Here is a 144,179-nt window from a genome sequence, read left to right as displayed (position 1 = left end):
AACAGATTGTGGCAAAACAAAGCAAAGGTAGTACCAATAGGTGCCTTGGGTGCAATCCCAAAGCAATTGGCACACCACTTGGACACCTTTGGCATTCACACAATCCCCATTGGTCATGTAACACCGATGTTACATGGTCATGTAGCTCCCATGTAACACCGCTCCTGCGCGAGCTGCACTGGCTCCCGGTGGTCTTCCGGGTGCGCTTCAAGGTGTTGGTTATCACCTTTAAAGCGCTCCATGGCATAGGGCCTAGCTATCTCCGAGACCGCCTGCTGCTACCGACGACCTCCCATCGACCCGTGCGCTCCCACAGAGAGGGCCTTCTCAGGGTGCCATCAGCCAAACAATGTAGGCTGGTGGCCCCCAGGGGGAGGGCCTTCTCTGTGGGGGCTCCCACCCTCTGGAATCAGTTGCCCCCGGAGATAAGAAGAATCCATGACCTCAATGCCTTCCGTCGTTCCCTGAAAACTTATCTTTTTCAGCAAGCCGGGTTGGCTTAGAAGAAATTTTTAAATTCTTTTAATTAGTTTGTGATTCTTAACTTTTGGGCCAAAATTTATATATATTTTTAAATGTTTTAATATTTGTATTCTATGTTTTTTATCTTGGCTGTACACCGCCCTGAGTCCTCAGGGAGAAGGGTGGTATATAAATTGGAAATTAAATTGGAAATTAAATTAAATTAAATTGCAAAAGGCAGCTTTACTCAGAACAGCTTACATCCTGCGACAGTACCTGTAACACCATCAAACTTCAACATCTGTCTATCCCAAGTCCTTGGGAAGGACTTGATAGGTGGATAAAAATGTCAAATCCAGTTTAAGTATCTGGCTGACTACTTGACCAACCATAATGCACTAACTAGAAGAAGAATAGAATAACATAGTTGGAAGGGACCTTGGAGGTCTTCTAGTCCAACCCACTGCCCAGGCAGGAAACCCTACACCACTTCAGACAAATGGTTATCCAACATCTTCTTTAAAATTTCCAGTGTTGGGGCATTCACAACTTCTGCAGGCAAGTTGTTCCACTTATTAATTGTTCTAATTGTCAGGAAATTTTTCCTTAGTTCTAAATTGCTTCTCTCCTTGATTAGTTTCCACCCATTGCTTCTTGTTCTACCCTCAGGTGCTTTGAAGAATAGTTTGACTCCCTCTTCTTTGTGGCAACCCCTGAGATATTGGAACACTACTATCATGTCTCCCTAGTCCTTCTTTTCATTAAACTAGACATACCCAGTTCCTGCAACCATTCTTCATACGTTTTAGCCTCCAGTCCCCTAATCATCTTTGTTGCTCTTCTCTGCACTCTTTCTAGAGTCTCAACATCAGTATCAAAACAAAACATGAAGACTGCTTTTTGTTAATTTTTTTTAAACTTGGAACTCAATTTGTATTTTGAATCTGGTGAATGAATTTCTTCCAAAATTCTTGAATGACAGTTTTTATCCATAACTACCACAGCAGTACATATTGGATGATAACAGCAATTTCTACAGGAAGAATCCCTGGTTGTGTTGTTGCCTAAATATGATAAAAGTGGAGTTCTAGCATATCTGAAAGTCTGATGCATAGAGTCCAGATATTAATTTCCTTATATTTGACAAGTACATGCATTCCACACACACACCCTTTATTTCATATGGACGAGAAAATGGGAAATTTAAAATAACAGCTTACATTAAATAATCAACCTTTTGAAACTTGATATCATCTATATTAGCTACAAATAATGGTAGTTACAGTTTATGGGACATTGGATTGGGAAACGCTGGCTGAGACCTTTATGCTTATCCTCCAGATATTTAAATTATGACCTTACAAATTGTTGGTTCTTGAAAGATGAGATATATTGAGGCTATCTTCAAATTAGATGTCCTGGAGAAAAGCTTGTGGGTTTTATGAAAGCATCTGTTAATTGCCATGGGAAAGAGGATGAAAGTCTTATCCAGCTGTGTTCCTCTTATTATAGGCAATATAGTATATTATCAAAAATGGAAAATTGGAAATGATCTGATCTCTCCTACAGGTCTGTATCTCTTATGACAAACACTTGAAAACATCATTATAAAAAGCGCAGAAGCCTTTTAAGGAAAGGACAAACTGTATTTCCTGCCTTCACCTTGCTACCAGTTCACCTTGTCACCAGTTCAGCAAGGGATTTGGTGTCCTGTCCGAGCTTATTCATTAAGTATCAAATTTGTCATTATTATTTATGTTCTTATTTTTCTCCCTTAGTGCAGTACAAATAATCTGTCTCCTACAACATTAAACAGTTTTATTCAAGTGTACCAAATTAATCAAGGGTACTCATCATTCTATAATGCATGAAGGAATCAAGTTTCTGAACACAGGGACTTCTTTGCCAGACTGAATCCTCTTCAGTTTGGTGGGTTTGGTCATGTGGTGATTAAATTACCTCCCATGGCCTCAAGGCATATTAACTATTCTCTTAAGAACACTTAGTCTTTGTTTATATTGGTATAAGATCAACAGTTCCTCGAAATAGTAGGTTCATCTCAGTGGTGAAATCCAATTTTTTTTACTACTGGTTCTGTGGGTGTGGCTTGGTGGGCATGGTGTGGCTTGGTGGGCATGGCTTGGTGGGCATGGCAGGGGAAGGATACTGTAAAATCTCCATTCCCACCCCACTCCAGGGGAAGGATACTGCAAAATCTCCATTCCCACCCCATTTTGGGGACAGCCAGAGGTAGTATTTGCCAGTTCTCTGAACTACTCAAAATTTCCACTACCGGTTCTTCAAACTGCTCAAATTTTCAATACTGGTTCTCCAGAACCTATCAGAACCTGCTGGATTTCACTCCTGGTTCATTTCCTCTATTAGATAGAGTCAGTGGTGCGATTCAAGTGATTTAACAACCGGTATTCTGCCCTAATGATTTCTTCCAACAACCAGTTTGCCAAACTGCTCAGAAAGTTAACAAACAACCGGTTCTCCCGAAGGGGTGCGAACTGGCTGAATCCCACCACTGGATAGAGTGATAGCTTTGTTAAGGAGAAGTTGTACATTCTAGGAAGTAAGTAATGTAAATGTGTAGGTCTTGCTACCCTGTTTTCCCCAAAATAAGACATCCCCTGATAATAAGCCTAATCAGGCTTTTGAACACATGGCAATAAGGCCAAGGGCTTATTTCAGGGTTCAAAATAATATAAGACAGGATCTTATTTTCAGGGAAACATGGTAGTTTCCTGGCAAAAGCGTACACATACCCATTCTGTATTGTTTGGGGGGAAAATAGGCATATGGAAGTTAAATGAATATGCCAGGGATTTTTATTTTAATCCGACCAAACTGTCCTATAATTAGCTTAACAGAGGGGACTGGATCCACTACCTTTCGTTCTTCTCCTTTCAAAAATCCATACACAAAACAATTGTGTTAGGTTCTTGCCTTTTTTGAAAAAAGTGTTTATTTAGAAAAGCATTTTTAAAAAAGAGACATTGGGCATATTTATGTTAAATCTAATTAATATATATATATATATATTATAGACAGAAGAGATCTGTAAATCACATGATGGTGAATGGCAAACAGATGTGCAGTTTTGTTATGGTTTGAGGTCTTTGTTTTTAAAAAAAGCCATTAAAATGATGGACTGGAATAATATCTCACTAATGCTAAAACTTAGATGAGATGAATATGTATTGAACTATGTGTCCTTAGTTTATATGCCAAAAGTTCTATTCGGGCTACTAATTGAACCCACACAGTTCATGAATGAAGCCTACCATGCCAGCCTAGCTTCCTCCCCCTTCTCCCCACCCCAACATTATTTCAATGTAGTTCAAGTTTTTTGTTTTTTTAAAAAAATGCTGCCCCTACATTTCCAGGGAATTTTACATTGATATTTTCGGCAAGAACTGGAAGACATTTGACAAATTATCTGTACAGGAAGGGTGGGGTAGGGAGGAACATCCTGATTGCTTTAGGCATAATAGCCCTATTGTTGTTTGATTGCCTAGGACTTTAAAGGAAGGAGGTTAAAACCTACTGTAAACAGAGGCTTTCTTCTGCTTTTACAACTTAAGTGTTCCTCCCCACTCTTTTCTCATAAATGAATTAGAATCTCGCAACCAAAGAAATAATGAAAATGTCTTTTACGTAGAAAGCAATTATCGAAAATAAAGTTAAGGACTATCATGGTGCATAAGCACACCAGCGTGCCTATTGTCCCTGTCCTAATGTTTTCTTTTATTGGTATCCTATTCATGTATTTATAATTATGTTTGCACCTGTATCTGTCATAAAATACATGCTTGATGAAATAAATAAAATAAAAATATTGGTGAGGAAAGACACCCTCTTCTTGCTTTGCATTCCAAATCAGGAAGCTGACAGTAATTATGCTCCTGCTGCGCTATTTATCCAAAATTTGTCGTAATGCAGGTTGTTGCAGAAAATGGCAATCTGAATTAAATTTTGGAGTGTCCGCCAAAGGTTAGGGACCTTCTCTGGAGATTGACTTTTGCTTTCCTTAGCTTGCATTGTGATAGCAAGTCTCCAGAAAAATAAATGTTTTGCCATTACTGACCATAGGGAGTTAGGAACAGGTTGCTGGGATATGTGATGATGCAATTTGATCGAAGTCCCTAAATTTATGGATCCATAGTCTAAACTTTCAATCTTCTTGATATCTTCATTTTAGGGATGGCATGCCTTTTTATGGAGCCCTAGAAATAAAATATATAAACATTTCAATAATCATGTTATTAGGAAATCATTAATTAGTACATGGCAAGAAACTAAAAGTAAACATTACATGAAAGTACCAGGTTGGTTATCAACAATAGAAGCAATAACAGATCCCAACATACTATCTAAACAAAAATTGTTAAGATACAGAGAGATACTAGATTCACAAGGAATATTGAAAACAAGAGAGGAACTTAAAAAACAAGGAATATTAATAGACTGGTGGCACTATTCACAAATTAAAACAAGATATAGGAAAGATCAAAAGGAGGGAGGAATAGATCCAAAACCAAATCGATTAGACAAATTACTAGAAACCAAAGAAGAAAAATCAATTTCAAACATTTACAAATACTTACTAGAATTTGATTTGGCAGAAGAACTGGTTAAAGGACAGATGATAGCTTGGGCAAGGAACATTGGGCACAGTATACAGCTAGAAGAATGGGAAAGGGCATGGGAAAACAACTACAGTATGACAAAATCAGTAGCATATAAGGAGAATCATTATAAAATGTGGTACAGATGGTATCTAGCTCCTTCGAGGCTAGCGAAAATGTACCCAAATGTAAATCCGGTTTCTTGGAAATGTAAACAAGCTCAGGGTACTTTCTTCCATTCATGGTGGCTTTGCCCAGAAATCAAGAAATATTGGAAGAAAATAAAAACATGGATAGTAGAAATAACAGACCAAGAAATTGAATTAGAACCAGAAATTTTCTTATTAGGCATGATTAAAAGGAACATCAGACAGGACATAAAATACTTAACATTACACATAATTACAGCGGCAAGACTGGCACTAGCACAATTGTGGAAAACAGATTGCTTGCCAACAGACCAGGAGATAATTCAAAAAATTTATGTATGTGCAGAAATGGATAAATTAACTTTAAAATTAAAAGATAAGGAAGACTCAAAATACTTTGAAGTATAGAATAGATGGTATAAGTGGATAAATCAAAAGAAAAAAGGGTAAAGACTAAATTTAGGAAAAATCAAATGTAACAAATAAGCACCGTCAGGTAGATAGAATAAGAAATAAATCACTGTTTATATATGTATGTACATACAATTACATATATTTAGTTTGTTTGTGGGTTGTATATTGTATATGTAATTTTATGATTGAGAAAAATTTGTATATTTTTGTGTTTTAAAATTGTTAAACTCAATAAAGTTTGTTTTTAAAATTAAAAAAAAGATATCTTCATTCTATCTTCATTCTAGTTTCTTAATAAATTGCTTTCAACAATACCCTTCAAACAGTTTCCATTGAACGTGGGTGTTCCAGATTTCAATCTCTTGGTTTTAGAGTGGCTTTACAAATATAATATAGCATGACATAGAACAGGAAGGGCATATTCACAGTTCATCTTGCATAATGACCTTGAATGCAGATGTATTATGCTCAGGGGTGGTATTGACTTACCTTCGCTACCGATTTGCCTATGTGAGTGTGCGCACGGGCTCGTTTCGCTAGCATGTGACACCTCTGCACATACACAGGACCTTCTGCGCATGCACAGAGCGTCAAAACCGAGATGTGATGACGTCCGGGTGGGTGGGTGGAGCCTCCCACATCTGCTGCTACCGATTCACCTGAACCAGATAGAACTGGCTGAATACCACCACTGATTATGCTGAACGCTAATAATAAATGAAATGTAAATTATAAATGTACTTATAAAACATAAGAGATGTTCTCTGAGTTCTGAAGCTAGTTATATAGTTATATAGTGGTGAAATCACAAACAAACAAACAAACCAACAGCTAAAAGTTCAATTCATCTCTTTCTGATGATGTTCCCTTCCCTTCCCCCTTCCCTTTCTCTTCCCCCTTCCCTTTCCCCTTCCCTTCTCAATTGGTAGAAAAATTTGGCCTCTGTGATTTTCCTGTTTGATATTTTTTTGATAATTTTTAGTACATTGAGCTTTAGGGGCTCTGTTGGGTTGAACAATCTTATTTTTTCTCTATGAACCTGGCCATCATTCATAATTTATTGAAGGATCTGTTATACATCATACCACTAGGTTGAGAAAGACAGCCATTCTGGGAAAAGTACGGTGTCATAAACTGGTATTGCCTGGTTTTTACTTATTTATTTAATTAATGTATTCAGATTTGTTACAGCCACTCAGCTCCAATGCATTCACCTTTCCTTTTTGCTCATGTGCCTTTTTGTAATACACTTAAGTAATTATTAATACTTTTGTTATGCATTGCCTCAAATACCTGATAATAGAAGGATGTAATATATTTGGTATAAATAAGATATGCAAGTTGATTCTTGAAAATATGAGGGCACAGGGATAGGGCTGGAATGGGGTGCCTTGGACAAATCCTCATAGTTGGCTTTGCATTTCAGGGCAATTCTAGGCATAATGTATTTTATGCTGGTGCTTAGTACTGTAACTCCTTTCCAATGGCTGTCCCGGGGTGAAATCCAGTAGGTTCTGACCGGTTCTGGAGAACCGGTAGTGGAAATTTTGAGCAGTTCGGCGAACCGGTAGCGGAAATTTTGAGTAGTTCAGAGAACTGGCAAATACCACCTCTGGCTGGCCCCAGAATGGGGAGGGAATGGAGATTTTGCAGTATCCTTCCCCACCAAGCCACGCCCACCAAGCCACACCATGCCCACAAAATTGGTAGTAAAAAAAATTGGATTTCACCACTGGGCTGACCGATATAGAAAGTCCATTACTTCAGCACATAGAATAGCTAATCAAGTTATTTATCATGCCTTGAAATCACACAATAACATTCCTATAACAAAGTCTCAACAGTATTCTCATATATGTAAAAAAGAATAGTAATCTACAATATGTATGAGAGGTTCAGATAAATGTAACTTTACATACTTTTACATACTATGTTTTAAAGTACAGTAAATATATTATTGCCTAGGTGAGAAATGAAGAGTTAATTGATTTTTCAAACTATAATCTGTGATATAAATTTTCTGTGCTATAGATTTTCAAACTGGAATCTGTGATTCTATAATCACAGATTATAGTTTTTTAAAAAAATAAACGGCAGATTCTTATAAATATTGATAAAACATTTTTTTTGCTAGTGAAAAGATAACCTTTGTTTCTAAACCTGTTAAGGTTAAACATGGGTATGATTTGATAAACTTTTAAGTCAACCTTCTCAAAAATGTTTTATTTATTTGAATATCCCCTAAAAGCAGAATCTCCTTGTGAACAAATTATAACATATAGACCCTTAATATTTTCATCCTATTTCAAAGACTCCTTTAAAAGACCTTTTTTTTAAAAAAAAATATCTGTCCAGTTTGCATAATATAAGCATCCCCCCACTTTGGTGGAACTAGCTCAAACTCTTCACAATGGAAGAACTAGATGTTAATGAGCTGCAATTGTGGGAAAACGAGTACAGTGTTGGCCTGCCTGACCCGCACAATAATGCTACATTTAGCACATTATTTCCCATTTGTATCGTAAGCATTAAGAGGGCAACAAGCAAGGGTCCTCCTCCCCCTCCTGTTTTGTTTTACAGAAAACTGGTAAAGAAGGATGGGGGTGGGGAGTTAATCATGCATTGGAAGAAATAAACACTTTTTAAAAAAATAAACTCAGTCAAATTGACATAAAATTGTGGTCTTGTTCTTCATTTCTTCTTAGATGCCCTATTTGTATTTTTTTGTCATCCAAGAATGCAAGCTACAGAATAAAGGTTTTCAGTTATAGGAAAACATATTCTAGATGAAGGTTGGGTAAAGGTAAAGGTTCCCCTCGCACATATGTGCTGGTCGTTCCTGACTCTAAGGCACGGTGCTCATCTCCATTTCAAAGCTGAAGAGCCAGCGCTGTCCAAAGATGTCTCCGTGTCATGTGGCTGGCATGACTAAATGCCAAAGGCACACGGGACGCTGTTACCTTCCCACCAAAGGTGATCCCTATTTTTCTACTTGCATTTTTTACGTGCTTTCGAACTGCTAGGTTGACAGAAGCTGGGACAAGTAATGGGAGCTCACCCCGTTACCCGACACTAGGGATTCGAACCGCTGAACTGATGACCTTTCGATCGACAAAGCTCAGCATCTTAGCCACTGAGCCACCACGTCTCTCATAGATGAAGGTTAGGATGAAGCTTAAAGCAGTTCAACGGGAGAACCAATTACTCAGAGGGATGGTGGGCTCCTTTTACTGGGTGTATTCAATCAGGGCTGGACAGCCGACTGCCAAGGATGCTTTGATTTGGATTTCTGCGCTGAGCAGGAGGGTCAGATTCAATGGCCTGTGTCTCGCTTCCATATGTATGTTTCTAGGCATGATACAAGCCTCTGTATCCATACAAACATATTTATTGCAGAGAAGAAAAATGGAATTAGTTTGTGAAGCAGTTCATTGAGATTTAGGAACTTGAAAATCAAATCTTTTTTAGCTTTATAGGACTACTACGAAATCCTATCGGTTCACACCAGTTCAGGCCACTGGACTACTGCCATTAGGACTTATGTATTCCGATCTGAAATGAAAGTGAGCGTTGGTGATAAAGGTGATGTCATTTTTAAAACTTACGTTGTAAGTGCTACTGCTTATGTAGCCATAAAGAGCATGTTCAAAAGTAATAAAATGTTGACTGACCAGAAGAACCTCAGGATAGTATGCATCAGCGAGTAGAAGGGGATGGAAATGAGTGGTCGGAATCAAAACAAGTAGTACTTCATATTGCAACATTGTCTTGAAAATTTTATGTGCCACAATCTCTTCATCCTCCTGGCTTGCCAAAACTGTATATGGAAAATTACCAGGCAGCATAAATAAAATGAGATATGAAATCAACACTTTGTCATGAAGAATTTACAAGCTGAATTGCTTCTGTAGAAGAAAAAAGGAGATAAAAACTATTGTGAACAAATGCAATTGCACTGAATTGTTTTTAAATGCTTTTTCAAAGAATAGCAATAGCAGTTCGACTTATATACCACTTCATAGTGCTTTAATGCTAACCCTCTTCAAGCAGTTAACAGAGTCAGCAATCTAGGTCCTTGTTTTACTGCTCTCAGAAAGATGGAAGGGTGAGTCAACTTGAGAAGCAGAGAATATTGTAGAGCTTACATTGAACTTAAAGCACAAATTAGGTTTCCTGACATTGTATGTTGCCCAGCCATTCCTCAAATGGGCATTGTATGCCTTATTGAGCTGGAACCTATGTCTTGTTGCTATACAGGTAGTCCTTGACATACACCACAGTTGGGACTATAATTTTTGTTGCTAAGCGGTTGTTAAGTGAGTCATACTCTCAATTTTGCCAAGTTTTAAGCAAATTATTGCAATTGTTAAGTAAATCATGTGATTGTTAGGTGAATCCAGCTTTCCCCATTGACCTTGCTTGTCAGAAGCTCCAAAAAAAGACTTTTTTTCATACAAATGTTTTGTTTAGGCCTTGTTTCAGAAGCAGCTGAAAAAGCTAATACAATCCTTGGTTGTTTAAACAGAGGCGTAGAATCAAAATAATGTGAAGTATTAGTACCACTTTATAAAGCCTTGGTAAGACCCCACCTGGAATACTGCATCCAGTTTCGGTTGCCACATTACAAAAAGGGTATTGAGACTTTGGCAAAAGTTCAAAGAAGAGCAAGTAAGATGATTAAAGGCCTGGAGGCTAAAACATATGAAGAACGGCTGCAGGATTTGGGTTTGGCTAGTCTAGAGAAAAGAAGGACCAGTGAGGGCATGATAGCTGTCAGCCCTCCAGGGCTGGATGGGCAGCAAAGCCTGCATGGGGCGTCTGCAGCATGCATGGCCTGCACGCTGGGCTGTATCATCACTGGCCATCACATAAGGGGTGGGGTGTTATAGGGGCGGGGCCCCAGGGGTGTGGAGCTGTGGGGGTGGAGCTGACGCTATTTAAAGGGTGGAAGGATTAACCATGTTAGCACTGACTTTGCCTATTGCCTGTGTGTCACTTTGTGCCAGTTGTTGGATAAAGTTTGTCCGTTAACCATCTTTGGCTCTGCCTGAATTCCTTGCTGATGGCCGGAACCTGACAATCGCAGCATTCCAGTATTTGAGAGGCTGCCACAAAGAAGACGGGGTCATATTATTCTCCAAAGCACCAGAAGGCAGGACAAGAAACAATGGTTGGAAACTCATCAAGGAGAGAAGGAACCTGGAATCAAGGAGAAACTTCATAGCAGTGAGGACAATTAACCAATGGAACAGCTTGCCTTCAGATGTTGTGGGTGCTTCATCACTGGAGGTGTTTAAGAAGAAACTGGACAGTCATTTGTCTGAAATGGTATAGCATTTCCTGCTTGAGCAGGGGCTGGACTAGAAGACTTCCAAGATCCCTTCCAGCTTCATTCTGATTCTGATCTGACAACACTGAATATTGTCTAGCGAAGTTTAATCAGACTTCACCTGATTGTAGACCACCCATGAGTCCAATGAACTACCCAAATCTGAAATACAAATATAAATTACAGTTCAGTAAACTGATTTGCAAAGGTAGAGTTATTCAATCATGTAACAAAACTAGATAAAGTCGTGGTGAGTTAATATCAGAAAAGAGACTGAGACTTCATAGAGAATTGATTATTTAGAATTAAAGCTACCCAAATACCACTGGGATCTGTGTGGGATTAGGCCAGGATAGGTCAGAAAATTAATGGCTCTCTGTTGTCCTTGACAATGTAGGCTGCAATTGAAACATTTTTTTCTAATAATTAAATTACTGCTCCCTTTCATTGTATATAGACATTTTATTAGCTTATGAACAAAGGTGTCAGAAAACACAAATTGGAGTTAAGCACCTGATTTTCACTGACCTTTTGCAAGAGGCAAATTTCTTCAAGCCCTTTATGTGAAAATTGTTCCCTAAAGGATCATATGACATTTGAATAGTAGGTTTAAAGAAGAGAAAAAAAGGCAATTTAGGGCAACTTCACAATATGGTTGCATTGCCAAGTCTTGTAAATGCATCACTTCCTTCTCCAGGGCAATGATAATCAAAGTTGAATGAAGGTTCATACATAATGTGAAATTAGAGAATTTTAGTCTTGAATCTCTGGGGTCAAAGGCTACATTTCTCTTGTTTAATGTGTCAGATGGCTGCTTCAAGCCAAATTGTTGCCACAGAAATAGGAAACTTCAGTGAAACAAGTCACATTCATTAACTTTGCTGTGTGTTCCGAGAATTAAAAGCTGGAGGAACTGTGTACATGTTACTTCAGTAGAAATTCAGGGAGTGGATGGGAGTTACAGCTGGAAAGGGACTGTGGAAAAAAAATCTGGGGTTTTTACAAACCGAGGGAATAGGAGGGCAAATAAAGTTCAGTGAAAACATGTCCAAAGTAATATCAATTTTGACAGTTTTAAAGTCAAAACAGAAAAAAATCATGAAGAACAGGGTTCTTCAATGTCTATTAGATAGAATCCAGAATTAAAAGCCACATTCCTTAAATACCAACTGGTAGGGAGTAAAAGTGGATGAGGGCTGTTGCCTGCCTGTCCTCCTTTGGAATTCCTTAGAGGTCTCTGGATAGCCATGGTGTAATATACAATACTTGAACAGTTTGGTGTTTTGACTGATCCAGCATTGCTATTCTGAGGTTCATATACCGAAGGTGCATTTTGATAGGCATCTCAGGCATAAATCGGAGTTCTACATTAATTTCAGAGCAGAAATATGATCCACTAGAAACATGCATTAAAATGTTATGTGGCTATGAATGACCCAACTAGCGCATGCACTTAACAAGCCATAACATAAATAAGGGTGCAGACACAATCCTGCCTATTGTGCAATTAATCTGTATTTCCAGTAAAGGAAAAGATATGCATACAAATGGAACAGGGGGAAGGGAAAATTATTTTCTCTTGCCTTGTCTGTAGCTTCAATGCAATGACATTTGGTCAAAAGGTCTTTTATTCCTCACATATACCTACCTATCTGATGGTCCCTTCAGTCAAGAGTCTCTTCCCAGACCTGCAATTTTCTACCTTATCAATTCTATCAAAATAAATAAATAAATAAAGATGCCTGAGGCCAAGCCTGACTGAAACATCACTAAGCCATCCCTGAATCTGGCTTGCTCTACCATGTCTCTGTTGTCATAAATTAAATCCTGAGGGTGGACATCTAGTTTGGTTGACTTTAAGGATCTCTCAGATTCTGCTTTCTAAATGCTGTTTGTTAGTTTTTGCTCTAGGGGACACTCCTGACTCTTCACCAGCACCCTGCTGAAAACAATCAAAATACGAGTTCCTCAGAGCTAAACACCTGCTTGCCTTGGGCCAGGAGGGGGAAAATACCTTTCATTTTGGTGAGACTTGTAATGAATACAAATATTATAGCAGAAAAGTTAATCAACAGAAACCTCTTTAAATAAATTACAGACCAGCCCAATGTATCTACTACATGATACTAAAAAAAATAATGATAAAATATAGCATTATTTTATACATTTCTTGCTGAGTTTATATTTTTTGCTGGTTGTTCCCAAGATCTCAAGATGAAACGTAGGTCAAAGACAGGATGTGCTGATATACAATATCACATTATAGTTTAGTCAGTTTCACTAGGATTAATGGGAGTTAATCCAAGATAGCTGTGTATAAGATTGCTGCTTTTAAATATATAAATGTTATTGGGTCTGAATTATTTATCAGTCCAGATGTAATACATGCAATTAGCAATCATTGATTTTTATTTTTTAACTCTAGGAAAGTGGGAATTTGAAGGGCAGAAATGAGAGGGAATGACACGATCTATTTCCTTCTGTCTTCCTATGCTGCTTTTCTGTCTTTCCCAGAAGGACTTTCAACATACAAAACATATATAAAAAGAAACTCTGTGTAAGGGTATCAAATTGTGGGAAATTAGAAAAATCACAGATTTATGGCTGACATCCTATTAACCTTGTTAATGAGAATGTCATTATAGTACATTTTATTTGAATTAATTTACTTATTTAATATATTTGTGGACCACTTTCCATTACTGCGAATCATAAATTGGTAGATGTATGCGTCAAAGTACATAACTCACTGGTTGGGAGTACTTTAATCATTCTGTTTTGCAATGATAAAGCTGCTACAGCAATTTACAGATCATTTAAAGAAAATGAAAGGAAAAAGAGTAACATGGAGCAGGAAGAAAAAAACAAATTCAGACATCAGTTCTTAAAGTTTCAGAGCTTCTATAATGACCTCCTGAGACAAGGAAAAGAAGGCCACCAAAATGGCTTTTTTCTTAGCAGAACTATTTTAGAAGCTAGCATCCTTTTTTTGCTGTATTATAGAGGTTGAGAAGAATCAAATCACAGCAAACTTTTAAAAAAAACAGCAGGATAATATTCATGGATCTTCTTTAACATTGCAAGTTCTTATCAAGTGAGAAATACCAGTTCTTTTGAAACTCAATGTCAAAGAGAAAAGTATTTAAAAAGTAAACAGTCTTTTTTCTTTTCAGGCATAATTATGTGTTAATCATTTCTCCCTGTCATAACTGAATGTATACTTTATCTGTCTTTCATTTATGGAGCTTAAATAAAACTGTGACACTAATTTATCTATCTGACTATCCCTGAAGTAATATATGCAGTTCAACATAAGTAAAATGAAAAAGAAATTTTAATTTAAGAACTGTTTTGAAAAACCTATAGTACTTTGAAACTATGAGAGATTATATTTTTGATAAGGATAATATATAAAAAGAAATACATTTAATATACTTTTTGAGGAGGACATCATCATTATTCCCCTTTTAAGAAGAAAAAGTCTCAGATTTCCAATTGTGCATAAAGTCTATGAAAACTGAAGTGCACCAAGATTAACCATTAGATAAAAAATTGTGACTAGAACAGATTAGTCAGAGTTAAATGGACAATTGATCAAAGAAATAATGTATACTGTACATTATTATTTGTTTTTTTATTGTTTTCATTATTTATTCTTAAAAGAGCCGGCTATCAATAACCCAACAAAGCCAATTCAATGTGATGGTATCACTTTCTTTATTAACAAATAAATATAATGGTCTTTCTATCCCAAATTTTTTTAGCTCTGCCCTACATTTGTCTTGTTTGACCTACAATCTATAAATTTATACTAATTTTAGATAGTGTGCTGCCCTGCTCCCCATATACACGAAAGTACAGCAAAAGTTCTACAGGTGTTTATTCAACTTTCCCCACCACCACAAAACAGGTCCTCTGAAAGCATCCCTGTTGCACAGATCCAGATTCTGAGCTCAGCACTGCAAGCATTATTGGGTAATTGAGTCCAACGGGCATATACAATGTCCAGGAAAGCAGTCCACAATTCGAACAGGTCAGGATACACGGCACAAGCACACAAGGCATGCAGCTGGCCACGTTGCTCAAGCAACACTCAAGTTCTCAGGGCGGGATTAAGTAGGCAAAGCCAGTGCAGCCCTTCATGAGAGGCAAAGCTGCCTCCTCATGACTAGTCTAGCTGATCAGCATTGTGTCTGTCTTCTCTCAGCTCTATGTGTCCTTCGATCAGGAGGAGCTGTGGACTCCACCTCCTCCTCATTGCTAATGGGCAGCAGCTGTTCCTGGTCCTTGCCGTGATCCTCCTGGAGCCTCCTGGCCAATTTGTCTGCCTCTGCCTCAGCCAATTGATCCAGCTGAGGCTGCTCCATCAGGCTAGCACTCTCTAAGCCCTGATCCTGACCAATACTCTGCTCCATGCTTTCCTCTGCAGACTCAAACTCACCCTCCTCTTCTGAATTCGCATCTGGAAAGGGGGTCTGTGGGTAGATCCATGACAGATAGGAATGCACATAAAATAAGATATTTGATTAGATTTGCACCAATAATGGGTTCATACATTACTATCTGAAATCAAAATATGAAATGTGAGCTTCCCCACTTTCCTGTTTACAGAAGAGGTAAAGGTTTCTGTGTCAAGTCATGTTTGACTCTAGGCCTCAGTGCTCATCTCCGTTTCTTAGCAGTGTTGTCTGAAAACGTTTTCTGTGGTCATGTGGCCAGCATGGCTATATGCCAAAGGCACATAGAATGCTATTACCTTCCCATTGAAGTGGTACCTATTAATATATTGGCATTCAGAGGTGGGTTTCAGCAGGTTCTGACAAGTTCTGGAGAACCGGTAGTAAAAATTCTGACTGGCTACGCCCTCATCTATTCTCTGCCTCCCAAGTCCCAGCTGATCGGGAGGAAATGGGGATTTTACAGTATCCTTCCCCTGGAGTGGAGTGGGAATGGAGATTTTACAGTATCCTTCCCCTGCCACACCCACCAAACCACGCCCACCAAGCCATGCCATGCCCACCAAACCACATCCACAGAACCGGTAGTAAAAATTTTTGAAACCCATCACTGCTGGCATTGCATGCTTTCAAACTGTTAGTTGAACAAAAAAAATTGCTGTAAATAAGGAGGAAACCAAATAAGTCACATGTCTTTAAGTGATTTACTTGGCCAGTAAAATAGCCAGTTATCTAAGTCAGAGGTCTCAAAAATCTGACAATTTTAAGACTTGTGGTCTTCAACTTTACTATATATACATATGAGGGCACTCAGAAGAGATTTAGGTAGAAGATCACTTAGCTCATTCTTCCTTGTAATAGTGATGGAGAGAAAATGTCAGAGCATTTGCAGCATGACTACTAGTAGGAGACAACCCAGGAGCAAAACACAATACTCAGAGATTTAGACGTGTAACAGTGGTTTATATATAAGACATATACAGAAATATATGTGGTAGGCAAATACCTGACAAGCACTCAATCTTCTTCTTAACTCTACACGGAGAACTTAGCAGTGGAAACCAGATCCAAGAAGAGAGAATACGCCCTCTCCTCACTGCCTTATATAAACACCTCTTAAAGTGGTAAAAGACTTTTGTGGATCCCTTCATAGTCTAAAACTGGCTATATCAATGCTGATTCATCTTCATTGCATCAGCCTTACATAGCATCTGTTTGTATTTCTTAGGTAATAAGAAATTTATTTATTCTTAGTAATAAGAAACAGTCTGCTGTTTGTATTTCTTAGGTACTCAAGGAAAAAACAAGGCTTTGGTAAGCAAGGGCTTCCAGATCTGAGCTGCATAAGTCTGAACAACTGAATTTTTCAAGACAGATCTGTAGCCCTGTTTATGGGCTGGGCCAGGTTACCTGCAATACTTTCTCTCATGAATGAATGCAAATATACGTGTCCCAGGATAATGTTGCAAGATTCCATCCGGGTCGGTCACTGGGACCAGAAGGTTTCGGAACAGAAATTCCCTGAGGATGGGCTCCAGTATAAGTCCAAAAGCTTGGAAGATAAAACCTCTGGTCCTGGTGACTGACCCAGATTGGATCTTGCAAGACCTTCTTTCACTAAGGACATCTATCAGTCTTACCAGATCAGATAGGGTGACCACACTCCTAGTCCCTTCCCGTAAATATTGCAACCTTATGCAAGTTAGGAAAAATGACTATTCCTTCCTGGAATATTCTTTCTCCTAAGGTTTGATGGGCTACGGGTTTTTCCAGAAAGCACAGAAGACCTGCCCCCACCAAGTGCTGAGATAGGAGGAGGTGAGTGAGAGGTTTTTATGAGGGCCTGTGTGTTGAAAATTTAACTTTGGAGCTAGATTCTTAACATTTATGGTTTTAATATATTTATGTATATGTTCTTTTATTAATTGCTAAATAGGAGGTGTCCAGAGTTTGATATAAAAAGAGCAGCTCATATTTAAATAAATAAACATTAAAATATTAAACTAGGAGATGCAGCATTTTGTTCCAATAATATTCAATCAGAGAAGTGTGGGAACCTACAACCAGAATATGAGTTCCAAATGCACTGTTTCCTGCACTGCTAATAAAATACATTTTTCAGCCTCCCATTTTCTTCTTCTAGGTTCTTTTCCAGCAACTAATGCAGAAAGCATTAGTTAACATAAGAGAGAAAAAAAGCCAGTATTATTTTTTCCAACACACAAAAAGTGTACGGAGCACAGTAACAGCAGAAGCACTTAAAAGCCAAATAATTTTGAAAAAAAAACAAGAAGAAAATTTAATGAGGAAATGTTTTCTCTAGAATTCAGCTCTCTTTTAAAGCCAGTGCACTTACTTAACTGTAGCAAGTCAGGGGTGGCAATTTGCCAAGAAGTGGTACCTTGCTTGTAGAAGCTTGTGCAACAGCATAAATCACAAACATAGGCCAAAGCTGTTTTCTTTGTAGGCTTCACTCATGTTGCCTGGAGCTATCGCTGCTTGCAACTCTATTTAATCACTGTAATTATTTCCAATGTGTCTATCTGGGCAATCTTGAGCTTTATGAGAATGTTATTCATAGCTTATCAGTTAGAATCTTGAGGGTCCCATTCGTTTCTCCCCAAGGGTCTCTACTAAGCAGGTTTCATTGGAATCAGGGCAGAGGGATGCTTGTAATGTTTATATCTTTATTTTGAATTACAGGCCTTTTAAAAAAAAAAACCTAAGTCTCTGAAACTAATCAGATCTTGAAATCTCAGCAGAGGCTATAATTTCCTGGTAGGAAATTAAGGACCATATATTGTTTGTGAAAAGGGAGTACCTACGGAGATCCTGATTGGCTTCTTGGTTTACATCTTAATTTGCTGACTGTGTAAGGATTGTTTGCCCAAAGGATTGACAAGTATATAGAAATGGTATTCACTCTGGTTAAATAGATACTTCCTATGGGAAATTTTCAAAAAGGGATTTAACATAATAAGAATGTTTTGCAAGTTAATTTTGTCAAGTGATGAATTGTGGGCAGTATATGCCGAAACAGATTCTGCTGTGATTGACACCAGAGGGTACAAACCTCTACAAGTGAGTCTTGTTCCAATTTCTCCACTGGAAAGAACCTACAAATGAAAGTTGGAACAATTTTACAAATAAATTGAATATAGAAGAATGGAACTATTTAGACACATAATATTGGTTAAAAAAAAAATTGTGCCATCTTTAATTCCAAAGGGCACAGATCTGTAAATGCTTTTGACAGAATTCTGGAGATGCTGAATATTTTTTTAAAAAATCTAAAATTTAGTCATCATGGTAGAAGAAGAGCAGTTGTGTTGTGGTCAGGTCTGTCTTGTAGTCATATATAAGTACATAAGCAACACTCTAACCCTAATTTCTCCTGGCTAGAACTTGATACTGGCATGACATGGTGGTTAAAATGCTGGATTATGCCCAGGTAAATCCAGGATCAAGACTATACACATCCGTAAAAGTGTATTGGGAGATTTTGAGCCAGTTGTTGTCTCAGCCAAACCTATCCCATAGGGTGGTGGTTGTCAGACTAAACTTGAAAAAAGAATGATGTGCACTGCTTTGAGCTCCCAGAGCTCCCCCACTGGCTGGGGGATTCTGGGAGTTGAAGTCCACCCATCTTCAAGCTTCCAAGGTTGAGAAACACTGTCCTAGAGGAAAACTTTGTTACATTTCTAATAAATGGTCTTAAAGAAGACACTATTTTAACAGAATAGGGTACAGAAAACTTCAGACGTACTGGATCTATACAAATCCATTTATCAAGGGCTGGCATGACTAAATATGCATATGGTTTCCATCATGTGAAGGAATTTAAAATACAGTTCAGACCAACTCTAACATATCCTCCATTTCACTGACGTTAGCTGTCAAGAGTTGAGATGGTCTGTTATTCCACGAATTCTTAATTAATTTGCTGCATTGCAAGTTGATTTATCTCAGCCCTCCTGACTATGGTGTTTTCCAAATGTGTTGGCATTATGAAACCTATCATTGTATAAGAACCCTGGGAGTTGTAGTCCCCACCATCTGGAAAGTACCACATTTTAGTCCATGTTGACGATCTGTGCCTTAAATAATAATAATAACAGTAACAGAGTTGGAAGGGACCTTGGAGGTCATCTAGTCCAACCCCCTTCTTACGCAGGAGACCTAATTGAAGGCCCAATACGAAACAAATGCTTCAAAAGATTAATTTATTTATATGTTGTTTGTTGGGTAAATGTTTTTATGTTTTTATATGTGTTTTATATGTGTTTTAATAAAGTTTATAAATTCAAACAGGAGACCTATACTAGGGATTCGAACCACCAAACTGCCGACCTTTCTGATCGACAAGCTCAGCATCTTAGCCACTGAGCCACCCATCCAGGCTAGGTGATTCGCATGTGTTACTTAAATTCACATTAAATTAAATTAGATTACTACCACCAATAGCCTCCCACCGGCCGGTACGCTCCCATAGAGAGGGGCTCCTCCGGGTGCCGTCAGCCAAACAATGCCGACTGGCGGCCCCCAGAGGGAGAGCCTTCTCTGTGGGGGCACCTACTATCTGGAACGAGCTCCCCTCAGAGATACGGAGGATCCCGGATCTGCGCACCTTCCGCTGCGCCTTAAAGACCTTACTATTTCACCAGGCCGGCCTGGCCTAATTTTCCCCCTCTTTTATAAAAGATTTTTAAAATTTTAAATATCTTTTAGTATTTATATATTCAATTTTAAATTGGTTTTAAAAGTTTGGGGTTTTAAATTTGTCGGGGCCAAAATTATTTAATTTGACTTGATTCTATTTTTTAAATTTTGTATTGTATGTGTTTTTATTGTTTGGCTGTGCACCGCCCTGAGTCCTTCGGGAGTAGGGCGGTATAGAAATCTAATAAAATAAAAATAAAAATAAATAAATAAATGATTCACATCTGTTACTTAAACATAAAATAACAGAACTGGAAAGAACCTTATAGGTCAGTGATGGCAACCCTTTTTGGCACCAAGTGCTCAAAGCACATGCGTTGGAGTGCTGGAAACCCAAAGACCAGTTGGTTGGTGCACATGCACACGTCGGAAACCAGAAGAGGAGCTGGTGATGGTGCATCTACCCACAGAGGGGGCTCTGCGTGCCACCTCTGGCATGTGTTCCATAGGTTCGCCATCATAGTTATAGGTCATCTAGTCCAACCCCCTGCTCAAGCAGGAGACCCTATACAATTTCTGACAAGTGGCTGTCCAGTCTCTTCTTGAAAGCCTCCAGTGATGAAGCACCCACAACTTCTGAAGGCAAGCTGTTCCACTGATTAATTATTCTCACTGACAGAAAATTTCTTCTTATTTCTAGGTTAAATCTTTCCTTGATCAGTTTCCATTTATTGTTCCTTGTCTGGCCTTCAGGTGCTTTGGAAAATAGCTTGTCCCCCTCATCTCTGTGACAGCCCCTCAAATATTGGAACATTTGCTATCATGTCACTCCTGGTCCTTCTCTTCACAAGACTAGCCATGCCCAATTCTTGTGACTGTTCTTCTTATGTTTTAGCCTCCAGGCCCCTAATCATCTTTGTTGCTCTTCTCTGCACTCTTTCTACAGTCTCAACATCTTTTTTATGGTGTGGTGACAAAACCTGGATGCAGTATTCTAGGTGTGGTCTTACTAAGGGCTTATATTTATTACAACAGAACTATAGATGAAACATAAATGCTACCATCACAACCAGTGACAACAAAAACAGTTTCCATACCTTTTAAGTATCCCTAAATCATGCATTATTCAAAGGTTCCTCAGACATTCCTAATGCTTAGAGAAGAAAAGTGAGACAAATTAGGAGGGCTTTTCTTGGGCAAACATGTGTAGGTCAAAGCAGGTTAAAGTCTTTTGATAAGATTAAAACATATCTTAGAGAGTCATGGGCATCTACAACAATCTGAGTTTTTATCAAAATGACAGAATATGTATTGTGACATTCCTTATGCATTTGTCTATGAAGTCATTGCCCACATATAAAAGGAGTGAACCCATCCGTACAAACACCTATGCAGAGGGAGAGATTTTATACATGCATAAGACACAATGAATTGAAATGTTAGACCAATCAGTTTGAAGAATTCTGATTTCTAGTAAAATTGAATTTCCAAAGAACAGTTTTGTGCCAACATCTGTATAAAAATAGATATGTGGGCCTCTTTTATATTTATGGAAGGACCCACCTGCAATAAAACTGAATGCCCAGTTGATTTAAGTAATTGTACCAGTGCAGTTTATCTGCCACCACCCAAGTGTGTATACAAAACTCTATTGTTAAATATCAGATTTGTTTCATCCTGTGGAAGGAAAAAATACACTAGCAGATGGAATCCAAAAGAACAATGTACTTTCCACATCAAGAGATGAGAGTTTAATAACCACAAATTATTGCAGGTAATTTGGCACAAATTTAGGCTAACCCACAAAAATGCAGTTTTGAGTAGAAAGAAGAAAGAAGCATCCTATAACATGGGAGCCACTCTTCCCATTAATTAAACTGTGCTTCAATTCAATTATAATGGATAGTCACAAATGCCAGGAGATGGAGAATTGCAGCGGAATTGTACATAGTCATTTTGAGCCGGAAGGTTGTATATATAAACAGATAATGTACTCATATGCAGCAAGAGCAACAATACCTTCTAAGTGCTCTTGCTAACTAAAACAGTCATTAAATGATTATTTTCTAGGAATCACAAAGAGGTAATCAAAAATATCATAGCATAAAGTCTACCAATTAAACAATATTTACAAGGTGGTGAAATGCTAGTCCAATGGAATTTAGCATACGTGGGAACAGAGGACGCAGATCCTGACACATAATGCAATGTCTTTTCCTGCTAGTTGATGACTAAGCACTGACAAGTATTATTGGTGGGGAAATTTGGTTTTCTCCCTGCTAAAGAAGCACCACACACATGTTCTATTGAGAAATGGGAAACATACCATGGATATTCCAGGAATGGAAATGATGTTTTATAGATATTATCGGGGCAACTAAATGATCATGCCAAAGAATAGCAAAGTTCAGTTAGAACTTGGTATTCCTTCTTTCTTCCATTTTTACACAGTCACAGCAGGTGGCAGCATATGATTGACCTTATTTGGACTGAGGAGAGAAGGAGGGTCAAACCTAGTTTGGAGATGGGAGACGGTAGGTTGTAGGTTTGCCTGCAGGGTGGAAAAACCTCTTGGATGACTTTGGTACTGTTGCCAAGGTAACTGCATGGATGTGTTCATGACATCACCGGGACATGAGGTCAACTCAAAATAATTTTTTACTTTATAGATGGTGTTTGTGAGGAGATGGTGCAAGGACCCAGGAATCAAAAAGGGAAGAGCTTCAAACATGCATTGCTTCAGAAAATAAAGTCCCATTTTCAGGTAGTAAAATGTTATGAATCTTCAAGGGTATGTTGCAATTCTTAAACATATAAAATAGATACTTTCCAAAAATTAACCATATAACCAATATTGGTTCTTAATAATAAGAAAAATATAAATCCCACATCAGGTAGTACCTTTATGATCAGACCTAACATTTGCAAAGTAAGAAATAATAAGATAGCCGTAAGAAATACAAGTAGGTAACATGGAGCTGTTTAAATATTTGAGACACCATTCATGAAAAGGTGAATATGATTACCTCACTTGAAAAATGAGATGGGGAGAAGCACTTATGCTCTGGTCAGCACAGTATATAATCCAGGGGTGGGTTCTACTTACCTTTACTACCGGTTCGCAGCGGGGCCACGCGCGCGAACTTCTGCGCATGCGCAGAAGCATTTGGATGACGCCAGGGTCGGTGGGTGGAGCCTCCTGCCAGTTTTACTACCAGTTCTATAGAACTGGTGCGAACCGGGGGCAACCCACCACTGATATAATCCCTGAATTTAGAAAAATTGAATGGAATATTACTGGAGAAACAGAAAGAGAAAGTGGCAGAATAGAGAGAGAAGCAATGTTAGAAAGAGAACAAAGCATGATGCAGACACCTGGAGGGTTCTGGATTCGTCTTTGAAGTTTACCACAAGATTATAAGGACAGTAGAACATTTGATCATCTGCTCAAAACCACACACACACACACACACACACACACACACCAAAAAACAAAAACAGGTAAGATATTAAAGATAACCTAGTCCTCGATGGCAGGCTGTGGAACTTTAGAGCTGAAGTGTAGATGGTTGACTGGATGTGGTTACAAATTAAACTGTAATATAAGATGGGCTTTTCCTGTAAGGGTTTCCAGCAGAAGTTGTGGTTGGTTAGCAATGATATTCTTTCATACAAACCTGAGAATATATTATGGGCTTTTTCCTCAACACCTTGGTGTGGGATTCAGAGCCATTTAAAACCTGTAATTAATGCCAGGTGCATAGGCTTCACTTATATTTTTAAACTGTGGAAAAAATTGTCAGGCCCAAGAAAAAATGAACACCCTCCATTTGCCATTCATTATAGCTGTCAGGCAGCCATAAATAGAGGACCAACCATCTGCAGGTGTACTATTCTCATTCTGTTTTGCAATCCCCACAGTTCTTGTAACTCTGCTAAACACAATGTTTGTCCAAGGAATGTGGACATGAAGGATACTGATGACTTAAGTAACATTGCCCAATCAATTACACATTAACAGCAAGCTGCAATTTGGCCACCATGAAATTTGCAGTTAATAGCAATGAAAACAGGTAACCTTTTTTTGTGTGTCAGTTGAGAGTATTCATTATGAATCTAGAATGATTTGACAAGTACTAACTTTTTCTACAGAACTCTGGAAAATATAGTTTAGTGATGGATGCTTGCCATCTCTTTCAGAAATTTCTCATGAGCTTTACTAATTTTCCAAGGTGCTTTGGAGAAAAAAACCATGGCATTTTAAATGGAATAAAACTGGCATAAGTTAATAATATAGATACTGTACTGGAGAGTGGGTGATTCCTGATGTAGAAATGTATAATTTATGTGTATGTTTATTTAACATATAAACCTTTTTTGGTTTATGCCAGTGGTGGGTTGCTACCGGTTCTCCCCGGTTCTTTCGAACCGGTAGTGGAAATGTTGAGTAGTTCAGAGAACCGGTAAATAGCACCTCTGCCTGGCCCCGCTCCCAATCTATTTGCTGCCTCCTGACTTCCAGCTGATCGGCTAGAAGGAAAAAATCGGTGCTCACTTGACAAAGAAGAGGGAAAAAAAACCAAGACACCTTAGCTTTAAATTGAGAAGCCAAAAAGCCTCCCAACTGATCGGCTAGAACCGAACTGCTCCTTCTAAACCGCCGGTGCTGGTAGATTGACAATTGAGGCCAAGCTGCCTGAAAGCAGTTTCCGATGCTCTTGGTGGTGGCAGAGCAGCAAAAAACTGTTTAAACTCTTGCTGCAGCACTTCAAAGGGCCGCCCTACAGCTGATCAGCGGTAAAAGGCAGTGTGGTGGTAGACCAGTGCGCTCCAAAAAAACAAATGGATAGACCAGTGTGCTCCAAAAACAAATGGGTAGACCGGTATGGCTCTGCAAGCAGTTAAAAGCATGGTAGACCAGTACCTCTGCTAAATCCTAAAGAATTGTTTGTTCTTTAGAACTAGTAGTAAAAAATTTTAGAACCCACCCCTGGTTTATGCCCACCATTGTCCACATAACAATCAATATCTAATAAAAGTTATGCTAAAATACAAGACATATATAATATAAAATTAAAGATGGTAAAATAAAATCAGGCAACAATGAACTACTGCAATGTGCTCTACCCGAGGCTACATTTGAAGAGAATCTGGAAGCTACAACTGGTGCACAATGCAGCTTGTATAGCAGAGAGAGGTTGCACATGTAACATCTCTGCTATTCAAGTTGCATTAAGTGACAGTTTGCTTTCAGGTCAATTCAAGATGTCGGCTATCACATTTAAAGTGCTTCATGGCATGGGATCGGTTACTGAGGAACCATCTAATTCCATTGTTCCATTCCATCCAGTCAGACAGGGATGATACATTGCAGATCCTGTTGGTTAAAGAATTTCGACTGGCAGGATCCAGCAAGAAACTCTTCTCTGCATTGCCCCCACTTTGGAACATCTTGAGCCATGGTGGCGCAGTGGTTAGAATGCAGTACTGCAGGCTACTTCTGCTGATCACCGATTGCCAGCAGTTTGGCAGATCGAATCTCACCAGGGTCAAGGTTGACTCAGCCTTCCATCCTTCCAAGGTCGGTAAAATTAGGACCCAGATTGTTGGGGCCATCATTAGGCTGACTCTGTAAACCACTTAGAGAGGGCTGTAAAGCACTATGAAGCGGTATATAAGTCTAAGTGCTATTGATAGTGCTAGCTTACCCAGTGGTGAAATCTGAATCAGTTTACTATCGCTTCGTTGGCTGCACATGCGTGCTACACACCAAATGTGCATTGTGCGCATTTGGTGTGTAGTACAATGCACCAAATGCGAGTTGCGTGTGCACATGCGCAGCGCACGGCAAAAGGAGGCATGGGGTAAGTAGAACAGCACACCGGGGGGTGAGCAGCTGTGGCGCACAATCTTTTTTTTACTTTTAAAAGCATTTTTTTACAACCTATTCGGACGAATAGGTTGTAAAAAAATGCTTTTAAAAGATAAAAAAAGGGCTCTGACAATCGCAAAGCACAGCTATGATCGTCAGAGCCTTTTTTTTTACTTTTAAAAGCAAAAAAGCAAAACCTTCTTTGCATGCACAGAGGGTACAAAACACATTACTGACAACCGGGTGGGCCGCGATCACTATCGGTTCTCCAAACCACCCACCACGATCCCTACCGGATCAGGTGATCTGGTCCAAACTGGGAGCATTTCACCCCTGATCTTACCCCTAGAGGTGTGGTGATCCCTCATACTTCTGAGTGGGGGGGAGATATCCTATGAAATAGGTGCCACAGTAGAAAAGGCTTATTTTGTGGATCTTTTCCATATGTGCCCCTCTCCTTTCCCCTGATTTCTAAAAATTGAACCAGTGGAAAAGATTTAGCAGCTTAATAGGACTGCTTAGTATTAATCCAAAATAGTTGTAGAGAGAAGATGGTGCAGGCTGCTGCAGAGCTAACAACTGAACTCTATTTTTTTTAAAAAAAAATAATTTGAAAAAGTATTATCAGTAAACTAGTTTTTCTTCACAGCAATGAGTCGACTTTCTTTTATTATGTGTGAGTTATTTTAGGAAGGTACTAAAGGAATGTACATCCTTTTTGCCATGTGGGTAGACTGTGGTATTCTTGCCTTATTTAGTGATGAGGCAACCTAGAGCAATTTGTGAATGTGTTATCTTTCATTGCATAAATAATCTCTCCAGCAGTCTGTAGCACCCAGACTTTCTATGCAGACTTTCTATAAATCTGAGTAAAAGTACCACAAGAGAATTTTTTCCCATTACATTTTTTTTAATTAGCAACATTACTCTCATCTCTAAGGAGAAATCTTACTCTTGAGAAATTGTTAGAAAAATTTTCCTTTTTCTTCAGGAATTCTTAGAAGACTTCCTTGTTTCTGTATCCAAAACTGAAGTGAGGAATTTGAAAAGTCTGTTGGTGCTCAGCTTTTATTTGCATGGGGGAATTTTATTCTCTCAGAAAATTAGTTAATATGTTGCATGACTGAAAAAGAAATAGAAAATGAAAACCAAAGACTTCTGTTTCCTTTTGCAATTCTTGCTCCCCATTTCCCATGGCAGAAGTACAGCAAGGCTCCAAAGAAAGCAGGAGATTGTGTATGAACACATGGAAAGGAGAAGACAAATGGTGAACCCAATGTTACACGTAATGCTAAGCTATAATATACCTTGCTTGTTTTTGGCTTTATTTGATATATGGACACACACACCCTGCAATAAGAAAAATATGGTTGCAGACCAGAGTAAAAGGGTTTTAGCAATGCACCAAGCCAAAACCAACAAATCCCATTATGGCTTATTTATGAATTAGAAATAACTGCTCTGTTGCTTTAGGCCAGTGTTTTTCAAACTTGGCAACTTAAGATGTGTCCCTTTTCTGCTGTCAATTCAGGAAGAGTTTCTTTTTATGTCTAACTTTTGATGAAAAGTAGGAACAAGTCGGGGGATAGAAATATTAAATAAATAAATACATTTTAAATGAAGAACAGGGACTGAAAGACCAAACTAAGTTACCTTAATAACTTAGTAACTACAATTAACTTCAATTGTAACTACAATTACGAATCTACCACTTTCTTAATTTCAGTATGAATTCAGATAAACACTTTTCCCAATGGAGCGTGGTGGATCACATGGTTAGGACTCTGGGCTGATGATTGGCAGGCTTGTTCAAGACCCGGTTCCTCCACAAGATGGGGTGAGCTCTTTTCACACGCTCCAGCTCCTGCCGACGCATCAGTTTGAAAGTGGGTGATCATAAGTAGATAGATGGGTAGCATTTCAGTGGGCAACTTAATGGGGACATGAAAACTCCTGGGAGTTTCCTGGGCAACAGTGATGTCATTGTTTAATCCTTTCAACCTGCTCCCAACACAACTCTTGTAGTAGTTAGTACTTTTTCCACTCTCAATTGGACTTTTTTTCCTTGAATTCATGCAGGATTCAGCAACCTCTGCTCCATCTATTCCCCATCCTAATTTCACAAAAGAAAAACAGAATACCGGTAGTTAAAATTTTAAGAGAGGTTTCAATAAGCTTTTGTGATTTTTTTTTTTTGGTGGGTGGATAATCTAGAAATTGTTTTCAAGGTCTGGTGGGCAGCCAAAAAAGAAATGGTAGCAGAAGCACACTATGCCAAAAAAGCCATGACAATTGAAGGCATGGGAAGGATAGTCAACAGTTCTGAAAAGCACTGTTTTGGGGAAAGCCTACCTATGTTTTCATTTCTTGGCACAGAACAGAAAATAATATAATCTGATCATTGGGCTAATGGTACTAATGGGTTCATTGTTGAATCCTTAACAATTGATGATTGATGCTCTTTAGTCCTTACTCTGTCACACACACACACTTTCCCCACAGCAATCTACAGGCATTGTGAAGAAAACCTTCTCCAACATCTGATGTGAAGGCAAACTAGGTTGATCCTGCAGCTTCAAACACCTCCCCTGCCCTCTGCATATTGACTCCCTTTGTGTGCAGATAGCACAGTGAATTTTCAACCTTACTTCAGAGTTGTCAAATTGTTTGCTGGTGCCTTGCATTATTTTCCCTTGGCAGACCAGTGACAAAGCACTGTATGGAACACGCCTTTAAAAGTCAGAAAAAATGCATTCAAGTAGCCATGAAAATCAGTTAAGCTTGAACCCATTGAATTTTCCAACAGGTCATTGATCAATAGCCTTTAGATATGTAATGAATAGTTGTACTCTGGATTCTGTCAGGTGGTGTTTTCCTTTGGAACTGATAAATTGCACCCTTTTGTGTGAGCCAGCTGAGGTTTGAGGCAAGACAGCCTGTGCTGGTATTTGCTTTGGCTCCAACAATGCCATACACTTGCAAAAATACAGCTGGCAAAGGGTGTTAAAAATATCTGAAAAGTTATTTTCACACCTTGCCAAGGGCTTTGAAGCCATGCCCTGTCAGATTTGCGTAGAATAGATCTGCAGGAAGAATGATCAGAAACTTTAGGATCATTTCAGAAAAATCTGAACATATCTATTGGTGAGAAAGAAAGAAGGTGAATTATTTAAAGCACATTCTCTTGACTTAGGATACCAATCTCCAGATCTACTGTCAGTAGTTGCCCTATATGAACAAAGATGAGATACACATAGTCCCGGGAAGAGCTATGGAAATTAATATCAGGAATATTGTTTCTATTACTGTATTCTATAGTATCCCCATATTCTCCAAATGCCTCTCATGACCCAGTTTCTATATAACAGCGCTGGGAGAAGAGAAACATTACAGTATCTGCACAATTAACTGAGTTGCAATTCATTTTTAAGGTTTTTTTCCCCTTTATTTCTTTTTTAAAAACAGCATTGGAAGAAAATGTGCTTGATTGTCTGACTGTGCAATTTCCTCGCTGCAGCTGAGTCTTGGTTCATGAAATCTGGCATATCAACGTCAAGTTCTTTTTTCTTTCTGTTTGCTTCTTTTACTTGCTAGTTTTGCAAACTTAATAAATAATTACTGGCATTTTAAAATAAAAAGGATAAGTCCAAGTATGTACATGTATAAAGCATTTTTTTAAAAATCCGAGCCAAAGTACCCCAATGGGATTTGGACAGGCTCACTGAGAGATTGTTGGAGGGGAATGGGGAGCAACATAGACTATCTTCCTGATGTTGACTGAATTGGTGGTTTTAACTCAGCTCTAATATTTATGATTTATTGTTTTGCTATGATATTTTTATCTTGTTTTTTTTCTCTGTCATATGTTTGAGATGGACAGTTATATACACTGAACATCATAAATCCTGAAGAAAAGTAGGATGGGTGGAATTCTAACTACAACTTTTTATTTCAGACTCCAAGGATTTCACAGAATCTCAATCCATCCTCAAGAGAGGCTGAGCCATGCTTAGTGAAAGAAAGGTACACAAAGGAAAAATACCCCATTCAAAAGGAATGGTTCCTAATTCTGTTTGAAAAACAGGAGAGAAGGCAAAAGAGGAGCAGAAATTTAGGGTGGGTTTAGCATTTGTCTATAAATTTCAGTTCTTCTGCCCATCTTATCAAGTGGCAAAACACTAGCAAAAAGTCCAGTGTTGAATTCAGTAGAATTGCTGGAGAGATTATAAAATAATGTCATCCAACTCTTTTCATCTTTCTGAAAGCATGCACGAGGCAAAACATTTTATCAATGCTATCCAGTTCACTAGCACCAAAATATGATCAGAGGACAGAGCTCTCTGTCCCAGTTTTTACCCCATCGCCATTTATTTTCTCAGCTTACTAGATAATTTTAGAGAGCACAGAGACATATTTATGATTAAGAAACATGCAGTAATAAATGACAGAAGACTCAAGGGCAGCTTCTAGTTCAAAATAGATTTTTAGTGGTAAGTGTCTTGATTCATCAGCCATATATACCCATTACTTAGCTTGAATTAAAGCAACACAAAACCCACACAATTTCCTCCTGTGGTTGTGTAGTAGAGTAAAGGAAAATGAACACATAACTTCAAGGGAGGTAGAACAGGTGTGGGAAAGGGCAGCGCCACTGCAATTATGGAGAGAGGTAGAGAAAATTTGCTCAGGCTTCCCAAACCTTAAGCCAAACTACTGATAAAAGGGAATGATGGGTGAGCGATGAAATCTTGCCCACCTTTATAATATTTTTGGCATTTAGTACAAACAAAAGCAAATCTTCACTGTATCAAAACAATTCTCTTGCCGTCTTTCCCTTCTAAAAAACTGCACAATCCGAATGAGAGAAGCAGCTCACTTTTGTACATTTTTTTAAAAAAATGTAATGTTAATTCAAAGAAAGCACCATAAATCCTATAAATGTGCAGAATAATTTTTTGCTAGTTCCCTATTTTCACTATTTTAAAAGAGAGAAGGTTTTGAAGAAAAAAAAGACAGTCGCTTTTCCCAAAAAACCAGTAAGCTCTCTGCCAGAACAAACGGAAAACATTTCCTAGAAATAAATTTTTGCCTAATCCCAGTGGAGAAAGGGAAAGTTATTCTCTCTGTCGAAGTCTGTACTCAGTCATTTCCAGGGAGAAAAAAAAAATATTGCTAATTTTCCAGAGTCAATGTGGCTAATGCCAATTGGGTAGCAATTTTCAATTATCTCATTAAATGAAGTTTAGCAGCAAGCCTTATATATTTGTATTACTTATTGTGAAGAATTGTTAGCAAACTTCTATTAACGTCTCTCAATCTTCAGGTCTATATATTATTAATTTGTACCCTATTTTTCCTTCAGAGCAACAAATAGGGTGCCTAGCTTTATAAGTGGCTTGTTATGCATCTCTAAAGTTACAGCATGCAAAATGGAATTCTGTTGCAAAAATTTTTTTTTTAGAATACTCTGATCCAATATGCCTACATAATGTGCAAACTCTGCATATAAATGTATAGACAAATAATAACTCTGATTAACTACTGTATTGTTCTGGGTACTTCCATAAAGTCAGGATCCAAGATTCCTTTTGCTGCAAAGGTAAGGATTAGTACCATTGTATGGGGTGAAATGCTACCAGTTCAGGCCGGTTTGTTCAAACCAGAAGTAAAAACGCTACTAGTTCGCCTGAACTGGTAGGAAAAAAAATGCTTTAAAACGTAAAAAAAAAAAAGTTCTGACAATCGCATGGCACAGCTGATCATCGGAACTTTTTTTTTTACTTTTTTAAAGCATATTTTTACTACTGGTTCAGGTGAATAAGTAATTTAAAAAATGCTAAAAACGTTTTTAAAAAGGTTCCTGCGATCAGCTGTGACAATCAGCTGTGCTGCACGATAGTCGGAACTTTTTTTTCTTACTTTTTAAAGCATTTTTTTACTACCTATTGCCCAAACTAATATTTTTGTGTAAAAATACTAGTTTTTTGTGTGATAGTTTGTTTTTGAGCTCTCTGTGACTCTGTGAGGTTCCTGCTTGTTGCACGGGCCATTTGTATGAAGTCCAGCTGCTTTTGCATTATGTGCGAGTCAGTTGTGTAGTTTTTGTGTTATTTTCGTGTAAAGTGTGATAGTTGGGTTTCCCGGTCACATGACCACCAAGGCACGCCCACCCACCCAGGCACATGACCACCAAGCCACGCCCACCAAGCCACACCCACAGAACCGGTAGGGAAAAATTTTGAATTTCACCACTGCGTTGCATGCACCATTTTATGCCATTGCAAAAGAAGGAATCAAGAGCCAGCTGGGTGATGCCATCAGCTGAAAACTCAACCCATTGCCCTAGTGGGTTTGAATTACGTCTGCTGTTTCAGGAAGTAAATTGGGATAGTGTTACATGGCAATGTAAATTATGTAAATTATGGTAGAATAACATGAAGTTGGATTACATTTTCTTTGGGTGGCACTTTAACTTGTCTGAAAGGTCCAGCATGGTCTTTGGTTTTTTACTCTTTTCAGCACCTTTAGCTGTTTGTATGAAGTTGCAAGGAAACAAGTCGCAAGGTGTTCGGTCTATAGAAGGAGAGCTCAGCCCATCCAACCTTTTTTTTTTTTTTTTGGTGATGTGAGCAAGCTTGTGCTCTTAACTTTGTAATTCAGTCTTTCAATTCATAAATTCTAGTTTTACTTTACTCTTCCCTACAGCCACAAAAAAACCATATAAAATTGATAAATGGCTGTGGAGTTTTCCCTTTTACTTTACAGTTTAATTGTTTATTTAACCAAGAGCAGCTCCTTTAGACTTGACCTGGTCCATGTCAAATACACTATGGTTGGAAAACTTCTCATGCTCCCATTAACTCTAAGCCATTTCCAATGTCACTTTTGATTAATAGTCCAGATACTACAAATGCCATTGGAATCAAAGATATAAAGAAATTGTATGAAAAGTAGTGAAGTAAAAACTCATGTTGCAATCTCCAAAGGAGGGAATGTATACACATCTATTTTAAAGCAAGTTTCATTTTAAAAATAATTCTTACAACTAATTTACAACTGTTTTCTTCACGATGTTGTACATATACATAGATTAGGTGAGTCTTCAATAATCAGACTGGATCACTGATGAATCACATATTAATATCATTATGGCAATCTCTAGATTGGCCATTGCTGAAAATTCTATGAATTAGTTCAAACATCTGGAGACTACCAAAATTTTCTCCTGGACCACCAGTGGTCCAGGACCACTAGTTGGTTACCGCTGCACTCGTGGGTCAGGCTGATTCCAGTGAGACCCAAGCAGCTATCTAGTTTTCAAGCTATAAAAGGTTTTATACATCAAGAGCATCACTTTAAATTGTACCCAGAAACCAGTGAGCAAGGACATTAGGGACTACAGAATAGTTATTATGGACTATCCGTATTGGGAACTAATAAATTTGTGGGCCAGTTGCAGTTTCTGAGTAATCTTTACATGTAAATTACATTGCAATAGTCTAATCAGGTGATAATGAAGGTGTAAGATAAGGTAAGGTAAGGTTGCAATTGGTGTACCAATCAGACCTGGGCAAAATTCCTGTAGCCGTGGCCTCTACCACTGTTCAAGGAGGAGCTGTAACTTCATGAGTATTGCTTGCGTCTCCAGAGATGATATTGCCATTAAAAGAGAACTGTAATAAAGGAAGAACATCTCCAGCTTGCTTGGGTTTGGCTTCAGCTATTCTCTACTATTCAGATCCTTGCATCTCTCAGGCACCAGGTAGGTTATCAATAACATCTCCTCTTCAAACCAGAATGGGAATATAAAGTTTGTTATGTTCAATTTATTGATGAAGCTGCATCCCAAATGATCAGACAACCCTTTCCAGGGGTTTCATATAGACATTAAAAAAGTGGGGGGGGGGGGAGAGAGGACTGAACAGTGCCATACATTCTATAATTACAACAGGTGCCCTTTATGCTAACTGAAGCATTGCTTCATCCATTGCCTCATTTCTATTTTGACCACACTCTAAATAGATTAAATCAAAATATTTGAGTGTTTTTTTTATACTATATGCAAAACATCCTAGGGATTTCTTTTTCAGTTGCTTATCTACTAAAAATAGATGAGTCGATTCCTCAACCTCCCGTTTTACTGTTCTTCTCATTAAACTGGAGCAAGCTCTTTTGTTTACATTATTGGGAGCCTTTGCCTGCCCTTTATCATGTTAGGAGCAGACTGGTGGGATGCAAGTGGGTTCAGCATCAGTGCATGAATATAATGCCTTTTCCTTGGAAAAACAAAATATCTTAGTTATAAACACTGATTAAAATTAATGGGGTTTTCCAGGGCATGGAAGGCTTAAGAAATGTCTGCTTAAAGGATTGCTTATGAATCTTCCATTATGAACTTATCTAAATTCATAAGGAGTTGCTGATGAAAGTGGTCACACTATCACAACACTCTTCCCAATCCTGCCTTGTCATGTTCCTTTATTGCCCTCTGATAGTACATGTCAGATTTTTGCACTTCCATGCTGTGCTGTGGAACAGCCCAGATTGTAGAGAGAAAGGAAGGACAGAGAATAATATAGCATGGAATAATTTGCCTCCAGAAGTTGTGGTGTTCCAACACTGGAGGTTTTTAAGAAGAAATTGGGCAACCAATTGTCTGAAATGGTATAGGGCACTGATGGCTAACCTTCTTGCCATTGCATGCCAAAAGCGGGAGGAGTGCAGGGGGATTGCGTGCGCGCATGTGTGCCCACGCCCATAATTCTATGCTCCCGTCCCCCGCACATATGCGTACACCTCCCATACTCCCAACGCTTTTGGCACATGATGGCACATGATGATGGCTATGCTATTTTCTTTACTATGGTATATAACTGGTTCCTCAGAATCATTCATATTCAATTAAAAATGAACCCTGTGACACAAATACTGTATATTCCAAATCCTGGAAACAACAATAACAATTATGCGAGGTTTTAATAGAAACTAATCTGTGCTCATTGGGTCATTGTTTCAGAGATATTTGCTTACTTAAACAGAGAAACAGAATGACAATGGGTAGGCCAAAAAAAACAATAGGAGCAGGAGCAACTTCTGAATACCTGCCAGCTTCCCCATTTACTTTGCTTGTAGGAAGCTTGCAGGGAAAAAGTCAGTGGAGAAGTTGGCAGGAAACTGAAAGTCCAAGGCCAGCAGGGAGGTAAGTGGCAGCTGCTGTGTGAGTATGAGAGTGAGAAGGTGCAAGGGGTTTGTATTATGACTGGTACATAGGAGTCCACAAGACGTGCTGTGTGGGTTGAGATGGGTGCATTGGTATGCATCAGAGATGCCATAAGGGGGGGATGGAAGACATAGGTTGAAAAGGATGGACAGGGATGCCAAGATGTGTTGTGTGGGATTGGTCAAGAACAATGCTTGAAGGCCCAGGGGTATATGAGAGATGCAGTGCTGGTTGGGGATGATATGCAGATGTGTGTGTGTGTGTATGGGGGGGTGTTGGAAAGGGTGCCTGGGAGTGCTTGGCAATTTGCAGTTAGTAAGGAATGGCATGTGGGGGGAGGTGCAGGGAAAAAGGGTATGTGAAAGTGCCCAAGAGGTGCCACATGGGTTGGGGAAGGGGCACAGGAGGGGCACAAGTCGAAAGGTTCCATCGGAATACACAAGTGAAATACACATCAGGGAAGGCACACAGCGGACAGGGTAGGTAAGGAAGGGTGCATGGTGGAGCACAACAGTTGCCATATGAGTCAGGGAGGGTGTGTGTGTGTGCAAAAGAAGTGCTGTGTGGGTTGGGGAAAGTGTGTGTGGGGGGGCCTAGCATAAGTCAGGAAGGGTGTGTGTGGGTGCAAAAGAAGTGCTGTGTGAGTTGGGGAAGGTGTGTGTGGGAGCCAGCATAAATTGAGGAAACTCGTGGGGAGTACAATGGACTGGGAAGTGTGCAAGGGTGTTCCTTCCCTTCCCTTCCCAGCCGGCAGGTAAATGGTTGCTGATTGGTGTGGGAGGAAGTGAGGGATTATGAGACTGGCTGGGAAATTGTCACAGAACATTGAAAATGCAGCTCATGTGACTGCAGCAGTAGCCCAGCAGTACAGCAGCAGCAGCCAGTAACACTGAAGCAGTCACAATTTCCCCAAATTTTATTTAGTTGGGATTATAGGTCCACATTTTGGACACATTCTTTAAATTACCCATTTTAAGGTACCTTGGTTCAAAAACTTGGTCCTATGTGTTAAAAGTAATGACAGCAAGAATTTTAGTATTCTAGTACCCCAAGCTTGGCATAATTGTTATGTTCCAGGACTTTTATTCTAAAAGAAAACTGACATGCAGATATTGAAGCTCCAGTACTCTTCCCCTTTGATGTTGTTCAATCATCCTTGTTGATCAAAAGCAAAGGCAGTAAGAAACAGCAGCAATCCATTTGCCAACCACAGAGAGTCAAACAGTAGATGATGTTTTCTCTTCCTCTTGGTGCACAATCTTTTGGTCTGTGAGATTCAACTTGCAGGTAGTACAAGACACATTAATTGGAAACAGGAACCTGATTTTGATGATAGATATAGCAATATGATTCTCATCAGTGTGCCATTTGGTTCTGTGCTATAACTGAAATGTGGATAGAATGGAATTTGTCTCTGTCTGGCTGAATTACTCAGAAGAATGGAGAAAGTGGCAACTATGTCCTTAAAATAAAACAAAAACAAACAAAAAGCTGTGTAGAATCATGGTGAAGAAAAAAAACATGTCTTACTAGATAAGCAGCTTCTGGATCACAGAAGGAAGACTTGGGCCTTTGGTTATCAGGATGCCTTTTGAAAAATGATATCATATCATAGCTGTAATACTGGACCAATATTCAACGGTTATTTTTTACTCTTGATTTTTTTTCATGGGTTTCCAGTCACAAACCACACACATTCAAGATGCCAAAAGCTTTCACTTAACCTTCTACCCTCCTATGCTGAAGGGTAACATGCCTTTCAGAGTAATTAATTATATGTTAAAAGAGGGCAATTTGTCATCCATTGTGGAATCCTGATTAGATAAAATCTCTAAATATCACTTTTATTTATTTAACTTTTAAACATGCCACCCAACAGTGCTGAGTAAAACAGATGGGGATTTGTAGCACCACTTAGCTATTAAAATGTCTGAGGCATAGAGCAGCAATAATACCGAAGAGTAAAATATAATACACAAAAAAGCAATTGATCCCAAAGTGCTAATAACTATTCAATGTTATGATAGAGCTTCTATGGTTTAAATCCAGAATTACAAAAGTGGAACTTTTTTAGATAATAGGAGTTTGTCTTCCCTTCTCCTGTCCTTCATCTCCCATATAACTCTCTCAGTTTTACATTCTGGAAAAAAATTGAGGATCTTATGGTACCTGAAGAGGAAAGTCCAGCAATTAACATGAACTATAATTCACCCCGGACCACCCCAATGATGCCCTTGAAGTGATGTCCCGGTGCCTGGAGGCCGTGCGGATCTGGATGGGGAGAAACAGACTCAGGCTCAACCCATCCAAGACCAAGTGGCTGTGGTTTCCGGCGTCCTGATATAGTCAGTTGGTGCCATCACTGACTATTGGGGGCAAGTCATTAGCCCCCACGGAGAGGGCTCGCAACTTGGGTGTCCTCCTGGATTCACGGCTGTCTTTAGAAGAGCACTTGATGGCTGTGACTGGGAGGACTTTTCATCAGGTTCGCCTGATCCGCCAGTTGTGTCCCTTTCTAGATTGGGACTCCTTACGCATGGTCACTCATGCCCTCGTCACTTCCCGCCTGGACTACTGCAATGCTCTCTACATGGGGCTCCTCTTGAGGAGCACCCGGAGGCTCCAACTGGTGCAGAGTGCGGCCGCACAGGTGGTTATGGGAGCGACATGGCGTTCCCATATAATATCTCTCCTGCGTGAGCTGCACTGGCTCCTGGTGGTCTTCTGGGTGCACTTCAAGGTTTTGGTTACCACCTTTAGAGCACTCCATGGCTTAGGACCTGGATATTTACGGGACCGCCTGCTGCCACCAGTAGCCTCTCACCGGCCAGTACGCTCTCATAGAGAGGGGCTCCTCCGGGTGCCGTTGGCCAAACAGTGTCGACTGGCAGCCCCCAGGGGGAGAGCCTTCTCTTTGGGGGTACCTGCTATCTGGAATGAGCTCCCCTCAGAGATATGGAGGATCCCGGACCTACGCACCTTCCGCCGCACCCTCAAGACTTTTTTATTTCAACAGGCCGGCCTGGCCTAACTTTTCCCTTTTAACTTTTTAAATTGTAAATTTTAAATTTGTCTTAAGTATTGTGGGTGTTTTAATTTGTCCCGGGCCAATTTATCTAATGTGGTTTTATACTGTCTTTTAAATTTTGTAATCTATGTGTTTTATTTTTTGGCTGTTCACCGCCCTGAGTCCTTTGGGAGTAGGGCGGTATATAAACTTAATAAAATAAAATAAAAATAAATAAATAAATAAATAAATAAATGCCTCTTTCTTTTCTATCTGATTCTCGGAAACTGCCTGGACAAGTCCCTACAGTTTACAGTTTATAAAAGATAAAGGAGTTACAGAATACTATGCTACATGGCATAGATTCTATCAATGGATAGAAACACGAAGTAGAAGTTGGAATGCAAAAGAGTCAGGTTAGGTGGACATGGAAAGAGATATTATGTATGTATTAGAATGTAGGTATTAGAATGATAGATAAGCTGGACATTCTAGAATAGGATGGTTAGAAACAACTGTACAACACTAGCACTGTTTAAAATAGTATCTATGTTATCTTGTTTTTTTACCTTTGTTTCATGGCAAATGGAATGCCAGGACAATTGCACTGTATTCAATATATTCATATCAGGGGTGAAATCTACTTACCTTCCCTACTGGTTCGGAAGTGCATGCTTGGACCCTCTGCGCATGTGCAAACCCTTCTGCACATGCGCAGAGGGTAGAAAACAGATTACTTCCTGGTTAAAAACAGGAAGTAATGATGACTGGGCGGGTGGGCGGAGCCTCGCACTGCCGCCGTTATCGGTTTTCCAAACCACCTGCCGCTGTCACTACCAGTTTGGCTGAACCAGTTCGAACCGTTTGACTGTCTCTCTCTCTTTTTTTTAACCTTCAGACAAATGAAGTTGTCAGCAACAGAGGGCAAGAATGGACCTCTAACTATTTGTCCATCATTAACTTTGAGGAGCCTATTTTTTTCTTCTTGAGTGAAGAAAGAAAAATTACAAGATGTTCAAAGAAGAAATTATAAGATCTTCCGGAACACATCTGATGTATGATTCAAGGCTGACATAAAACAATTATTTGTATGGGGACATAATATTGGACTTAAGCTCACATGGTAAAAAGAAAAAAATGTTTCTCCCTAAAACATTTGCCGATTTCTCAGATATAACTTTGAAGCAAAGTTCCTTTGTTCCTTGACCTCCTTTGACTTCTTGGGATGATGCTTGCCTTTATCAAAGCTGTTGGGAAGGAGATTCTCTCCATTTCTTTTTCCTTCTTGTTAAACTTCTCCAGATACTGCCTCTATTTTTAAAAGTGAGGGACACAGTTAGCTTATACATTAAAGCTCATGCCTGAGTGAAAGTTTATATTTAGACACTGATTTGCTCTGACATTTTTTCTGGTTTTTCAAAAGCACGTAAAGATTGAACTGTTTCAGAGAGTCTTCCCTTGCTTTGATTTGAGATTACCATTTTTAAATTTCCTTTGTATTCATGCAATATTATATTTCTATTTTGCTATGGAATTTTTTTTACTATGTGAGCCACCTAGAGTTGTTTTGATTGTAGAATCATAGAAATATGTTTAATAAATGAATGAATAAATCATTTTTAAACTGGCAGGAAAGCTACAGTATTGTGAATGCAAGGTTTGCAATTGGCAGTAGTCTAACAAAATGGAACATTCTTCCAAATACATATGTTGAAGATCAGATTGTCCAACTCTCTAATTCCTATCGGGGGGAAAAAATAGATTCACTAGAGAATTTGCGAATAGTAAAAAAAAAAATATTTCTATTAGCTAGATGAGCTTGGAATCAGGAAACAGGGTAAGAAGTTTTCAGGTTTGCACCCAAAAAGTTTGCACACCATTAGGAGTTAAACACCATGCCTGAAAATATAAACTCTATTTTCTTCGTGCATTCCATCAACATTTATGACACTTCTTTTTTCCCTATGATTCAGACCATAGCAGAGGTCACACAACCCTGACAGACTGAATCAACCTAATCCTGTTTTACTATTATTTACAGGAGAAAGAATAAAGGAAAGAAGGATGAAGTTTGAAGCTTCCATTTGGATCTGAAGTCTGCCAGGGATTAAGTCATGCTAATGACTTTTTCCTGGGTTTCTTTTTTCAGGTTTTGTGCATCGGACTTTACATAATGTGGCATATTAAGCCATATAGGAATCCTGGGATACTAGCTGTTTAACGGTAATGATGAAATCATATTTTAGAGAGCAGCTGTCTTTCTAATAAAATCCTGGGGAAACTGCTAACTCAGTGAAATTTTATTTGATACAGCAGCATGTTTTTAAAATAATGTTGCATACCAAGCTCATCTGGTGAATGGCATCAAGAGCAATGATAGTGATAACTTGATTTGTACTATAATGCAAATTTAATTAAAGGACACTTTCTAACTCTCTACATGATCTAGATTGAAGAATCTGTTTTGAGATGCAGTTTAGTATTAGCCTTCCTGAACTATTATTAGTGCTAAACAAGGTCTTATATCTGTGTAAGAAACTGTACATAGATGCACTGTAGGATAGGATTCCAATATTGGACTGGGACCATATTGGAATCCTATATGGATGAAGTTATATACTTGCTTCTATGGTCATAGGGACTGGGACCTGGACTGGGACCAGGTTCCAGTCCTCATGACCATGGAAGCAAGTACATGACTTTGGGATGATCATTCTCACTCTCAGCTCAACCTATCTCATGGGTGATCTCATGGATTGATCTCCTTGGGAAAAAAAACACAGATACTGTTAATAAATAAAGGGCAATGAGGGGAAATATCACTCCAGAGATTTTGTCATAGAACATTCAAACTTGAAGACCAATTTGAAATCTTGCTATTTGAAGATTATTGTTTCTTTGCCCCAGTGGAGTGTGGAGGAGCCTGAAAATTACACACCAACTAAAATGTATTGTGCCTACTTTGTGACTACAAAAATGGATCTTGCAGCCACAGAGAGAAGCCAAAGAGAAATCCAATTGTTGTTATTTTTCTGCTATCTATGGCTATAAAATAAGGAGAGAGACAGAAGAGTTAAAGGGTGCCTTATTCGGTGGCACCAGCTAACTGGCTGTGGTTGATCTGAAGAGCTAAGCAGGATCAGCCCAAGTGCTAAGCAGGATCAACTGTGATTAGTACTTATGTGAATTCCCCAGTCACACATCTTAGAGTTGCCAAGTTGAGAAACTGAAAAAGATATACCTCCAAATGAATCCATATCTTCCTTTTTTTTTATTTTTGCTAGGACATATAAACATATATAAAATTGGTTTGTTTTTTTTTTGTTGTTGTTGTTGTTTTTTTGCTTGAGTGGAAAAATGACTGTCACTAAATGCCTAGTTTTTGAGCTGCTGTTCTTTGTTTAATCTGCAAGTGGTTAAACTTGTAGTTTCAAACATCACATTTATGCCTTTGTCCATACAGTGATTAAATTACAGGTGTTTCAAATATTTCAAATATGAATGAATAAGAATATCACAGGCTAAATAAATACATGGAAGGTCTAATAGCCAAGCTACTTTGTGTCAAATACAATTATCATATTAAAATAGTTGAAGAATTCATTCATCCCCTTTTAAGTTTGAGGGAGGGAAAATTAAGAATTGAGATTGAATTTACCAAGGTAGAATTTTTGTTGTAGGCATGTCAAGTATCATCACAATTGCTTTTTTATTTGTTTCTACCTTTCATATAGTTTGTAATGTTTTTAAATACTTTCACGTCTTGCTTATCCATTTCTAGGGGAAAAAAAATCTTCCTCTTAAGCACTAGAGTCAGGACATGCAATATTTTATCACTTGAAATATACACTCGACCTTCAAGTGGGCTGTTGTGAACTACATTCCAAAACATGGGTGGGATCAGGACAATTTCTTTTTCATTTGACTTAAAATATTTGAAATGGATGAAAATGTTTACAGGAGTAAATACAATCCTTGTTCATTCTTTAATTAGATTTTGAATTAGGTCTGGTGGCAAGCTTTAAAAATTTTATAGAGCTTCACCCAGTGCTACGTGTTGCCTTACATAATTGCTCAATGTGTCCCCTTGCATGTCTGCACATTGTGGTCAAAAATATCAAGATGGTTTTTAGGACAATGAGGTCAAAACTCCACCTCTTTTGATATGCAATGTGTATGGGGCACATATAAAGATAGGCAGAGGTTTGATGCAGTGGTGGGTTCCTCCCGGTTCTCTTTGTTTGGGAGCTGGGCCCTCCCGTCCCCCCCCCCGCGTTATTCTTACCTTTTATTTGGCCCTGCCCCCAATCTATTTGCTGCCTCCCGAATCCCAGCTGATCGGCTAGAAGGAAAAAAACTGTTTAAACTCTTGCCACGGGGCTTCAAAGGGCCGCACTACAGCTAATCAGTGTTAAAAGGCAGTATGGTGGTAGACTAGTGCACTCGAAAAACAAATGGGTAGACCGGTGCATCCAAAAATGGGTAGACCAGTGCCTCCAAAAACAAAAGGGTAGACCAGAACGCTCCAAGAACAAATGGGTAGACCGGTACAGCTCTGCAAGCAGTTAAAAGCCTGGTAGACCAGAACCTCTGCTAAATCCTACAGACTTGTCACATGACCATCAAGCCACGCCCACAAAATAAGTCACACCCACAGAACTGGTAGTAAAAGAAATTAGAACCCACCTCTGGTTTGATGGCACCATTGTGACCACTGTCACGACATGTTTGAGCATACCTGCAGATACTTATGTCCTGCACTATTGTCATAATGCTTACAATGACTTGGTGGTGAAATGAAAAAGCACAAAGATTTAAATATCAGCAGAGAAAAATAGGCTCATTCTAGGAAAAAAGAAAGAAAGTAAAGCACCACATTGTTAATTGTATTATAATGATGCCTAGAAAGCCTTGCAGCCCTCAGCAGACTGAGATAGGATCCTAAAACCTCACCCAAAGGGAAAGGCATTGAGCCAACATCTAGTTAAAGCCATTCTTAAATAGATATGCGAACCTTAAATTACTTTGGTATCGAATGAAACTAGACGGTCAAGTTTCTGTGAAAGACATTTCATCGACAGAGTGAGATTGCTGCCAACTTAGTTTGAAAATCTATAGCTTATAAGTGCTTTGTCAGCTCCAGTTTTACCATATCATTACTTCTAGTAAATAGATGTGAAGAAGAAGAAAAACCCAAAGTTTGAATTAACTCACTAATCTGAAATGTCAACAAACCACTGTTATTTCCTTGTGGACCTTAAACGTACAGACCCACATTATTTGAACATTTATCCTCAACCCAAAGGAAGCAAGAGTTTTTAAAAGTAACTTGGATTTTAATAATTGTGGCTTCTATTCAAAGTTATACCAGCATAGTGATCCATATACCTAAGAAGTATATATAGAATGGCAACTTTATGCGCATTCCTAAATACACGTGCATATTTTCTGATGACTCTCTATGAACTATTTTATAAACTGGTTATCTGATTTTTTTTGTCTCATGCCCCTGTTAACAATGTGGATGCAAAACCATGCCTCAATTGTGGAATACAGGTAGTCCTCGATTTATGACCACAACTGAGCCCAAAGTTCTTGTTGTTAAGGCAGAAAGTTCTTAAGTGAATTTTGCCCCGTTTTACAACCTTTATTGACACAGTTGTTAAGTGAATCACGACAGTTGTTAAGTTAGTGACACAATTGTTAAGTGAATCTTGCTTCCCTATTATCTTTGCATGTGTTGTGGCCCGTACGCAGCCTGTGCGGCTAGTAGCTGATTCAGACAGTGAGGAGGCTGGTGTGGTGCTGCGCCAGCAGTCTGTGCAGCTGGCACTCGAGTCGGACAATAAGGAGGCTGGAGAACATGTGGTGCCAGAGGCAGGGATTCAGCCAGGGCCTTCAGAACCTCCAGAAGCTCCCTTAAGTGAAGAGGATGAAGAGGAGGAGCCTCTTCTCAATGCATGGGCGCGCAGAGCTAACAAAAGGCAGGAGTGGCTCCTCAGGAGGAAGTCTCCTTGAGAGTAAGGATTGGGGCTAATTGGCCACTCCCTTAGCCTATTTAAGGAGAAACGCCAATTGAAGCAATTTGCAGGGAACAACTTAGTTCACATACCTTCGTGTCTTGTCTTGCTTATCTTATCAGCTTCCTGCAAATTGCTTCTGGGCATTCTGCCAACCATAGTAAATTTTCAGTTATTATTCTTTGAATTCTTGGTGGCTGTTAATGCAATTAATTAACAGCTGTTGTTGTTTATTCAGTAAACTAAGGTTTGAAAAGGACTTTGTGTGTGCTGCGTTCTTTGGGGTCCGTAGCTGGGACAAAACAGCATGCTAGGTCACAAAAAGTGATCACATGGTCTTGGGACACTGCAACCGTCACAAATATGAGTCAGTTGCCAAATGTCTGAGCTTTGATCACATGGCCACGAGGATGCTGCAACAGTGATAAGAGTGAAAAATGGTCATAAGTCATTTTTTCAGTGCCGTTGTAACTTTGAATGATCATTAAAAGAACGGTTTTAAGTCAAGCACTACCTGTAAAGCATTCAGATTACCTAGTGCCTAACCTGAGAAAGTGAGACATTAATTCAAACCGGGAACTAACACTAATCTGGCAAGATATGAAGCATGGCTTGATTCTACCGGTATATATAAGTATGAAATTGTGGAATTTTTTTTAAAAATAGCTCAAATATGAGCTATTCTGCCATTTTTGGCTGGATCTTTCTATCCTTCAATGCCTTCAGGCATATGATCCAGATATTTGCCATGAATCTAATGAGAACATAAATTAAGCTGTTTTTTCCAATCTGAGCCCATTACTAAACATTTTGTTTTGTAGGGTTAGATATGTCAAGGGTGCTGACCTGTTCTAATGAAGTATTCTCTGCATTAGGATCTGAGGGTGAGTAAACTGACAAAGGTACAAAGTTTTAAAATATTAGTTTCTTCTCATTTCCAATTAAACACTATTTCACAGGCTTCTTCAAATGATGAATGTAGTTCAAAAAAGAAAGAAAGGAAGCTGGAAAGGGAAAAGGAGAAATGTAGAAATAAAAGAAAAAGGAGGTGTGTTACACACATACACACCTAACTCTCCCTCTATATAAAGGGATGTTCTAATAAAAGGTTAATTCTCAGCTTATTTATTTTTGCCCATTTTTAAATGAAAAAATGTTTGAAATTATGCAGTTGTCTAGTTGAAAAGCAACTTGATAAAGAGGTTATTGATACAGATAGTTAGGCATAAAATTTATACATGGAAGGAGTGCCTTACAAAGGACATGAAGAGCATTTCTCCTAGACTAGTCACACTATCATCTGTCTGTCTGCCTGCCTGCCTGCCTGCCTGCCTGCCTGTCTCTATCTCCAGCACATCCTAATCTCTCTTGCCTTGATGATGATATCTAGATAAGTAATGAAATGTCTACAAGGAAACAGCCAAGCTAAGACAGCCCCAAGAATACAACAGTTGATCTTATACCTCTGAGATTTCAAAGCAGTCTAGTTGTTATCAAGACTACATCTCTGCTGCCATCTGCTGAGTCAATAGGTCTTTGGGTTTTTCTCTCTTTCCATTATAATTAGTGTTCCAAAAACTGCTGCTCCATATATGTTTGCCCAGTACTTGTATTAAAAAAGAGATTGCATTTCATACAGAAATAATTTCATTAGGCCCATTGCACTGGTGTACAGATGCTGTCTTCATGTGTGCTCTCATTTTATAAAAATGGAAAATGAAAAATCACAATGTCAGTAGTAGAAGATAGAATATGAGACATTGAGAAGATACATGTCATCTGTAACTTAGAACAGAGCAAGAGAATAAATCCATTCATTTGACAAAAACAGGCTGGCAAAAGCATTCCAGCGGTTCCTATCACAAGGAAATAAGTATCTGATTTTCCCCCTTTCTTGCTGAAGAACTATATTACAGATAGTACCCTAGGCCCATCCCTTTTGTGCAAGTTAATTTTCATTCCTGCAATAGCCAAGAAGTAACAGTTGATTTAGAGTAACTTAAAGGACTTTTTTTTACTCAATTGTCTATAGTGAATGTGGCCAACACATCACAATCAATAATTTTCCAGAAAGAAAAGCTTTGTTTTACTAGGATCTAAGCTTTCAAGATACAAAATGTAATCCAAAAAAATAAATCATCTCACAATGTATCTTCTCAAGATTATCTTTAGCATAATGGAGTCTGAGAGGCAGCTTAAAACTGGAGACTTTCTTCCCATTTTTTCCCACCATGAGCAAATGTTGTTAGCCAAATTGAAGCCATCTATCCCTCCAGATGTGGCTGAACTACAGTTCAAGTCATCTTCATCAATAGTCATGCTGGCTGGAACTGCTGGGAGTTGTAATTTAGCTGCACATGGAGAATCTCATGTTTCCTAATTTTATAATAAGGAAATCAAATTGATTCTTCCTTTAATTTGAGTAACATCTGCAAAGTAGAACTTCATCAGTTTTTATTTTGCAGAAGATTCCACAGCAATTTGCTAGGAAGTTTGGAGAGAGTCAAATGATGGTATTTATTCTCCATCTTTCCCAAAAGTGATAGATTCTGCAGAGATAGAAGCCAAAAATGATTTGGCCAGCTCTTACTTGCTAATTCCAATGGACTAGTTTGGATGCACTAATGCACTTAATTGCATTAGTGTGCTGATGATTTTCCATTGGAATGACTTTATGAAAATGAATTTGAAGAGGTGCCCAAGAGATCTTGATAAATATTCAAGATACATGGAACAGTATGTCAGAGGTAGTAGCTAATTCTCACTGTTATTTTTGCTCATTTACATCTAACATGCCACCAAGACAAATCTGTTTGTAGCTGCATGTTAATTCTACCATATTATATGTTTCATTTTTCCCATTTCCTTTTCCCTTTGATATATTTCTCTTTTGAGTCTTCATTTTTAGAAAGCAGCAACTTGCCCTTTAACTTTGATTGCTAAGCCAACATACAGTATGTGAAACAGTTGAGATGTTCATCACTTTGCTTTTAATAGTGAAATGTCTGGTATATTGAGTTTTACTGTGGCATTTCAGGACTGAAATCCAAGTAGTTCTAACTAGTCACTGAACCATCTAAGATACATGGGAAAAAATCTTATTAAAATGATACTATATTATAATGTAGAATTATTTTGTTGTCCTTAGCATATTTCTGGGCAAGCTTTCAAACAGAAAATCCTCAATGTAAAGAAAAAGAAAATAAATAAATAAATATTGTATGACCAATTTCTACAAAAAAAAAACAAAAAAAACACCTGGATTCAGCAGAAAAGTTGGTTGTATTGAATATTTAGAGTTAGAAGACAACAATTTACAATCCAATCTCCTGAAGCCAATTAGTATTCTTCAAAGTATTTAGATATTTTCAAACAAGGCAATACTTAATATGTTTGGACTAGCTTCTTGATCAGGGTTAAAAAAATATTCATAGAAAATTTTAGAACATCTGTCCCGGAAATTAATTTTTTCCTTCTCAAGTTTTCTTCTCAACCCCAAGCTGAGAAAGTGGGTTTTTTTTTTTCAATCCAGCTTTTCATCTTTTCCTGTATCCTTTTGAAAACTTTTGTCCAACTTTTTTTTTTTAATAATTTAAGTTGTCCTTTTCATGTTCATCTTGCAAGAAACTCCTGGTTCACTTACCATTAAAGCTTGAGTGTCCACTCAGGAAATAAACCTTTGGGAATACAATTCTATACACACTGGATTCTGAGTGGCCACAATAAATTATGATACACTTGGATATATGCAAGGAATTTGTGCCACCAAGGCTTATCAGGGGAACTCACATAGTAAATGGTCGGTTATTCTTTATTTTAGAAACCAAAGTGCAGAATTACAAAGATATATGTATACTTCCGAGAGAAAAAATAGAACATAATTGTAAATATTTCAATATGAATTTGTATGAATCTTCTTAATGAGATTTATTTTTTTCCACCTAACGTCTCCCCATCCCTCGGGTTTCATATTATCTCCTCCTTTGGACCTGCTTCCTCAATGGATATTTGGATGGATAGGTTTTTTTACCCTTTTTCTACTTACATTACTTCTTTAAAACTTGATGTTCCTCCAAGAATGGTGATATGCCTCCCTCATATAAATTAGGCCATTTTATTTAAAATAGCTTCGGAAGCTGAAAAACAAATTCTCAAGAGAAGGCTGTGACAGAATAACAGTAACAGAGTTGGAAGTGACCTTGGAAGTTTTTTTGTCCAATCCCCCCCTCAAGCAGAGACCCCTATACCGTTTCAGACAAATGGCTGTCCAATTTATTCTTGATTAAAAATCAAGCTGTTTCAGTATTGTTTCTCATGAATGAATGCAAACTTGGGTCTGAAAAAACAAACGAGAAGTGTCAATGAATTGGAAATAAGTTATAATGAGCATAATCTATGACACTGAACAGTATCATGTATGGTGATCTTAAGCAACTGAATTTTTTAGTTGGTTCATTTTTTCCTAGTTGTTGCAAAGGAAAAACACCATTACTGTGTTAACAATATGACTTCCTCCCAATGTATTTGAATCTGTTTTCCTGCAAATCAGACTGCACAACAGTTGGATTTAATTTTAATTCTGATTTCATCTCTTGGTGCAGGCAAATGAATTACTTCATTTTGTTTAGCTTCCATGGTTCTTCAACTTTCAGTTCTGCTCCCTGCAGATGAACTTTGACCTCTGACACACACATTTCTGTTCCAATGTTTCGTACTCCATGCTTCCCTTGGAAATCTGCTTGCTGTTTCCTTACAGGCTGTGTTTGCACAACACTGTTGCCAAGTCATGGTTAACAGGTGACAGTTCAGAAAAATGAGGATGTCTCCCTCCCTCTAAAAACAAAGGCAAAAAGCCCACTCCAAACTAAACACAAATCTACTTGACTTAAATGGATCTGCCTTTGGAACTTCATAAATCAAACTGATTTTTTCCCCTGCTGTCTGTAAAGGCAACATTTCAAACTCTGTTTACAGGAGAACTATCTGCCCATATTGTTTCTCTTCTTACAATGAATTTACCTGATGTCTTTGTTTTTCTCCACACTCTTCTTAATTTTGCAGTTTTTCTGAGAGCTAGCTATGGTCTTGTTGAAGAATTCATCCCATGAAACAGCCAAGCCAGTGGTGAAATATAAAATTTGTTACTACTGGTTCTGTGGGCGTGGCTTGGTGGGGCGGGGTAATGTGACTGGGTGGGCATGGCCAACTTTTTTTTTTACTTTTAAAACCATTTTTTCTACAACCTCTTCAGCCAAAGAGGTTGTAAAAAAATGCTTTTAAAAGCCTCTGATGATCCCAGCTGAGCCGCGCGATCATCAGAGGCTTTTTTTTTTTACTTTTAAAAGCATTTTTTTGGCCAAAGAGGTTGTAGAAAAAATGCTTTTAAAAATAATTTTTAAAAAAGCCTCTGATGATTGCGCGGCTCAGCTGGGCATGGGGGAGAAAGACAAGGATTTTTGCTACAGGTTCTCTGAACCACCCGCCACCATTGCTACCGAATCAGGTGATCCGGTCTGAACTGGCAGCATTTCACCCCTGAGCCAAGCCTTCCTTCTCCCATGGAAAACAGCTCTCTGCTGGCTGTAACCCTGAAAGCTCTCACATGGAACCAGATGAAGAGGGACTAAGTAACCATGTAATGGATTCTCAAAGCTATTTTCTTTAAAAACAAAGGTAACAAAGTGCAGACCATGTCTAGCAGACAAGTAATAAGGGTGTGTGTTTGTTCTTCCACTCGACTCCTTTACTAAATTTGCTGGAGGCAGTTGATGCCTTCAAGGATGGTGCTCAAAACTTGAGCACTTCTTCAAAATTAATAGCTTCAAACATTCTCACAGTTAATGTCATTCCATAAGACTAGCCATCTTGTTTCTCCACATCAACACTTTTAGATTTCCAAACAGAACCTCTGTTTGGCAACAGCTTCCATCTTTTTGTACAATCTGCAAAACCTAAACATAAAATGCAAATGCATATTTTATCTAGTTTACCCAGGTTAATGCATACACTGCCTTACAAACAGAATTATCTGGGTGGTTTTCAGAAAAAAGGTGAAGTATTTGTAGACCCATTCTAAAATAAAAAAAACCACCCTCAAAATGCAGCAAAATAAATTCAGAGAAAGCTATCATATATATTTCTTTGGTGATAGGAAGCAGGAAAAAAGGTCAAGTGTTATAGAGATTCAACATTTTCCAGGATGAGAGAATGCACTTGGCTCTTGAATGGTGTGCTGGGTGCTACAGTCTAAAATAGGAGACAAAAGTCCAATTAGTATAGTTTTATTTATGTTTAATCGTAATTAAATATCATCCATATAATTAATCTCCAATTATATATTCAACATTTTTCTTATCATTAAATATTCTATTTTGGGAATTCTTTTTTGAAGTTTCTAAGGTTGCACACAAGACTTTCAGCAGAGTATTCCAGATGTGCACCTCTTATTCAATACAATTAACATTCATTGATTTGCTCTGAATTCCTCTCCACCACAAGTCAGACTGAATCAATACAAAGCAGAATGAGTCAGTGGATTCTTGAGATTTTCCAGCTGTGCTCAATGAGATCAGCTGATAACAACACCAAGAGACCTGCTATCAAGGAAAATTAGATGATTGCGTCAGGTAGCAAAAGATAGCAAGTGGAAATGACAACAAGGTGTTAACAAAACTGTGGAGTAGTTTGTGTTCTATGTGATCGTAGCTGTTCTCTTTAGTCTATTGCTTTCTATCATCAGTGTTGATATCAGATCCATCCACTAGCTCTGTGGATGGATGTATTTTATATGTATTTTTTTACATATCTAACAGATGGTGGTGCCATCTTGTTCCTCACCACAGATGACAGCTTTGCTCAATTGCCTCATTTTCAGGCTCTTTGTATGGCTTCCTAATTCATGTTCTTTTGGGTCAGAGAAATGTCCATGTTGTTTGTAACATAGGCTTTTAGTCACAGTAATGTTGCTGTTCTTACTCAATTCTCAGTCCTTACTCAGTCCTACAATTACACACATATTCTGATTTGCCTTTGTCCTCTTCATGTTCTCCAGAAATGTTACAGCATCATTAAGCATGTGCTGTTTGAGTAATAATCAATCTGGAAGCAACAATATTTGGATTACTCTAATTCCATTCTATGCAAGACCAAAGAATATGTGTGTTTTATTTTATTCTAGCAATTTACACATGTAGGGTTTTTAAATGACCTTTAAATATCCAGAACTGTTGTGATTGAACGTATCTTTCTACAATATAGATCTAATGTAGGATCTTTATATACAAATAATTACATTTTTTAAAATCAGTACAATAGACACATTCTCTCTTGTTGCAGAGTGCAAGACAAGGATTCATAGATTTGAACCTCAGGAATGCAGATTCCAATTTAAAAGGGGACAAAGTATCTTAAAAGAGCCATTAAATGGTGGGATTAATTACCCAGAGAATAGCAATAGCACTTAGATTTATATGCTACTTCATAGTGCTTTACAGCTATGGTTTTCCCTTCACTGGATATGGGAGAAGTCCTACAGACATCTGTCAGGGATGTTTTAACCTGAATTCTCAGGGAGCAGGCTATAATGATCTCTTCTAACTGTATGATGCTTGGTAACATTTTCTAAGAAATTCATTTTATGAACAATTAGGCTTCAACATACCTCTGCATCAATGTTTGATTATATGTACCTTTGGATCAGGGAAATATGGCTGGAATACAGTATATGTGGGTCAGTGTGGGTGGGTGTAGAGCAGGGGTGTCAAACTCGCGCGTCACATTGTCATCACATGATGTATCATGACATTTTCCCCAGTACTGAGTTCACTTACCTTCGCTACCGGTTTGGAACTGGGAGCATACGCATGAGCGTGTGCGCTTCTGTGCATGCGCAGAGCATCCGTGATGACATCCAGGTGAGTGGGTGGAGCCTCCTGCCTCCGCCACTACTGGTTCGCCCGAATCGGGATGAACTGGTAGAAACCCACCACTGATTTTCCTCCTTTGTTAAAAGATGTGGGCGTGGCAAGCACATGATGCATCTGGCCCGCAGGCTGCAAGTTTGACACCTCTGGTGTAGAGAGATGGAGAAAATCTGAATATTATGGAATTTCTTCCTAAATACACAAATGTATTCAGTTTTTCTTAGTGAAGGACAAGCAGACTCCATTCATTGCTGTTTCTATATGGAATTCTATATGGAATGTTACTCTATGGAATTTACTATGGCAAAACAGTCTATTTTAATCGGAGAAATCAAGGACTGTGATGACTTTCCTCTACAGCTATAGTGATCTATAGCTATCTCTTCTTAACCTGAGTTATAATTATCTGTGTTTATAAGCCACTTGGATGAATTTTTCAAGATCCTAACCAGCGAGATAGATTAATATACAGAACAAAGAGACACAAAAATAGATAACAGAGAAGATGGGAATGCTATAAGAGAGGAAAAAGAAATTGACTGTTCAGTACAGATAGTCCACTCTTAACTCTTCATTTAGTGACTGCTCAAAGTTACAATAGCACAGAACAAGTCATACTTGCATATGGTCCTGAAAACTATGGGCACTGCAGCATCCCCATGGTCAGACAATCAAAATTTTGCCCTTTGGTGGTCTAACGACATTTATGTGAGAAGGCCATGGATAGCCTTCTCACAAGGCTTTGGGAAGGCCTTATGAGGTTTTGAGGGGAAAAAAACCCTGCAGGCTGGAAATTCTCCCACAGTCAGTGACTGCTTCACACAGGGCAGGCTGGATACCTTGTAAGTAGTGGAAAAAAGATGATAATGAAGGTCAACAGAGGCTGGCATGGGCATCAGAGTGCAGGTGGCAAGGGTGCAGATGGAATTAAGGGTGATGGGGGCAGATAGGTAGGTCAAAGAAACTGAAGCAGATGCCAGTGTGGCATGACAGGATTATTACCTAATTACTGCATCATTTAGTGATGGAAATTCTGGCCCCAGTTAAAACTATTAAGCAAGGGATATCTATAACTGCTTGTATATTCCTTCAAATAGATTCAACAACATTCACTAACTATTTTGACGATTCACTTGTTTCTTGAAGTTTAAATATTAATATTGCCAAATCCAAAAGATCCTCTGTCATCTTATGGCTGGATTTGCACATTCTATCTCCCTTTGTTTTAGCTTAGGGGGGTTTCATGAACCTAGATATAATGGTTTGTGAAGCATGGTTTATAGCACGGGTGTCAAACTCGTGGCGTCACATTGCTGTCACGTGATGTTTCACAATGTTTTTCCCATTTGTGGAACTGGGGTGGGCGTGGCCTATGTGTGACGCATACCGCCCACCATCCACCCATTTGACACCCCTGGTTTATAGCTTAATATTTTGCATGAGTATAGCCAAATGTAATTTATTCAGTAAACTGTGGCTTAGCATAATGTGTGAATTGGTATAGATTGAATGAGCAGCAGATATACAGCGTATTGAAACCTTTAACAAAAACGTAAATTGATTTTGCTGCTCAAGCACTACTTTTATTTGCATTACCTTTACAAACTGGCAAACTTGCCAACAAAGGCTCTTAGTACTCGGGATAGTACAGCTGAAGATTAACAATCAGGCAATTTCAGCACCTACCTATGCAAACATTCCCAGGATTCTTCTGGAGAAGTGAATACATTTCCTTTGGTTAAGCTATTCTGAATCTCTAAGTGTGGATAAGATAGATATAGTTTACTGCAGCTGCTGTTTTACCACATAACAGAGGTAAATGTGTAAATATACGAAAGATACTGAGATTGACTTGAAGTTCCAGCAACTCAAGAGGGACATCTGATATGGTAGCGATTGCCCTATGGCCTGATATGCTAGTCCAAGCTTGTCAACCATCTATTTCACATACCACCAAAAGTCAACATGCTTTTTATAAAGCTTAGTCATCCACCACAATGCAAAGCCTAACTATAAACTTGCATCACATTATTACATGCTTCAGACATGCAGGGTATTATTTTCTTTATTGCATGATTCCTTAAAGTTATACTGTACTATAAAATCAAAATGGATTGTCCACCACTTTCACATTAATTTCCTAGAGCTTGAATCTCAGTGGTGGTTTTTCTATTCTCTTCACATACCGGGATACAAAGTCTTGTGCCAGATAATAGCTATGTTTGGAACCCTGTTCTGCTCAGAGCCACAATTTGGTGGCAAAATTGGCTGAAAAGACCTCCAGTCAACATTTAAGAATGGAAAAATAAATCAGGGATGATATAATTCCCAGTGAAGAAATGTCACTTGGGGAAGAATTCTGGTGATCCTTCTTATATACACCTGCTCAATTCCACCTGTAACCTTCTCTCTCAATTGTTTTTCTTAATGATAATCAAAGAAATAAGGGAGAAGTAGTTGAAACAGTATGGTTGTTTTGTTTTGTTTTTTAAAATGAAACAACAAATCGTCCTCATTCAATGTAACTCTTCTACCCTGCACAAAAAATATTTTTATTTCCTTGAAACTGTTTGATGATCTACAAGTTTCCAGTTGTATGTAACTCACAATGAATGTATTTACCGTATTTTTTTGGAGTAAAAGACGCACCGGAGTATAAGATACACCTTTGTTTTTGGGGAGGAAAATAAGAAAAAAGCCGATTGGCAGGGGATCGGCCTCCCGGAATACCCCCAAACAGCTGTCTCCAGAAGTGAATTTTAGCAACAGGTTCCTTGGTTGTGAGCTCTGTGCCTTGCTTTTTTTTCTGCCTCTGAAAGCCTCTGAAACAGAGCTTCAGAAAAAAAGCCTCTGAAGCTTTGTTTGGGGGCTTCTTTTCTGAAGCTCTGTTTGGGGGGTTCTTTTCTGAAGCTTCATTTCTGATGCTTTTTTCAGCCTCTGAAACCTCCGTTTGAGAAGCTGGGTGGCACTTCATTCGGACTATAAGACACACCCCAGATTTTCACCCTCTTTTTTGGGGGGAAAAGATGCGTCTTATTCTCCGAAAAATCCGGTACTTCAATCCTCAGAGTCTTGTGAAAACTGAACAGGACAGTTACAATTCTCAACCAATCCTATTTTGAATATTATAGATCAGGTGGGTTTTTTTTTCTTTTGCATAGCTATATTACCCTGATTCAAAGTCAAAAATAATGCTTCTGCATTTACATCTTCATCTCTTGTAGGGATCAAGCTAGATGGTATGTACAACACGATTACAGAAAAACTAGATTTGTTCAGCGGACACTGCAGAATGGTTTCCAGAAGCATACAAATATTTTAACAAAATGGTTAAAAAATGGAGAGTGAAGACAGTGAAAAGGGGTGTGGGGTGGGAAGATAAATGGCCTGTCCAGAATATTTCATTAGACAGCAGAAATCATGAAGAAACTGGGGGCATCCTTAAGCATTCCTCTTTGTAAGAGCATTGAAACTTATATCCAAAGTTTTGATATATGCAAGCAATCTGGAACAGGGCTGGAATAAGAAAATTTGCACTGCAGCTCAACTTGAATGGTTAAGGGCTTCACAATGTCCCCATCCCACTTCAAAAGTTTTATAACTGTAACAGTCGTGACATTCTTCTGAAAAGTATTCTTTTTAAAATGGCCCCTTTGTCACAAAAGTTGCCTGTAAGTTTCACACATTATGAATAGTATTTACAGATGCAATTAGGGTTAAATAAATGTCTGGAAACCTCTTTTGGGCTTTAGCAATTAGTGGAAAGCCTGGTGTGCTCTTGTATTTACAACTTACGACAAGAATTGCCTGCCCTCTGCACTGCCAGCATACCAGCAGAAGCAAATACTGTCAGGAAGGAGAGCAGGTCTGAGCTCAGCTTTTCACTTTTCTTTCCCCCACCCCTCCTCCATCTGTTAATTAAAGAGAAAGTAAGTGGGATTAGGCTGGGGGAGGAGGGGTGGAGCAATACTCTGAATAGGATAGCATTTCACATTGATTATTAAACCCATGCCTTTGTGAAACAAATCCCCACATTCAAAGACAACTTTGATATTTAAAGCTGCCTTGCTAACTTCAGAATCTGGGCCTGAGTTTATAGAGACCTATAAATAGCCATTTGACCAGCAACAGAAGAACATTCAGTCTTTTCATTTCCTATTCCCAACTTTTATGATGTGTGAAACTCACCATGAATACGAGAGACAAAAGATGCAAGCCCAGTGGCCCTTAACAGGAGACCAGGAGGAATAATCCCTGTGAGTCTTCTCTCATCCTCTTTTAGATAACTCAATAGAAGGGTCAAATGTTTAATTTGTCTGTGAAGCATTTAGACAACAGTAAATATACATCAGAGAAGACAAACTTGATCCTATTGAGGTGGCAATATGATCTTGCCATCACTGTTGTATGAAACATTGATTCACAGCTGATGCCCGGACACTTGTTTATTTGAACTATTTGATACATAGTGCTTTAGGAAATTTTGATCCCGTATGACGTAAACAATTAAAATATCAATAACTGACTAACTTATTGATGAAAACATAAAGTACACTTAAATATTTCTTGGAAGTGTGGAATAAGACAAAACGCAAAACAGATTCCAAGACATGCAGCAGGACATCAGCAGTGGTGGGATTCAATTTTTTTTACAACCGGTTCTGTGGGCGTGGCTTGGTGGGCATGACATGGATTGGTAGGCGTGGCTTGGTGGGCGTAGCAGGGGAAGGATACTGTAAATTCTCCATTCCCTCCCCACTCCAGGGGAAAGATACTGTAAAATCTCTTTTCCCTCCCTACTTCAGGGGAAGGTTACTGCAAAATCCCCATTTCCTCCCGATCAACTGAGACTCGGGAGGCAGAGTATACAATGGGGCAGGGCCAGCCAGAGGTGGTATTTACCTGTTCTCCGAACTACTCAAAATCTCCAGAACTGGTCAGAACCTGCTGAATACCACCTCTGGACATCAGCAAGATATAATTAATCATGTATACTCAGGTAAACCCTTATTACAATCAAACTAAACTCCATCATTTCTTTTTCTTTTCTTTTTTATAGCCCTGGGCTTTTGAGGGGATTTCCATCCAAGAATTAATCAGATTTAACCTTTATCAGTGTTTTTTCCAAGGCGAGCTAAATGCTGTCATTCCAATAAGGCAAGTAGACACATATTATTCCAACATTAAGCTATTTGCACTTGGAAGATTTTAAAATTGAGTTCTTTGAAATATTTTTTCTAAGGCTCAGCTGCAGGTTATTTGCTAAGAAAGTCTCTACTTATAATTAATTCAATTCTTATTAAAGTGTCAACCTTTAGTACCTTACATGGCCTCCTGGCCATAAACTACCTGTCCTTTCTGCATCTGACATTGCCCAGGATTGACTAATGGCACAAATTCCTATTGGAGGTAGACCTGGCCACACGTGAGAAGTTGTTTCAAGAACAGCTAATTCTGAAAGACTAAATTCAACTGGTTAGCTTCAGAGTCACAAACATAAGCATGTGATTGAAGCTACAATGATGTCAATTGTAGTTGATATCCATGACTCATTAAAAATATTGCAAAATGATGCATATATCATTTTGCATCTTCATTATGGATTTAATGAAGTGTCTAACTTCTTGGACACTTTGGCCTTTAAGTTTTGTAGAACTTTTCCAATACAGGGGAAAGTCATTTCCCCCTGAAATGATTTAGGTCTTCAAAATTTCAGACAACCACTGAATGGCAGCAAAGAGTTAGTTTTCTATATTTTCTTGCTGCCATCTAGTGGCCTGCCAGTTCTTTGCAGATAATATATGTTATACAAGGAGGATAGCAAGATTATTCCAGGTTCTAAAGATGCACAAATTGAAGGTACAAATTGATACCAGGATATATATTCTGAAAATATCCAAAGCTTACAGAAATATAGTTATGAAACTGAACTAAGTTAAAGAAATGTCAACATTTTAGAAAGTGGACTCTACTAAATATGGAACAAGATTCTGCCAAACACATCACTTTAAATACGATTTAAGAAACATTAGAAGTGCTCTCATATTGTTTTTGCTCCCTGAGGAATATGGTTTTTTTTCTGGTCATAATTAAGAAACTATATGAAGCTATTGGGAATTTTAATTGCAACAAGCTTGGATCACTGAATTTGGTTTTTGGGTGACTGGTATGAAAATAATAAACCCTTTTGTAACCACAGTATCTGCATATATGAGTCTCCAGTAGTCAAGTCTTTTGCACTTGTGAGTGTACTCTGTTTTGATTTTAATTTTAATTTGCATCCATGTAAGTATTCTAAGTTGTCCTCCCTTCATTACCTGAAAACTTTTTTTAATTTCCAAACCTTCATTTGGGCGCCTATATCATTCCTTTGTCTATTCCTAAAAGAGAATTTATTTTGCAGAATTTAAAGTTGAATTTCAACAGACTGGGAAACTGTCCAATGGAGGATAGCTTTAGATCAGAGGTGGGGAACTATGGCCCTTTTATGACTTGTGGATTTCAACTCCCATGCTGGTTTGGGAATTCTGGGAGTTGAAGTCCACAAGTAATATAAGGACCATAGTTTCCTCACCCTTGCTTTAGATGATGGAGAAATGATAGAATAGCCATATTTCTGAACTGTAGTCAGTGGTGGGTTTCAAATTTTTTTACTACCGGTTCTGTGGGTGTGGCTTGGTGGGCGTGGCATGGCTTGGTGGGTGTGGCTTGGTGGGCATGGCAGGGGAAGGATACTGCAAAATCCCCATTCCATCACCAATCCAAGGGAAGGTTACTGCAAAATCCCCACTTCCTCCTGATCAGCTGGGATTTGGGAGGCAGAGAAGAGATGGGGGAGGGGCCAGTCAGAATTTTTACTACCGGTTCTCTGAATTACTCAAAATTTCCGCTCCCGGTTGTCCAGAGCTGGTCAGAACCTGCTGAAACCCACCTCTGGCCAAGTTTTAGTTTTAGTTTTTAGTTTTATTAAATTTGTATACCGCCCTACTCCCGAAGGACTCAGGGCAGTGAACAGGCACAAGATAAAATACAGAAATACAAAAGTTAAAAACAATTTAAAACCAAATTAAATAATATTGGCCCACAACAATTAAAATCCCCATAAATTTAAAACAAATTAAAATTTCAATTTAAAATTTAAAATTTAAAAGAAAGGGGAGAAAAATTAGGCCAGGCCGGCTTGCTGGAATAAGAGGGTCTTAAGAGCACGGCGGAAGGTGCACAGATCCGGGATCCTCCGTATCTCCGGGGGGAGCTCGTTCCAGATAGTGGGTGCCCCCACAGAGAAGGTCCTCCCCCTGGGGACCGCCAGTCGACACTGCTTGGCTGATGACACCTGGAGGAGCCCCTTTCTATGAGAGCGTACCGGCCGGTGGGAGGCTATTTGTGGTAGTAGGCGGTCCCGTAAATAACCAGGTCCTAAGCCATGGAGCGCTTTAAAGGTGGTAACCAAAACCTTGAAGTGTACACGGAAGACCACCGGGAACCAGTGCAGCTCGCGCAGGAGAGGTGTTACATGGCCAAGATGGTTCAGTGGTTAGAATGCATATTGCAGGCTGACTATGCCCACAGCCAGGAATTAAATCCTGACTGATTCAAGGTTGATTCAGCCTTATGGCCCAGAGACTAGAAAATAAACAAATGGGTTCAAATGACCAGAAAGTTTGAGTCTAAGTAAACATTAGGAAGAAGTTGCTATTAGCACAAGGTTACCAGAGTAAACTGTCTGACTATTGGGATCTGAATGGTAAGTTTAGAAAACACTGTGCTTGTCCTCTTTGGAAGCTCATTAGGCTAAAACGGCTCCTTTGCACTTTTGAAGGGTTCTATGTTGCATATGAAAAGCATGTTCAATACACATGAGCCTTTTCAGTTACCATATCTTTGCCAAGAGCACTATACCAGTGTCCATCATGGCCTGCTTCCAAGAAAGAAATAAAGTGGGCCTATTTCCATTAAGACATCTTAAAAGCAGTCTGAAGTAGTGTCACAAGTGTAAGCAGTTGGATTTTTTTTTTTTTTTGGTAAAGTATTTGCCTTTTCTTAAACATCACCATGTGAAAAATTCTAGGACATTACCCTTCCCCTGAAAGTTGAGAAATTCTGTTCTTCCTCTTGCTGAGCCCAGCACCCAACTGGTCTTTCAGAAGTGCATCCCAATTCAGCCCTGATCTACTTTCAGTGACTTCCTAAGTGGAAAAAAGAAATGGCTTAGAGAAACATATTTGCTTTTACTCCTCTGCTAATGGTTTATACTTTATAATGTAGTTGTGTTAATAAGTAGACAAATTTGCAGTGATATAATTTATTTGTTGCAAGGAGCCTGCTCTGTGTTATCAGTTTTTCTTTCAAAAGCAGTCCTGCTTTTGAAATTGATGGGGGTGGATAATTCTCAATCTCAGTATAATGGCGCCACCTTCTTGTCAAGGATGGAAGTAGCAATTTCTAAAACTGAGATTTTTCCTATCTTGTCATTTCACACAAAATTTTAGATGGAGAAGCAAATTAAGAGAAAGTTTAAGCTGCAAAAAGAAACTAAAGATGTCAATCCCACTTGCTAATATTTTCTGACTTGTTGGCATTTCAATGTTTCCTGGGTTGGGATTTAAAGAATTGTCTATTTTTTTAATACAATAATAGTATTCTACTGTATTCCTGTACAAAAAAGTTTCTTTCCTTCATGCTAAAGAGAAATATCAAACATATACACTTTAATTTGCAATGTGTACTTTATTCAAATTATGACACATGATATTATAAAAGGAAAAAAAAAACATTTTCCCTTCCCAATTTTTCTTTATTAAATGTAGATCTCATAAGAAGTCCCACTGGCTTGGCTTAGTGAACTGATTCTCCATTCCATTTTAATTATCCCCCAAAAGAATGAATACCATTAAAAAGGATGTCAAAACCCTACAAAATTTTGTAGTTAGGAAAACCCAGGCAAACTGTGCTTCAAAATAAAACAAGTTTTACAATTGTTTCATTTATTTTGTTATATAAGACTCTTGTAGGAATATGGAATCAGAGCAGATGACTAATGCCATGAAATGTACCCTAAGTAAATTGAACGCATGGAAAACAATGACCAAAATATGCAATCACTGGATGTCTGACTAAGCCACAAAAACCACTTAAATTAGTATATGTGCTGAGGCTAATGGGACAAGTAGGCAAGTGGATATGAATAGTTACTCTGTCTGCTCCCCAGAATACACTGCACAGCTAGAAATAAGAGGTACTCATGAAGCACATAGAAAGGCTAATGTTTACTCAAGGCACTTCGACGAGTATGTAACTAAAACTATTTCTTTTCTCGACAATAGCTTTCAAGTCCTGTGAGTCTTATCCAACCTGGTGCTGTGAAAATGCTTTGGATAACATGAGCTTGATTAAGCATGATCAATGTTAATGGGTTATAGAAAATATTTGAAGGGCATCAGGATGGGGAAATTTTGGATTGATTGAATGTTTTGGAACAGGAGGTGAAACCAGAATATGGATCCATCATAAACACAGAAAAGTGGTAGATACTTCAGGATGAGGGAAGGGGAGGAAAACTCAATTGGAGGAAGAAGTATTGCACTCAGCATCGTTTAAGGAGTGTTTGATGACTGGTTAGTATCTAGTTTCTAGTTTTCTTATTTTGCAGCAAATGCCAGGGATTGTTCTTGATGATCTATCATACAGATCTCTACTGGACATTCACCATTCAAACCTGTGCATTGATATAGGAAGCATCCTTATATTATTTTAGGGTATACATCATATTCCCATGTTTTAATTCATCATATCCTTAGTTCACATTCAAAAGCAGATCTCTATTTAAGAGCTCTGATATCTGTTAAAAGGACTTTTTCATATAGTAACAGAACCATAGGAAAATTGATGTCACAAACAAATCCCACATTACACAGATACCCCTTAAGCAAAATATTTCTTAAACAGGCTAGTTTTAGGGGCCAACCCACAGTATGCACTGAATTTAGATTGGTACACTATGCCAGGTTCCTGTTGAAAATCAAGTCCCCACTGCTAATCATATCCTGAAAGGTACAGTTACTGCAGATAGTGCTTTCAGAAGATGGATTTTCTCTAAGAAATTAAGACAGAATCCCAGTCTGCTTTTGAATATATTCCAGATCCTGGGTACATTCCAGTTAGTTGCAGCTGTTTTCTTTCCAAAATGAAACTGGGAAGTTTTATGCATTCATTTTAGACAGTAGCTTGGCCACCATAATGGTCCTACCCACTCACTTTCTGAATTTTATTATTGTTGGAATTTGCAGCTGCCTATGTGGTGCAATCCTTTGTGAAAATGTACCAGATTTTTGTAAGATTATTTACTAAGCACATTTTTCCCCTGTGGCTTTCTGTGGATTATAGAGCATAAACTAAGAATAAGTGACCATGTGGGATCATCTTGAGAAATGAACTGTTGAACTGATCTGCACAGAAATGAATTCATTGCAGAATGAATTCCCCTAAAGAATGGATAGTCCCCTATTGTCCAGTCATTTGGGCATTTGCCAAGCCTCTTGGCTGCTTATAACCTGAGACCATATTTTCTGAAGAATTAGTTTTTGGAATACATATATTCATTAAAAAAAGAATAGATAAAGTCTTTTATAGTATGGCTTTGTACTGTAGCTCCAGAAAGATAAGGATATTCCATGAACATAAGACCTCTCACCTAAAAACAAAACTGCTGAGGGACTTATCTCTGGGCTGGGGACAGCATTTCTTTATACACAGGAGAGCAACAGGGAGAGAAGGGTATGTCCCAGTGGTGAAATCCAATTTTTTTTACTACCGGTTCTGTGGGCATGGCTTGGTGGCCGTGGTATGGTTTGGTGGGTGTGGCTTGGTGGGTGTGGCAGGGGAAGTATATTACAAAATCTCCATTCCCACCCCACACTGGGTCCAGCCAGAGGTGGCATTTGCTGGTTCTCTGAACTACTCAAAATTTCTGCTACCGGTTCTCTGAACTGCTCAAAATTTCCGCTACGGTTCTCTGAACTACTCAAAATTTCTGCTACCGGTTCTCCAGAACCTGTCAGAACCTGCTGGATTTCACCCCTAGTATGTTCCCCCCCTGCTTGCACCCTAAGAATGGCCTTGGCCTGATGTCCTTTAGCAGCGCTGACTTATATATACATTATACAGTACATGTTATTACAACAAAGATGACAACATTCCTCAGCTAATATTGCAGCTTGAGACAAAATATTCTACAACATAGTGAAAAAGGTACTGCAAAAGGGATTTATCAAACAAACAAAAAAATTTTTTTACACAAAATATGTGAACAGAAAAAAATAATAATAAAATGTTACAAACAAGAAATTGCCATAGACAATCTAAGATCTCTTCCTTGAGAAGCAGGACTCAAACCAGTAGAGGAGAGCAATGTTTGTTTGTTTGTTTTTTCTCACACTCACATACACACTCATTTTATTTAAACACAAGATAAATAGAAATCCAGTCAATTAGGTCCATGATTAAGAAAAGATGGTTTTAAAACTCTACGGAATTTAATATTTTATAAATTATAAGAGGAAAAACACACAAAACTCCCCCAACAAAATGACCAACTATCCCAAGATAAATACCCTATGCTGTGTTATCAAGCATAGTTTGTTCCCATGGTACTGAAGATCTAAGGAAACAGTAGGAAAATTCTACCATTTGTGTTTAATTTAAGAGCCATGGTGGTGCAGTGGTTACAATGCAACATTGCGAGGCCAACTCATTGCTCACTCTGGGAGTTCGATTCTGAAGGGCTCCAGGTTGACTCAGCCCTCCATCCTTCCAAGATTCGTAAAATGAGGATTCAGATTGTTGGGGGCAATATGTAGACTCTGTAAACCACTTAGAGAGGGCTGTGAAGTACTGTGAAATGGTATATAATTCTAGGTGCTATTGCTATTGCTACAACATGTTCTCTTTCCTACTTCTTCACAGTTCTATGTATAACATCACTGCATACTCTAACAAGATCATAATTAAATAATAGACAAGTATATCCTATTTACTATGTAGCTTCAGTTAACTTTGAAGTTGAATTCCATTTTTTGTTTCAGAACTTATTCAAAATGCTAAAAGTGAACCAAGATGCCAATCTGAACCTTTTAATTGCAAATCCAGTCCTTAACTTTCTTACTTTATTGGGAACATTCCTTTCTTGGATTGTGTCTTGTAAAACAATTTGCTCTATATCCCTTCAGACTTTACATTCCTTACTCCACCCTGCTCCCACATCTAGTCTTAGTCTTTCTGAGAAAAAAACAGTTGTTCTCACATGTAGGAGATCATTGGAAAGGCATCATCAAGCAGCATGATCTGGTTTTAAAAATAGAATAAGTTGTTAGCAATAGCAATAGCACTTAGACTTATATACCGCTTCATAGAGTTTTTACAGCCCTCTCTAATCAGTTTACAGAGTCAGCATATTGCCCCCAACAATCTGGGTCCTCATTTTACCCACCTCGGAAGGATGGAAGGCTGAGTCAACCTTGAGCCTGGTGAGATTTGAACTGCCAAACTGCAGCTAGCAGTCAGCTGAAGTAGCCTGTAGTACTGCACTCTAACCACTGCACCACCTCAGCTCTTGGTTAGAGAGGAGAATGGCTGGATTTGAGAGGAAAAAGGAGGAAAAAGAATGCTTAGTGTCCAATTTACTGTTGCAGTTAGCTAATTTTATTTTATGGTAGTTTGAATTTATTGTATTGACACATTCCTTTCTAAGAAATATCCAATGAATACCATGAATTATGGAATTTTGTGGAGATATTTCCAGGAGAGTTTGACTCAAGATACTCCTTTTGATTTGATTGCTGCATATCATCAAGATATTTTTCACTCCTAGTGACCACAGGGAATATTTCTAAAGAAACCTACAGAATCAGTAAACACCTGTTAGTTAATAGCAGTCAGTGTGAATGGTGAATTTAAAATTTAAAAAAATGGCTAAAGTATTTAATTTGGTATTCAGAATGTTACTATTTGTATACAGGTATCTGGTTCACTGCCTGCCTGTCTAAGTCATAATGATTTGTAATTTTTTTCTAAAATTCTTTAAGGATTTGCTTATGGTGAGCAGAGTTCCAACGTAGTTTATTTCTCTGGTAACATAACTCATAAATGAATAAAGAGAGCCAGGTTGGTGTGGTTTTTAAGGCATAGAAACTGGGAGACTGTGAGTTCTAGTTCCACCTTAGATACAAAGCCAGCTAGATGATACTGGGCCAGCATCATATATATGATATATATGCACATGTAATATATACATATATATTACCAGTTACTCAGCCCTAGGAAGAAGGCAATGGCAATCCACTTCCAAAAAACTTTGCCAAGCAAACTCTAGGGATTTGTCCAGGCAGTCTCTAAGAATTGGGAGGGGGGAGGGGAGGGGAAGAGAACAAAAGGTTTCATAAAGATTAGGTAACTCACAAAAGGAAGTTTCATTTGCAACTCTTTTACATTAGATATAATGTGTAATGGAGGGTAAGATGAGTTCAAATGGTTAGAATCAATGAAAAGAGAGAGGATTACAATATATTAACTTCTATACAGATTTTTATATTTAAAGGAGAAGCAGTGAGATGAATGGAACTGAAATCACTCATGACTAACCGATTCCAGTTTCAATGAGCTTCATCAGTTTGTTTTAAGCATGACTGAGTTTGGTTCTAATTCAATATTGAGAAGGAACCTTTGCTGAAATCACAAAGCATGAATGCAGTGTAAATAATTGCACAACACTTAGTTAGTCAACTCATGAGATAAACATGTTGAGATTTCTCAGGAATTTGTTTTTATGGAACAAATATGGGTTAATGGCAGAGCATTTGTTTAATACAAAATAAGTCAGGTGTTCCATTTCTCATTTGTATCATCAAATTAATATTTTTTAAAGTAGCAGAATGAGAAGAAATTTTAAATGAGATTCTTGAGTACACAGAGCTGATCCAGTTGGGCCATAGGCCAATTTTATATAAACCCTTCTATTTCTGATGTCTGACTTTGAATGTTGCTATTGTATTAAACTTCAGATTCAGCATTAATGGAAGATACCAGATTTGGAAAAGCTGGTCCACAGGGTTGGGGAGCTTCAAGGTTTGAAAAAAAGAAAAGAAAAAGAAAAAGAAAGGGGGGGGGGAGAAAAAGAAAAAGAAATTACAACATCATTAGAAAAAAATAAACAAATGCAAGGTGTATGAAAAATAGTCAAATTAGGACTGAGTTTACTCAGTAATGAGAATACCAACTGCCTGTTGAGGAATTTGGGAAATTAAGAAAGAAGATAAGGTGTGGAATACAGAACAAGTATATTATATAATGCAATGCTTTGTTGCAAGTCCTACTTAAATTTCTTTTAAAACCACTTCTGGAGAAATGGCATGATTGTTCTATAATACTTATGGGCATCCTAGAACATATCTGAAAATAAAAAGTGTACTCTGATCCATTATTATGATCCACTCTAGAATTATTGCTTTTTCTTGCAGATAATAAATGTATTTTAACAATGAATGATGTATGGATTATAAAACAGTAGACAGGAAACTGCCTTATCACAAGTCACACTCTTAGCATTGTTAATATCAACAGAGCTTCAGCCAGAAATCTCTTGCTCATCACTTGATACCTGATCCTTTCAAAGCAATGCCAAAAATCAAATCAGGGACCTTGAGCCATGGGCTGCTCTCTAGGCTAATATATCTATATTATATACCAGGGGTGAGGCGACATGCAGATTTCCAGATATGTTATATGATAACTCTCTTCAATCCACTAATTTGCTTAATGTCAAGCAATTTGTTAATAGCAGGGAGTCAAAGTCCAAAATGCTTGGAGGAAATCAGGTTTGGTGACACTGTCAGTCACAAAAGATCAGGTCCACACACCAGTGTTCAATTATATTGATTTATTGCTACTCATGTTCATACCCAGGAATATTCTCAACTAACATAGTTAGATAAGGATCAACGGAATTCAAGGGAGGTTGGACTTAATTTGCTTGTGGCTACGTAGGGATTCTAGGCTGATCCCTCTTTTAACTTCATCCCCCCAACCAGCTCTGCCAGTCCTTCTCCTATAGATACTTCGCTAACACCAACTTGCCCTAGTCTTCAAAAACTTAAACCAAAGTTTTGACAGCCATCCTTTTTTATACTAAATAAGCCAATGATGTAATATGGAAGAGTCTTTTTGTAGCCCTGACCTGTGGTTTACTCCCACAAAATCTTAAAGAAATTGAACCTGACTTGTCTCAACATCAAAGTAAGACTCATGTAGGTAATTTCAGCTTGAAGCTCATTGGGGATTATGTTATAAACTGGATCTAGCCCAATAACTCAGAGACAGACTCCAATTCTTTTCTGTAGTTTTATTATTGATCTATTGGTACTGGAGGTCACTGACCTTGTACCTTTCTCTTTCAGGTATACATCTGGAATCTTCTGTGGACCATGTGGTTGGACCTTTTGTACCCAGGAGGAGGGGCTAAGAGGTAAGGAGTGGTTATAAGGATTATGGGATATGTGGTTAGTTAACCCTTGAAGGTCCGGGTGATCAGGGAGACATAGTAGTTAGGCATTTATCATGACAAAACCCCCTCTAAATGCCTAACTGGGTACCTGAGGCGGTGTTTGCATACATACAGAGAATACACTGGTACAGGCATGAATTACAAGCAAACACGCATTTTTGACATGAGGTAAGCATGTTGTTTATGTGGTAGGGGTTTAGTGAGAATATCTGCTGTTTGCTCCTCTGTGTCACAGTGCACTGCCCTAATGAAACCTATCTCTGAAAACTGCCTGACGTGTTTGTATTTAATGTCAATGTGCCTAGAACGCTGACCTATGGCATCGGCCCTAGAGATCTCTATCGCTGCCTTGTTGTCTTCGTGATAACTATTGGATATGAGGGTTCAGCCCAGATGTCGCAGAGCAGGTCATCAAACCATACTAGATTGTTTGCGGCCTTTGATAGGCAAACAAATTCTGCTTCCGTAGTTGATGTGGCCACCAGTTTTTGCTTTCCAGTGTACCAGTGGATGGGGCAATTGTTGAGTAGTAGCACGTAGCCTGAGGTGCTTTTTCTGCACTCTACGTCCCCAGCCCAGTCAGCGTCAGCATAGCAGATTAGCTTTGGTTCCTCGGATGTTTCTGGTTCTAGGCAGAGTAGGGCATCCGCACTGAATTTTAAGTATCTAAGTAGTCTTTTGATGGTGTTCCAGTGTGTTACCGTGGGTTTGCTTACATGCCTGGACAGCAGGTTGACGGCTAAGGCGATGTCGGGCCTGGTCCAGTTGGATATGTACAGCAGTGACCCTATCGTTGATCTATACAGTTTGTTGTCTGTGAAAGGTTCAGATTCCTCATACATGGTCTTCAGGAACTCGGGTTGCATGGGGGTCTCGCTGGGTTTTGCTTCGGACATGTTGCATTTGGACAGCAGCTCGATGATCTTTTCTCTCTGGGAGAGGCGGAAGCCCTTGTTGGTTTTTATCACTTGGACCCCTAGGTATCTGTCAATCTTTCCAAGTGACTTTAAGGAGAAGTGGCTACCCAGGTCAGTGGCGAACTTGTCACACCTGTTCTTGTGTTTGCTGATGTACAAGATGTCGTCCACGTAAACGAGCACACCTTCGAATGTGTTGTTTTCTCTCCTCGTAAAAAAGCATTTGTCAGCTGAGGTGGCCTCGAAGCCCATGGATCTGAGGGCCTTGGCCAAGCAGTCATACCACCTTTTGCCCGACTGCTTGAGCCCGTACAGGCTTTTATTCAGCAGCCAGGTTTGGTTCTCGCCTTTGTTGTACCCAGGCGGCGCTTTGACGTATATTTCTTTATCCAGCTCGGCGTGCAAGTACGCTGTTTGTACGTCGAATTGGAAGATCTCCAAGCCCAGGATGGTGGCCACCACCAGGGCGCTTTTGACGCTCTCCGCCCTGACGGTTGGCGAGTAGGTGTCCGTATAGTCTTCGGGGTATCTTTGGGCGAAACCCTGCATGACTAGTCTTGCCTTGTATAGGACCTTGTTGTCCTCTAATGTCTTAACCCTGAACACCCATTTGGTTCCTATTGGTTTTTTGTCCTCTGGAACTTGGGCAGGTGAGTATACCTGGAGGTTCCTTAGGCTTTCCATCTCCTTCTCCATGGCAAGCATCCATTTTTCTTTCTCTTCCCGGGGGAGCCCGAGGATGTCTTCATATGAGCTGGGCGTGAAATGGGTGTTGTGGATGGTCATAACGTAGTCCTCTAACTTCTTTGGTAGCTTGTTTCTGGTTTCTCTGATTGGCCTGCTGGGGGTTGGCTCGGTTTCCTGCATGATGTCTGCCTCTTTGTCCGTCAGGTCATCTATTTTCAGTGAAGGGTGCCCTTCTTTCCAACCTTTGACGCTTGCCTTGCGATGGTTGGCTTTGTGCCCTGTGACCTCTCTGACCTCCCTTTCCCCTTGGCCATGCTCGAACGTGACCCTATTGGCTGGGATGTCATTGGAGTGTACCCTCGACCAGTTTGCATTTTCGTGGAAACTGGCTGATCTGGAAACCACAAAACGGTTATTGTTGTCGACAAATCTGTAGCCCTTTGTGCCCGGTTCGTAACCCACGAACCTCAATCTTTTTGATAATTTCTCCCCTTTTCTTCTTAGCTGTCTGGGAATGTGGACATCAGCTGGGGCGCCGAATATGTGTAAGTGTGCAATGTTGGGCTTTCTGTTGTATAGCATCTCGTATGGTGTCTTATTGATAGAGCTTGACCACAGTCTATTCAGGGTGTAATTAGCATAGTGTAATGCCTCTGACCAGAAATGCTGCCCCATCCCAGCATCCTCCAGGGCGCATCTCATCATGGTTTGCAACACCCCATTTTTTCTCTCTGAGACTCCATTTTGAAAGGGGGAGAAAGGTGAAGAGGTGTAATGCGCTATGCCCTGCTCCCTCAGCCACCTTGTGAATTCTTTGGCCATGAATTCTGAGCCCCTATCAGTCATTATCTGCCTTATTCTCATGTTATGTTGCATATCTATTCTTCTGTGGAATTCCTTAAACCTTTGGAACACTTCGTTTTTGTGTCTGAGGGAGTAGACATACCCGTATCTGGTGTAGTCATCCACAATCGTGAGGAAGAATCGCTTCCTATGTCCTACAGAGGGTTTCATTGGCCCTACCAGTCCATATGCACCAATTGGAAGGGGTATTCCGTGGTTCGTTTGGATCCCCTGGGGATGGCCTTAACCTTGATCTTAGAACGCTTACAAACTGAACACTCTAAGTAGTTTTTGCAGTTCTTTACTTTGAGACCTTCGGTACATTCCGTCATTTTCTTTACAATGGGGAAGCTTATGTGTCCCAGTCTCCTGTGGAGGAGGTGGGCGCAGTTATCATGCAATGGCTTGCCGATACATACAGACTTGTTTGTCTTCTCATGGCTACATCCTGCCTCCTGCTGCACCCCCTCTGTTTCTGGATACTTATCTACCTTGTGGTTTGTGCTGACATCAATGCCTTCTTCCTCCCTTGCATTGGGTGTGAAGTAGGGAAGCCCCTCGTGTATGGTTACCTTTCCTATCTCTTTCCCTTGCTTGATCAAGTGTGCCTTTCCATCTTTAAATTTTATTTCTATATTTGTGTCTCGTGTCAGCTTTGTGATGGCTAGCACGTTGTGGGGAATTTCTGGTACGTACAGTACTCCTTTTAGGTCCCCTACCTGTGTGATGTGTACGTTTCCTTTCCCCACTACTTTGACCTTGCTTTGGTTTGCCACCTTTATTTCTGAGTCTATTTCGGTGAGTGAGTCTAGCAGCTCTGGGTTATAAGTAGTGTGGCTTGTGGCCCCTGAGTCCAGGAGCCATGTGTTTCTCTCTGCCCTATGTTTGTCATTTGGGTCATCGTGCCTGATCCCATACATGGAGCCAGAGTTACTGTCCCTGGAGTGGTCTCTGCGCTCGTGGTGTTTCCTGGGGTTGGGTGACCACCCTCGCCCTCTTTCCTTTGGGTGCCTGCGTTCAGGTGACCTTCCCCCTCTACTGTCGTGCTGTCCCCTATCCCTATGGTTCCTGGGGCAATCCTTCTTTAAGTGGTTCCTTGATCCACAAGAATAACATTCTGAGGTATCCCTGGCCCTATCCTGGAAATCCACCCTCTTTGTGGGTCTAGGGTCCCCTTTGGCTAGTTTCGGGGTTCGGGCATTTTCGTGCCAAGGGATTCAAATCCTGGCTTCCCATTGGCTGGTGCTCGTCCCAAGATGGCCGCCAGGAAGGGGGCGCGGAAATGGGTTCTGCCGGCTCAGGATCATCAGGTTGGGGTGGCTTACCCTTTTTTGCTGGCTTTTCTTTCTCGGTGGTCTTTGGGGCCTCAATCGCTGTTTCTTGTTGCTCGAAGAGGCTTTGAATATCCGCGATGAGGTTTTCTTTGTCGCTGCTTGCCTCCATCAGTTTCAGGATGGAGAGTTTGAATTTATTCATTTTCTGTGCTGTTTCTTCTTCCGGGGCGGTGATCTCCTTGGATGGCCCCTCTTCATCTGATTGTGAGTCCAGGCTGGAGTCCTGCTCGCTTCCAGCTTCTGTCTCCTCCATGGCTGTGGCTTTGGTTGCAAGCTTCTCAGCCATCTTCTTGGTAAGAGTTCTGGTCTGTGCTCTGTTTGCTTCTTCAGGGTAGGTGTTGGGTTCAGTCATTGTCTGGAGTTATGGGCAACCGACCTCTGCTACCATCTTGTTATAAGCTGGATCTAGCCCAATAACTCAGAGACAGACTCCAATTCTTTTCTGTAGTTTTATTATTGATCTATTGGTACTGGAGGTCACTGACCTTGTACCTTTCTCTTTCAGGTATACATCTGGAATCTTCTGTGGACCATGTGGTTGGACCTTTTGTACCCAGGAGGAGGGGCTAAGAGGTAAGGAGTGGTTATAAGGATTATGGGATATGTGGTTAGTTAACCCTTGAAGGTCCGGGTGATCAGGGAGACATAGTAGTTAGGCATTTATCATGACAGATTAACTCCATTGTCATTTCCTATGGCATTTTGCCCTGGAGGATGTAAAATATTAGTGAAGTAAAGAATATTTCAAACAATATCACAATCAGCTCTACAGATTTACTGAGAGTTTACAATGAGCATGTACAAAGTGGCTTCCTTTACTATCTGTAGCTAGCTCTCCCACATCTGGGATTAAGGATAAGAGCTTTCTTGGCAATAGATGAGATTGTGTCTCAATACGTCTAATTTTTTTAAATGAAAAGCTTGTATTTGGTCCATTTCCACAGGTATTTCAACCCCCCCCTCCCAAAATGATAAAGTTTATCTTTTATATGTAGAACTACTTTTGGAAATGGATTTCTAGTAATATACAATGAAGGGTGCAGCTGGACTAATAATAGAGCTATGAAGATGTTTTTAAGATTGTCTGAATGGAACTTTTTCCAATATGATTTCTTTAATTAAAAAAAGAAAAGCACATGAGGTACTTTTTTAAAAAAAAATCTCAGTATCCTAACTAGTTCCATGAAGCTTAACATCTGGTTCTCATTCTGATAACAGGAAAATGGTCCAGTTTCTATGACAAAGAAGATTCTGGTATTATGTACCATGTGTCCTTTTGGCAGTGTTTTAATCTTGATTTCTCTTTTCTCTGAGAAATAAATATCTGAGTGATTATTTTGTGACTATGCTATCAAGTAAATCTATCTATAAATAAACTCCAGAAAGGACAGTTCATGAATGCTTACTCTGTCAGCGTACAGAGAAGGAGTCCATCAGAAATAGATGGGAAAGTTCTGAAAAACATGAGGCAAAGAAGACAAGTATTTTTACCCCAAAATCAGAACTGTAGGGAAAACTGGAACAAACGCAACACTTAGATTTAGCACTCTTTATAAAAGTAAATGATTTGAATTTATAAAACTATTTAAAATAAAAGTATTTGTATAAAATAAACTACTTCAGATAAAGTTCTGGTTGAATTTAACATTTTAAAAATTCTTTTCATATGCTTTTCTTATATGCTCATTTTTCATAAAATTACAATTTTTGTCTTTTAGAAAAAGCAACATAGGTTAATTAATTAATTAAATAAATTTATTATTAATTAAATTTATATACCGCCCTACTCCCGAAGGACTCAGGGCGGTGAATAGCCAAAAGATAAAATACACATAGTACAAACGATAAAAAACCATTTAAAAATACATTAAATACTTTGGCCCAAACCAAATTTAAAACACCCCAATTTATAAAACAAATTTAAAAGCAATTAAAAGGGAGGTTAGACCAGACCAGCCTGCTGGAATAAGAATGTTTTGAGGGCACGGCGGAAAGTGCGCAAATCCAGGATCCTCCATATCTCCAGGGGGAGCTCATTCCAGATGGCAGGTGCCCCCCCAGAGAAGGCTCTCCCCCTGGGGGCCGCCAGTCAACATTGTTTGACCGATGGCACCCTGAGAAAACTCTCTCTGTGGGAGCGTACCGATCGGTGAGAGGCTACTGGTGGCAGAAGGCGGTCTCGTAGGTACCCTGGTCCTAAGCCACGGAGCGCTCTAAAGGTAGTAACCAAAACCTTGAAGCGCACCTGGAAGACCACCGGGAGCCAGTGCAGCTCGCGCAGGAGGACAGTCACATGGGAGCGCCACGTCGCTCCCGTAACCACCCGTGCGGCTGCATTCTGGACCAGCTGGAGCCTCCGGCTGCTCCTCAAGGGGAGCCCCATGTAGAGAGCATTACAGTAGTAATGTTGAAAATAGAAGCAATATCAGCATCGTAGTGAAACGAAGAAAGATGTATTTTCTGGATTTTGTTATCTGATGACAAATAGAGAAAATATTAATTTTTAGAGAAAAAAGTGAGAAAGTGGAAAAGCAGGATATGGAATACATATTTTGCCACATGAACATTGCTTACTCTCATCTTCTGAATCTGAAGTGTTATCACTAATAATGCTCTCTACTTCTTCCAATTCATTTCCCACATCATTGTATTGTTTTGAGGAATTTCTGAAAACTATTGTGGATAAATGTCACTAATCATAAAGTATGTATTCACCAACAGCCAAAATAGCAAGGTTGCTCCTGGACACTGCTTTCAGTATCCTAATATGCTCTCTATCAATCTAGTTTCCTTTGTTTTGTTTTTCTAGGTAATATTTAAAGTGGCCTTTGCAACCATTTAAGTATTAGACAGGCCTTCCATAAAAGAGAGATCATCCATTCTTCTAGAAAGGATGGTTAATGGAATGAAATAAAAGAGATCTGGATGAAGAAAAATGCACACAAAGAATGATTGCTACAAAACATGAGAAAAAAAAAGATATTGTATAACGCGCATGGAGACAAAAGGATTGTTGCAAAAAATGTGGTCAAAAGTGCAAGGAACAGTTAAAATAGAGAAAGATAATTCTGATGTTCTTGGACTTTCTGGTTTCCTCCATATACTGCAGGCTTCTTTCTTCTATTCAGAATCAGAATCAGAATCAGAATACAGCTGGAAGGGACCTTGGAGGTCTTCTCATCCAGCCCCCTGCTCAAGCAGGAGATCCTATACCATTTCAGACAAGTGACTGTCCAGTCTCTTCTTAAAAACCTCCAGTGATGAAGCACCCACAAGCTATTCCACTGGTTAATTGTCCTAGTCGTTAGGAAGTTTCTCCTTATTCACTGATCAAATCTTGATAACGACACTGAAAAGCCATTCTAGAGCAGTTGCCCAGAATCATTACAATATAGCATCCTGGAAGTTAGTATAGAATAGATGAATGGAATTGGTAATGCTTTCACACTATTGTTAATTAAATTCATAGTTGATTGTATTTATTTGATTCCTTTAAGTTTGTAAGAACAGCTTTATTCACCATTTTATGCTGTTGTCAGTTCAAACAACTGACCTTAGAAGAGCAAAGGCTGACCACCAAGGGCGGCCTGGAGTATTTGCTTATTTTTTTAAATCCCTCAAATTTCCTAAGTTATCTAAAAATAGGAAGATTGGGCCAGATTGTTTTTTTTTTCTTTTAATAGAAGAAACATGTTTTATGTATCTGGGGATGAAGTGGAACAGCCAAGGGTGTGACCTAGTGTTCAAATTTCTGTTCATGATTTTTATGTATTGATTTTGTGATAAACGAGGAACTTCTTTGGAAAACGACCATGGTTTTGTACTGCATTATATTTTCTGTGGGTTCCACTGATGTTCAGTTATTCATATTAATAACTTACTGCAACTTTATGAAACTTGGAGTATTACTGAATCACACTGAAGGACATCCATGGGTTATACATTCTCTAAAGCCAGGCACCACATGATTCCCTTCGTTTCTTCATCCTTTTGGATTAGAAAGAGCTCCTGACATTGCTTAAAATGTAAAACTTCAAAACAAAATAAAACACACAAGTAAAATTAAGAAATCCCCCCCCATCATTTTAAAAATAAGCAGAAAGAAAATTATCCTTAATTTAATACCATTGACCTGCCTGCATTTTTACCACTTTATTTAAAACTAAATTGGTTGGAAAGTCCAAACCTTTTGGGAAGTGAATTCCTCAATTGAAAGGCAGCTGCAGAGAAGGCTTTGTCTTATGTCTGTCCAACTATCCCCTCTAATGCTGGTGAAACACACAGAAGGACCTCTGAAGCAGATCTGAAACTGGTTCACCCAGAAGACAGGTTCACCCAGAAGACAGCAATTTTTTAAGATCACCTCATCTAGCCCACTGGATTAATAATAAAGCTCCATTCTCTCCATTCCCTCAGCAAAGAACTACTTTCCATCTCACATTTGGCACCTTGAAGTAACATATCCTCAGCACTTTGCCTGCCTGACAGTCTCTTCTCCAGAGAGAAAAAGTATGAGGCATATTAAACTAGTTTCTAGAAAGCTCCTATTTGAAGGCATTCCCAAACTTGGATTGCTGTTCAGCACCAAATACTTCATCACTGAGAAAAGAGAGGCTTAGTTAAAGTACTTCCAAGAGCTAAAATTTCAAATTTCACTTTCCAATTTCAACATTTTTCCTCAATATGTTGAATATTGGATGAAATTTATACATGGTTTGGTTCTACTCCCGTGACTTTAGTTTTACACTAAGGCTGAATAGGCATTGGCCTATAGGTCAAAGCATAGAGGGAACCAGCAGCACCTTTCCTTATTCTAAAAAAAATACAAATCTTTGCATGAGTAGAAGTTGGTGCCATCAGGCAATGCTGCCCATGACCCAGCACAGCCTGTGATATCACCTGGCCCTGGAAAGAATTCTGGGATGATTCTAGCCTTAGATCAAATCCTACATCTCTGCTTATTAGTTTTAGTAAATGCTGTAAGGAAAAGGGTGATATAAGATGCAGCTAACAGCTACACCAAAATGTAATCAAAGTGCTCATGGTTATAGAGCTGCTAGATGAGAACAACTTTTAGATTGGCATCTTCTTTTACAAGGAGATTTCTCCCTCTCCCTCTCTCCCTCCCTCCTCCTTCTCTCTGCCTTCTGTTCAGTATTAAGCATCATGTATATAGAAATCAGTATACAGCAGCTAGGCTGTTGGTAGCGCAATATTGGAAGAAGGACTTTTTCCCTACTATTGAAGAATGGACATTGAAAGTAGCGAACCTAGCGGAAATGGCGAAAATTTCAGCGTATTTGAAGGACTATACACAAGAAAGATACATATCAGAATGGAGAAGATGGATTGATTATATTCAAAATAAGTATCAGACAAGAAAATATCAAATAGCTTATGAATGAATGTTAAATTTCAGAAGTATTATGTTATCTATAGTGGAGTTAAGGTTTCAGGGGGGGATTTGGTAGTTTAAGGATAGATAGGTTAATTTAGCTTATGATTGTTAACTGAAATACCCTGTATTTTGCTCTGGGAAGTCTGGGGGGGAGGGTGGGATGGGGGGAAGGGGTGGTGGGGGTGGTGGGGGGGGAGGGAAAAAGGGTGGGCGGAATATTGGGGGGGAAAATTTTTTCTGTAAAACTTTTCAATAATAATAATAAAAAGAAATCAGTATAAATCCAGACTATTTTTTTGTCTTCAATAGAAGGGCAGTATTTACAAATTTATTTAGAAAAATCCAATAAAAAACCTGCAACCATTTCCTTTTGAAACATTTTCTAACATAAATAATTCATATACAAAACTTATTCAAGTTCCCAAATTTCCTAATAACTCTTTTCTTCTTTTCATAAAATTCTCTTTTATACCATTTTTGGTCAAAGAAATTTGATAGGATTCTAGCTTTAGCTAACTATGCTGTCTTCCCTAGCATGGCTGGCTGGGGAATTCTGGAAGTTGAAGTTCACACATCTTAAAGTTGCTGAGGTTGAAAAACAATGGATACGATATTCTTTATACCCTGAATCATAGTAGACAGACAGATACATATATCCTTTAACATGAACACAAAAATTCAAGTTAGAAACAGTTGGAGGAGAACGGGGCGGGGGGAGGAAAGGGGGGGGGCAAAAGAAAACTAAACAATGGTTTAATTAGGTAGAGAAATATGGAAACAAATGGGAAGATATAAATTGTGGAAAGGAAACTAGGTATCTGTTTATGTTAAATGTAAATAAAATATTTAGATTAAGAGAATATATATATATATATATGATATACTAGAAATATATGTATAAAAGATAGATTAAGATAAGAAAGAGAAAATGTATAAATATAGATTACTGATGCGAAGATGTTGAAAAGAAGATGTAAATATCTCTTTTTGTTTGTTTGTTTGTATGTTTGTTTTTTTAAAAAAATGTTCAATAAAAATTGTTTTTTTAATAAAATTCAAGTTAGAAACAGCACTTCATTTCTCAGATATCTATCTCTTTTTCCCACACACAATCAACCTTTCCCACCATGCAGATACAAACAAGTACAGTACACATTTAAAAGAGGCAAGTTGTCACATCTCTTTTAAAATGGAAGCACATGGCATCGATTGCATTTATTTACCGAAGAGAGGCTTAATATTGTTCTAAGTAAAAGATGGACATGTTGATTCCCTCTGTCATACTGCCACCAAGAGGGTAAAATACATACAAAGTGTTGGTTTTGATTGACTTTAAGGAAGAAAATGTAATAGTTTCCATCCAACTGTTGTTTACATAATACTGTTGTTAAATCATTAGGAAAAACAATAAGTATATTGAGTTCAGTGTTTTTAGAACAGTGCTTTGCTAATCTACATTACTACTGGAAGATGTCAAAGGAAGACAAGGGAAGAAGATGCCTGGGAAAAAAGTGTGTTTTTTTAAAATATGAACTTAATCTGAACCAGTTTTCTTTACTGTTTCTTCTACCACTGTATATTTTCACATAAGATCTTATCACCATTACATCTTCTTTTGATCCATAGGCATTTCTTGTTTAGTTGAATCTTAAGCAGTAGAAGAGTTCCTGCAGGATGGTTGGTCCGGCTAGGGGGTCATCAGCTGAACCCCACTTTGCACCCTAACCATTGGTTGCCATGAGGAGGTATCCAGGCCATGTAAATTGACCCTTAAGAAAGTCATGGTCACACCCACCTGAATTGAGTCTGAACTAGTTTATTGTTTCTTCTATCATTACATCTTATCGCAAAAATAGGCAAAGCAAGAAAAAAGCTCAGCTGTGGGCTAAAGTAAGCGTAGTAAAGAAGCTATTTGTATTTTTATTAGATTTTAGTAAGTGGTTTTGTAGTATAAGAAAGGCCCACCAGTGGCTTTCCAGATGCTGTTAGATTACAACATCATTCTCAACATCAGCTATAAAAATGAGATAATGGGATTTAAAATCTAATGCCATATGGAGAGTAATAGGGTTTCTGTCTGATCTGGTGCTTATTTTGGGGGGCCAAGATAGTTCCTTTCAAGCAAATCCTGTAACATATGTGTGTAAAATCTATGTGTTATTGTGATGCATATTTCCATGCATATGTGAACAAGAAATGGGTGTGAAATAAAGACAGATTACATAGAGGTTTTGATGCCCATTTTATAGTAGCCTCTTCCACTGCTGGCATGAAGCAATTACAGATTGCTTCTAGGCAGGGCCGGATTTAGATTGAAAGAGGCCCTAGGCTATTCCACTTATGAGGCCCTTTCACCAGTGGTGGGATTCAATTTTTTAACAACAGGTTCTGTGGGCGTGGCTTAGTTGGGGGTGTGGCTTGGCAATCATGTGACTGGGCGGGCGTGGCTAGCTGGTCACGTGACTGTGTAGGCGTGGGTAGCTCGTCATGTGACCGGGTAGGCGTGGCTATGTGCATAGACTTTTTTCAGAGGGCTGAAAAAAGTCATTTCTGACTGGGCCTCGCACTTTTGACCGGTCCTCACACTTATGACCATCCTCACATTTATGCCCGTGCAGCTTTCTTAACAACCATGTCACTCATTTCACAACTGCTTCTCTTCACCATGGTGACAAGATAGGGCAAAAACGTAAAATGTGAGGACAGTCGTAAGTTCGAGGACTGGTCAAAAGTGCGAGGACCAGTCAGAAATAACTTTTTCAGCTCTCTGAGTAGTCCATATGCACAAAAGGACTACCCAGAGGGCTGAAAAAAGTCATTTCTGACTGGGCCTCGCACTTTTGACCGGTCCTCACACTTATGACCATCCTCACATTTATGCCCGTGCAGCTTTCTTAACAACCATGTCACTCATTTCACAACTGCTTTTCTTCACCATGGTGACAAGATAGGGCAAAAACGTAAAATGTGAGGACAGTCGTAAGTTCGAGGACTGGTCAAAAGTGCAAGGACCAGTCAGAAATAACTTTTTCAGCCCTCTGAGTAGTCCATATGCATAAAAGGATACAGCAATAGAGAGGGATGAAGGAAGGGAAGGGAAATTAGAGTAGGAGAGAGAGGGAGGAAGAGAGGAGGAGAAGGAGAAAGGAAGAGGAAGTAGGGAGGAGAAGAAGAGGGGGAGGAAGAGAAAGTAAGAAGGAAAGAAAAGAGAGGTGGTAGGTTTGAGGAGAAAGATTGCTATACAATAAAAAAGATGAAAGGGAAGAAAGCCAACCCCAAACAAATATAAAGATATTAAGATAAAGAATGAATTGTTAAACTTTAAAGAATAAAAGAGAACAAATATGAATAAATAACAATAATTAGAAACACACATACAAACATACAATGTATTTTCTTTGAACAGAGTATTTGGCTGGTTCACAAATTTAAACAGTGTTTAGTCATTTCAATTAAATTTACAATTTCTATATTTCCTTTTTGCCATATTTATTCCTCATCTATTTTTGTAAAAAACCAATATTACCCTCATCCTCATCTCTAATCTTAATCAAATTCAATTTTTCCCTTCTATTCTATATTATACCCCTTCCCATTGTCATCTATTTTTATATCCATCCTCACATTGGTTAATTATGTAATATTAGTTGTTTAATATAAATTCAACATTTTAATATAAATCAATTAGTTATATAACTACCTTTTTTGTATATTAATCAATATGAACATGAATATTCCAATTATTTCCATGCAATCCAATTTCTTACAAATCCATTAATTATATTTACCAATAATAATAAACCAAATAATTTCCCCCATATATTCCTCCAAACCACAACTTAACCATTTCTGCTTTCAGAAATATACAATTAATAGTATCTCAATTATTACAATTCCCTAGTTAAATACAGCTTTTTTTTCTTTTGTGTTTTAAAATCCTGAACTCTTCTCTTTTTCCCTAAAATTCCCATTGTTTGCACGTACCTTTTTTGGTGAGGAAAAAGAAAAGAATTCTGCCTGCCTAATTTTCCAACCTTGCAGCAACAGCAAAGCAGTTTCAGTTTCGTTTCTTTGCACGGAAGCAGAAGAGCCCTGAGCAAAACAGCGGAGACAAATCAGCTGAGAGCCGGGAGGCCAATTAGCCTCTGCTGAAGCTCCGGGGGCCAATAAAATTACAAAAAAAAAACACCGAACCCTTTGTTAAATTGCTGGCTCCCCCGCCCCTCGCCCACCACTATTTATTGGCAATAAATAGTGGTGCGGAGGGGCGGGGGAGCCAGCAATTTAACAAAGGGTTCGGCCGAGCCACCTAGAACCCCCAGAATCCCACACTGTGTAGGCCCCTCTGGATCTTGAGGCCCTAGGCTGAAGCCTAGTTAGCCTATAGGAAAATCCGGCCCTGCTTCTAGGTGTGATTCAAGAGCTGGCTATGACATTTAAAACCCTACAAGCAGGGGTGGAATTCTGCCAGTTCGGACGGGTTCGGGCATACCGGTAGCTCCAACAATCAGCTGAGAGTGAACCGGTTCGCTCCAACGATCAGCTGGGCCCACCTGCCCGCCCCTGTGCTATACCTACCTTTATTGCCTTTGTTTGAAGCCCAGCTGCTCGGCGCGGCAGCACGGATTGCCACGCATCAGCTGTTTTATTCACCGAAGCTGCAGTAGAAGATGCTGTTTTCAAATGTACTGCGCGCGCTGTTACACCGATTGAATCCTATCACTGCCCACAAGGCATACAGCTTGATTATTTGAGGTGTCTGCCTGGTTCATTCAAGCTTGGTCAATTCAAGTTGGTTGGTGTACTCTAGAATTCATTGTTCAGGATCCAGGAAGTGTGCCTTCACAGTCAGAGTATTTGCTCCCTGAAATGAGGTTGTTTGCAAGTGCTAGATAGCTCCGACTCTATTGACCTTCCAGAGGTCCATAAAGACCTGACTCTTCTACCAGCCTTGAGGGCTAAGGTGGCTGGAATCCCTTGCTGGATATTGTGGGATAGTTGGCTTGTAGCTCAGTTCTTTTTCTTCTCTTCTAGTTTAGTGACAGTTTCCACAATTCTTGGAGGAAACATCCTATCTAGATCCATTCCAGTCGGGTTTCAGGCCTGGACACAGCACGGAAACGGCATTGGTCGCGTTGGTTGATGATCTCTGGGTGGCTCGGGACAGGGGTTGTTCCTCTGTTCTGGTCCTGTTAGACCTCTCAGCGGCTTTTGATACCATCGACCATGGTATCATGCTGCACCGGTTGGAAGAGTTGGGGATGGGGGGCACCGTATTACGGTGGTTCTCCTCCTTTCTCTCCGACCGGTCGCAGTTCGTGTTGGCAGGGGGGCAGAGGTCGACCTCAAGGCCTCTTATATGTGGAGTGCCTCAGGGGTCGGTCCTCTCGCCCCTCCTGTTCAACATTTATGTGAAGCCGCTGGGCGAGATCATCCGTGGCTTTGGGGTGAGATACCACCAGTACGCTGATGACACCCAGTTGTACATCTCCACCCCAGGCCACCCCAACGATGCCCTTAAAGTGATGTCCCAGTGCCTGGAGGCTGTGCGGATCTGGATGGGGAGGAACAGGCTCAGGCTCAACCCTTCCAAGACTGAGTGGCTGTGGCTCCCGGCATCCCGATATAGTCAGTTGACTCCATCACTGACTATTGGGGGCGAGTCGTTGGCCCCCACAGAGAGGGCTCGCAATCTGGGAGTCCTCCTGGATAGGCAGCTGTCCTTGGAGGAACATCTGACGGCTGTAACCAGGGGGACCTTTTGTCAGGTTCGCCTGATCCGCCAGTTGCGGCCCTTTCTTGATCGCGATTCCCTGTGCACAGTCACTCATGCCCTCGTCACCTCTCGCCTTGACTACTGCAATGCTCTCTACATGGGGCTCCCCTTGAGGAGCACCCGGAGGCTCCAACTGGTCCAGAATGCAGCAGCGCGGGTAGTGACGGGAGCAGCCTGGCGCTCCCATGTAACACCGCTCCTGCGCGAGCTGCACTGGCTCCCAGTGGTCTTCCGGGTGCGCTTCAAGGTGTTGGTTATCACCTTTAAAGCGCTCCATGGCATAGGGCCTAGCTATCTTCGAGACCGCTTGCTGCCACCGACGATCTCCCATCGACCCGTGCGCTCCCACAGAGAGGGCCTCCTCGGGGTGCCATCAGCCAAACAGTGCAGGCTGGTGACCCCCAGGGGGAGGGCCTTCTCTGTGGGGGCACCTACCCTCTGGAATCAATTGCCTCCAGAGATAAGGAGAATCCAAGACCTCGGTGCCTTCTGCCGTGCCCTTAAAACCTTCCTTTTCCAGCAAGCCGGGCTGGCCTAATTTTTTTTTAAGTGTTTTTAACTGTTTTGTTTATTGTTTTAATTAATGGGGCCAAATTTATATATGTATATTTTAACTGTATTTTAATATTTGTATTTGATGTTTTTACTTGGCTGTTCACCGCCCTGAGTCCTCAGGGAGAAGGGCGGTATACAAATTCAAAATAAAATAAAATAAAATAAAATAAAGTTTTTGTTGTATGTCTGTTCTTATTTTATATAATTTATTTGTTTGTTTGTATTGTGAGGCACCCAGAATCACTTTGGAGTCAGGCAGGATCAAATCAAATCAATCATTCATAAGATAACAAAGTATATGGACATATAGCTATAACAATGACCAGAAAAGGAGTGGGGGAAAGTGCAGACACAGATACTGTTAATTGTGAATATTTCACAGACCATGGTAATACCTGCCCCTGAAAAAAAGTTAATCTGATAAATAGGCCTCTGCTTTAGAAAGGGGCAGTGATATTTTCCCAAGTTCATCTCTACATTTCACTGTGATTTAATTTTTTTTAAAAAGTGCAACATGTTTCCAGGTCTTGAACAATTAACCTTAGATATCATAACCACCCTACTAAATTTCACTCGTGGTGACCTGAATGCTGAAAATCCTCCAGTGCCCTTTTGCAGATTTCTATAATGGCGCTCTACATTTTCTTGAAAGTGAGGATGGTGATTCTTTTAAAAATATTGAATCATTGGAAGATGATCTATACCAGGCAGATATTAATCATCTTCTGTTTTAAGGGTCATGGAATATAGACTTTCAGTACCATATGAATTTTTTCCCTAATAAAATTATTTGGAAAGGATGGGGTAATCAAGATGCAGTTGTCGAACTTGGAGATTTCTCTATGCAAAAAGATGTCTAGTTTTTTTTTAATTACTGCATTTTGATTACTTGTTTTTTATGACAGATAATAGATTGTTATATATACAAGACAATGTATATCTATTTATTTGTTTGCTTCAAGATATATTTGGGTTCCTTGATAACAAAATGTGTTCAAAAAAGCTAATAGTAAACAAATTAATTGAAAACCCCTTAAAAATATGAACTCAAACATTAGTATCAACAGTAGAAAAGGAAATTCAAATCAACATGCAGTCCCATATTATCCAACCTCAGAATAATCGCATGTAGTAAAATGACCAATATACAAACATTTTAAAATGCTCATACTTTAGTAAAAGAAAGTGAGTTACAGACACAAAATAGTGACATTTTAAATTTTAAAAAAGGCAGCAAGCATATATGTGTGTGTGTGTGTGTGTGTATATATATATGTGTGTGTGTGTGTGTGTGTGTGTGTGTGTGTGTGTGTGTGTGTCAAATCATATCGATATAGGTGCCAAATAGTTCTTAGTAGTGCTGTCTGCAGGTCTTCTTCTTGTTTTTAATAGACTAAAAAAATATGACCACATATGTTTCCTTAACATATGGAGCTTTTGAGTAAGAGTGCCAGGAGTCTGCAGCAGGACGGAGGAGAAAGCGAGACAGGAAGGGAAATTGGGCAGATGGAGAGGTTTAACATCCATGAATGAGGAGTGAAGACAAGAGGATCTTATGCAGACTCTCTTCCATCCTGAGGCATCTGCACTGAATGTCAGCATTATCTATTAAATAAATTTCCCTAATGCAGGATTTTTAAACAAAAATGCATCTGATCTCAATGCTTGTTATAAAAGCAATGCATTACTACAATTTTGAATACAACTTTTAAAAGCATGCAGTCTTTTCCAGATCGATTTTTCTTGTAAAAAAACAAAATAAAAAAAAAACCAAAACTTTAGGTAAGGAAAAGTGGGCTCCAGTGGAATCAAGAGAGCTTGTTTTCACAGACCTTTCAAATTTCTTTTCATGAAAATCCATGGCGGATTTCTTTTAATCTCAAACTGCAGGGCCACTCCAGTAGGCTTTTATATAGTCATCTTTCAGACTGAGTGGACACTTGACTATTTTCAGATGAGGCTAGGTATATGAAAGAGTTTGAAAAGGTTATCCCCAGCCAAATAAAATTGCAGTTGAAATGCCAGTTTAATCTTGAATCTCTAATGTTAGTGCTAGATTTAGGAACCAATAATATCCATGGCAGAAGGTCAAAATATGAAAGGTGGTAGATGAAACGTCACAATCAAAGCACCACGTCAACTGTACATGCAGCAGTATCACCCACATGTACAAAAAGAGTGGATTACAATGCAACACATAGCAATTTGTAATTTGCCCATAGGATCCTATGCTAGGAACATGCTAGATATGTAAGCCACATGTAAAGTAAAGGTAAAATAAAGTTTTTTTTTCCAGTTGAGCTTAGCTTTTTATAATTTTATGAGTGAGAATATATGCTTCTCTCGGCAACAATATGGAAATGGCTTGTCATTGCCTTTCAGGTCCCACTCTCTTAATTTATTAATTTATTCTGCATTCATTGTAATTCCTGGTGGTCTTCCATTCATATATTAGCCAGTTTTTGAGGTTGGCTAAGTAGTGCCACTTTACTGGGAAATAAGATCCAATTAATTAGTCATTTTCTCTTTTTGGGGATTCAAGCCTTGCCCTTCTTTGAAGCGATCATCATCCCCCTTGTTGTCCTTCCCACAGAGGTAAAAATAATTAATCCATAGATTCTTGGCCCCCAAAAGTAGGAAAACATAGGTATTTATACACTTTGTCAACAAGAGTGTACTGCCAAAAGCAGACATTATAGCTAAGCTTTCACAACTAATTCGCAATGGTCGTCAGTTAGTTAAAAACAATAAAGGGAACTATGCTGAAGCCTTACTTGGAAGCGAAGGAGCAATTTGAAGGCATTCCAGAAAAGAATATGTGGCTTCTTTACCTTTTAAAAAAGTTATAGTGAGTATGTGTAGGATCTACCCTGTTTCCCCGAAAATAAGACCCAACCGGAAAATAAGTCCTAGCATGATTTTTCAGGATACTCATAATATAAGCCCTACCTCCAAAATAAGCCCCAGTTAAGCTTGTCATCCAGATGGATGCATTTAGTACTGTATTTCCCCCAAAATAAGACCTAACCAGAAAATAAGCCCTAATGCGCCATTTGGAGCAAAAATTAATATAAGACCCGGTCTTATTTTCGGGGAAACATGGTATTAGATATAATAATGTTTCAGAGGTGGGCATCTAGGATTGAAAGAGATTTAGTTTCTGCCCCCCCCTCTTTTTTTTCTCTGCCCTGGCCTTTGCCACTTTGAAGTAGTCCTAAAAGTTGCTGTACTGTAAAGGTCTCACAGGAAAACTTCCTTTCCATACACATATCCACCATCTGAAGCATGAATATGTGTGTGAAGGTGACAGGAAATATTCTGGAGTTGATGTGCATCCCTCCCTCACACGTTTTTCCAGTTTATCTATGACATCTCTGATATATTAGTTGGTTTCCTACGTTATTTATACATTTCAGTATATTTACTATTTGATAGTAGTGGGGGAAATGACTGCAGTAGACTACACAATCCGAACTGGCTTCCTGAACAGCAGATGGAAAGTTTCTTTTACAGGCCGTTCCTTGCATTAGCAAAGATTGCATAACTTTTGATAGTTTGCTGAGTGAGGTGCGGGTTTATTTATGTTTTTGTGTTTGGATTAGACAAAAGTTCAGGCAGAGTTCCTCGCCGCAACAATTAGTCAACATGCTGTCACCAAGGCGAGGGAAAAGGGAAAGCAGGGGGTTGCCTTGTGAGCTTGTACGTGAAATGCATTTTGAAGGAGATTTGTTTTTGTAGTTAGTTAGCAAAAGGCATGATGAATGCTGAGTTGGCCTGCTCAACAATGCACCCAAGACTGCTGAGCGGTTAGATGCCTGACCACCTGGACTGTTTCTATCATCAGCAAATAATTCAAGCATTTCTTCACAGCTAAAACAGTATGTCCAAGAAGATCATACTGGGAGGCCCCTTCAGTGAGATTGAAATGTTAAGAAAGTGAATTTGAAATTTTTCTGGTGCTAATGGGAAAGGGGTTAGGAGGTAGAACATGAGATAATAGAAAACTTTCAGGTATGGCTTCTGATTCAGGAATGTTTAAATAACATATCTATGGTATAGTTTAATTTCCTTAGCCTGATGTTCTAGAACTATTGAGGCTACATCTCCAGATTTCCCAGGTAATATAGCCAATCTTTATGCTAGGTAGAAATTCTGAGAGCATTTGCCCAATTAAATTTTGGAAACAAGTTAACTTTTTCTTTAAATTAATTTTTATTAAAGAAGTTTTTTTGCAAAGTAAAATCAATACAAAATTTAAAGAAAAAGGAGAGTACAAGAAAAGTGATAAGTAGAAAAGAGATGAAAGAAAAAAAGAAAAAGAAAAAATATAATGAAGTGTCTTTTGATCTTTATTTATTTATTTATTTTATTTGATTTTTATACCGCCCTTCTTCAGCTGGACTCAGGGCGGTGAACAGCCAGGATAAAACAGAGCATACAAAATTTAAAAAAACAATTTAAAAGGTAATTAAATAATTTCGGCCCACAATTTAAAACAACCCAGTTAAAACCAATTTCAAATTAAAACTGAACGGATGGGATCAAGCCAGCCCGGCTAGATGAAATAAATGAGTTTTCAAGGCCCGACAAAAAGTCCGGAGGTCTGGAATCATGCGTATCTCTGGGGGTAGGTCGTTCCAGAGGGCAGGTGCTGCCACACAGAAGGCTCTCCCCCTGGGGGTCACCAGCCAACATTGTCTGGCAGATGGCACCCTGAGGAGGCCCTCTCTGTGCGAGCATACTGGCCGGAGGCTATTTGCGGCAGAAGGCGGTCTCATAGATACCCCAGCCCTAAGCCATGGAGCGCTTTAAAGGTGGTCACCAACACCTTGAAGCGCACCCGGAAAACCACCGGGAGCCAGTGCAGCTCGCACAGGAGAGGTGTCACATGGGAGCGCCCCATCGCTCCCATAATCCCCCTGCGCGGCCGCATTCTGAACCAGCTGGAGCCTCCGGGTGTACCCCAAGGGGAGCCCCATGTAGAGAGCATTGCTGTAGTCCAGGCGGGAAGTGACGAGTGCCTGAGTGACCATGCGTAGGGAGTCCCGATCCAGAAAGAGACGCAACTGGCATATCAGCCAAACCTGATAAAAAGCCCCCCTGACCACGGCCGTCATATGCTCTTCTAAAGACAGCCGTGCATCCAGGAGGACGCCCAAGTTGCGAGCCCTCTCCGTGGGGGCCAGTGATTCGCCCCCAATAACCAGCGATGGTACCAGCTGGCTATATCGGGACGCCGGAAGCCACAGCCACTCAGTCTTGGAAGGGTTGAGTCGGAGCCTGTTTCTCCCCATCCAGACTCGCACGGCCTCCAGGCACTGGGACATCACTTCAAGGGCATCGTTGGGGTGGCCTGGGGTGGAGATGTACAGCTGGGTGTCATCAGCATACTGATGGAACTCCACCCCAAAGCCATGGATGATCTCACCCAGCATCTTTACATAAATGTTGAACAGAAGGAGCGAGAGGACTGATCCTTGCGGTACCCCACAAACAAGGCGTCTTGGGGTCGACCGCTGCCCCCCTGTCAACACACATTGTGACCGGTCAGAGAGGTAAGAGGAGAACCACCGCAAAACGGTGCCCCCCACCCCAACTCTTCCAATCAGTGCAACATGATACCATGGTCGATGGTATCAAAAGCCGCTGAGAGATCTAATAGGACCAGGATAGAGGAGCAACTCCTATCCCGAGCCCTCCAGAGATCATCCACCAACACGACCAATGCCATTTCCATGCTGTGCCTAGGCCTGAAGCCGGACTGGAGCGGATCTAGATAGACAGCTTCATCCAGGTACTGTGGCAGCTGCCGCGCCACCACACTCTCAACAACCTTCTCAATAAAACGAAGGTTGGAGACCGGATGATAGTTAGTCAAAATAGCCGGATGCAGACAGGGCTTCTTGAGGAGGGGCCTCACCACCACTTCTTTCAAGGCAGCCGGCAGGACACCCTCACTCAAAGAAGCGTTAATAATCCTCTGGAGCCAGCCTCATGTAACCTCCCGGGAAGCCAGCACCAACCAGGAGGGACACGGGTCCAATAAACACGTGGTTGCGTTCAGCCATCCCAGAATCCTGTCCACATCCTTGGGAGCCACAGGATCTAACCCCTCCCAGATAACACTCTCAAGACTTGCCTCAATCATCCCATCCGGACTTACGCAGTCAGAGGCCAGACCTTCACGAATCTGAGTGATTTTATCATACAGATACTGCACAAAATCCTCAGCTCGACCCTGCAAGGGATCATCCCGCGCTCCCAGATGGAGGAGGGAGTGGGTCACCCTAAACAGGGTGGCTGGGCGATTATCTGATGATGCAATTAGAGTGGAAAAATATCTAGATTTTTCCACTTTTATCGCCACTAGGTAGGTTTTAATATGAGACCTCACCAGTGTTCGGTCAGATTCGGAACGGCTGGTCCTCCAACCGCTCTCCAGGCATCTTTTCTGGGGCTTCATCTCCCTCAGCTCCTTGAAGAACCAAGGAGCTAGGTGAGTTCGGTGCCAGGTCAGAGGCCGCAAAGGCACGACGCGGTCCAAGGCCCCGGCGGCCACACTGTCCCAGGTGGCCACCAAGTCCTCAGCCGAGTCATGAGCCAGAGTCTCAGGAATTGGCCCAAGCTCCATCTGGAACCTATCAGGATCCTTCAGGTGCCTGGGGCGGAACCATCTAGTCAGTTCCGCCTCCTTGCGGCAGGGTGTAGTGGTTAGAAAGTCTAGTCGAAGGAGTGAGTGGTCAGACCATGACAAGGGTTCAGTGACTATATCCCCTATATCAAGGCTACTTGACCACTGACCAGAGATGAAAACTAAGTCCAAAGTGTGCCCGCCTATGTGAGTGGGGCCATGAATTAACTGAGTCAGGTCCATGGCCGTCATAGAAGCCATGAACTCCCAGGCCACCTCAGACGTTTCACCGAGCCCTCGGTGAAGGTTGAAATCCCCCATGACCGCCACTCCGGCTATGACGTTGAGCAGTTCGGGCAGGGCCGTTGCCACATGGCAGGGAACCAGGTACGTGATCAACAGGCCCATCTGCACCCCACGACCCCACTTCACAAAAAGGGACTCACATCCGGCTATCTGTGGTATAGTGGTCTCCCTCGGATCAAGACCTTCCTTTATAATAACCGCCACCCCCCCACCCCTGCCCTGAGCTCTCGGCTGATGGAATTTACAATCTTTACAGTAGTTATAAATGCATGAATATATTATCCTCTCTAAGGTTATATCATAGTTCCTTTCTTTCCCATTCTAATTATCAAGTATCTAAATTTCAAGTCAATTTTTTTCTGTTTTAAGCAAAAAAAAAAAAAAAAATCTGTAAAGGCTTTCCAGTCACTAACTATTGTAGTTATTGTCTTTTTCTTAATTAAGCCAGTCAATTTTGCCATCTCTGTGAATTTTGTAATTTTTACCAACAATTCCTCCATTGTAGACATGTCAATGTCTTTCCATAACTTGTACAAGATAACTTGTAAAAAATTTACAGATTGGATACTGGTACATGGTATATATTAATATCCTTACAAATATTCAAAGTTGCTGGAGAGATCATTTATAATTTTGAAAACAAATCTTTTTAAAAAGTCTGACATATTTATGCCAGTGTGGAATTCTTTAGTGTTTCCTGGAAAGGCCATGTGATCATAAAATACTGTGGAAGGTTGGATTGGCATCTTGCAAATCTATTGATAAATTCTTTTCAGTAATAGAGCTAAAACAAACATACTTTAAGAAAACAACAGAACTAGAAGATCAGGCTTTTACGTGGTCAGCGACCAAAATTCAGATCTCAATATGTGTGTTTTGGGGAGGGGGAGACATTCAGAAGTCAACTCCTTAATAGCAGTCACAGGATTTGGGCATGTTCATTTGCAAATTTATATGCTGTTGTATAATTATGCAGTCATTTCAAAACCATAATAACATAATTAGGACCTGAGGGAAAAAAGACTTTAATTAAAAATTAATTTACAACTGAGTATAGAGGAATACAGACACAGAAAACTAAAGCAGCCACTCCTATTTTGTTTTTTGTCTTCAGCTCAGATGGAAACCAAAATTGATGAATGCAACAGAGTTGGAAGAGGCCTTGGAGGTCTTCTAGTCTGATCCCTTGCTCAAGCAGGGGACTCTATACTATTTCAGACAAATGGTTGTTCAATCTCTTCTTAAAAACTTTCAGTGTTGGAGCACACACAACTTCTGGAGGCAAGTTGTTCCACTGGTTAATTGTTCTAACTGTCAGGAAATTTCTCCTTAGTTCTAGGTTGCTTCTTTCCTTGATTAGTTTCCACCCATTGCTTCTTATCCTGCCTTCAGGTGCTTTGGAAAATAGGTTGAACCCCTTCTTCTTTGTGGCAGCCCCTGAGATATTGAAACACTGCTATCATGTCACCCCTAGATCTTCTTTTCATTAAACTAGCCATACCCAATTCCAGCAACGTTCTTTATATGTTTTAGCCTCCAGTCCCCTAATCATTTTTATTGCTCTTCTCTGCACTCTTTCTAGAGTCTCAACATCTTTTTTACATCGTGGTGACCAAAACTGGATGCAGTATTCCAAGTCTGATCTTATCAAGGCATTATAAGGTATTAACACTTCATTATAAGGCATTAACACTTCACATGATCTTGATTCTATCCCTATCAAAAAGAGCCTGGTGACGCAGTGGACTGAACTGCTGCTGTTAAAGTAGTACTTAGTTGCCAGCTGCCTGCAATTACTGCAAGTTCAATTCTCACCAGGCTCAAGGTTGACTCAGCCTTCCATCCTTTCGAGATAGGTAAAATGAGGACTCGGTTTGTGGGGGCAATAAGATGACTTTGTATAAAATAGAACACCGCTCGGGGGGGGGAGGGGCAAAAAGCCCTACTAAGCAGGTATATACAAAAGTATGAAGGCTATTGCTTAATGCATTGTAAGCCGCTCTGAGTCTCTGGAGAAGGGCGGCATATATAAATCGAACAAACAAACAAACAAACAAACAAACAAACAAACAAACAAACAAATGCCAGAATTATCTCACCTGGAAATTGCTTGGCCATGATTGAAGGTATTAAATGGGTAACCTATGGAGTGCAGACTGCATATAGCCACTTACCTTTTTTGGTAGCTTCTACTGCAATCCTTCCTCCCTGCAACATACCATTTAATGTAGAAAATCAGCCATGTGGTTTTTAAACATTTTGAATAGAAAAACAACAAATAGGTGCAAACGCCACCAGAATTTCCTAAAGAAGACAATAAAGCTTCTTTCTAATGATGTGACCATATCATTTTTACATTCTCTAAAGGCCCTGGAAGCCAAACTAAATTCATGCAATCGAGGTATGGCTTGCCAGAAGATTGTCTGCTCCTGTAAGATTCATCACTTTCCAGTCTAATAGGAAAAATAAAGTCCAGAAAAAGAGACATGATTGTTGAGGTGGCCATTATTTCCTGAACTGGAAATAATTATCACCCCTGTGGCACACATCAACAATAAATCTATGACTAAACCTTGTCTCCTGAGCACTCAACACAACATACCAAGACATTCCAGACAGACATGCAATAGACTGAAAGCCTAGATAAAGAGATGGCATCTCTGTAGACTCTAATCCTCTCATCTATTCTGATGATGAATGGACTATACAGAATGGAGTAAATGCAACAGTTGGACCCAGTATATTTATAATCACAATTATAGACTTCAAGTTTTCACTCCTAAAATAACATTCACAATAAGATCCTTAATAAATGTGGGATTTAATAGAATTAGTAGATCACATGGAGAGCTGTCAAAGACAACATACCGTATTTCTTCTGCAAGAAGTCAGAAAAAAAGGGGTCAAGCATAATAGGCTTTAATAGCTCTTTTTTTCCTACACTTGTAAATATTCCAGTAAAAAACCCATTATCTCTTCCTACCTAAGCATGACAAACAACTCTCTGCTAAGGCTATTATTGCCTATCCAGCCTAGGACTGTCTATTTTACCAGCAATGGTACTCCAACATCTAAACTAACAAGCTTCTCCAACCTTGCAACTTGAGATAGGGATAAATGAACTTTGGACTTACTCACAGGCAATGCATGTAAAGTGCTTACCTTTAAGCCATCTCCCCTCCCCAAACAAAGCTAATAGTAATTTATTCCTGTGATTTTAGAGATACTCTGGACCTTTGCATCAATGATTTTACATTCCATTCATAAGTTTCCAGAAGATGCACTCCCACAGGGTGTTTAAAGGAGATCTTTATTTGTTCTTTATTATAAAAATAACTGTAAGAAATGGTTTTAAATAATTATCTAAAATAGTGTCTGTGAACTATAAACCAAAAATATGAAAGTAATATTGTGAGAAAATATTCAGCCTAAATATATTTATTTGGATGTTGGTTCTATCAGAATTACTGATTTGCACTTTCAAGACAGTTTATTTAGACTAAGTATATAAAAGTCTTAACATTTATTCATATCACTGTATATTCAACATTTATGCTGATGATGGTTTGTAAGATTCAGATGTTAATTCTATGTCTTTTGTTTTGGGGTGGATACACAATTGTGACTGTAATTTAACATGAGTTTATGTTAAGAAAATATTTAACATTGGATTCCCATTGGATTCATTAAATAGGACAATTTGAATCTGTATAAATCCTGGGGGGGTTTACTGCTTGATTAGAAACATCTTCCTATTCCATATGCTGTTGGGAAATACATTTCTCCAAGGGTTAATTAACAGCCTTTACATGTTCTGTATTTAGCTAAGGGTACAAAGCCAAAAATATAAATAATGTCTCAAACGGAAACAGAAGGTGCAGATGGTTTTTAACTTTGGGTCTTAGTTCATTGAAATGAGCCAGAAATATATGTTGCAGGCAACTTAAAATATGCCTTTAGAGCTAGCCTGAAATAAAAGGGGAACATACATTTAAAAAAGTAAAATAAAATAATTGATTCTCTCTGCGATTGTCAGTGCTTTTTTCCATTGTAAATATTGCAGTTATATAGAGGTACTGAGATTGCTGAAAAAATATTTATAGCTTTCTGATATTTATGTATTTATACAATTGCAAAGAGCTCTATTTCCATAATGACCCTGGAAGGCTTACAAATAAGAAAAGAAATTATATCAACAAAAAGAGAACAACTGACCAGAAGATAGAATCAAAACACCAAACAGGAAGGAAAGAAAGAAAGAAAGAAAGAAAGAAAGAAAGAAAGAAAGAAAGAAAGAAAGAAAATAAGCACACCAAAGTGGCTCAACCATTATATATATATTTAAAAAGACCAGGTTTTTAATTGTTTGTGGAAAGTAAAAACAATTGGAGCAAAACAGATCTCTTTTGAAAGGTAACCTTGCACTTGTCTCTCATCCTTTTTTGCTCTGTTGTCCTATTCCTTGTGCCATTGCCATTGTGGAGTGGGAGACACCCGACAATTGTAGTATAAGCTCTAAAATAGGCTAAATATTATTTCTAAAACAAAAGCCCCAATGAAAGAATAGCCAAAAGGAAGTTTATTATGGATGGTGAATCTCTGCTCATCTCACATCTTTGCTCCATCCCAACTCTTCAACTCCATCCTCCAAATTCAAATTCCACTCTTAAAGTAGAAGACCTTCTCATACCTGCAAAGGTCACCTCAGAAGTCCTTGGCCAGGTGGAACAATCATAATGTTAGGCAATGTGGTGCCCTCCAGATGATTTGACTAGGGATTCTGAGAATTTTAATCTAAAGCATATGTAGAATGCCAGATTATGTAATCCTAAATTAGATGGATTTATGTTGAAGTACCCTCTAACTATCATTTTTAGTCTGCCCCACTAGATTCTATTTCCCTCCTGAATAGTTTATTTTGCAATTCTACTGGGCACTAAAGATGTTTCCTAGTTGGGTAATGAAACATATGCAAGTAAACAATCAAGAGAGCAGCAAGAACTCCACAAATCTCACTTTTCTCTGCAACTTCAAAGTGACGTATGTATCTTCTCAGGACTGTTTAATGCAATCTTGAAATAAGCTCACAGATGAAAGAGGCCTGCTAAAAGGTCATTCCTCTGCAACAGCCATTTTTATTTCTTTGCTAGCCATGATGGTAGCTCAAGTGCCTGTTGTGGCCCGCCAGCTGCCGGCAGAGCTGGCAGCAGACTTGGATGATGACGAGGTTTGGGAGGAACTTGGCCAGTGCTGGAGTCTGGGGAAGGCTCTGACGGTCTGACGGTCCGATATTTCCCAGCCATCAGAGAAGCAGCTGCCTTTGGAGGCTGAGATAAGTGGGGAGGAAGAACAGCTGGGGCCTATTCCAGATGCATGTATGCTCAGAGTTGATAGGAGAGGAGAACAACTGAGGACAAGGAGTTGACTTGGGAAGCAAGGCATACATGGATGCTGAATGGCTCCTCCCTGGCTGGGGAATAAATAGAAGGAAAGGGGAGTGGTGGTTGTAGGAGACAACAGTTTGGATTTCTGAAGATTTGCCTCATCATGTTTTGTGCCTCAGAGACTGCTTGCCAGAATTTAATTTGCAGTTTTGCAGCTGGGAGCTCACGGCCTGGCAATTATCGCAAGGAACTGATAAGGTCTGTTACTGCAGTTAACTCTTTGAAGGACTATTGCCTGGACTTTTCAGTGTGTGAATGCCATTAATTCACAGGAAATAAATAAAGAGGGGTTTTTCATGACAAGGAGTCTGCTTCTTGTTTCTGCTAAGGCTGGGTCAGAACAGTGCCTGAGAAAATGCACCTGCACACGTTCTAGACAGAACGTTCCATCTGTCCTTCACTTGTCAACATGAAACATCTTCTTGCCTATGGTTATTAAAGGACTGCTTAACTATAGGGCTTATTGAAGTTAAAAGGAATGCCAACTACCTAAACTACTTACTATCATAATGTTAACTTCAGCAAAGATAATATTAATAATAAATCTGATTATAAATCAACAATTTTCTTGGTTGTTGATGATGATTTGACATGATTTCATTTCCTAGCCATGTGAAAAATGTACACATTTGTTTTTGATTATCCTACTCAACTTACTTCCCGAATTGTTGGTGGGCATTCAGATATAATCATGTTATGTCTGGCAGGATTCTTCCGAAACAAATTCATAGCATTTATTTAACATAATAACAAAGTTATTTCCACAAAGAAGCACCCCATAATGTTAGGGTTTGCTGATGTTCACCATTAAATCTTATTCAATAACTGAACACTACAAGTAATGTATTGCTGAAATGCTGCTGTAGAGGAAAAAATGGAATTGCAAAATTACTAAGCAGGGTTAGTTTTAGGCGAAGGAATGGAAAAACTGCTGATTTTCAATATTTTATTCTGTAGAAGACATGTAATTTAACCATGACACAGATTAATAATTGCTCTCTTTTCACTTCAACTTGACCCAAGACATTTAAAGTACAGTATAATGTTGAGTATTAAGTTTCCGCACAGAGAGAAAGACATATCCTCTGGCAGAATGACTGAACCCCTAAGATGAAAGGCTAAAGTCCTCAGATCTCCCTTTCCTTAAGCCTGCTACCCTAGATTTGAGAGGCTGCCACAAAAAGGAGGGAATCAATTTATTCTCCAAAGCACCAGAGGGCAGGACAAGAAACAATGGATGAAACTAATCAAGGAGAGAAGCAACCTGGAATTAAGGAGAAACTTCCTAATAGACAGGACAGTTAACCAGTGGAACATCTTGCCTTCAGACATTGTGGGCGCTTCATTACTGAAAGTTTTTAAAAAGAGACTGGACAGTCACTTGTCTGAAATGGTATAGGAACTCCTGCTTGAGCAGGGGGCTGGACTAGAGGATCTCCAATGTCCCTTCCAGCTCTATTCTGATTCTGATTCTATATGTTCCTTCTCCTTTGGGTTCCTGCTGCTACTATGTCTTTTCCAGAGGATATCTTACCTAATGGCTTATATTTCTCCTCCATCTATCCTCAGTATGTATGGGACTCTGGTCTCATATCCATACCATCCTTCTGGAAAGGTTGTCAGAATGGAGATGTAGGGGACCTTCAATAAAGCAGTTCCACTTCTACTTGGATAGGGGGATTAATTTTCTGCTTCATGACAATTTGGTCATGGAGTCCCTCAGGGCCCCATTTCATTTCCTAAATCAATGTTTCTCAACCTTAACAACGTTTATAAAGGTAGACGTCAAGTCACAGAATTCCCCAACCTGTGTGAAGTTCAACTTCCAGAATTCCTTAGCTAGCATGGCACTGCTGGGAATGGTCATTCAGATTGTGGGCTGAGAAGCTACAAATAGACTATGTAGATTATGTTTACAACATAGACCAGATTAAAAGACAAATGCCATATAGTTTAAAACTACTTTTATTAGAATATCTATATTAACAGAAGCTTGCAAGTCTGAACATACATTTGTTCCTCCCTTCCTTTATCTTCTTGAGAAATAGGGAGTGCATCTCTGTGGTATTTTGTAAGATCCTCTCTTCATATAGGGCTAACTCAAGTTTATCTGCTTGTCGCTTTATTAATGGATTTTCCCTTTCACCATAAAAGTCATGATCTACACCTCTATAGATATGAGGGTAACATCCAGATCTACCTCTCCTTTTCCTGTCATACAGCTGCAATGGTTGGTATTCTAAACCAATGTCCTGGCTGCTTTTCTAGCTATTGAAAGAGTTAAAATAAATATATAATTTCACTTCCTGGTCATTTGATGCATAAGCATGTAGTAGAGGATTCAGTCCAAACCCTGAGAGATAAAATAATCTCATAAGAAGTAAGCAAAATCAAACTATTAATGGACAAAATAATCATGTAAAGCCTCTTTTAATTTTAAAATTAAAGTTTATTGAAAATTTATTTCCAGTGGTGCAGAATATAAAGTACGGAGCATTTCAAATAATAAATAAATAATTTTTTTTTAAAAAAATCACAGCAGAATTCTAAGGAAAATTGCAATCCAAATTCTAAAGATAAAATCATGAATAATGTTTGAAAGTAAACACTATTCCTTACAGTGAAGGGAATAGTGTGTTCAGAGAAATAAAGGACATTTAGCACAATTGAAAGCATATTTAAAATTCTAATGCAAATTCTAGGTACATCTGATTATCTGTTTCTAGCAAAGTACCAATTTTTGGAATCAATGGTTCCTCTGTTTAATTTTTCTAGATTTCATGAAACTTTGGGAGGAGATTCCACTTTAATTAGAGGCTGCGGATGAGAATTTTAAGCTCCATTTTTATCCTGCCTCAATTCATAGACTTCTGCCATTAATTTTTAAGAGCCCCAAGCTTTTAAACAATATATTACTTGTAGATGTGGATTCCATTTGAAGCAAGGGATATTGCTGAATTTTATGGTTTTGTAGCTTTATTGTTGTTTTGAGCTGCTCAGAATTCTGCTCCAGGATGAGCACAACTTTTAAATGTATGAATTAATTAATTCTAACACCTGGCAAGGGATCATAACATATGCAGAGATGGGTTTCAGCAGGTTCTGACCAGTTCTGGAGAACCAGTAGCAGAAATTTTGAGTGGTTCGGAGAACTGGTAAATACCATCTCTTACTGGCTCCACTCCCATCTATTCTCTGCCTCCCAAGTCCCAGCTGATCAGGAGGAAATGGAGATTTTGCAGTAACCTTCCCCTGGATTGGGGAGGGAATGGAGATTCCCCTGCCAATGCCCACCAAGCCATGCCCACCAAGCATGCCCACCAAGCCATGCCACGCCCACCAAGCCACACCCACAGAACCGGTAGTAAAAATTTTTGAAACCCACCACTGACTACAGTTCAGAAATATGGTTATTCTATCATTGCTCCATCATCTAAAGCAAGGGTGAGGAAACTATGGTCCTTTTACGATTTGTGAGCTTCAACTCCCAAAATTCCCTGAGCATATGTGTACACATGCACACACACATATACACACCACACAATTTTTATATTTCTAAATCTTTTTGGATACATTATGCAAAGACCCAGCTCTCTGGAAAGGTCTCTAATGCTGAGAAAAGTAGAAGAAAAGAAGAAGGCAACCAGCAATAAGGTGGATGAACTCAAATACAATGACAATGAGTGCACCATTGGAAGACCTGAAATACCAGGTTGGGGATAGATTGTCATGGAGAAGATATGGTCACTAAGGGTAGAAAATGATTTGCTAACACATAATAAGATCTTTTCTATTCCAGCTTCTTCATATTTACTATAATAAATCCGGTATTCTTTTTTTAAAAAAACCATAGAAGCAAATACAGTTGACCATCTGAAAGCTTATTCAACCCAACTCCCTAGCTTGCAATATTTTTGCAGATGAAAATTTATGAACAGTGGAGGGCTGTTATTGGCAATGGTAGAGCATTTAATTATGGCTCAGTACCCTCCACTTTGCTGCTGTAATTTCAAATAACTTTCTCATTGTTTTATGTCATTTTCTTTTTACTTAATTGTACCTTGTTTGGGGAGTTTGTTCAATGCTTTGGCCTAGGCTAGAGGTTCTTTGGCTGTGGCTAGAAGAGAGATTGGCAAACTTTGGGATTTCACTGAAACTCTTGAAATGTTTGTAATAATTTCATGGCTATAAGCTCCCTTTAAAGTTACTTGAGATTTTGATGTTCTCACATGAATAAAAAACATAATCTTCCATAGCCATTTAAAGAAATGTAGCTATATGTCCATCTATATAAAATGGCTTTATAGTTGCCATGGAACACAGACAAATTATAAACTGTTAAGATTTTGATTGATGTTGATAAGCATTGAATCATATCTTTTGAGATGCTGTTTAAATGGATTGGCATACAGAGTGCAAGAATGGAATTATGAGTTAAATATTTTCTCTAATACAGTGTATCTTCTATTGCAACTCTCTTCCCATGTGTTAAATTTCATCTTTGTCCTTACTTAGGAATTAAAAGCCAAATGTAATTCAATTATAAGGAAGTATTTTGCACGTAAGAATAAAAATTGGGAGATTATGCATTTGAACATTGTTGGGGAAAAAAAAGAATAAATAACATCTGTAGAATGACAAAAATATCACTTAAGCAAATTTCAGTCTGGAACTTTGGGATGAAGAACAAAAGAAAATAAGATTTTGCAGCTGAATTCTTCATTCTAATGAATAATAATTATAAACTAGGGAGAGGTGATGCTCAGAACACACCATTATTATGTTTCTTGGCTCATCAGTGGAAAAATAAACAGAAGACAGCTCTTCAATTCATGTCCCGGTTATGTGCTCATCCTAACAATACAGGTCTGCCAAGAACATTTTCTACTTTACAATTCTCTTGTGTGTAACCACAGTTTGGTTCTTCCACCCTCACATCACAGGGAAATGGAAAACAATAGCACCCCAAAGACACCCTGCCATGTAATTCAGCACCACTAGAAATGCATGAATGCTAACAGGATGGTGGGAAAATACAACAGCTTCATCAAAAAGGGAGATGGATGATCACACATGTAAGACAACCTTCACAAGGGTAAATAAAGATAGAAAAATGTGGCCCATCATATTGCTTGTGAATCTAAGATGAGACTATCTTAAACACATCTTTATATTCTTAATATGAAGAGATCTTGTCTGTTTGATACTGTGCATAACCCTGGCTCTGCGAGGGGACAGGAAAAAGGACAATAGCATATTATAGTTTAAAGGCTCTTCCCACCCCCTCCCCATTAAACAACTCCTGCTTTAGAACTTTGTGTGTTTGTGAATGCAGCCTATTGTGCTGCATCCAACAAATCAGAGTGAAACAAATAATGAATTAGAATCATGTGGGAATCTGCCAAGAGAAGCCCATTCCGTGAACCTCTGTCTGTTTTTTGCTCACTTGAAAGCTAAGGCTTATGATGATGACCTCCAAGGTCCCTTCCAACTTATAATGTTAAAACTGTAAGTCATGTACAAGAAAGCTTTCACATGTCCATACCATACTTAACAGTATGGATGTGTGAAGGTTGTGCAAAGGCTGAAGGCCCTAAGGCTTTTATCAGAAGATCTGCATGAGAAATATAAGTGTTTTGAATGCCTCAATGGGTTTTTTTTTTGTGCCAATTGAATTACATAGAAGTTTAATTAAGTTATATGAAATTATGTTATATTAATAGGTCTGTATTTAGAACCTTGGAAGTAAATTGCCTTGAACTTGGTGAAAATTTTGAATTAGCTCTGCAGAGGATTTTGTTGTTAGTGTTGATGCTATTTTCTTATGACTGTGAGATCCCAGAAATAATTGTTATTTAATATGGATCTAAATTCCTTCTGCACTGGGGATATTTAGTTCAGTCTTGGCTCTAGAAAATGTGAACATTTAGGACAGACGTGGGAGTTTTTGTTTTTGTATCAAGGGCAGCATTCCCTTGGTCAACTATATACCACAGTCAGTTGGAGCCATGGACAGGCCTGGGTACAATAGTGGGCAGCACCGATCCCTTTTTCTTCCTTTCATTCTGCCCCCACCCCCCTTTATTTTCTTCTTTTTTCTGCCTGCTCATTTTCCTTGTCAGAATTGTAAATAAATCAGTTTAAGAGGGTTTTGGAAAATATAGTGAGAAATTTGAAATTTGTTTCTGAAGCTGAGCTGGGCCACTTGAGCTTTTCCAATGTATGCATGCTCCCTAAACAGAAACAAAATTTGATGTGTGAACTCAGTTCCATTCCTGCCACTTGTATCTGTATTAGATTCTGAACACACAAATAATTTGTTTGTAATAGCAACATTCACCGCTTAGGGTTGTTTATTGATCACTGAAACAAGATTGTAGATCAAATTTTTGGCATCCTTTTTGCCTTTCTCTAAGGAATACAGGCACCAGAACATAATTAAAATGTTTTCATAACTATAACAAGATGGTACTGAGGGCAGGATTGTAGTACCCTTTTAGTATATGTTCAGGATTTATGTAAAAGAAAATTTACGTAACTAGAATTTCCTCACAATATTTAATCATCTATCATATGAAATTTATGTAAAAGCCAATAATTTGGAATCAGCAATAACAAGACAGTCATACAAACAAATTCTTTCATTTCCTGCAGGGTTTCCTTTGTTTCCTTTGTGCTGTTCTAAGCAAGCAAGCACAGTTCTTTTGATCAGATTTAAGATGAAGGATTAAGAAGGCCTAAAAGGGCAGGACTTGAGGGAGGGGCAGATGATAAAGTACATTTGACTTGAATCTGGAGACTAGGAGCAAATCTTACTCCCAGGGGAAAAAAAACAAGTCAGGCTATAAAATTTCTATTTAAATGAGCTACGTTCAATAAATCTCACTTGGGGATAGCTGCTTCCTATTTAGAAGAGAGCATCTTGTGCATTGCTTCAAACAGAGAAATGTACTTAGTGATCTTATTTTGTCGAAACTAAGGAGAAAGAGGAGAATAACTGATGTCATGATGAGTGAGTTGCTAAAAAGAAAACATGTGTTTATACCATTAAATGAGAACTTAATCCTAATTGGTTTATGGAAGTAGGAATGCTAATGGAAGCTCTATAGAATCAAAATTGATCCCAGAAACAGTGAGACCCAATATTCCAAAATAATTTCCATGCCTCATTCTCCATAGTGGTATTTTGTTATAAAAGAAGAGATAAGGAAGAGTGATTTAAAAAGTGGGGAGGGAATAAAATGAGTAAAGTAAAACAGAACAGAACAGAATAACAACATTGGAAGGGACCTGGGAGATCTTTCAGCCCAACTCCCTGCTAGGCAGGAAATCCTAAACCACTTCAGACAAACTTAAAAACTTCCAGTGTTGGAGCATTCACAACTTCTGGAGGCAAGTTGTTTCACTGATTAATTGTTCTAACTGTCAGGAAATTTCTCCTTAGTTCTAGGTTGCTTCTCTCCTTGATTATTTTCCACCCATTGTTTCTTGTCCTGCCCTCAGGTGCTCTGGAGAATAGCTTGACTCCCTCTTCTTTGTAGCAGCCCCTGAGATATTGGAACACTGCTATCATGTCACCCCTGGTCCTTCTTTTCATTAAACTAGACATACCCAGTTCCTGCAACCGTTCTTCATATATTTTAGTCTCCAGTCCCCTAATCATCTTTGTTGCTCTTCTCTGCACTCTTTCTAGAGTCTCCACATCTTTTTTTACATCGTGGTGACCAAAACTGGATGCAGTATTCTAAGTGTGGCCTCACAAAGTGAGATCAATCAATCTTCCATTTAGTGTTCAGTGGAGTCAGGATTCTAAATATGCAAGTAGATGAAGAATATTTTAAAGATTAAATAAAATTATTTCAGTACAGAGATAATCCACCCCATTCACTGACAAATTTGTAACAGTGAAAATCTGTATAGGTTAGGCCAGATAAAGTCATTCTCAAATTCAAGATTTGACTCCTTGAATCTATGCAATTTTCCTAACAAAGTTATTGATATTATTTGCCATTATCTTGTTCTGGAATATTTTTTATTTCCTAGGTTAGCTTTAGAAAACTGTAGCATGTCTAGACAGTTTCCCACTTGAGTATTTAACAAGAGTTTATTATTTAGTGTATGATCAGAACATGACAGAAGACATGAAAACATATACACAGTTTGTGTAATTATAAATTAAACGTCTATTGGGGTATGGCAGTGGCTTCATTAGAGATGTCCAATTCAGCTATCCAGGCAAACATCTCTGGCATTGCTTCAAACAGAGCAAGAGTGGTCTGTTTAATTTTTGAGAAACATAGAATTATAGGTCTGGAAGGGACCCTGGAAGTCTTCTAATCCAACCCCAAGGCAGAAATTCTTATAACATGCCCGATAAATGGTTGTCCAATCTTTCCCACAACTGTGGGAGTTTTGATTAATGCCTCTTCAAGTCCTCATCTACGTCATTTATGAAGACATTGAAAAGCACTGGGCTAAGACAGAACCTTGAGATACCCCAGTGATGCTTCCCTTCACATAGATGTGGTCCATGAGGACCATACACTGAGTGTGGTTTTTCAACTAACTGAAAATCTGTCTGGTGGTGGTCCTGTCTATCCCATATTGTTCTATCTAACCAAAAAATAGACTTTAGTCTACTTTATCAAAGGCCTTACTGAAATCTAAATATATGATATCCACAGCATTTCCTTGATCCACTAATTTAGTCACTTTATCAAAGAAGGCAATAATATTTGTTTGGCATGATCTGCTTTCAATAAACCAATTCTGTCTTCTAATAATCACTTTGTTGATTTCCAGAAATCTACTGTTTGATGATCTTTTCCAGGATTTCCTAGGTTTTGGCATCTTGCTCATTGGTCTGAGGTTTCCTAGATCCCCCTTTTTCTCTCTTTTGAAGATTGGAACCACATCAGCTCTTTTTCATTCCTCTGACAATTCCCCCATACTCCAGGATCTTTGAAGCCAAAATCAGAAACCAAACTAGGCATTGCCATCTGCTGAAGCTAGACCCAACTCACTTGGTGATGCATGCCAATACCATGCCAAATCTCTACCTGTTCTGGAAATATTTTCCTACCGTCTATGTGTATAGTATGTAGATGCATAAAATTCATCCACGTGAAGAAGGATTTGGCCCAGTGTGATCTGTCCCCGTCCCCACACACACACACACACAGCCAGCCGAGGGTTAAGGAAACTCTTTGGAACGCACCCAGTTTTTATCTCCGACTTGGCAGCGATAGACACACCGTCTGCCAAGGGTCTTTATTTGCACAAACAGACAGATAAAATACGAACGTTCAAGAAAGTCCAAACAGAAATAATATTCCTCCCAGCAGTTCCGGACGAGGCTTTAGTGACTCCAAGGTTTTGCTTTGTTCGTCACAAAAGATCCTTGACCACCCCTCTCTATTATATAGTCTCTGGGGTGTGGTCTCTGGGGTGTGGTCCAGTGACTCAGTGCTAATCCCTAGCACACCTCCTAAGCTGCTGCAAACGTTTATCACGCCTTCGGAGGCGTGCGTCCAGGAATGATGTCTCATTATCACTTTGACTGGAATCAGCTGTCTCCTCTCCCTCGACCGGCACTTGAGACAATGCCAGAGGGGAGGGGCCTGGAGAGGGAGGCCTGGCTGACTCCTCTTCCTCATGCTCGGAGCTTTCTTCCTCCGATGGGACAGGCTCAGAGGGCGGGGCCACAACACTATCCCCCACCGCAGGGCCCTTCCCCCGGGTCTGACGGTCGGGATGGGGTCGGGACGGGAACTGTTCGTGGAAAGCCCGCACCAGGTCAGGGGCCTGAACGGCAGACGCGTCCACCCAGGTGAAATCCTCGGGCCCGTACCCCTTCCAGGCGATGAGGTATTGGAAGCGCCCCTTCAGCCAACGGGAGTCCCGGATACTGTCCACCTCGTACGTCGAGGCGTCGTCCTCGTCGGCTGCGGCAGGGGGGGCAGGCGTTGGCGGGCGGCGGAGATGGCTCGCGGGGGCCTCAGGGACCAGGAGGGACCGATGAAAAACAGGGTGGAGCCGCATGGAGCGGGGTAGAGTCAACCGGTAGGCCACCGGATTGATGACCGCCTCGATAGGGAAGGGACCGATAAAGCGTTGGGCTAGTTTCCGTACCGGCCGGTCCGTGGGGAGGTGTTTCGTGGACAACCACACCCGATCTCCTACTTCCAGCGGTGGTGTCGCCCGGCGGGCGCGATCGGCGAACCGTTTATAATCCTCTTTCGCCCGGATCAGCTGCCGCCGCACCAGTTGCTGCACCGCCTGCAGTTCTGAGAGGAAGTCCCGGGTCTCGGGAACAGGGGAATCCATGATGGTCAACGGGAAAAGCCGTGGATGGTATCCGACATTGGCATGGAACGGGGTCATCTGGGTGGAGGTGTGTTGGGAGTTATTAAAAGCGAACTCCGCCAGGGGAAGGTACTCGGCCCAGTTGTCCTGCTGCTGGTTGACAAAACAGCGGAGGTACTGCTCCAGTATGCCGATGACCTTCTCCGTGCCCCCGTCAGTCTCCGGATGATGTGACGACGACAGGCACACCGGCACCTCCAGCGCAGCCATCAGGCTTTTCCAGAAGCGGGCCGTGAACTGGGCCCCGCGGTCCGAAACCACCCGGTCCGGCAGGCCGTGGAGGCGGAAGATATGTTGCAGGAACAAGCGAGCCGTGGTGCGGGCCGAGGGCAGGCCGCGGCACGGGATGAAATGTGCCATCTTCGTGAGCGCATCCACCACCACGAGGACGGTCGTGTACGTAGCGGACAGGGGCAGGTCTGTCAGGAAGTCCATGGAGATGGCTCCCCACGGTCTCTCCGGTGTCGGCAGCGGCTGGAGGAGTCCGGGAGGGGGACCGGACGCGGCTTTGGCCTGTCGGCACGTCACACAGGACGTCACGTAGGCGTGCACGTCGTGCCGTACCCGAGGCCACCAAAAAGTCCGCGTCACCAAGTTCAAAGTCTTAAAGAAGCCGAAGTGCCCCGCCGCGGGGTTGTCATGGCACTGGTTCATGACGAGGGCTCGGAGCGGACTCGTGGGCACGTACAGCCGACCCCGGTGTCTGAGTAAGCCCTCCTCCACGGTCCATGGGGACGCGGGACCGACGTCCGCTCTCCGCTGCTGCGACCAGTCATCCTGTCGCTGCGCTTCCAGCACCTGAGCCCGCAGGTCCACCGGTTCCTGGACCGCGGCCAAGGAGTCTGCTGGCAGCACCGTCCGGGGGGGAAGGGAGTCCTTGGGGCAAAAGTATTCCGGCTTACGGGATAGCGCGTCCGCCCTCTGGTTGAGGTTGCTCGGAATGTATGTGACGTGGAAGTTGAACCGGGCGAAAAACAACGACCACCGGATCTGCCGCTGGTTCAACTTCCTGGCCGTGGTGAGGTGCTCCAGGTTCCGATGGTCCGTCCGCACCTCCACCTGGTGTCGGGCCCCCTCGAGGTGATGTCGCCAAGCCTCGAACGCGGCCTTGATGGCCAGCAACTCCTTTTCCCAGATGGTGTAGTTGCGCTCGGAAGGGTTGAGTTTCCGGGAGTAGTATGCGCAGGGAAAAAGAGTGCCGCCATCCACCGGAGCCTGTAGTAGCACCGCCCCAATCGCCACGTTGGACGCGTCCGTTTCCACCACGAACGGACGGTGTGGATTGGGGTGCCTCAGGACTGGCTCCGTGAGGAAGGCCTGCTTGAGGACCTCGAAGGCCTGCTGCTGTGGGGGCCCCCACTGGAACGGGACCTTCTTCCGAAGGAGCTGGGTCAACGGCAAGGTCAGGGTGGCGAAGCCCGGGATGAAGGTCCGATAGTAGTTGGCGAATCCCAACAGACGCTGGACGTCCTTCACCCGACGCGGGGGTTCCCAACTGCGCAAGGCCTCCACCTTGCGCGGGTCCATCGCGATGCCCTCGGGGGTGATGATGTGCCCGAGGAACTCTATGGAAGTCTGGAAGAAGTAGCATTTCTCCAACTTCGCATAGAGCTGGTGCTCCCGCAGGCGTTGCAGGACCTGGCGGACATGCTGGAGGTGACTTTCCGGGGTCCGGGAATAGATCAAAATGTCATCCAAGTAGATCACCACGAACCGATCCAGCATGTCCCGGAACACATCGTTCATCAAGTGCTGGAAGACCGCGGGGGCGTTGGTCAATCCGAACGGCATGACGGTATACTCGAAGTGTCCGTACCGAGTGCCGAACGCCATCTTCCACTCGTCCCCCTCTCTCACGCGCACCAGGTTGTAGGCCCCTCGGAGATCGAGCTTAGTGAAGATCGAGGCCTCCCGCAACCTCTCCATAAGCTCTGGGATCAGCGGCAGGGGGTAGCGATTTCGCACTGTGATGGCGTTCAAGCGCCGGTAGTCGCAGCACAGGCGCAAGTCCCCCGTCTTCTTTTTAACGAAGAGGACCGGGGCCGAGAGCGGGGAGGTCGAAGGCCGGATGAACCCACGGGCCAGGTTCTTTTCCAGAAAGTCCCGTAAGGCGGCCAGCTCGGGCTCCGACATGGAGTACAGGCGTCCCGAGGGCAGGGGTGCATTGGGCATTAGGTCCACCGCACAGTCATAGGGTCGGTGCGGGGGCAAGCGGTCCGCCTCCTTCTCGCTGAACACGTCGGCGAAGGGCGTCAGCTCCGGAGGCAAGGAGGCGTTTGGGGCAGAGACGTCCTGGCCGGCGCAGGTGTGGCGAAGGTGGTCGACACACTGCAGGCTCGGGAACGAGATGGCGTTTCTCGACCACGCCACCTGAGGGTCGTGCGCCCGAAGCCAGGCCATCCCCAGGACCAAGGGAAAATGCAGATCCGCCGTTACGTAAAACTGGATCGCCTCCTCGTGGTTTCCAATGGCGAGGCGCAAGGGCTGGGTAGCGGTTTTGATGGGTCCCGCCACGAGTTCCCGCCCATCTATAGTTTCGACCCTCAACGGAGGGTCCACTGGAACCAAGGGGACTTTGTAATGGGCCACAAAGGCCTGGTCCATAAAGTTCGTGGTGGCCCCCGAGTCCACCAGCGCGTGCGCCTGGAGCCCCTCCGACCGGTTAGCCAACAACACCCGGGTGTTCAAAATCAGGTGCCGAGGGGGCTCACAGTCCACAGCCGCCGACTCCGGCGGGGCATGGTCACGTGCCTGACCCAGAGTTTCCCCTAGGCCAGGCCTGGCCCGTTTCCCGGCTGGTCGCGTCGAGACTCCGGAACAGGCTTGAGCGGTCCACTCCGCTTCCGGGGACACGAGGCGGCAAAATGTCCCGCCTCGCCGCAATAGAGGCACAACCCCCCTTGACGTCTCCGCATCCGCTCCTGGGCCGTCAGTTGAGGTCTGGCTGCTCCGAGCTCCATGGGCTCCTCAGCCGTCGCCACAAAACGCTGTGCGGTCCGGAGCGCTGTCGGTGCGAAACGCGGGGGTGCCGACGCTGTCGGTGCTTCCGGAAGAGCCCGACGGGGCCGTCGTCGTTGCAGGCGGGCGTCGATGCGCAGGCATTGGGTCACCAGCGCGTCGAGGGTCGGTGGCGCCTCCACATGAACCAGCTCGTCCTGCATCTCGTCAGAAAGGCCGTCCTGGAAAGCGTCCATCAGCGCCGCCTCATTCCAAGCCGAATCCTGGCCTAGCAGTCGGAACTCTGCAATATAGTCCTGCAGGGGGCGCTTGCCTTGGCGGAGGTCCTTGATGCGCCTCGCTGCCGTCTGCACCCGGAGGGGGTCCTCAAACATGGTGCGCAGGTGTTGTAAAAAGCCCTGAAAGTCCAGGAGCAAGGGGCTATCTTGCAACAACAGGGGCGTGGCCCATCGGGCGGCAGTGCCAGAGAGGGAGCTGATAACAAATGCCACCCGAGCCCGGTCATCCGGAAAATCATCCGGCCTCATCGCCATAAACAGTTGGCATTGTCCCAAGAAGGCCGGAAACATCTCCTGCTGCCCAGAAAACCTATCTGGCACGTTCACTGGGCATCTCGGACGGGGAGGGGGAGGAGGTGGAGCTGCAGGAGCATTTCCCAAAGCAAGTTGGGCAGTTAGCTGTGCTACTTGCTGTTGCAGAAGCTGATTGGCCTGCAGTATCTGCTGCAACTGCTGCTGCAGCTGTTGGTCCATCGTGGGTTAACGATGGAGTATGGGGTGACGAACAAGATGATCTGTCCCCGTCCCCACACACACACACACACAGCCAGCCGAGGGTTAAGGAAACTCTTTGGAACGCACCCAGTTTTTATCTCCGACTTGGCAGCGATAGACACACCGTCTGCCAAGGGTCTTTATTTGCACAAACAGACAGATAAAATACGAACGTTCAAGAAAGTCCAAACAGAAATAATATTCCTCCCAGCAGTTCCGGACGAGGCTTTAGTGACTCCAAGGTTTTGCTTTGTTCGTCACAAAAGATCCTTGACCACCCCTCTCTATTATATAGTCTCTGGGGTGTGGTCTCTGGGGTGTGGTCCAGTGACTCAGTGCTAATCCCTAGCACACCTCCTAAGCTGCTGCAAACGTTTATCACGCCTTCGGAGGCGTGCGTCCAGGAATGATGTCTCATTATCACTTTGACTGGAATCAGCTGTCTCCTCTCCCTCGACCGGCACTTGAGACAATGCCAGAGGGGAGGGGCCTGGAGAGGGAGGCCTGGCTGACTCCTCTTCCTCATGCTCGGAGCTTTCTTCCTCCGATGGGACAGGATCAGAGGGCGGGGCCACAACACAGTGAAGGAAGATAGCAGGGTTTCCTTTATGGAAATTTATGGTATGTAGAGTAACCGGGTCTCTGAGAAACTCTAAAAAAAATCCCAATCAAAGATAAATAAAACCATAACAATCATATTAAAACCAAATTGATTAAAACAATAAGACATTGGGAAAAATCTATATGGAATCCAGAATCCCAAAATTATTTTTTAATGTGTAAAAGGCTAAAATTTTTCATGATTGTCAACTGTCATGAGATTTTGGTATTTCCTTTTGAAATCATGTGGAATGTTGGACAAGAATGGCAAAATATTGAGATTTGCTAAGACCCGTAATTCTGTCATGTCATATTCAAGAACTGTTCAGATTTCCTAGTTAGGAACCATTAGTCTAGAGCAGGGGTGTCAAACTGGTGCCCCTTGGGCTGGATATGTCACATACAAGCCACTCTCAAACTAGCTCCGTGAAGGGAAAAAATGTTGCAATATGTCACGTGACAGCAACGTGACACAGCGAGTTTGACACCCGTGATCTAGAGCATTTTTTACTTGCTCCCCTAGTCCTAGCATATTCACCTAAATAGACTCATTAAGATTCTTACACTGATCCTTTAAACTAGAGATTCAAGAGTCATCTTAGGATCCTAAGTATCCAAAGTCCAGATACTGCAAGTTATTGTCATTTCACTGGACAGTCCTTCTGAACCAGCACAGCCAAATTTATCACATTATCTCATTGCTGTCAAAACTAGTCCTATAACAGAAATGCTGTTTTGAATCTCTGACTCCATCTTTCAAATCTCCCTCTGCATCCATCTTTACCTCCACTGCCACTTTCCACCTTACTTTTCCTCTCTATTGCAACTGAGTGAATAAAATCCCTAAATCAACCCACTCTGAAACATAAGTCATAAATGCTTGAAATACCATAATGTGTTTCTTGGTATTGCATGCATATATAAAACCTGAAATTGAATATGTGGGTGATAACGTTGATTTCTTAAGAGTAACCAGCACTTATATAATTGAAGTTGCCATGCATGAGAATTGCTTTAACTATAGCCCACTGAGATAAATTGGCCTTTTTTAAAATTAGAATTTAGTGGATTGGCATTTTTGACACAATGCAACATTAAACTTTAATGTTGAGTATGACTAACTGATACAAGGTACATAAAGATAATTGTTACCTCCTGTAGCTTTATTTGTGCTAAATAAGGCAAAAGTAATTGTTTCCTACAGTAACTCATTTTTGCCTTCTCTCTTTCAATTACCGGTACTGTAATTATACAAAATGCTAAGAATCAACGGACAAAGAAGATTATAATCTCCCATGGTAGAATCATAGTATGGTACTATCTGTTATGTTGTAGAGATATCTTAACAGTTAGGTTCACTTACCAAGATCAAAGATTCTAAACCTCATCTGGTAGGAAAAACTATGACTTGATTTTAAAGATATCAACTGAAAGGATATCAACCTTTCTCCCCGCACCCAAAAGAGCTTTATTTCCCAAAGCATTTTAAGGCTATTCTATTTACCTATCCAAGGGTAAAGTCCTATATTATTGGATGTATTGGTTGACAAGCATTCAGATATCTATCCATGCATGACTTATTTGGATTTTGAATCACCAGCCACCATTTGAATTAGCATTCTTTTTTTAACAGAAGCAATACATAAGATGGAGGATATTTAAAACTTTTGAACTTTGAAATACCACAATGAGAATTCTGTTTAATAAAGATTAAAAACTTTGAGCAGCAACAAGTGGACTTCTCTTCTCTGAAATCTTGGCATTTCTATAATACATTATATTCTACAATATAGTCTATAGAATTAAATAGATTCTATTAAAAGAACAAAGACCACTAATTTAAACCAGTGCTTCTCAAATTTGGCAGCTTTAGGTTTTGTGGACTTCAACTCCCAGAATTCCCTAGCCAGCCATGGAGCCACTGATCTAGAGGCTGAGACTTGTCCTGGTTCTCAGGAATAAAGAAACATGTACCTTCTTACAGGCTAAGAGCTTAACGTAGCAAATCTAGCAGAAAAAGTACATAGGGCCATTGAACTTTATGACTTTACTTGTTTCCTCTTTATGTTATGTTAAAAATTAAAGTTTGGCTGGAAACTTTAGAAGAGCCCTGGGGGCTACATTTTAAAGAAGCCAAGAGCCATTCTAATCTGACTATTAATTAAATGAGACATAATATGTTAGCGTATAAACAAAAAACTACCTCCAATGAACCTGCACTGGTACAAGTTTAACATTTTAGCAGGTGATATGGGAGATTAACCAGGATATGCAAAATGTTAGACAAAAAGAAGAGAAAGTGATTATGAAATTTAGATCACAGGTGGTATCCAGTACCCACCAAATATTTTGAATTAGAACTCTGTTACACCCAACATAGCATGATGATTCCGTTATTCTAAAAGTCATGGAAACATAGAATATGTGGCCTGGAAGAGATCAAGAAGATAATTTAATCCAATATTTTTCAAACTTGGCAACTTTTAGCTGTGTGGATTTCAGTTCTGGGAATTACCCAACCAGCTGATAGTCCAACCCTTTGCTAAGTAGAGGAATCCATGAGAAAGCCATCCAGCCTCAAATAAACACTTTTATCACTGATGGGTTTTTTTCTGATGTCTAACTGAAACCTACTTCTTGGTAATTTAAACTCATTGTTTCTTCAATGATGGTGGTTAATTTTGTCATGCCTTTTATATGTCAGTCCTTCAACAGTCCAAAACCTCTAGAGAGGACTTAGCTGTGGTAGTCTACTGAATTCCTGAAGTTGTATTACATCTGCTGGAGAAAAAAAACACCTGGTAACTTCATAGAAGAGGTGATATGACATGTGTATATTCACATATTCAATTATTACATGATGATAAATTCCAAAATTAACTTCAGCTCTTTATTCACAGAAATCTTTCAACCCTTGCCAAAACTACTACTATAAAGAAACATTTTCTCAGGACTGACTGAAAGTTATTCAAACTCAGGCCAAGGAAGGTGAAAAACTAACAATCTGATTAGTGTATGAGAATAGTTATACACTGCTCAAAAAAATAAAGGGAACACAAGCAGAAGACATCCGAGATCTGAATGAATGAAATAGCCTTATTAAATACTTTGTTCATTACATACAGTAGTTTTGTGTTCCCTTTAGTTATTTGAGCAGTGTATAAACTACTGTATGTAAAGAACAAAGTATTTAATAAGGCTATTTCATTCATTCAGATCTCGGATGTCTTCTGCTTGTGTTCCCTTTATTTTTTTGAGCAGTATATTTCTGGCTTCAGAACAGACTGACTCCATCTTTATATCCTAAAACATTTATTCAGTCTTCCTAAATCTCTTTTTAATACATTATATAGTGTGAATATTATTGTTTTTAAGCTATGTGAGAAAATACATTCCTGACAAGGTTTTCATATTACAAGGAAAGAATTTTGAAAACACTTGTTCTTTCTAGCTGTTAATTGAGGTTTCATAGTAGCTAGTAAATATTTGAGAATTGTACTTTCTGTTAAAACTGTTTATATTAAATATACTATTCTCTTTTGAAACTGACTGCATAAGTCATCACAGGAAGACTGCAATTTTGGAAAACAAGTAAGACATATTTTAAATGTACTAAGTATCACATATAATGTAATGCACAAGGGTATAACTATATATTATATGAAATATGATTTCATATGCATTAGAGAATGAGATGATAGATTTGCTAATACATATCAGATTTGCTCAAAAAGAAAGAAGAGGGAGAGAGAGAGGGAGGGAGGGAGGGAGAAGGAGGGAAATGCCCAAAGCAGTTTTCAAACATAAAATCAAGGAGCTAATGTTATCCTGAGCTTCTTTCTTTCTCGATAATATAAGCAAACTAAAATTTGTTGTCTGAATAACTTCCATTGTTTTGAAATTGCCTACCATTTATGGTATACCACTAATTGATGCATTTCAGAATGGTTTTAACACCCTAGAGCAATTTCCATATTTACCCCAAAGAAAAATGACCTGCCATTTAAGTTAAGTCCTCTCCTCCCAAAAAGAAAGAGTGGGAAGAAAAAAATTATTAAAAAATTGAAACCCAGTTATAAATCAAATAATAAACCCAACCATGCCAAGTTTGCCCACTTGACAATGTAGGATTGCTGGCTCCAACTGCAACTTCTAGAAATTCCTTTTCTTTCAGAAATTACATGCAAAAAAAGCCATTTGTTAAATAAATGATAAATGAGGATGTTTATTTGTTTGAAAATATGAGAAACTAAACAACTAATAAATTCTGAATATGGAGATGAAGCACAAAAGATTTGTAACCGACCGACACATTGTTTGAAATTGTAATGGAAGATGGATTTATGTTTTATGTTTTGTTATATATATATATATATATATATATATATATATATATATATATATATATATATATATATATACAATTATATATATATATATATATATATATATATATATATATATATATATATATATAATTATATAATTATATATATATGCATATTCTTTCTAGCCAGGTTCCACCTATGTAAGCTAGATACAAAAAGCCCAGAAACTTGTGAATGAGATTTCACAGAACTAGGGCTGAAGAACAACTTAGCTTACATAGGTGGAACCTATATATTTCTTTTTCTTTCTTTTTCGTAGGCTTTTATGTGCATATTCTTTCTAGCCAGGTTTTACCTATGTAAGCTATGTTATATAGAATATATATATATTCTAGGGCTGCAGAAAAACCTTGGTTACGTAGGAAAAACCTGGCTAGAGGAATATATATATATTGTATATCTGTATCCATATATATATATATATATATATATATATATATATATATATATATATATATATATATATACAGATTGTATATCTGTATACAATATACAGATTGTATTGTATTGTATATCTGTATATATATATATATATATATATATATATATATATATATATATATATATATATATATAGAATATATATATACAGATTGTATATCTGTATCCATATATAAAGTTAGCAAACTCCAAATATAGCAAATCCAGGTAAAAACCATATTTAAATTGATAACAACTGATTAAAATAAAAGATACCCCATTTATAATATTAATTTCTATGTGCACATGTCAATTATTTTGTTTTTCACAGAGAAATCCTTTGTTTTTCACACATAATAACATTCTTACATAGAAACATACAACTACTCACAATTTCCTCAACCCTGGATGAGGAGAAATTGAAGAGGTAAAGAGAGGATCAGAGGCAGGGTGGTTGCACCTGGGCAGGGGAACAAATTGGATCAAACCTGAATGGAAATAGAACAATGAAAAGAAATAACTGGGCAGAGAAGGAAAGAAAGAGAAAGTAGCCCAACTGAAACAGCACACACACAAAAAGGCTAATTCCAACAGGCAAACAGTCCTTTTCAGTAGTTAGTTGCATCTCTCATCATTACTTTGTTTTCAACTCCACCCACACCCAACCCCCCAGTGAATGTAAGTGAATTCCACCTATCAAAATTAGGTAAATGATGGAAATGAAGACACTGCAAGTTGATGTTTGGAATATATGTTCTATTTCTGTGTGTTTTTCCTTGATCTCTTGTACTCTGCTGTGCTTACATTTAGCTGTATTTTTTAATGTTACTTGTTTTATGTTAGCAATAGTCTATTTTTTGGGTCATAATGAGCTCAGTGGTGGGTTTCAAATTTTTTTACTACCGGTTCTGAGGGTGTGGCTTGGTGGGCGTGGCAGGGGAAGGATACTGTAAAATCTCCATTTCTACCCCACTCCAGGGGAAGGTTACTGCAAAATCCCCATTTCCTCCCGATCAGCGGGGACTCGGGAGGCAGAGAATAGATGGGAGAGGGGCCAGTCAGAATTTTTACTACCGGTTCTCCAAACTACTCAAAATTTCCGCTACCGGTATTTCAGAACTGGTCAGAACCTGCTGAAACCTACCTCTGGCCAAGATGGTTCAGTGGTTAGAATGCATATTGCAGGCTGACACTGCCCACAGCCAGAATTAAATCCTGAGTGATTCAAGGTTGACTCAGCCTTCCATCCTTCTGAAGTCAATAAAATTAATTGTTGGGGGCAATATGCCAACATTTTAAAGCGCTCAGAGACTGCTGTAAAGCATTGTGGAGCGGTATATAAGTGCTATTGCTATATTGCGAAAGGAAGGATTACAGGATTACATTTATGCATCACAAATTCTGTGATCCAGAAAAACCTTTTCAACTATGTTATACCAGCTGTATTCTCAAGACATTGTGCCTGAATGATACACATCACAGAGCACTGATGTTATATTTGACCCTGTTCTTAAAACTGGTAGCATGGTTGATTTTTCCCTGTTCCCAGTTTGGGATAAAGCTCTAAACAAGCAACAGAATAATCTCAGCAAGTGATGTCTATGGAGATTCTCAGTCATCCAGGTCATGACTGATGAAGCTTGAGAAGTGAAATGTCTTCAAGCGAAACGTCTTCAAGAAAGTCCAGTTGCCTTTTGAGAAAGTACCTTTGGGACTCAGCAAGTGATACTCTTAGCAGTCTAACTCTCATTGCTTTGGGGATGGGGAAATCTTTGGGATAAGTTGCTCAGAAGCAAATGTACTTTTATTGCCCACCATTCCCATAGTTCTTGGCTTGGTGGATATGGAACAGCAGAAAGCTGAAAAATACCATGGCCAATAGTATATGCCCACTCTATAGAAGACATTTTAAAATGTGTTTAGTGCAGCACTTTCTCTAAGCGTAGAACCATTGTTTAGTAAGAGAAAGGATGCTTGAATAATCAATCCTTCACTACTTGGGGGGGGGAAATCATTTTTATGGTTATGCTTTTCTTTGTTTCTTTCTTAGCTTCATAATTAGATATTCTAAAAATCTGTTAACACATTAAAAGCTTCTCCTTAACATTTAATCATAAAACAGACACATGTGCATTAGCTGAATTAAGAGGGAAGGCAAATGTCTCATGACAAAGCTATCAGAGATAGTTTCACATAAAAGCATGGAACAAGAACCATTCACACCTGAACCATAAAGTTAAAGAATTTACTTGTATTTACTTGTATTTGACTCTTGAGAGTATCAAGGGCATATTGTTATCATAGTCTAGAAGCAAAGGAAGCTAAGAGGTACCTTAGTCTGTTTATTATTCTTAGAAGAGTTATACCCCACCTTTCATCATCATTATAGTAGCACATAGTAATATCTGTACATACATTTAAATGCATTAAAATGCACTCAAGCCCCCACCGTCCAGAAATCTCAGTCTTCTTTATGATGAAGCAGATTAGAAATAGCTGAATTTTATTCTCTTCTGCAATCTGAAGGGAATTGTGAGTTAGAACAGAGTTACTGTTGATAAGAAGAAAAGCAAGCCAGTCACCTGGGGTTGCTTTTTCTTGAGGCAGACGATAGATGGAGCAATTCTTGAGATAAGAGGCATAGACCAGTGGTGGGTTGCCCATGGTTCATACTGGCTCCACCCACCTACCCCAACGTCATCAGAACACTTCTGCGCATGTGCAGAAGAGCGCATGCGTGGCCCCGTTGCGAACCAGTAGTAAAGTAGGTAGAACCCACCCCTGGCATAGACTCAAATTACTGTACATTTGCCCTATTTAATAGTAGAGACCTGAGAGTGTTTTGCTTCCATTCCATTTTGCATCACTGGGCCGTGGTGGCACAGTGGTTAGAATGTAGTACTGCAGGCTACTTCTGCTGCTTACTGACTGCCTGCAATTTGGCAGTTCGAATCTGATCAGGCTCAAGGTTGACTCATCCTTCCATCCTTCCGAGGTGGGTAAAATGATGACCCAAATTGTTGGGGGCAATATGCTGATTCTGTAAAACTGCTTAGAGAGGGCTGTAAAGCACTGTGTAGCAGTATATAAGTCTAAGTGCTATTGCTATTGCTATTCTGTAATCTCAGAGCAACTCAAAATATTTTCTCAAACTTTGGGGAATAATCACACATTTATTCACTGAAGTACAGACCAAATCACTTCACTCTTGACTCTCAATGTACCTTACCAATTTAGCTTACAAAATTATGCAAGCAAATCCTTTTGATTAAATTCAGAACAATTCTTTTAGTTGAATTTCAAAGGCCAAGCACTCCCATTTATATAGTCCATTGACTGGGTTTCTTTCAGTACACTTCAATTACCATGACTAGATGAAACTCGAGTTTTCTCATGTAATAACCATTCAGTGTTAAATCCTATTTATTTCCTATTTGAAAACTGGAATGTGTGGAGAATGATTTAATTATGCCCAAGAACCAAAATGTTTTCTTTGTTCCCTTTTATGGGAGGAACCTCTATCACAGGTTGATAGAGTAAGAGCAGAAGGTTAGTAATACCTATCGTTTATGCTAAGGATCCCAGTCTGGCCAATTTGCTTTTAAATAGCTATTATTTCTAATTATTCGAATGGTGTGGCTAATTTGAACCTGAGACAAAGGTATAAACAGTATTTAAAGCATTTAAAGTTGTTTTTGTTGGAAATAATTATAATTAGCTGGAAAGCCTGCTCTTGTACAAACACCTGAACTTATTCAAGAGGCAGGTTTCATATTCTTATGAATTTTTCAGATTTATCTTCTTATTTCTGCTCCCAACATTTTACAAAATTCTTGTATCTGTTTATATTAAAATCTCTAATAAAAAGATACTACTCCTGAAATGCCATCTAATTCTGCTAAGACAAAAGGTTAACTATTACAATAAGTAGAAAATAAAGCAATTGAAATTCCCAAGTGCCTGTCTGGATTTTAATCTTGCTTGGAATCAGAAGCATCTTAATAATTTAAGTTAAAGTGCTCAATTATTAACCCAAATCTTCTATTCGCTACATATATTCCTAACATATGTCATTCACATGTGACACTTACATTTTTTAAAAAACTGAATGGGTGATGTAGGTTTGTTGGAAGCATCATTGTACATTGGAAGGCAGCCATTTCTTTACAAGCTCTTCTCATGTGACTTTTGTCTTTATCTGATTTTGTTTTAACTTGGGACAAAAGAATGAACAGAAATCTTAAAATCTACTTGATTGCCACCAGAACATTGTTTTATGAAAAGTGGCTGAAGCATGCACTGCTAAACCACATGAAAAACAGAAAGGAGAAGTTAATGAGCTCTTGTATTAGCTGCTTAGATAAAATCACAATCCATCCTTCCACAATTTGGCACTGGGGTAAGAGCTTAATGAACCAGATCTGTATGTGGAAGAAGTGGTGGAATTTTTCAAGCCACTTCTTTGCTTGCAACATTTCTAATAAGGAAAACATTTCAGCTCTTCATGAATCAGTAGTTACATGCAGAGGTCATTGTCCAAGAAAGCCATGTAGGACTCAAAGTAAGAAGGCCAGTAAAATCGTTGGCTTAGAGTGGGATGGCTGTGTTAAAGGCAAATTCCATTAAAGGAATCATTAGGATTGTGATTGAAAACTGGCAATATTACAACATGCTTTTTTTTCATTTCCATATTGTGACTTTTTTTTCTTTTTTCATGCTGAATTAATTTTGATGGGGCCTTTGATGGGTTGCCCTTTTATTGTTTCTAGTGCCCCAGTGATTGCTTTGTTTCAGAAAAGTATGGCATAATAAAATGACAGGCACATAGAAAATATAAATAAAGTGAATTATCTTTAAAAAATGTTAAATCATATCATTTCCTAATGGATATTAAAAAATAACTTTTTTATAACTATCTATTACTCATTGTGTTGATTACATGTTGTCCTCAACTTCTGACCACAATTGCAGCCAAAATTTATGTTAAGTGAGAAATTTGTTAAGTGAGTTTTGCCCCATTTTATAACTTTTCTTGCCACAATTGTTAAGTGAATCACTGCAGTTGTTAAATTAGTAACATAGTTGTTAAGTGAATCTGGTTTCCCCACTGACTTTGCTTGTTAGAAGATTCAGTTTTTAGTTTGTTAAAAAATAAATCCCCAGACACTGTAGGTGAGTCTTGAAACAAAGAGTACAGTTTAAGTACTTAAATTCATCTTACTTTTCATTAGAGCTTTTATCTAAAAAAAATATGTAAATTTTCACTTTCTTTTGGAATCCATAATTTCAAAAGATTTGTCATTGGTAGTGTACCAGAGGTGGATTTCAGCAGGTTCTGACCAATTCTGGAGAACCGGTAATGGAAATTTTGAGTAGTTCGGAGAACGAGTAGTAAAAATTCTGACTGGCCCCTCCCCCATATATTCTCTGCCTCCCAATTTCCAGCTGATCGGGAGGAAATGGGGATTTTGCAGTAACCTTCCCCTGGAGTGGGGTAGGAATGGAGATTTTACAGTATCCTTCCCCTACCACGCCCACCAAGCCATGCCCACCAAGCTATGGCACACCTACCAAGCCACACTCTCAGAACCGGTAGTAAAAAATTTTTTGAAAGCCACCACTGTAGTGTACCATGGAGTGCTGTTCAAAATATTACCTTTACACAGATCTTACCAAGCGGAAAGGATTTGGCTGATGTTATGCATTTATGTAAACTTTTGTAAAATGAAAATATAATTGTAATTATTATAAATGAAAATGTAGTTATCATTAATTATTTTAATTAAAACAATTGATTAAAGGTTGGAATGGAAAGAGTGAAGAAGAGTTGAATGTAGCTTCCTATTTTCTTCTAACCAGGTTTTTCATCCTATATTCTCCCTTTTTTTAAAATTAAGGATATGTGTGCCTGGTGGAATATATGTCTTCTAGCAATTTGCTTATAAGAGTTAACATCCAATTAAAACTTTATGAATAGAAGCTTCCTTCTGTAGTATTTGGCACACTGGAACCAAATAATTTCATAAATAGTTTTTTTTTAATGTTCATAATTCTTCAAAGGCTTTTCTGTATGTACTATACAGTAGATAATGGTAAAAATGACAAAACATACTATTTATATTTTATATGTGAATATGTACAGTATATATTGATATACATTTATACATTATTGATCCTATCTATCCCTAGAATGATATTCCTTAAGAGACTGACTTATTTAAGGAAGACAGCTAAATACTTAAATAAATAAATACAAAGTTATTTCAAAATAACTTGGTAGTACAGTGGTCTGAAGCACCCTGTTATTAAGAACAGCTGCCTGCAATTACTGCAGGTTCGAATCTCGCCAAGGCTCAAGGTTGACTCAGCCTTCCATCCTTTCTAAGGTAGGTGAAATGAGGACCCAGATTGTGGGGGCAATAAGCTGACTTTGTATAAATATACAAAAGAATGAAGGCTATTGCTTAGTGCATTGTAAGCCGCCCTGAGTCTCCGGAGAAGGGAGGCATATAAATAAATAAAAAATAAATAAAAAAAAATAGGGGGTGTGGAACCCTTAATGGAGCTGTTATACTGTAATTATATATGTATTATATTACATTTGTAATTCATGATACACCAAACTTTTCTACTCCAGTTGTCATCTTGCTTATTTTTCCAGCATGTTTGTTTGTAATCCAATTCTAGCAATGTGATAATTTCCTAATGTCTTGAAAATTTCCTCTTTTTTTGCTGCAAATTGATTCAAAAATAATTTCCTTGGAGGAAAAAAATATACCAAGTTTAGGAATCAACAGAGCATTCTTTAAAAAAACATGTTGACCTGCAACAGTCTTTTCTTCTTATTAAAGAAAATCAAATGAACTTTTTGAACTTTATATTTTCAAGAAGGAAAAGGTTCATTAAAATAAAATTAATATTTTGTCTAGAATCATTCTGGAAGGTGCATTGACACTTTTAAATGCCAAGTTAGCTCTTATGTCTCAGTTTGATTCCTAATGGTGTTAATAGAAAAGGCAATCCTTTCAGGAGAATATGGACTGGGGAACTTCTAACAGAAGGGTTGCAAATAAAATTGTGTTGCTGTATCATAATGACATCATGAGGAAATGCTAAGGAAGAAATAGGAATCACAGCTTCAACGTAGCCATATCCACTTTTCATCTTTCTGGTGATCAAATATTACATAGAATGGGGTCTTTCAAAACATATATTTGTTCAAATTTAGCAAATTTGCACTTCCCAATTCCTGACATTTTTCCTATTCATATTTTAGTAGGTTAAAGCTCTGAGCAAAAGTGCTTGCAAAAAGAGAATATGCTGGGAATATTCAATGAAGTTTTGAAGTGGTGGTTAGTTTCTGTCTTTTAACCAAAAGATATGCTGCAGACTAGCACTTGGTAGAATAGTTATGAAGAAGGCCTTGGAAAAGATAGTCAGTTGCCATAATGTGTTTACACCTGCAAATATCAAAATGGTGCAGGGCAGTGGTGGGTTGCCCCCGGTTCGCACCGGTTCTATAGAACCGGTAGTAAAACTGGCGGGAGGCTCCACCCATTGACCCTGACGTTATCAAAACGTTTCTGTGCATGCGCTGAAGAGCGCACGTGCAAAGTGAGTGCGTGTGCGGGGCCCTATTGCAAACCAGTAGTAAAGGTAAGTAGAACCCACCCCTGGTGCACGCAACAATTTCTTTGTCTGTCATCCTACTTGGTCTACTTCTCAGGAAGGTCAAAACTACTTTTATTGAAATTGGCTATAGTAACAGTATCTTGCAAGTCTGATAGTGCTGTATCTGCTCTTATAATTCAATGAAGTGGCATTTTGTTAAGCTGTTCTGAATGTTATCTTGTTCTGGATTTTAAAAAAGTTCAGCTCCTTTTGATTAGGAAATACATCCTTATATCTCCATCAAGTTCATCCTTATTACTCTTTACCCTCTGATAGTCTATGGCAATGAAAGTTGGACTTTGAAAAAGCATGATAGAAAGAATATTGAAGGTGCTGAATATTGGTGTTGGAGAAATTGCATCCCCATGGTGTTCTAGTTTTACTGACCCTCTTTTTGTGCCTCGCCCAATGTTTTCCAATTTACTTACAGATTAACAGAGTTGGAAGGGACCTTGTAGGTCATCCAATCCAACCCCCTCCCAAGCAGGAGACCCTACACCATTTCTGACAAATGGCAGTCCAATCTCTTCTTGAAAGTCTCAAGTGATGAAGTTCCCACAACTTCTGAAGGCAGGCTGTTCTATTGGTTGATTGTTCTCACTGTTAGAAAATTTCTCCTTATTTCCAGGTTGAATCTCTCCTTGTTCAGTTTCCATCCATTATTCCTTGTCTGGCCTACAGGTGCTTTGGAAAACAGCTTGACCCCTTCCTCCCTGTGGCAGCCCCTCAAATATTGGAAGACTGCTATCATGTCTCCCCTGGTCCTTCTCTTCACTAGACTAGCCATGTCCAGTTCCTGTAACCTTTCTTCATGTTTTTAGTCTCCAGTCCCCTAATCATCCTGATTGCTCTTCTTTGCACTTTTTCTAGAGTCTCAACATCTTTTTTATAGTGTGGTGACCAAAACTGGATGCAGTACTCTAGGTCTGGTCTTACTAAGGCTTTATAGAGTGGTATTAGTACCTCACTTGATCTTGATTGTATCCCTCTGTTAATGCAATTTAGGATTGCATTGGCTTTTTTGGCTGCCTCTGCACACTGCTGGCTCATATTTAACTGGTTGTTCACTAAGACTCCAAGATCCCTCTCACAGTTACTGCTATTAACCCTGGTTTCATCCAGTCTATATGTGTATATTTGGTTTTTCTTGCCTAAGTGTAATATTTTACTTTTCTCTACATTAAATTTCATTTTGTTAGATAGGGCCCAGTGTTCAAGTCTGTCAAGATCCATCTGGATCTTGAGCCTATCTTCTAGGGTGTTAGCTATTCCTGCCAGCTTAGTATCATCTGCAAATTTGGTAAGTTCCCCTTCTATTATCTCATCTAAGTCATTTATGAAGATATTGAAGAGTACTGGGCCTAAGATGGAATCTTGTGGTACCCCACCGCTTATTTCCCTCCATGTAGACTTAGACTCATTAAGGACTACTTGTTGAATATGGTTTATCAGCCAGTTATGAATCCATCTGGTGGTGATGCTATCTATCCCACTTTTTTCTAGCTTACTAAGAAGTAGATTGTGGTCTACTTTGTTGAATGCCTTGCTGAAGTCTAAATATATTATGTCCACAGTATTTTGCTGGTCTACTAATTTGCTTAGTCACTGTGTTGAAGAATGAAATAAGATTGGTTTGGCATGATCTGTTTTTAACAAACCTGTGCTGACTACTTCTTTATTATTCTTGGTAAACCACTTAGTTTAACCAAATAAAGTCTCTAAATCTTGCTACCTATCATTACAGATGTCTCTGACCATGCCTTCATCTACTGCATCAGTGTAACCAAATGTTGAATATTAACTTGTGTATTGTATGGGACTTATTTAATTTGGTCTTGCCTGTTTTACCCAGAGCAACTAATGCAGAATTGGGTTGAAATTGCACCCTACCTGTTTAAATGGACTAGTGCAAACTATTATATCTGTGGGGAGCAGATGAACAATGGTTTTTATACACCAGTTTATTAATTTATCCAGATCATTAAAACTGTAATGTCATCTCAAGAAATATCCAGTAACTGATCATTAAAGACAAAAATCATCCGATTTTTATTATGTCCTAAGATGACTCCCTGGCCATGTAGGCTTATATAGAAGGATTTAAATGATTAGTCAAATTAGAATTATATTAATAATTTTATATTTAAATGATGAAACTTTAGCAGAAATCTGCTGTCCAATGAATAATATCTACAAAAGCTTTGCTGACCCTACATGAATAATTAACTATAAGTGTTTCTTTTTTGCAATTTGTTTTCCTTTAGTAGAAAAATTGGCTGCTTTTTCATTTTATAGACCAAACTCAAGAGTTAAGAATCCAGCCAAATATCATGGGCTATGACTATAGCGTTAGAGGCAGGGGTGAAATGCTACTGGCTCACACCGGTTCGGGCAAACTGGTAGTAATAAAGGCTATCTGTTCAGGCGAACCAGTAGTAAAAAAATGCTACTGGTTCGTCTGAACTGGTATTTCCGACAATCAGCTGTGCCACGCAATTTATATTCACCAGAAAGCAGGAAATCCTGCTTTCTAGCGAATCTAAATCGTGAGGCACAGCTGTTTCCCCCCTCGCTATTCTACTTACCTTCTTAAGCCTCCTTTTTCAGTGCTGTGCAGTAGCGCCTGTAGTGTGCATGCACACGAAGGACTTGTTTGGCATGCACTGCACATGTGCACACTGCACATGTGCATGCACATAGCACGTGTTTGGCATGCACCGCACATATGCATGCAGCGAACCAGCGGCAGACCTTGGAGGATTTCACCACTGGTTAGACACTATTTGAGTTATGCCAGCCAACCATCATGCATTTCAGTTCATTAAGCTTCAGTCTTCAGTGTGTATAAGGGGAGGGGGGGAAATCTTGGAAGCCAACACAGGGGTGCCAAATAGAAGTCATGTCTAAAAGAATTTGTGCTCTGACATTTCATCTGAACACTCAACTTGCAAGCAGTTATCAATGCTTCTGGCTTCAAGACCTGAAAAGGTGTTTGCTTTTGCTAGTGAGGTCTTTTCACAGTTGTTTTCCTTCTGTCATTTTCATCATTCTCACTTAAAGACCAATCTTTTCTATGTGGGTGTGCTTCATATGCTAACATTCCGGTAAACTGTTTCTCTCATTGCATTCAGAATTTATTTCTCAAGTAAAAGTTACTAGTGGTCAAAGAATAATTATCAAAGACAAAGATACTACAGTAGTTACAAACTCCTATCTTTTTTTCTCTCTTTACCCTCATTTCCTTGGAAATTTTCATGTATGAAAAAAGCATTTGGGACTTATTCCATAATGTATAAAACAGATGAGTAGTCACATTCACTTCCATGGCCTTGCTCCAAGGAAAGTGTTTTGAAGGCTGTGATTGTGGTGTGAAATATGATATCATACCATAAAAAAAGAAAAAAAGAAAAAGAAAATCCAGACACCAGAAAGGAAAGACAAAACAACCACACATTCTCTTACAATCATTTATACAGATCTTGGGTTGAAGGAGGGAATTCTTTTTATAGTGGTTACCATCAACTCAGCTTTACTTCCAAGTCAATAAAAGTGTGATTGAAGCTGACTTTGCAATGAGAATCCACAAAGTCGAAAGGGAGGTGGGGGGGAGGAAGTGGTTTTAAATCTTGCAAAGAGTTCATTTTATGCATAACTCAGCGCATATGAGATTGTGGTTTATCTGTGCTATGTAATTATTAGGAAGGTCTTTGAAGATTTTTTTAAAAAGTATGTATGTGTGTCTTCATGTATGCAATTATATATTAGTATGTGTTGGTTTGGCATTAAAAGAATGACACAGAGGACTGTGCAAGAGTCTGTTCTCATGGTATTTTGGAGCTCGTAGGGGGAAGAGACATTTGTAAACATCTAAAGAACATCTGATCTTACAGCTTTTCCAGCCCAGTTTCCAAGCCAAATTGGTCTGGTAAAAGATACTAACTTTGGGATGATAGTTATGGTTGTATAATATACAGATATATTTGCCAAAGCTTAACAATTTTGACATCTGTTTGAAGAGTTAATAAGAGCTCAGCAAGAGTTTCACTCAATCATTTGCTTAGCTTTCAAAGGTGGTTCCACATAGCCAGGTTTTGAAATGTTGAGGCCTGTGAACAGTGTTAGTAAAGCACTCAATTTCTTCACTTCTCCAAAATGCAAATAATGCTCCTTTGAACACGTACCATTCCAAATCCATTCTTGTTTGGCAAGTTAGTGATTGGGTTCGCACACCAAGCTTGTGGTTTGTTTGGGTTTTGGCTTGTTGTGCTATAAGAACCTAACCATTGTGGTTTGTTAACCATAATTGATGGCTTAGCAGCATCCAAGAATTAATAACCAAAGCATTGGCAACACAAAGTAGTCTGGGAGTACAGCAAGGTTAGAAACTGATAGCAAGACATTATTTCCAATATTGGTGGTGTAGAATTTAGAGCTAAAGAACTCTGTAGCCACAAAGATTCCACAAATTCACTAGCTGCCAGCATTAATTACAACATAAAAATTACCCCTGAGCAGCAGTTCTATTTCCAAGGAAGCCCTCTGTCCCAAGAAAATCGGTTTCTCTAGTGTTCACTGGTCTATTTGACTTTCCCTGAGACTTTGCCTTGGCCCTGCTTGGGACTGGGTCTAATTTTAAGTTTCCTGAGCCTTCACATACTTTGTAGTATATCCTAATGAGAAGTTCTCCAGAAGAGCATAATTTATGGAGGAAAACAAATAGGCATATGCATTGTTAGCCAATCTCTACATGGCATCTTTCATGCTTGAGTGTGGTTAGGACAGGTCTGCAAAATTTATGACTTAGCAAGCTGATTGCAGCCCAATAACCATGTACTGTGGTTCTCCAGGAGATCAACAATCTTCCTTTTATTTCTGCCAGCTGGAACAGCAAAAGAAGGAAAGCAGTCAAAGACTTGGCTGACTGGTGCATGTGACTGGTAAATCTATACTCAGCTTCATCAGTCACATGTCAGACAGAACTTTTTAAAGACGCTAAAAGAATATTTACAGTTTGCTCCGTTTTATTTAATCATGGATTTTTTGTAAGGTACAGTTCCAGACACAAGGCCTCTAAGCATTCTGATGGAATAGCCAATCGTCCTTTGCTTAATAATATTTGTATCAATGTGCACACCTTGCTTCTAGGTTTCTTTTACTTTGATTATCATTCCTCTTTTGGGCATCTTCATGTGGTTGAACAAGGTAATCAAGCTAGCTAGATTTTCCTTTGTGCGATGTATAATTCAGAGGCTATTTCAATCATTTTTTTCAGTTTTATCCTGTAAAAAGTGTCTCCAAACTGGCAAGATCTAAATGGATTGGGGCACAACTCCCATAAATAGACTTATCTGATCTGGAGATTCTGGAGTAGTATTCCACTATATGTGAAGAGCATCAGACTGAAGAAGACTTATCTATTTGCACATGAACTTAGCTGAACTGCCTGTGCTCTGGACTCCGGAATACTTTTCTTAAGCACATGCTTTCGATACTCTTAAAGGCTTCACATTTCAAATGAAAACATTTGGTCACATTGATTAACTGTGAGGTCCAAGTTAAGAACATCAAGTATAAAGGGCCTTTTAAAAATGTGAAAGTGTATCCTTGTGTGGGTCTGTTCTTGATAGAGTCCAGATGGAAATGTGACTCTTAAGGTCAGGTTAGTTGTGACCTAGGCTTGTCTTTTGAAAGACCCATTTCCAACCATCAACACCATACATCTCACACTAGACGGCCATCACCCCAAAGAAAGAGTTGAATTCTCAATCTCTCTCTCTAGGAAATAACATTGAAGATATACTTCCTTGCTATGTTTTTCTCTGAGACTCAAAATGGTAGTGGTTTTCATGAGCTCCATTCCCTTTGCAGGAAATGGACTCTCCTTTTTCATTTTAAGTGCTCCCATTCCTACTATTTATTGATTGATTTTTGTTTTACTTGACTTGACAGGAGGAGGCTGTCAGACTTGCACTGCCTAGAAAGGGCTGTAGACACTTGCTTGTACTTGTCACTTGTCAGGAAGAAAGAAAAAGAGAGAGAGACTATATTTAGTTTTAATAAGAACAAATGGCCCTCAACTAGCTGTTGTCTACTTCAGATAAAATACACATTCATACACACATTCATAACTTAGACCCTACATCAGGTATTTTGTGAACGAATATTACATCTTGAGTGCTACAGGGTGCATTCCCAAAATTATTAAGCAAGCAAATACATTCTCAAAGCAAAGCACCAGGATGGAGCTTGTCCTGTTCTCTAAGGCAGCATAAAGTTTTATTTTCAAAGGCTTGGCAGAAGTGAATGTGAACCATGCACAGCCCCTTTTATGTGAGGCCCAGTCTTGCCCAGTTAGCTGGGAAGAGTTTGAACTTGATTACCTTGGTGAAATGAACAGGTCTTTGGATTTTAGAGTTTGGCCACCTGTGGGTTAGATCCCTGCATCTCCAGGCTGATTAACATCTCTTGGGAGAAAACATGCAGTTGGTCCATGAAGACTTCTGGGGGAGGGGAGGGGGGTTGCCTGCCTTAAAAGAGGTAATTGTCCACATCTATCAAGTCCTTCAAGGTAATCCAAACAGGAAGCCAAATCATGAGTGCTAATGCTACCTTTATTCAGTGACAGAATCTTGCAAGTCAGAAAGGGCTTCCTCCCTCCCCTCCCTTCACTTCCCAGAGAACTATGGAGGGTCCCTTCTGAGATGCTTTCTCCATACCTATTTCTCATTTGGACTTGGATTTCATTTTATCAGACTATTGTCTAGTCCATAGCTCTTCCTCCTGTCTCCCAAGGTTATTCTCAGAGTGCAAAAGAGCATGTGCTCAACAAGCCCTGGAAGGACCCAACAGATTTGGACAATTTTTATCTAGTTTCAAGACTTCCCTTTTTAAGGAAGATTGTTGAGAAGGTTGCTGACTTACAGCTTTACAGAGTCCTGAAAGAAGCTCTCTGGAGCTTCTGTTAGTCAGGATTTAGGCCTGGTCATAGTACTAAAACAGCATATGTCACTCTTGTTGTTGACCTTTGGTAGATTTGGGATTGGGGTAGTATATCCATCCAGTCCCTCCTTAATCTCTCCACAGCATTTAATACCGTAGAACACAGGTGTCAAACTCACCATGTCATGTTGCCATCATGTGATTCACCATGTTTTTTCCCTTTTTGGAGCTGGGGTGGGTGTGGCCTGCACGTGAAGCATCCAGCTGCCAGTTTGATACCCCTGCCTTAGAACATTCTGGAATAGCTCAGGCGATTGGGATGCACTATGCTGTGGTTGCTTTTTCTATAGATCCAAGACCAGTTGATGTTGTGGATTAGATCCTGGCAAGACTGAGTATCTGTGGGTTCTAAAGCCCCCTGGATCTGGATATTTTTCATCTTTAACTGTGCTTGCACTTTCCCAATCAGAGTCTCCGTGGTCATGTGGCCGGCATGACTAAATGCCAAAGGCGCACGGAATGCTGTTACCTTCCCACCAAAGGTGGCCCCTATTTTTCTGCTTGCATTTTTATGTGCTTTTGAACTGCTAGGTTGGCAGAAGCTGGGACAAGTAACAGGAACTCACCCCATTATGCGGCACTAGGAATTTGAACCGCTGAACTTCCGACCTTTCGATTGACAAACTGAGCATCTTAGCCACTGAGCCACTGCATCCCTACTGCAGAAGTATAGGTCAGCAATTCAAGTTATGGTTTGGCTGACTTCATTTATGACACTAAATATACTTAAATTATAATCCCTAGAAATATTTTCAGTTATGTTGAGCCTTCAAAATATCCTAGGCTAGTGATGGCTAACCTTTTTGCTATCATGTGCCAGGAGGGAGGGGAGGGGGAGAGTCACTCACACACATGCCCATGTGCATGCAACCCCCCCCCCCGCTCCTGGCACATGATGGCCTGATAGCCCCGTTTTTCTTTCTTATCTGGTTCAAGATCCTCTCTATTTATCTGGGAAGGGCAAAAACAGCCTTTTTCACTCTCTCGGAGGCCCTCCAAAGGCCTGAAATGGCCCATTTCCCAACTCCCGGTGGGACATGAAGTGACATTTTTTGCTGTCCCCAGCCTCCAGAGCCTCTCTAGGAGTCTCTAGGAGCCTCTCTAGGAGTCTCTGGAGGCTGGGGACAGCAAAAAACGTCACTTCCTGTCCCACCAAATGGGCCCTTTCAGCCTCCGTAGGGCCTCCAAGGGAGTGGGAAAGGCTATTTTCACCCTTCCCAGATAGAGAGGATCTGGACCAGATAACAAAGAAAAATGGGCCTTCCCCACCCCCCACCCCCAGGCCCTCCAGAGGCAGGAAATAGCCTGTTTCCCTACTTCCGGTGGGCCCAGAAGGCCCAAAAATCAGCTGGCCAGCATGCACATGCACCCCAGAGCTGAGCTGGCGTGCCTATTAATATGGCTCCGCGTGCCATCTGTGGCACGCATGCCATAGGTTCGCCATCACAGTCCTAGGCCACTGATGCCAATAGCCAAGTGAGAGGAAAAACCATATTACCGTAGAGAAGTACAGGAAAAAGGGATCTTATCAAATAAATATTCAGACAGAATCTGGAAAAGACCTGTGAATGTGTAAGTAGGAATAATATGGAGGTCACACTTGGTTGTGAGCCTCCCGCCAAGTTGAAGCTGGACTGTGACTATAACAGACACAATGCAGTCCCAATATTTTTAACAAAAGGCAGAAGATTTCCTGAGCTTTCTGATGGACTATCAGATAAGACTTGTGTTCTGTGTTTCATTTGGTGAAGTTGTAACATCCTGTCTTGAGTCTGTGCAAGCTAGCTCAATGGAATTAAGTAATTTCAAAACCAGTGGGGGGGGGGAATCAATGTTTATTTTAAGAGGTAGCTTTAGCTCTAATTCTGTCTTTGTGTTTTTCTTTCAGGCTTTGAAAATAATGAAAAATGCAAAATCTCTGCATGTAATTGCTGAATTAAGAAAAACTATGGAGCAAATCCCATAAATTACAGTGCAACCTAAGGCCTTCATACAGTATTCTTATGATGCAGCAACCAGAAAAGAGTTTTAACTGCAATGTATTTTTATACATTTTATCCTGCCTTTCTAATGCATATGGATCAGTCAGGGAAGCTCCCAACATTTGAAAACGCTATAAAAATGTAATTGTTTAAAAGAGAGATGGTGTTGAAGTCCCTAGAAGCTGTAAGAGTTTAGATGGGAGAGGACTGCCTTAAATTGAACATTAGTAAGCCAGAGTTGCTGTTTGTCCATTGGGGCTCCTGTGCCATAAAGGTTGTTCCTTGTCAGGGAAATGGTACCTGTGAATTCTGGAATCATGGCTTCTGTATGATTCTGTATGTAGAGCTGGTGGCAAGAGGAGGGCGATTCAACTGGAACTAAGTGGAAATTTCCTGACAATGAGAACAATTAATCAATGGAACAGCTTGCCTCCTGGAGTTGTGGATACTCCATCACTGGAAGTTTTCAAGAAAATATTGGGCAACCATTTTTCTGGGTTGGAATAAGGATTCCTGCCTAGATCAGGATGTTAGACTAGAAGACTTCCAAGGTCTCTTCCAGCCCTATGATTCTAAGTTGTTCAGTTCTTAAAGTCATTCTCTTTTTCCATTTGCATATTTCATATTTCAGTCTCACTAGATTCTTCAATACATGCTCAAATTTTGTTTCCAAGGCTCCACGACTGTGGGACATCTTGTGACTTCTGAGTCATTTTTCCCCAGCTGAGGGTACATTTTATTTTGCCCGATATTTCCACTGTTTGTGCAAGTCTAGTTCAGCTAGCTATACAAGAGATGTGGCCATCTGCTCGTCTGAGAGTAGGGGGAGAAGGGAAGTTTTCGGGTTGCATTTTCCTCTTCACACTGTGCTTTTTAAGTTTCCAAAACAGTTCCTAAGTACTAAACATATGCTTGCTGTGCTTATTTCTGGCAAACAGCACTGAGAGTGGGCAAGGAGCGGTTTGTTGATTTGTAATAAAATGTATCTCAAGGGTCTTCAAAGAGGAGCTTAATGAATTTTGTGTAATTTGGGTTGGGTAAAACATTTCTCCAGGTGCCCCCTCCCCCGGCCTTACTTTAGGTTTGTAAAAATAATGGTCCAACCGCACAATTTTGTGTGAGGGTTCATGAAGTATGGAATGTACTTATCTAGCCTCGTATTAAATAAGATTTATTATACATGTCCACCCATAATAAGATCAAATGAACATAGCAAGGTCTGTTTAACCAAATAAAATAAATAATCCAACCATCTGCACATTTCAAGCAAACTGAACTAGAAATCTAGCACTGAACTCAAGCCATATGAATCACTACAGTAGGCTTTTGTGAATTCTCAGACCTGAAGAATTGGAGATCAGTGATTTATTAACATAGTCTTCCTCAACCACATGTTCACCAGATGTGATAAACTGTAACTCCTAGAATAATTCCAACTATTATGCTAGCTGAGACTTGTAAGAGTTGAAGTCCAACACATTTGAAGAACCCCATATTTGGGGCGGTTGAAATAGTAGCATGGAAAGTTAACAGAATAACACATTTGGAAGGGACCTTGGAAGTCTTCTAGTCCAACCCCTTGCTCAAGCAGGAAACTATTCCATTTGGTTGTCCTCCAGTGTTGGAGCATCCATAACTTCTGGAGGCAAGCCATTCCATTGATTAATTGTTCTAACAGTCAGGAAATTTCTCCTTAGTGTTAGGTTGGTTCTCTCCTTGATTAGTTTCCATCTGTTGCTTCTTATCCTGCTTTCAGGTGCTTTGGGAAATAAGTTGATCCACTCTTCTTTATGGCAGCCCCTTAGATATGGGAACACTACTATCATGTTATCTCTAGTCCTTCTTTTCATTAAACCAGACATATTCAGCAATTGTTCTTCATATGTTTTAGCTTCCGGTCCCCTAATCATCTTTGTTGCTCTTTTCTGCACTCTTTCTCAACAACTTTTTTATATCATGGCAACCAAAACTGGATGAAATATTCCAAGTGTGGTGTTACCGAGGCATTATAAAGTGGTACTGACACTTCATGTGATCTTGATTCTATCCTCTTGTTAATGCAGTCCATGACTGCATTCATAGTTCATAGACTTGAAGCTGTACCACCTCTCTAACCTGAAGCCAGGTCCACATAGCTGCAGTTTCAGTTTCAGAAGAATGAGGAACCTTGAACTCACAACAACTGATTGTTAAGTAGCACTGTTATACTGAGCTATGCTTTGGATCTGGGGTGAAAAAAATCAAGCACCAATGTGTTAGTGGCAAAAGCTGAAGCTGTTTATGTCTTTTTACTACTAACTTGTGCTGTCAGGATTTTTGTGGTCAAATACTGTATGTCAATTCTATTTTATCTACCTATTACAGTGGCGAAAACTAACTCCCTTACACACACAAAACAGGCCAACATTTCCAACCATTTTTGTTCCACTTATACCATGTTGTTTCTGTCATGTCCTTTTCAGCCACCTAAAAAATTCCTAACTAAGCCATATTTTCCAAACCACATTTGCTGGCTTCTTACCTCATTCTGAGGCCAGAACCAAACAAACCACAATAAGGCTTAAACTCATTTGTACTTGAGGCTTTCATCAGAGCAGGCAGATCAGTACAAATGGAACTGGGATATTTTCTAAAATAGCCCAACTTAGATTTGAATCGAACCTTCTGAGCAATGTACCCCTTGTTATAATCTTTATATGAAAAAATGGGAAACTCTCAAATAGAGGATGACAAATGCTCAGAACCCATGAATGGACATACTGTGTATGTGGAACTGTCGCCACAGGCACATTTCCTCCCAACCTTATTTGGTATATTTTATTTACCTACTTGTTTATTTACTTTTCCGCTCAGATTTATATGGCACTTCTATCCAGCAGGATTCTAAGCAGTTTACTTGCAAAAACAGGCTTCAGTAATTACCACATGAAAATGAGCTACTGTTGTTTGAAAATCAAACCATATTCCTATGTTTTTACATCAACAATATACTGTGAATGGTAAATCATAACTCCCCCTCCCCCAATACTGTACCAAAACAAAAAATTGTGTAAGAGAAGAGTGGCATTTGCAGAGAGATTAAAACTTCAAAATGGGGCCCAGACCCATTAAAAGGATGGGGCTTTGATAACACAATAACAAGTGCCATCTTTTTGTTCCTTTCTCCCCATGGATTGGGGTGAAATCCAATTTTTTTCCCTACTGGTTCTGTGGGCATGGCTTGGTGGGTGTGGCAGCGGAAGGATATTGCAAAATTTCCATTCCCACCCCACCTCTGGGGCCAGCCAGAGGTGGTATTTGCCAGTTCTCCGAACTATTCAAAATTTCTGTTACCGGTTCTCCAGAACCTGTTAGAACCTGCTGGATTTCACCCCTGCCATGGATGTCCCTGGGAGAGGCCATGAGCTGCTTGCAGGAATCTAAAAATTGAACAGGATGCATGAGAAATGGATCCACTGCAATATTTGCTTGCAGTTCTTTCTGGATTCTATATAACTGACAAACTTGTGACACTGTATTTTTTAAAATTTTGATGAATTAGAAATATATCAAGCTATGTACTCCCCACCATCACCACTCTGAGACTTCTCAGCACTCAGACAAAACTGTCAAAGATTATTTTCAGCATCCATTTGGCCCTTCATTCTGGTTCTTTCATGAAAACATGGATTGTTTTTCCCGGGTGCGAAATTGGTTCAAGCTATGCTGCTTCTGCCTGGTCCCTGGAGAACACAATGAGCACAAATGCCACAAGACATTCAACAGAACTTCTGGCTTTATTCTTATTTTCCTTTTTGTGCATCCCCTCCCCTTTTTCCTTTATTTAAAATTGTGTTTTCCAAAGGAAATGTACCTTACAAAAGAAAAAATGTTATGTAAGCAGACCAGATTTATGTTTTTTGAAAAGCAAGGCTGATTGCTACTTTTATGAAGCATGAGATGGCCCTTATTTTGAAAAGGATAATGCAGAGGAAGGAAAAATTGTTATGTATCATAAGTCAATAATAGAGCCTGTTTCCCTAAACTACCACATTCTCTCTAAAATCCTTCATATTGATTGGTAGCAAATTCTATCCAAAATTAATTATGCATATATTCCACAGAATGGCTTAGAATGGATTTTGGAGTTATTATACACATCCCACAAGATGACTTAAGATAGCCAGATGTTAAGTTGCACTTCTTCAGATCATAGATGGGAGGTGATAATGATGAATGCTCTCCTACATAAGAATTGCTGATATCTTGTCAGGCATGTGGAGTATACTAGCTTGGATATACCACACTTTGGTATGTGTTGACAACTGAAAATATGACAATTTCTCTGCTGTATGAAGTGGCATAGCTTAATGTCCACAGTATCATTGTTTATACATAATGGGGCTGTAGAGAACTCCAATATGTGCATTATTTCAAGCAAAACTCAAAAGAAGTACCTTCTAAAATTGTTTTGTGAATCATCATATTTCCCTCACTTCCAAGAATAAAGCAAAGCTACTAATTGCTTTATTTCTCTGCTCTGTTGCCCTCTTTGGTGCTTGAAAAGGCTTTTGTACATGGGTTGGGTTGGATATCACTGCATAACTTATTCCATGCGGACATAGACCTATTAAAGACTATATTGGCTGCAGTTGTAAATCCATCTGGTAGGTAAGATAATTCATCCATATTGTTTCAGTTTATCAAGAAAAACACTGTAGTCTACTTTATCAAATGCCTTACAGAAATCTAAGTACACTACCTCCACAGCATTCCGTTGGTCCATTCATCTAGTCATACTGTCAAGGATGCAGCAATATTTCTTGGGTATAGCCTATCTTTAACAAATCCATGCTGACTCCTGATAATAACCCTGTTAGTGTGCAAGCCCATTGCTTGATAATTTTTTCCAAGAATTTCCCAGGTCTTATGTTTTTTCATCCCCTCTAGAAGTTGAATGTATCTGCCCAGGTTAAATGAAACATGCTTCACTTGTTTTCTCAACTCTTGCCCACAGTACTGCAAAGCTTTCCCTTAATTCCTCCCCTCCTTGAATCTTTAAGTTGAAATGTAGGTACATTGGAATGAAGCTACAATATTTCAGTGAAGGCATTTTGTTTTAATGAAGCTGAACCAACAGTAGACAATTTCTGTGGGTCTGTAGTGGAATGTAGGAATGAAGGAACAGCCTGTCCTCTTTCCTTTAATCATTAAAGCATCAGAGTGTGATTGGACACACAAGGAATTTGTCTTGGTGCATATGCTCTTGGTGTACATAAAAGAAAAGATACATTTGTCAAGAATCATAAGGTACAAGGTAAGGTCATAGAGAACAAATAAGCAATCAAATCATATTAGGAAACAGTCAATAGAAATCATAAAGATACCAACAACAAGGTTACAGTCATAAGTGGGAGGAGATGGGCGATAGGAATGATGAGAAGATTAATAGTAAACTAGACTTAGTAACACGTTTGACAGTGTTGAGGGAATTATTTGTTTAGCAGAGTGATGGCATTCGGGAAAAAACTGTTCTTGTGTCTAGTTTAATGTCAAAGGAGAGAACCTGGGAAGAGGATGTAAAGGCATTCATATGTGCAAACATATTAGCAATGGAATAGTAAGGAAAAAAACAATCCCATAAGGAGATCTGCTCACATAGGGTTATGTCTCCCAGAAAGGCTTGCCTTCCTTAAATGGATAGGAAGAGCAAGAGACAGGAGAATGACTCGCTAAGGCCTTTAATGGCCACATTGGACTGAGCACTCTCCCAACTACTTAGCCAATCCATCTGGTCCAGACTAGCATTATTAAAATTGGCTTTAGGAATAGCCAGTAACAGCATGGAAAGAGGCTGATTAGGCTTCCATGTGGAATTGATCTCTGTTTTCCTATTACCACCTAAAACAGAATTTTCCAATTTGATGCCCTTTAGACATATTGATTGCAACTCTCATGATTAGCCTTGATGAATAGAAATTATGGGCATTTTAATTCAACACATCTGGAAAATACCAGACTGAGAAAGGCTATTCTAGAGAGCTGATTTCTCAATATGCAGTATTGTGGATTTTATGGGGATTAAATTACTGAATTTGGATGGTTATATTTTTGCTGCATCAGATAGAAGACTAAGGCTGAAATGTTGAAATTAATATTTGGGAATGAATAATACTGTCATATTAAAAATTACAATTGGTACAGTAGAGCTGTCATCATTTGTGACAAGAACTCAAGACTTTTTGTCTATACTCTGCATAGTTTTTTAGTTAAAATAAACCCTCAGAATGTTGCAAAACCTGAAAAACCTACTTCAGCAAAGATAATTGTGGTCTTGACAAATAGGCTTGTCATGCTATAAATAGTGACAGATCTAATATATCAATATTAACTCTTAAAAGCTCCAATGAAGCTTTCAGGGTCGTTTTTTTCTTGTTTTTAAATTTGTTCCAGGTGCAAGGTTTTGAAAAGCTCAAATCTTCAGAAAAGACCTGTGCTCTGTGGCCAAGCCAGGATTTTGGATCCTCTGCTAATGGCCAGATCTCATTTTTACTGCCGTCCAGAAGAACTGAAAGCATTCTGTCTATGGGAATCAATGTATGGCTTTATTTTTATACATTTTTCAGGGGCAGTAAACTAAATATTTCTATTGCCTCAACCTTCTTTTTAAAACCACTCTGCTTGTAACAACATGTAAAGTAGACCAACAATTTACTTGAGAGAGAAACTGTTTTCCAGATGGTTCAGTAACAACACCTGCTGCCTACAGACAAATGGAAGGATTTAGTTAAATCAGTTCCAAATATTAGGACTCAGAATGAGATCTAGACATTTCCCTCTCTCTCTCCCTCCCTCCCTCCCTCTCTCTCAGAGGAACAGAACTACCTTCTCAAATTATAAATGAGTATAAATTGATCAGTTATTCATGGTTTGCTGATCCCATCTTTCCATTAAAAAGAGTGCTCAGTACAGATTAAATCTAAACGAGTCTGTCAATTGCAGAAAAGAATGCAAACTTTTCCATTCACATGTCTGGGAGAGCACAATGAAAACTTTAGCTGACCAAAGGCCTGCCAGATAAGAAACGTCTTTGTATAACATGTAGTAGGACAACATGAAAGAGCTAGGCATTAACAGAGGACCCAAAATCTGCATTAGTCATAGAGCAGTAGGTCACTCTTTGACATCTCATCAAACACATCTTATGTGAGGTAGCTATGGGATGGCAAAGACAGCCTTTGTAAAATGTTGAATTGACAGGAAGACTCCAAGAGGAAAATGGTTCCCATCTTCTACTATTTGGTTCCCATCTTCTACTATACTTTTAATTATTGGCAATTTTCTTGCTATCTTATGCTGAAAAAAAGGCCGGATGGACTTGATCAAAGGTCCATTTAGTCCAGCATCCTATTCCTTTATTCCAAGAGTGTCAAACTCACGTTGTCATGGTGGCTCATGTGAAGTATCAGAACTTTTTTCCCCTTCGGTAAACCGGGTGTTGGCGTGGCCAGAGCGTGACACATCCGGACTGCGGGCTGTGAGTTTGACAGCCCTGCTTTATTCAGAAGCAGGGAAAGAAAGAAGTGGGAAGAAACTCAATCTTCCCTCTAAATAGTCAGCATTTGGGGCATTATATTGTCTTTAATATAACAACATCATTCCAAAAAGGGATCAGAATTATTATGAATCAGATTATTAGATCAGAATCTAATAATTTGCCAATTCTTTTAAAGTATTGAGGAGGCCTTTGTGGAGACACTTTCCATTCTTTTAACCACAATATGGGACAATTTCAATGTTCTCCTTAAGGCTAAATTCAGTGGCAACATGGGGATATATAGAACTCTATGAGGAATTTCACTAGTGTTGTCAAAATGAAATTCTTCAGATGTTTTGCCCAAGCAGGAACTTCCATATTTGCTTGAGGCAATCTTTGGAGGCAAATATAACATGTTACAAATTCTCTGGCTCCCTGTGTGATCGCTTTGTGGCTCAGGTTCGGTTAAATGACCTGCCATTTCTGAACGTCCAAACAAAATGTGTAGAATTATTGGCATGGAGATAACATATTTCAGTCTTTCACTGTGATGTATGTTAAATCTCCTAAGCCAGTCTTGAAGAGATGCACTTTTACTTCACTGCTGACATATGGTCTTCATCGTTTCCCTCCACCCTCCTTTCCTTTTTCTTGCTTACAGAAAGAGAAACTCCCCTGTTCGTGCTAAGGCTCCACTGGAGCAGCTTAAAATAAACAAGCTCAAGATAATGCAGCCTTTCTTTCCAGCCAGAAATGCTGGTTTCCTGCTTAAATGCATACCTTTGATGATGGTTCACTGGCAGAATTTGCCTGAGGTAAGAGAAACATAATTATGCAATTTTCAACTAGAGTGTTCCCCACCCCCTCCATATTTCTCTTTTTAAAAGACAGATGAAACCCACAGTTCTGCCTTCTCATGTTTGCTTGGTTTAGGCATTAAGTCTGACTGAGTGGTTTAATCTCACAAATCTTTTTATTGAAAAACAGCACTCTAGACATGCAAACATTCAAATAAAACCAGCAAATATAAATGTTCATTTGATACGGGCAAAGAAGAAGGTAAACCTTTTTACATCGTCCAATTTATTAAGTGTGAGACTCTCATTTTCATCACTTAATTTCTTGCTTTCCAAACCTATTTTTACACATTAAAAAATGTCATTGAAGTTAATGAAAAGGTGGCATTAGCCAGCAAAATAATTCATTGCTAAGAATTGCTGGTGGCTATTGTGAGGCAAAGAGCCAATGTTCTTACCCTTTTTTTTATCCTTTGAAAAAGGCTGTGGGAACAGGAGCTGCTTTACTCCTGTGCTAGTGCACAATTGCTAATTGGACACTGTTCCTAGCATGTACCAGCATTTCTGTTCAGTCAGCAACTGCACACTATTAAGATTCTGCCTGCCTTAGTTCCTCTCATTTACTGTTATTTGTATGGATGGACATTCCCTTCCTACTAGAATCTCTGCTATATTGGGCGGCAGTGGTATGATAGTGCTGATGAGCAAACTGATTCAATATATCATGTTCATTTCACAAATATTATCTCTGACTTTAATTGAAATTTTTCAAGGATAAAAACAATGTGCCCAATGAGATACAGGTAGTCCTCAACTTACAATCTTTCATTTAACAACCATTTGAAAGTATGATCGCACTGAAAAAGAAACTTGTGACTAGTTCCCACACTTACGATCATCACAGTCATGTAATCAAAATTTGGGTGCTTAGCAACCTATATGTATTTAGGACATGTGCAGCATCCTGTGGTCACATGATCACCATTTAGGGCGTTTCCAGGGGGTTTCTGACAGGTAGAGTCAATGGGGGAAACTGGATTTATGTAATGATCACTTGATTGGTTTAACAACCATCTGATTCACTTGACAACTGTGGCAAAAAAGATAGTAAAATTAGGTGTATCACACTTAGCAACTGCCTCATTAAGTGATGGAAGTTCTGGTCCCAATTGTGCTTATAAGTCAATCAAAGTTTAAAAGCTTGAAGTGTAGAAAAAGTAGGGGCATCCATGAAAATCCTGTTTCTACCCTCCATCCCCATAATTACAAACATAATATTCTGAATGCTAAACTGGATTTTAGAATATTTCTGATCCTCTATGGAAAGAACACACATACCCTGCTAACATTAGCTCTTTTCTTCTTTAGGGATAAACAACCAAAATGCTCTACTGCTACTGTGTCCCCTATCCACTGCTTCTACCCTCATGTTGCCCAATAACACCAGAAAGGGACAATTGACAATCTAGACACCCCAACCCACTGAACATTTTAGAGAATAACTGATTTCCCCACAAATTGGACAAATAAAAAATAATAATTTCCTTTATTAACTTACATATCAACTTTAAAGGTGACTTTACTTGTGACATGATTCCAATCTTGAAGGGGAAACTCAAAATCTGAGTTTTTTTAATCCATAAAATTTAATTTTCACTTACTGTAAATCAGAAAAATATGTTATCTAGCCATGTTTACAGGCAATAAATCACACTGATTTTAAGGGAACTTAATTCTCCACCCCAATCTCCAAATATTAAGACTGAAGCCATCTTCTGTGAACTATAACCAACATAACACTGAGAAGGGGATTTTCATTTCTCCCCCTCCTCAAGCACTAATTTAGGACAATATTTGTATCCATCTGTTTCGGAGAATTTCTCACTCTTTTTGACCATATGTAGGACATACACAAGAGCACTGCAGGCACAAAATCTATTTTCCCAATTGTCAATTCTGCTGGCAAGGTAGACACAGATGGACACAAACAACAGCACATCAATGTTTAACTAAGAGTTTTACTTTGTAGGGCCAAAACTGATGAAATTAGCTAAGTGCCAAATTGCCCTCAAACTATAGCTGAAAATGTATATTTCATATCCACTCTCCAGATTAATAACATCTTATATCATTATCCAGTCATTGATATAGTGATATACATTTCTAGAATAGAAATAGAAATGGCCACCACTATCTTTATTCATCTCCCCAGAGGAAATTTCCCCATAGTAAGGAGAAACATTAGCTAAGAATTAGCCAAGAATTAGACCAAGACTTAAGAATAATTAAATTAAATATATTCTAGAAAATAGTGCTGGCTGACCAAAGGTTTAGTGGTTTACATGTAGTATCAACACTATTTTTAGCTTTTATCTCTGCATATTGAGAGTGATTTGTGAATTGCCCGGAAGAAAAATGAAAATGAACAGTTTCAACTTGTGCCATGAAAACGTTCATCTATTTGTTAAGAATATTATATACTTTGCTGCACTTCAAAGTGCCTACTAAGATCAAGGATGGAAAACACTTGAAATGTGGCTTTAGTTCTTAATGGATATAAAAAAACCAACAATTTACAGTATCTCATCTGCTGGCCTGTTGACTTTCTCAAATCAAATCTGTAGCCAGGAACTTTCTCCAATGTACACTGTGTGTTCCTGGTCATGCACAGGATAATTTGATTTATCCCCACTGATGCTTTATTAAGAAAATAAACACATTAGGCACAATATGGCATATGGGACACACCAATAATCAGAGAAGTGCCTGTGTTTGCTCATGACCTTGTCTTGCTCAATTTGTATGCTATGCAATTTGTCTGCATGCATCCCAAATTCCACATTTAATCAATTAACAGAAAGGATTCATACCTCCCTGGGAAGCAAATGATGCCTAGTATAAAAATATAAGAACAACAATCAAGGCAGTATTCCTAAATTCAATTACTAAATAGAAAGCCCTATGGAACAAAGGGAGACTTATTTCTGTGTAAATGAAGCATCAAAAAGAAGATGTTTTGCATAATAAAAGTGTCCACTTTCTGAACTGGACCTCTGAAGGTACCCTTTACAAGTGATGGGGAGATGATGTTCCCACTGATCCCTGCCTGTCTTATAGTAGTACCTGAATAAAAGTACAGAAGCCGGATGAGGAGAAAATGTGAGGAGGAAGAGATGTCAGTGCAGGGTGTCAGGTTTGCTTTGAAAAGGTCTGCAGGAAGTAACCAGGGAAGCTGTGAATATTCAGGAGAGGTCTGTACAACAGTTAGCATTCTTGTCTGAATGCTTATGAGTGGAAATGAAATATATGAAACTTCCTGCAGGCATTAGGAACGGAACAGGATACCGAACACATTTTAGCAAGAAATGTTCAACAGGAATTCTGGGATCACAGTTCCAATTCCAATTTCTGGAGAGGAAAAACAACTCAAGATCAGCATCTCCTTCCTTTTTGCCTACCCTTACTTTCTCTCCTTCAAGGTAACTAGATTTTGGTTTCAATGGAAACAGTATTCAGGATCTATAAAACTCCCAAAGGCTCATAAAAAAAGTTCTTAGCTCCACCCCACATCTCATTTGACTACACACACACACACACACACACACACACACACAATGCATATATACTGTATGAATGTATATATACATATACACATACACACAAATATACATATACATACATATATACATACACTGAACCTGTAACAGAGTATAGAATGTCAATACATCTTGTACCATAATCATCTATACCTATGAATTATCTTTGTTGTGATAATCTAGGGTTGGGGAAAATGCTGGTAGGAAACTTAGACGAGGCTTCTTTTTTCCAGATACAGAGGATTTCTCATAGGATGGGATACTTGAAACCAATTACGGAGCAGTTAAAAAGGTAATACTGTTGGAGTTGAACTCAGAGTGAGCAAGAATAAAAACGGTTAGCAAGCAACAAAAGTAGCAAAAAAAAACACCAAAAATTGGTTAGCAAGCCTGGTAGTCATGAGCTGCTAAAAAGATAGACATTCCAGGTGGGTTCATGATCATGAAGGAGGAATCTGTATGGAAGGCAGAGAATCATGCAATATGGAATCTATCTATAATGCTTTACAGAGGAAGAAGAGG

At 39.6% G+C, this 144,179-nt stretch overlaps 3 long non-coding RNA genes across 3 annotated transcripts in view; 2 read left to right on the top strand and 1 right to left on the bottom strand.

The window, feature by feature from the left end:
• LOC148116920 (uncharacterized) overlaps nt 1-39,773 on the top strand; it is a 56,576-nt gene extending 16,803 nt beyond the window's left edge. The window contains exons 2-4 of the long non-coding RNA XR_015731548.1: nt 22,774-22,868; nt 29,932-29,999; nt 39,102-39,773. This is a non-coding gene — a long non-coding RNA (uncharacterized LOC148116920). The remainder of the gene's footprint in view (nt 1-22,773; nt 22,869-29,931; nt 30,000-39,101) is intronic.
• Nucleotides 39,774-48,018: 8,245 nt separating this feature from the next.
• Nucleotides 48,019-115,585, bottom strand: LOC148116918 (uncharacterized). The gene is made up of 3 exons (XR_015731546.1): nt 115,488-115,585; nt 52,053-52,291; nt 48,019-50,469 (listed from the first exon to the last, which is right to left on the bottom strand). It is a non-coding gene; the product is annotated as an uncharacterized LOC148116918 (long non-coding RNA).
• Nucleotides 67,595-76,305, top strand: LOC148116919 (uncharacterized). The gene is made up of 3 exons (XR_015731547.1): nt 67,595-67,662; nt 71,988-72,055; nt 74,292-76,305. It is a non-coding gene; the product is annotated as an uncharacterized LOC148116919 (long non-coding RNA).
• Nucleotides 115,586-144,179: the final 28,594 nt, after the last annotated feature.

This window comes from Pantherophis guttatus, chromosome 1 (assembly GCF_059756535.1).
Source record: "Pantherophis guttatus breed Tessera chromosome 1, ASM5975653v1, whole genome shotgun sequence".
Lineage (NCBI taxonomy): Eukaryota > Metazoa > Chordata > Lepidosauria > Squamata > Colubridae > Pantherophis > Pantherophis guttatus.
This window is presented reverse-complemented; position numbering and strand designations above follow the sequence as displayed.